We start from the raw sequence: 144,179 nt of genomic DNA on the forward strand, positions 1-144,179 counted from the left end.
GTTCATATATTTGTATGAAACTTGCCTAGTTAAATAAAAACATTAGAGGGAATATAACCCACTGAAACAAGAAGAGCTCATGCAACACTTCTGTCTGTCTGTCTGTGGCAGCTCACTATAAGTGTCTGATTCTCTCCCTGCCTCCCAGACACCGGTGTCTCACTGAGCTGCCAATGCTTCACATTGGAGCAGGGACTTCACAATGTGTTTGCGTAAGGATCTCACTAATTCTCTCTCCAAGAAAAAGTAGCCTGGCAAAGAAGTTAAAGTATGTCATCACTAATGCAGAACTGGGAATGACCCCCAATCTCAATGGTTAAGGGTCAGGAGTAAAACTATTAAATTATACAGGACAACATATAGGGACAGGGGGAATAATATTATACAGGACAACAGACAGGGGTGGCCAGTCCTCTTCTGGCTGTGCCGGGTGGAGATTATAACAGTACATGGCCAAGATGTTTAAATGTTCATAGATGACCAGCAGGGTCAGATAATAATAATCACGTCGGTTGTGGAGTAAATGTCAGCTGGCTTTTCATAGCCGATCATTCAGAGTTAGAGACAGCAGGTGCGGTAGAGAGAGAGAGAGAGAGAGAGAGAGAGAGAGAGAGAGAGAGAGAGAGAGAGAGAGAGAGAGAGAGAGAGAGAGAGAGAGAGAGAGAGAGAGAGAGAGAGAGAGAGAGAGAGAGAGAGAGAATACTTAAATTCACAGAAGACACCGGATAAGACAGGAGAAATACTCCAGATATGACTGACCCTAGCCCCCCGACACATAAACTATTGCAGCATAAATACTGGAGTCTGAGACAGGAGGGGTCGGGAGACACTGTGGCCCTGTCCGACTATACCCCCCGGACAGGGCCAACCAGGCATGATATAGCCCCACCCACTTTGCCAAAGCACAGCCCCCACACCACCAGAGGGAAAGCCTCAACCACCAACTTACCATCCTGAGACAAGGCCGAGTATAGCCCACAAAGATCTCCGCCACGGCACAACCCAAGGGGGGCGCCAACCCAGACAGGAGGATCACGTCAGAGACTCAACCCACTCAAGTGACGCACCCCTCCTACGGAGGGCATAGAAGAGCACCAGTAGGTATGTATGTGTAGGTATGTACGGCAGGACCAAAGTCAAGGTTCTAGTCAAGATCCTAGCAGCCGTGTTCAGCACTAACTGAATTGTATTTAGTGCTTTATCTGGGTAGCCAGAGAGTAGAGCATTGCAGTAGTCTAACCTAGAAGTAACAAAAGCATGGATACATTTTTCTGCATCATTTTTGGACAGAAAGTTTCAGATTTATGCAATGTTCCGCAGATGGAAAAAAGCTGTCCTTGAAACAGTCTTGATATGTTCGTCAAAAGAGAGATCAGGGTCCAGAGTAACGCCGAGGTCCTTTACAGTTTTATCTGAGACGACTGTACAACCATCAAGACTAATTGTCAGATTAGGTGTGACTGATGGTAGGGCCAAGGTGGGTGTAATGATGGTTGCCTGGTAGGTGTAATGATGGTTGCCAGGTGTAGATAATGATGGTTGCCAGGTGTGTGTAATGATGGTTGCCAGGTGTGGGTAATGATGGTTGCCAGGTGTGGGTAATGATAGTTGCCAGGTGTGGGTAATGATGGTTGCCAGGTGTGGGTAATGATGGTTGCCAGGTGTGGGTAATGATGGTTGCCAGGTGTGGGTAATGATGGTTGCCAGGTGTAGGTAATGATGGTTGCCAGGTGTAGGTAATGATGGTTGCCAGGTGTAGGTAATGATGGTTGCCAGGTGTAGGTAATGATGGTTGCCAGATGTAGGTAATGATGGTTGCCAGGTGTAGGTAATGATGGTTGCCAGGTGTAGGTAATGATGGTTGCCAGGTGTGGGTAATGATGGTTGCCAGGTGTGGGTAATGATGGTTGCCAGGTGTGGGTAATGATGGTTGCCAGGTGTGAGTAATGATGGTTGCCAGGTGTGAGTAATGATGGTTGCCAGGTGTGAGTAATTGTCTCAGTTCAGTTCAGACAGAAGGGGTCTGTCTGTCAGTAACTTCAGTTGAAGTCTGAAGTTTACATACACCTCAGCAAATTACATTTAAACTCAGTTTTTCACAATTCCTGACATTTCATCCTAGTAAAACTTCCCTGTCTTAGGTCAGTTAGGATCAACACTTTATTTTAAGAATGTGAAATTCAGCTTTTATTTCTTTCATCGCATTCCCAGTGGATCAGAACGTTTACATACACTCAATTAGTATTTGTTAGCATTGCCTTTACATTGTTTAACTTGGGTCAAACATTTCAGGTAACCTTCCGCAAGCTTCCCACAATAAGTTTGGTGAATTTTGGCCCATTCCTCCTGACAGAGCTGGTGTAACTGAGTTAGGTTTGTAGGCCTCCTTGCTCGCACTCGCTTTTTCAGTTTTGCCCACAAATTTTCTATAGGATTGAGGTCAGGGCTTTTTGATGGCCACTCCAATACCTTGACTTTGTTGTCCTTAAGCCATTTTGCCACAACTTTGAAAGTATGCTAGGTGTCATTGTCCATTTGGAAGACCCATTTGCGACCAAGCTTGAACTTCCTGACTGATGTCTTGAGATGTTGCTTCAATATATCCACATAATTTTCCAACCTCATGATGCCATCTAGTTTGTCAAGTGAACCAGCCCCTCCTGCAGCAAAGCACCCCCACAACATGATGCTGCCACCCCCGTGCTTCACGGTTGGGATGGTGTTCTTCAGCTTGCAAGCCTCCCCCTTTTTCCTCCAAACATAACGATGGTCATTATTGCAAAACAGTTCTATTTTTGTTTCATCAGACCAGAGGACATTTCTCCAGAAAGTACGATCTTTGTCCCCATGTGCAGTTGCAAACCGTAGTCTGGCTGTTTTATGGCGGTTTTGGAGCAGTGGCTTCTGCCTTGCTGAGCGGCCTTTCAGGTTATGTCGATATAGGACTCGTTTTACTGTGGATATAGATGCTTTTGTACCGGTTTCCTCCAGCATCTTCACAAGGTCCTTTGTGCCCAATAACGCGTCTCCTTCCTGAGTGGTATGACGGCTGCGTGGTCACATGGTGTTTATACTTGTGTACTATTGTTTGTACAGATGAATGTGGTACCTTCAGGCGTTTGGAAATTGCTCCCAAGGTTGAATCAGACTTTCTGGAATTTTCCAAGCTGTTTAAAGGCACAGTCAACTTAGTGTATGTAAACTTCTGACCCACTGGAATTGTGATACAGTGAATTATAAGTGAAATAATCTGTCTGTAAACAATTGTTGGAAAAATGACTTGCGTCATGCACAAAGTAGATGTCCTAACTGACTTGCCAAAACTATAGTTTGTTAACAAATTTGTGGAGTGGTTGAAAAACGAGTTTTAATGACTCCAACCTAAGTGTATGTAAACTTCCGACTTCAACTGTAGATATAGGTCAGGTAGAACATTAACCATTTTGATGAGCGTTGCTAGATATAGATATAGGTCAGGTAGAACATTAACCATTTCGATGAGAGTTGCTAGATATATAGTTCAGATAGAACATTAACCATAAGGGTACAGTGCTCTAAAGCCATGGCAGTACTTCAGCCAGACGGTGAGGATGATGATAATGCACACAGCAGCCAGTCATGAAAACCCTGGCCTCACCTCACCTCTCCAGGGTTTCCCTGCTCTGTCTGAGCGTTAGAGACAGACACAGACAGCAGAGAGGTAAAAATATTAAAACCATCATCTGGTCATGCTAAGATCATTTAGCTCCACCCTTGGCAGAGCTCAGTCCGAACTAAAACAGCACTAGAACAGAGCTTAGAGTCCCGGTGTCCAAAACAGGCTGGATATGTCAGCAGGGTGGAGTCCAGCAGAGTGGACTGGCTGAAGAACATACTGAGGGAAAGTCCTTGTTGTTAAAACAATCTACCCTCTGTGCCCAATAAGATGCTTAACTTAGAGCCTCTCGCTGTGGAATACATAGATATTCCTGGGCCTGTACAGTCACTACACAGTCACTCTGACAGACCTGCTACAGTAATTATATTCCTGGGTCTCTACAATCACTACACAGTCACTCTGACAGACCTGCTACAGTTATTATATTCCTGGGTCTCTACAGTCACTCTGACAGATCTGCTACAGTCATTATATTCCTGGGTCTCTACAGTCACTCTGACAGACCTGCTACAGTCATTATATTCCTGGGTCTCTACAGTCACTCTGACAGACCTGCTACAGTCATTATATTCCTGGGTCTCTACAGTCACTCTGACAGACCTGCTACAGTCATTATATTCCTGGGTCTCTACAGTCACTCTGACAGACCTGCTACAGTCATTATATTCCTGGGTCTCTACAGTCACTCTGACAGACCTGCTACAGTCATTATATTCCTGGGTCTCTACAGTCACTCTGACCGTTATTACAATAGATCATCACTAGGGCCAGTGAGGACTACTGGGCACAGACAGACAGACAGACAGACAGACAGACAGACAGACAGACAGGTCATGAATATGAGGACTACTGGGCTCCTATAAACACAGTCTGTTGTGTGTCTGTTGTGTGTCTGTTGTGTTTTTGATGTCCAGGGTAACGGTGCCTGTTGTCCAGGGTAACGGTGCCTGTTGTCCAGGGTAACGGTGCCTGTTGTCCAGGGTAACGGTGCCTGTTGTCCGGGGTAACTGTGCCTGTTGTCCAGGCTGATGGTGCCTGTTGTCCAGGATAACTGTTTATTTTCTATTTTGAGAAACTGTGTTCTATTCTAACAAACATGTATATTATTCTTGTCACGTTCACTATCTTCGAGCTCCCGATCATAAATAAACCAAGGCGCAGCGTGCATGGAATTACACATCTTTAAATGAAACTGAAACTCACCAAAACAACAAACAGGAGGAAACCGTGACGTTCTGGGCCTGCGCAAAGGCAGCTACACAAAAACAAGATCCCACAACTAAAGGTGGGGGAAAAAAAGGCTGCCAAAGTATGATTCGTAATCAGAGACAACGATAGCCAGCTGCCTCTGATTAGGAACCATACTCGGCTCAACACAAAGAAATAGAAAACATAGATTGCCCACCCCACATCACACCCTGACCTAACCAAACTAGAGGAAAATAAACATCTCTCTAAAGGTCAGGGCGTGACAGTTCTATACTTAACTCTTCATTAAATTAAAAGATTGAAAAATAATTATAGCCTTAATTTGTTTAGTCCTGCTCATTCACCTCACCGTATCAGAAGCACTGTTCTCACAACAACAATCATATCAGAATGTTACGGGACAATAACAACACATTGGTTGAAATAAAAAGTGATACCAAACCGAACACCATTTTCACTTTCCTAACAAATGCATTGTTTTAATGAGACAAACATATGACATCATTTCCATCTCACATTTCAAATAAGCAAATGTTGAGCAAGTGTGGAGAGAGTTGAGATTTTATTTTTTATATACATACATATTTGTATTATCTATAACGATTATAAAAAAGCAATTTATGTAGCTAGTTTGAAACTGCTGGGGAAGAGCTAGATATAACCTTTTTTACTAAGAGTATCGCTTTTTGGAACCAATAAGGGTTCTTCGGCTGTCCCCATAGGAGAACTCTTTGTAGAACCCTTTTGGGTTCCATGTAGAACCCTGTCCACAAAAAAGGGTTCTAATTGGAACCAAGAAAGGTTCTCCTATGGGTACAGCCGAAGAACCCTTTCTTCTAAGAGTGTAGCAACATATACAGTACCAGTCAAAAGTTTTAGAACACCTACTAATTCAAGGGTTTTTCTTTATTTTTACTATTTTCTACATTTTAGAACAATAGTGAAGACATCAAAACTATGAAATAACACATATGGATTCATGTAGTAACCAAATAAAGTGTTAAACAAATCAAAATACATTTTATATTTGAGATTCAAATAGCCACCCTTCGCCTTGATGACAGCTTTGCACACTCTTGGCATTCTCTCAACCAGCTTCACCTGGAATGCTTTTCCAACTGTCTTGAAGGAGTCCCCACATATGCTGAGCAACAGATCCACAGATGACCCAATCTCAATCACACTCCACACTGCCCTTTCCCACCTGGACAAAAGGAACACCTATGTGAATATGCTGTTCATTGACTACAGCTCAGCGTTCAAAACCATAGTGCCCTCAAAGCTCATCAATAAGCTAAGGACCCTGGGACTAAACACCTCCCTCTGCAACTGGATCCTGGACTTCATGACGGGCCGCCCCCAGGTGGTAAGGGTAGGCAACAACACATCTGCCACGCTGATCCTCAACACTGGGGCCCCTCAGGGGTGTGTGCTCAGTCCCCTCCTGTACTCCCTGTTCACCCACGACTGCATGGCCAGGCACGACTCCAACACCATCATTAAGTTTGCTGACGACACAACAGGCCTGATTACCGATAAATATGAGACTATTACGGCTCAGGATGCAGACAGTTCGAAGTAACAAAAGTTTATTACAAAAAACGGGGTCCAAAAGGTACAGAACGGCAGGCAGGCTCATGGTCAGGGTCAGGGTCAGGGCAGGCAGGGTCAGGGTCAGGGTCAGGGCAGGCTCAGGGTTAGGGTCAGGGTCAGGGTCAGGGCAGGCAGGGTCAGGGTCAGGGCAGGCTCAGGGTCAGGGTCAGGGCAGGCTCAGGGTCAGGGCAGGCTCAGGGTCAGGGTAGGCTCAGGGTCAGGGTCAGGGCAGGCTCAGGGTCAGGGCAGGCTCAGGGTCAGGGTCAGGGCAGGCTCAGGGTCAGGGCAGGCTCAGGGTCAGGGTCAGGGTCAGGGCAGGTTCAGGGTCAGGGTCAGGGCAGGCTCAGGCTCAGGGTCAGGGTCAGGGTCAGGGCAGGCTCAGGGTCAGGCTCAGGGTCAGGCTCAGGGTCAGGCTCAGGGTCAGGGTCAGGCAGAGGTCAGGGTCAGGGTCAGGGCAGGCAGGGTCAGGGTCAGGGTCAGGGTCAGGCTCAGGGTCAGGGCAGGCAGGGTCAGGGTCAGGGCAGGGTCAGGGTCAGGGTCAGGGTCAGGCTCAGGGTCAGGGTCAGGGCAGGCAGGGTCAGGGCAGGCAGGGTCAGGCAGGGGTCAGGGTCAGGGGCAGGCAGAGGTCAGTAATCCAGGTAGTGTCTCAAGGTAGAGAACGGCAGGAGACAAAAGGCTGTGAGACATAATCCTAGACACATGAAAGGCGGGGATATAAACGGAGGACACGGGGCAACAGAAGGCAAACAAGCAGAGGGGCTAAGAATCAGAAATGGCCGATAAAACGGCCTGAACGTGGGGGAGGATGGGGGAGATCTTGACCCTCTGTCCAACATGCTAGCGGGGAGCCGAGGTCCTATATACCTCGCTGTGAGTCGTGTTACCTTTACCTCGCTGTGAGACGTGTTACCTTTACCTCGCTGTGAGACGTGTTACCTCACTGTGAGACGTGTTACCTCACTGTGAGACGTGTTACCTTTACCTCACTGTGAGACGTGTTACCTTTACCTCACTGTGAGACGTGTTACCTTTACCTCACTGTGAGACGTGTTACCTTTACCTCACTGTGAGACGTGTTACCTTTACCTCACTGTGAGACGTGTTACCTTTACCTCACTGTGAGACGTGTTACCTTTACCTCGCTGTGAGACGTGTTACCTCACTGTGAGACGTGTTACCTCACTGTGAGACGTGTTACCTTTACCTCACTGTGAGACGTGTTACCTTTACCTCACTGTGAGACGTGTTACCTTTACCTCACTGTGAGACGTGTTACCTTTATCTCACTGTGAGACGTGTTACCTTTACCTCACTGTGAGACGTGTTACCTTTACCTCACTGAGAGACGTGTTACCTTTACCTCGCTGTGAGACGTGTTACCTCACTGTGAGACGTGTTACCTTTACCTCGCTGTGAGACGTGTTACCTTTACCTCACTGTGAGACGTGTTACCTCACTGTGAGACGTGTTACCTTTACCTCACTGAGAGACGTGTTACCTTTACCTCACTGTGAGACGTGTTACCTTTACCTCACTGTGAGACGTGTTACCTTTACCTCACTGAGAGACGTGTTACCTTTACCTCGCTGTGAGACGTGTTACCTCACTGTGAGACGTGTTACCTTTACCTCACTGTGAGACGTGTTACCTTTACCTCGCTGTGAGACGTGTTACCTTTACCTGCTTTACTGCGTTGTATGTGTTAGGTACATACTTTACTGTGTTGTGTGTTAGGTACATACTTTACTGTGTTGTGTGTTAGGTACATACTTTACTGCGTTGTATGTGTTAGGTACATACTTTACTGCGTTGTATGTGTTAGGTACATACTTTACTGTGTTGTATGTGTTAGGTACATACTTTACTGTGTTGTATGTGTTAGGTACATACTTTACTGTGTTGTATGTGTTAGGTACATACTTTACTGTGTTGTATGTGTTAGGTACATACTTTACTGTGTTGTATGTGTTAGGTACATACTTTACTGTGTTGTGTGTTAGGTACATACTTTACTGTGTTGTATGTGTTAGGTACATACTTTACTGTGTTGTATGTGTTAGGTACATACTTTACTGCGTTGTATGTGTTAGGTACATACTTTACTGTGTTGTATGTGTTAGGTACATACTTTACTGCGTTGTATGTGTTAGGTACATACTAATCAAACTTGTTTACACGGCCTCATGTGAATCCTACTAATTTAACTCTGTGGACATGGCAATGTTAGCAACTGGTACTATGCCAGGGGGGAGGGTAAACGGGTTGGTTCTTCCCCAGCCAAGGTAGGGCTGAGCTGGGCAAACACACAGGGCTGCGCCCCCCTCTGGGCCTCCGGACCGTCAACAGCGAAGCTGTTCAGTCCCTTTCCTCCCATCCATATTAACTTAGTTCCACTTCAAATAACAAGGAACGTCAGGGGAATACCCAGACCTCTCCAACACACACACACACACACACACACACACACACACACACACTCACACACACACACACACACACACACACTCACACTCACACTCACACACACACACACACACACACACACACACACACACACACACACATACACACACACACACACACACACACACACACAACCAGATATACACAGGGTCATAGTGAGGTTGTTGTAAAATGAGGCCTGGTAAAGGAAGGCAGAACAGAAACACAACCCTAAGGAGGAAATACCTCATTTTCCAGTCAGGATAGATTCAGAGTAGACCATCTAAACTTCTCCAGTTGAACCGTAAAACTTCCTAGAGAGTGTAACTCTACCAGCAGGACTTTGTAGTGACACCTTCCCAGAGAGCACAAATACATAAGCAGAGAAGACAATGTAATGGAGGGAACAAACCCAGATGGATGGACCACTACAATGAACCAGAACAATTACCCTGATGGACAGAGGAAAGACCAGAACAAAGAAACATTCTAACACACACCCTGATCCTCTATGTTCCTGTCACCTTCATCTGATCCTCTATGTTCCTGTCACCTTCATCTGATCCTCTATGTTCCTGTCACCTTCATCTGATCCTCTATGTTCCTGTCACCTTCATCTGATCCTCTATGTTCCTGTCACCTTCATCTGATCCTCTATGTTCCTGTCACCTTCATCTGATCCTCTATGTTCCTGTTAATTTCTATCTCTCCATCTAGAACTAGTGACAAAGCAGGACATTCCTTGCAGAGCTCAGATATTTGTATTTGTATTTATTAGGGATCCCCATTAGTTCCTGCCAAGGCAGCAGCTACTCTTCCTGGGGTTTATTATGGATCCCCATTAGTTCCTGTTGCCAAGGCAGCAGCTACTCTTCCTGGGGTTTATTATGGATCCCCATTAGTTCCTGCCAAGGCAGCAGCTACTCTTCCTGGGGTTTATTATGGATCCCCATTAGTTCCTGCCAAGGCAGCAGCTACTCTTCCTGGGGTTTATTATGGATCACCATTAGTTCCTGCCAAGGCAGCAGCTACTCTTCATGGGGTTTATTATGGATCCCCATTAGTTCCTGCCAAGGCAGCAGCTACTCTTCCTGGGGTTTATTATGGATCCCCATTAGTTCCTGTTGCCAAGGCAGCAGCTACTCTTCCTGGGGTTTATTATGGATCCCCATTAGTTCCTGCCAAGGCAGCAGCTACTCTTCATGGGGTTTATTATGGATCCCCATTAGTTCCTGCCAAGGCAGCAGCTACTCTTCCTGGGGTTTATTATGGATCCACGTTAGTTCCTGCCAAGGCAGCAGCTACTCTTCCTGGGGTTTATTATGGATCCCCGTTAGTTCCTGCCAAGGCAGCAGCAACTCTTCCTGGGGTTTATTATGGATCCCCGTTAGTTCCTGCCAAGGCAGCAGCTACTCTTCTTGGGGTTTATTATGGATCCCCGTTAGTTCCTGCCAAGGCAGCAGCTACTCTTCCTGGGGTTTATTATGGATCCACGTTAGTTCCTGCCAAGGCAGCAGCTACTCTTCCTGGGGTTTATTATGCATCCCCGTTAGTTCCTGCCAAGGCAGCAGCTACTCTTCCTGGGGTTTATTATGGATCCCCGTTAGTTCGTGCCAAGGCAGCAGCTGCTCTTCCTGGGGTTTATTATGTATCCCCGTTAGTTCCTGTTGCCAAGACAGCAGCTACTCTTCCTGGGGTTTATTATGGATCCCCTTTAGTTCCAGCCAAGGCAGCAGCTACTCTTCCTGGGGTTTATTATGGATCCCCATTAGTTCCTGCCAAGGCAGCAGCTACTCTTCCTGGGGTTTATTATGGATCCCCATTAGTTCCTGCCAAGGCAGCAGCTACTCTTCCTGGGGTTTATTATGGATCCCCATTAGTTCCTGTCAAGGCTGCAGCCAAAATGTGACAAAGAAATTAACTTTTTGTCCTGAATACAAAGCATTATGTTTGGGGAAAATCCAACACAGAGTACCACTCTTAATATTTTCAAGGATGGTGGTGGCTGCATCATGTTATGGATATGCTCGTCATCAGCAATGACTATGGAGTTTTCTTTAGGGCAATATCCTAGCTAACATTTGTCTCCTATACTCAAGGCGAAATATATACTGGAGCTGATTACCAAGACAACATTGAATGTTCCTGGGTGGCACAGTTACAATTTTGACATAAATCGGTTTGAAAATGTAGGGCAAGACTAGAAAATGGCTGACTAGCAATGATCAACAACCAACTTGACAGAGCTTGAAGAATTTTGAAGATAATAATATGCAAATGTTGTACAATCCACTCTTACAGACTTACCCAGAAAGACTCACAGCTGTAATCGCTCTTAGAGACTTACCCAGAAAGACTCCCAGCTGTAATCACTCTTAGAGACTTACCCAGAAAGACTCACAGCTGTAATCACTCTTAGAGACTTACCCAGAAAGACTCACAGCTGTAATCACTCTTAGAGACTTACCCAGAAAGACTCACAGCTGTAATCACTCTTAGAGACTTACCCAGAAAGACTCACAGCTGTAATCACTCTTAGAGACTTACCCAGAAAGACTCACAGCTGTAATCACTCTCAGAGACTTACCCAGAAAGACTCACAGCTGTAATCACTGCCAAAGGTGATTGTAACAGGTATTGACTCAGGGTTGAATACTGATCTAATCAACATGTATTGACTCAGGGTTGAATACTGATCTAATCAAGGTATTAGTGTTACATTTGTCATTCATCTTTTAAAAATGTTAGAATTTTTTGACACACCTTGATTTTTCCACATTTTGTTGTGTTACAAATTGGGATTAAAATGGATTGAATTGTGCATGCTTTCTGAAGGCACTGTATGTTCCATGAAATAAACCACAAAGCGCTTGGTGAAACAATAGTCCAGACAGAATGATATACTGCTGCTCCCTTCTCCTGGAAACCTCTCCTCCTCTCATCCCTCCTTTACCCTCCACCACCTCCTCCTGTCGAGGAAACTGAGGACAGCATCTACAATCTTCCATACTGAACATATTCACAACTATTTTAAATGGCTGACATTAGCAACTAAATTGTCCTTATATCCAAATCCTTCTGTGTTTTTAAATAATCCGTTCAAGGACATCCGGTGTATTAAAAGCAATTATTGGTAACGTTTCTTTTTTTTTTTACACAAAGATTGACGGCAAAGATTTTCATTTTTCCATTCAATATAACGGGGGATCCTGTTCTGATAACAATGCCTGCAGTAACGTGGTCGGCCTTGAATTTCCGTGGCTTCAAAGAGAGGGGGCAGTCGTTCTACCCTAGCCTGATGGACGGATGGGCAGGACGAACAGGAAGTTAGGACCGAGGCCTGATGGATGGATGGGCAGGACGAACAGGAAGTTAGGACCGAGGCCTGAAGGACGGATGGGCAGGACGAACAGGAAGTTAAGACCGAGGCCTGATGGATGGGCAGGACGAACAGGAAGTTAGGACCGAGGCCTGATGGACGGATGGGCAGGATGAACAGGAAGTTAGGACCGAGGCCTGATGGATGGATGGGCAGGACGAACAGGAAGTTAGGACCGAGGCCTGATGGATGGGCAGGACGAACAGGAAGTTAGGACCGAGGCCTGATGGATGGGCACTTAGCTGTGGAAACTACCATGGTCAGAACAGCAGAAAATGTCTAGACAACCCCATGTTTTATCCAAAGTAGAATAATGAACGTCTCAGTAAAAAGTGATCAATAGACTAATCATTGATTATGCAGTCTGTGTTCAGTACTCAGAATGTACCTTAAAGGTGATGACCTCCATGCCCAGGACAGACGAGTAGAAGGTGCAGGAACACTCTTCACGGTCAACACCAGGTGGTCCAGGTGACTCACCTGTACAGGTACAGGTGAGTACAGCTCTTACATCTCACCCCCACCGACACAACAGGTAGCCCGCAGGACCTGGGACGACATGGCCAGAGACCATGAAGGTGTGCAAAAAAAATCATGCATGTAAAATAAACTACTCACATGAACGTGTAGACAGCGTCCCGACGTGGACAAATGAAGTAGTACTATGATAAAATCAACCAACCACGGTACCCTGTATTCAGGTAATTACGGTATATCGGTAAACAGAAACCAATGTAGCTGATGTCATTTTCTCCATTTATATAAAATACGATATTCATTCAAGTCTAGATACAGGTTAATAGCTTACAATTTAATACAGAAGTTGTACTGTAGACGACTACACATGCCCCTCGTTAATAAAAAGTGTTTTCTGAAGACGGTGAACTGAGAACCGGTGACATACGTTTTATTCTCCAGGTGTTTCACGGCGGTAACAACGCACCGAGTGACAACCTAAAGTCCGGAGAAACATCGTTCCTTTGTAGTTGAAAAACAAACGGAGGAAATGTCAGCCTTCATTTCCTTAATTCCCACATACTTAACTTGACCATAATACCGTAATTGCTGGAGTATTTTGCCTATAACACATTATGGGTAGCGTGATGTATCAACACAATATTCGTGTAAAAACATGGGGTGAAATCATATCGGCTTCATCTGAACATAATGCTTACCTTGATATAGATTTTATTGTCCATGTTTGCCACTCTAAATTGAAGTGATCCCATGAAGGTGTCGATGCACATATCTTTATTGTAATATATACTGAAGAGAAATATAAACACAACATGCAACAATTTCAAAGATTTTACAGTTCATTAAAGGAAATCAGTCCATTAAAAATAAATGAGGCCCTAATCTATGGATTTCAGATGATGGCAGGTGTGGGAGGGCGTAGGCAGTCAGGCCCAGTCAATTAGAATACGTTTTTCCCCACAAAATTGATTTATTACAGAAATAAATACTCCTCAGCACCCCCTAGCAGTGGCCATTTGCCCATGGCACAAGGTGCACCTATGTAATGATCTTGCTGTTTAGCTTCTTGATATGCCACACCTGTCAGGTGGATGGATTATCTTGTCAAAGGAAAAATGTTCACTAACAGGGATGTAAACAAATATTTGTACAAAATGAGAGAAATCAGCTTTTTGATCATATGGAACATTTCTGGGATCTTTTTAATTCAGCTCATCAAACATGGGACCAACACTTTACATGTTGCGTTTATATTTTTCTTCAGTGTGTTTATATAAAACATTCAGGCTCTATGAGGCCAGGTGGTCAGACACACAGTTCCACATTGGAACCGAGACTGATGTACAAATCACCTTCTATCATAAATACCTACTCAATATTATTTACAGATTTGTCAGTCAGTCAGAATTTACCCTGGATGATGCAGGGTTGGGTTTCCCTGGATGAGTCAGAATTTCCCTGGATGAGTCAGCAGGGTTTCCCTGGATGAGTCAGCAGGGTTTCCCTGGATGAGTCAGCAGGGTTTCCCTGGATGAGGCAGGGTTTCCCTGGATGAGGCAGCTTGCTGGCCATTAGCCAATCGGCGTTTCTCAACGAGATCATATCCCGCGACCCCGATCCACCTGGTAATTACCACCTTCCCACTTGGTTATTAACTCTGATCAACCCTATTGATCATGTCTGCAGAGGTGCTCCAGCTGGGAGTTGAAACAGCTCACTGATTTGCTTTACCTCCGAAATCAAGTGGTCACACCTCCCTTGGAGAAGCCAGGTTCACGACGAGGCTAGTTGTAACAACCTGGCCCTCTCAACATCGCCACCCTGTGACCTGAAATACCCACATCTTCTGCATGGATCATCAGTAATAAAACATATCCTCTAAGGTCAAACAACAAGTAGAGATGGCAGAATATATTTAATGATAAAGAGGGGTGCCCTTGATGAACATGATAAACTACAGGACTGGTCTGGCTCCCTATTCCCTTTATAGTGCATATAGGGAGCCATTGGGGACCCATGCAACATAGTGCAGTAGGAAGCCATGATGAAGACAGCCAGGTTAGTAAGGAAGCACTGTCAGAAAGACACAATACATTTACAACTAGTCATTATCAACAATAACAGAGCTTCAACCACCCAAAACTTTATTTATACAGGGAGGAGGTAATGACGGCAAACCGTGAGAACACGTGGAACCTAGAGAATAATGTGGCGTCATCATGGCATGGAACAGTCCCTCCCTCCGTCTCTGTGATCAGCCAATGAACAGCATCCTACAGTCCCACCAATAAACAGCGCTGTCAGAATGGACAGAAAGAACCAAGCTCTAGAAAATAAAAAGCTTAACACATTTAAAAAAAAGTTTTAAAAAAAAGGGAACAAGTCTTCATTTTTAACTGTGAATATTCAGTCTACAATATTTTAGAAATAATATACAAGTTTAGAATATTATGCTTTGTTTTTCCTATTTTTTTTAATTTTCTCAGTTTTCCCACTTTGTAGTTATTGCACTGGTGTTCCAGATACGAAGACATCTCTCAGACCAAAACACAGGACAGAGGCAGCAACCTGGCCCGGCTCTAACCCGGCCTGGCCCGGCCCTAACCCGGCCTGGCCCTAACCCGGCCTGGCCCGGCCCTAACCCGGCCCGGCTCTAACCCGGCCCGGCTCTAACCCGGCCCGGCTCTAACCCGGCCCGGCTCTAACCCGGCCCGGCTCTAACCCGGCCCGGCTCTAACCCGGCCCGGCTCTAACCCGGCCCGGCTCTAACCCGGCCCGGCTCTAACCCGGCCTGGCTCTAACCTGGCTCGGCTCTAACCTGGCTCTAACCTGGCCTGGCTCTAACCCGGCCTGGCTCTAACCCGGCCTGGCTCTAACCTGGCCTGGCTCTAACCTGGCTCTAACCTGGCCTGGCTCTAACCTGGCTCTAACCTGGCCTGGCTCTAACCTGGCTCTAAACTGGCCTGGCTATCACCAACACATGGAACTCATAATAAATGTGATTCCCAAATGTCACTATTCCCTATATAGAGCAGTACTTCTGACCAGAGTCCTATGGGTAGTGCACTATATAGAGATAGGGTGGAGTTTGAGACGGAGCCATAATGCAGCCCTCTGTTTACTTCTTGGTCATATTGTAGCAGAATCAACAGGTTGTCATGGTGACATCACAAGGCTAGGATCACTAGGTTGTCGTTATCATTCAGGGCCCGTATCCAGTGTCCCAGAGTAGGAGTGAGGATCTAGGATCAGTTGGGCTTCTTAGGTTTAATGAAAAATATTATATGGACTGATCCTAGATCCCCACTGATGGACTGATCCTAGACCCCCACTGATCCTAGACCCCCACTGATGGACTGATCCTAGACCCCCACTGATCCTAGACCCCCACTGATCCTAGACCCCCTGATGACTGATCCTAGGTCACCACTGATCCTAGGTCACCACTGATCCTAGGTCACCCCCGATCCTAGGTCACCCCCGATCCTAGGTCACCCCCGATCCTAGGTCACCCCCGATGACTGATCCTAGGTCACCACTGATGACTGATCCTAGGTCACCACTGATGGACTGATCCTAGGTCACCACTGATGACTGATCCTAGGTCACCACTGATGACTGATCCTAGGTCACCACTGATCCTAGGTCACCACTGATGACTGATCCTAGGTCACCACTGATGGACTGATCCTAGGTTACCACTGATCCTAGGTCACCACTGATGACTGATCCTAGGTCACCACTGATCCTAGGTCACCACTGATCCTAGGTCACCACTGATCCTAGGTCACCACTGATGACTGATCCTAGGTCACCACTGATGGACTGATCCTAGGTCACCACTGATCCTAGGTCACCACTGATCCTAGGTCACCACTGATGACTGATCCTAGGTCACCACTGATGGACTGATCCTAGGTCACCACTGATGGACTGATCCTAGGTCACCACTGATGGACTGATCCTAGGTCACCACTGATGGACTGATCCTAGGTCACCACTGATGGACTGATCCTAGGTCACCACTGATGGACTGATCCTAGGTCACCACTGATGGACTGATCCTAGGTCACCACTGATGGACTGATCCTAGGTCACCACTGATGGACTGATCCTAGGTCACCACTGATGGACTGATCCTAGGTCACCACTGATGACTGATCCTAGGTCACCACTGATGACTGATCCTAGGTCACCACTGATGACTGATCCTAGGTCACCACTGATGACTGATCCTAGGTCACCACTGATGACTGATCCTAGGTCACCACTGATGACTGATCCTAGGTCACCACTGATGACTGATCCTAGGTCACCACTGATGACTGATCCTAGGTCACCACTGATGACTGATCCTAGGTCACCACTCCTACTCTGAGATGTCATGATGAAACACTGTCAGAGGGCAGAAATAGAAAACGCTTCATGTGATGGGCTAGAGTTAGACTACATACTAGCATCAGTTAACAAAATACCTACATCCCATCTCAACGACGGTTCAACACAATTCATAATCAATAATCAGTACCATTGATTCCGATGTCCTGAATATGATGCAATACGATTCCAAATAAACTGATAGCTAAGAATTCCCAACGGAATCCGAGCCCGTCACATCTTGTTCTCCCCATTAAAGCCTGTACAACATTCTACAGTTTTAACTTAAAAACTAATTCAGCAAGCTTTGACACACTGACAGACTGTGAGCCGTTCCAGAGTATTGATAAATGCAGTTAAGTCTTTCAGGTGGAGAGCAGGGTCAGGTGGGGACAGTGGAGTCCCATTTGGTGTAAGACAAGTAAGGGAGAGCGGGGTCTGTCTGTCAGTCTCTCAGGGTAGGTAAGGGAGAGTGGGGTCTGTTGGTCCTCTCAGGGTAGGTAAGGGAGAGTGGGGTCTGTTGGTCTCTCAGGGTAGGTAAGGGAGAGTGGGGTCTGTTGGTCTCTCAGGGTAGGTGAGGGAGAGTGGGGTCTGTCGGTCCTCTCAGGGTAGGTAAGGGAGAGTGGGGTCTGTTGGTCCTCTCAGGGTAGGTAAGGGAGAGTGGGGTCTGTTGGTCCTCTCAGGGTAGGTAAGGGAGAGTGGGGTCTGTTGGTTCTCTCAGGGTAGGTAAGGGAGAGTGGGGTCTGTTGGTCTCTCAGGGTAGGTAAGGGAGAGTGGGGTCTGTCTGTTGGTCTCTCAGGGTAGGTAAGGGAGAGTGGGGTCTGTCTGTTGGTTCTCTCAGGGTAGGTAAGGGAGAGTGGGGTCTGTCTGTTGGTTCTCTCAGGGTAGGTAAGGGAGAGTGGGGTCTGTTGGTTCTCTCAGGGTAGGTAAGGGAGAGTGGGGTCTGTTGGTCCTCTCAGGGTAGGTAAGGGAGAGTGGGGTCTGTTGGTCGCTCAGGGTAGGTGAGGGAGAGTGGGGTCTGTTGGTCCTCTCAGGGTAGGTAAGGGAGAGTGGGGTCTGTTGGTCTCTCAGGGTAGGTAAGGGAGAGTGGGGTCTGTCTGTCGGTCCTCTCAGGGTAGGTAAGGGAGAGTGGGGTCTGTTGGTCCTCTCAGGGTAGGTAAGGGAGAGTGGGGTCTGTCTGTTGGTCTCTCAGGGTAGGTAAGGGAGAGTGGGGTCTGTTGGTCTCTCAGGGTAGGTAAGGGAGAGTGGGGTCTGTTGGTCCTCTCAGGGTAGGTAAGGGAGAGTGGGGTCTGTTGGTTCCCTCAGGGTAGGTATGGGAGAGTGGGGTCTGTTGGTTCTCTCAGGGTAGGTAAGGGAGAGTGGGGTCTGTCTGTCGGTCCTCTCAGGGTAGGTAAGGGAGAGTGGGGTCTGTTGGTCCTCTCAGGGTAGGTAAGGGAGAGTGGGGTCTGTTGGTCTCTCAGGGTAGGTAAGGGAGAGTGGGGTCTGTTGGTCGTCTCAGGGTAGGTAAGGGAGAGTGGGGTCTGTTGGTCCTCTCAGGGTAGGTAAGGGAGAGTGGGGTCTGTTGGTCTCTCAGGGTAGGTAAGGGAGAGTGGGGTCTGTCTGTCGGTCCTCTCAGGGTAGGTAAGGGAGAGTGGGGTCTGTTGGTTCTCTCAGGGTAGGTAAGGGAGAGTGGGGTCTGTTGGTCTCTCAGGGTAGGTAAGGGAGAGTGGGGTCTGTCTGTCCCCACAGGGTAGGTAAGGGAGAGTGGGGTCTGTTGGTCTCTCAGGGTAGGTAAGGGAGAGTGGGGTCTGTTGGTCCTCTCAGGGTAGGTAAGGGAGAGTGGGGTCTGTCTGTCCCCTCAGGGTAGGTAAGGGAGAGTGGGGTCTGTCTGTTGGTCTTCTCAGGGTAGGTAAGGGAGAGTGGGGTCTGTCTGTTGGTCTCTCAGGGTAGGTAAGGGAGAGTGGGGTCTGTCTGTTGGTCTCTCAGGGTAGGTAAGGGAGAGTGGGGTCTGTCTGTCCCCTCAGGGTAGGTAAGGGAGAGTGGGGTCTGTTGGTCTCTCAGGGTAGGTAAGGGAGAGTGGGGTCTGTTGGTCTCTCAGGGTAGGTAAGGGAGAGTGGGGTCTGTCTGTTGGTCCTCTCAGGGTAGGTAAGGGAGAGTGGGGTCTGTTGGTCTCTCAGGGTAGGTAAGGGAGAGTGGGGTCTGTCTGTTGGTCCTCTCAGGGTAGGTAAGGGAGAGTGGGGTCTGTCTGTTGGTCCTCTCAGGGTAGGTAAGGGAGAGTGGGGTCTGTTGGTCGCTCAGGGTAGGTAAGGGAGAGTGGGGTCTGTTGGCCAATGGGACAGTGGCATCTCTAATGTCTCTTACTACACTATGAGGACACCACCTTCTCGTCTGTCCCGTCTGTCTCCGTCCCGTCTGTTTCCGTCCCGTCTGTGTCGTCTGTGTCGTCTGTCTCCATCTCTCCAAACACCGGAATGTCAGTTAGATAAAAGGTCAGTGACGTCTTAAGAATGAAAACATGAACGATGTAAATGGTCTGACCAGGAGAAAGGCCTGCAGAACTGACACCGTGTTATATACTGGAGCTGCCAGGAGCAGCGTTGACCCCTGTCCTCCATCTCTCCGGGTCAGACCACACTCTCCCGGTTAGCAGACACCAACACGGCCCTGCGGCAGATAGGACAGGTAGAGTTCTCAGACAGCCAGCGGTCGATACAGTGAACATGGTACTCGTGAGAACAGGGCAACTTCCTCAACTTGTTCCCCTCTGCGTACTCTGTGATGCACACACTGCAGGTCTTCAGAGCATCACTCTCCCCAAAGTTCCTGGTGGAGAGGTTGTCGATCTGCTCCTTGGTGAGTCCTCTGGGCTGTTCCTCATCCTCATCATTCAGGAGGAAGAAGTGAGCAAGGCGGAGGAAGGGTAGTGACCCTGGTTCCTCCAGGCTGATGGGGGCACGTGGCCGACCTCGCCCCTCCCTGGGGGTGACCCCCACCCCTAAACCTATCCCTGGGGCCAGACCAACACCAACCCCCTCTTCCCCCTCCTCTGTCCTTGCCTCACCGGCTTCTCCCACACTAGGCCCACCCACTGAGACAGGAGGCTCCGCCCCCTCCGCCATACCGGCTACTCCCCCGTCGGAAGTGTTGAGCGCCTCGGCCAGGTCGGCAGCGCCGGAAGGGTTACCGGCTCCACGGTTTGAATCCGAGGAATCAGAGTCTGAGTCCATGAAGTAGCTGAGCTCTCCGAATCCGGTCATGATCTGTCGTATCATGGTCTGCAGAGCCATAGAGGTGGCCTCTCCCAACCCTGCGTCGCTGATCCTCCTGATGGGGATCCTGATGGTGCTGACGTACGTTCTCACGCCCGCACGCTCGGACCGGGAGAAGGTCCTGCGGAATCCACCCCTCTCACTCTCGTACAGGAAGGTGTTGTTGGAGTTCTGGGAGCGTGAGCGGGTTCTGTTAGCGATGCTGTCCCTCTGGCGGTACTCACCTGGACGAACGCGACGCACCTGCAGGTCCAGCATGATGGTGGGGGGACGGCGTCCTGCCGCTCCCTCCCCGCCGGCGGCCTCTCCCTCCTGGGGTGGGGTGGTAACGGGCTCTGGGGCGGTCCCAGACCCTGTTTCGGCTGACTGGACCTCGTACTCTGCAGTGCTTTGCCGGGACAGAACATGCTGTCGAGTCCGTGAGCTTCCCTCTACGGGGGCCTGGGGGGGCAGAGTGGGGGGGCTGTGTGAAGGGGCAGCGTTGGGCACTTGGCGGGGGAGGCCGTCCAGTCGGTCCAAGGTGAGGGGTGAACGGCTCCGTGTGGTGCGAGCCCTGGTCCGGCGCTGCTCGGGGCTACGGCTGCGGGCTCGTCTCTGGCCACGTCGTGGAGGCTCCTCAGGGGGAGGGCTGGGAGGGGCGGGGGCCAGGGTGGACTGCACCAGGGGACTGGCTGGTCTGGAGACTGGAGGGGTTGTGGGGACAGGGCTGGGCGGCTGTGGGACTACCTCTACTACTAACTCTGGGACCATCTCTGCTTCTAGTTCTGGCTCAGCTTCTACTTCAGCCTCTGGCTCTGGCTCAGCTTCTACTTCAGCCTCTGGCTCTGGCTCTGGCTCAGCTTCTACTTCAGCCTCTGGCTCCATCTCTGCTTCTGGTTCCACTATGACAGCCAGCTCCTCCACAACTGGTTCTTCCAGCACCTCTCCTGTCTCCATGGGCGCCTCCGCCCCAGTCCCCGCCTCAGTCCCCGCCTCAGTCCCCGCCTCAGTCCCCGCCTCAGTCTGGACCTCCACTCCGACCACTGCCTCCACCCCATCGCCAGGTGCTCCTGCTGGGGCTTCCTCCTGAGCCTCCCCAGTCTCCACATCGGCGCGGGCCTGCTGCTCGGCCAGGTTACGGTTAACGTTGATCTCAAGACTGAACCGGAAGTCTCCGCTGTTTGGGTTGGTCCGGCTCACTGCACGCCACGACTGGTTGCCTCGGTGACCACTGCGGGTGGTGTTGCCTGTCCGCCTGACGGTGTTCAGCCAATCCAAGAGGGTGTCGCCATTAGACGGGTCCTCTGGACCTTCCGCCGGTTCTGTCGGTTCTAAATGGAACAGAGAGAACGCGTCAACATTCTAAATGGAACAGAGAGAACGCGTCAACATTCTAAATAGAACAGAGAGAACGCGTCAACATTCTAAATAGAACAGAGAGAACGCGTCAACATTCTAAATGGAACAGAGAGAACGCGTCAACATTCTAAATAGAACAGAGAGAACGCGTCAACATTCTAAATAGAACAGAGAGAACGCGTCAACATTCTAAATGGAACAGAGAGAACGCGTCAACATTCTAATGGCGAAAAAAAAAACAGTTTGTTGTTTGCAGTGACTATTGTTCTGGCAATTTCACCATTAAAGACTACATTTATAGAAAGTAGCCAACTTTGAATTTCTGCTTGAATGACATAATGAAAAGTACAGAGGAGCCTTACCTCCTGTAGCTTCTCCAGTCTCACTGGTGTTGATGCTAGGCTGCTGCTGCTGCTGCTCTGGTCCATCCTTAATCTGCTGCAGCCGACTCAATAACTCCTCTGCTGTGATCTCACCTAGGAGGGATGAAACTACAACTCAGTACACTGACTCCAACTGCCTTCATTTACTACTGGAAATGCACTAGTATTTACCCATAAAGCTGTAGTTTGTCTCCTGGTTACACAGCAACAGGACAGTACTAAGAACCACCAGACTTACCAGGACAGGCCCTGTCCTCTCACTGCTCTTCCATGGGAAAGATGCTCCACCAAACATACTGCCCACTCCACTGGCCTGATGTGGTATCTTCAGTTGTCCGTAGGCTTTGGTTTTCCAGCACATCATGATAAGAAAAACTCAAACCTGAGACAACGAACCTTAGATAGCCAATCTAAAAACCTGACTGAGAAAAGCCATTCAACCCACAATTTCTGCAATAGAAAAATAAGGACTACATGAAACAGGAAGTGAAGACATCTATCTTTTCTATGAGATTGAAAATCCATCTCTACACTGCTCTGTTAACCCTCTGAGATATGTATTACAGGTGTGAGAGTCAGTTACCTGGGGTACCCAGCAGGTTGTTGTCTAATGAGGTGTGTTATAGGTTTATAACAGGTGATTATAACAGGTGTATTAAAGGAGAGTCAGTTACCTGGGGTACCCAGCAGGTTGTTGTCTAATGAGGTGTGTTATAGGTTTATAACAGGTGCTTATAACAGGTGCTTATAACAGGTGTATTAAAGGAGAGTCAGTTACCTGGGGTACCCAGCAGGTTGTTGTCTCTCATCAGCCGGTAGTCTGCCTCACTCAGGTTGTTGACAAACTGGTAGAAGGCCTCCTCCCGGTCTAGCCGGTCCCGCTGCCGCCTGCGCTGGGCTTCTGGTTGGTCACTGGCGCCCGGCTCGGAACTGTCGGAGCCCTCCATCAGGTGTCGAAGGGAGAGAAGCTGGAGATAAAAACGCTGTCTGTCTTTGAGTCCCCACGATCCAGTTGCTAGGGATAATCAAATATAATTTTTACATTAGCAATTGTCAAAAAGTGCTTTTACAGTAGCCCGGCCTAAGCACAATTAAGGCAGAAGCAAAAGCACAAGAGCCAGGAAAACGTCCCTAGAAGGAAGAAACCTCGAGAGGAAGCAGGCTAAGAGAAGTGGGCCATCGCCATCCTTTTCTCGCAGTACCGGGTCGACAATAGAAATGCCCAGGTGCATCTTCAACACACTGACACAGCAAAGGGTCAGCAGGTCAAACACACCGGCTGGGTAGTGGTGGGGATGGCCACAGACAGGAGATACACTGGCTGGGTAGTGGTGGGGATGGCCACAGAGAGGAGACTGGCAGCAGATCAAACACACTGGCTGGGTGGTGGTGGGGATGACCACAGAGAGGGGACACACTGGCTGGGTAGTGGTGGGGATGGCCACAGAGAGGGGACACACTGGCTGGGTAGTGGTGGGGATGGCCACAGAGAGGAGACTGGCAGCAGATCAAACACACTGGCTGGGTGGTGGTGGGGATGGCCACAGAGAGGGGACACACTGGCTGGGTAGTGGTGGGGATGGCCACAGAGAGGAGACTGGCAGCAGATCAAACACACTGGCTGGGTGGTGGTGGGGATGGCCACAGAGAGGGGACACACTGGCTGGGTAGTGGTGGGGATGGCCACAGAGAGGAGACACTCGCTGGGTAGTGGTGGGGATGGCCACAGAGAGGAGACACAGTGGCTGGGTAGTGGTGGGGATGGCCACAGAGAGGAGACACAGTGGCTGGGTAGTGGTGGGGATGGCCACAGAGAGGAGACACAGTGGCTGGGTAGTGGTGGGGATGGCCACAGAGAGGAGACACACTGGCTGGGTAGTGGTGGGGATGGCCACAGAGAGGAGACTGGCAGCAGATCAAACACACTGGCTGGGTGGTGGTGGGGATGGCCACAGAGAGGGGACACACTGGCTGGGTAGTGGTGGGGATGGCCACAGAGAGGAGACACTCGCTGGGTAGTGGTGGGGATGGCCACAGAGAGGAGACACAGTGGCTGGGTAGTGGTGGGGATGGCCACAGAGAGGAGACTTGCAGCAGATTTTAATAACAGTGAATATTTTTGATGTTATTGTTATACAAGGTAAAATTAAACAGAGCAGGTCACCCCTAAATTACATTCATCAAGAAATAGAATTAGACCGATTACCTTATTAGCTACCAAGTTAGCTAGCGATCAGTAAACTGTTGTTAACGTAATGAGGACATTTCAGACATCAAGGAAAAAGATTGATGGCTCGGTGGTCATCCTTTACCCTGATGCAACATGTCACATCCTTTTAAAAAAGCCTCATCTAAAACGGAGTCCCTTGTTTTGATTACAAATCAGCAGCTAGCCAGTCGGACCAAAGTCGAGAAAAACAAAATGGAATCATCTGGCGAGCTAACAATTAGCATGCTAACTAGCTTAGCAGAAAATGGCATCTAAAACGATGGACAGACAACTCAGCTAGTTACATCTCAACATTTACCGTTTCAAAGCCAAAACTAGATAACAATATACTAACAATATTATTTTATTATTTCAAGTTGTGACCATAACAAACATTTCAAGTTGGCAAGACTAAATAGTTTGTTAACGCAAGATAAACATTTGGCTAGCTAGCGGACCTGCTAACGTTGGCTAGCAGGCTAACGACAAACTTTTACATTGCAGTCATTTGTGGAATTAGCAAGCTAACGTTAGTTAGCTCTTGTGATGTATTTTGTGTACACTAAATACGGACATCCACTTACACTAAAAATGTATTTATGCTATCCGCTAGAGAAAAACAAACATGACGTGTGTGTTGTTTGCAGCTGGCTAGTTAGTTAGTAAATAAATGAAGACCTCGAAACAATGCTAACTAACGTTAGCTACATGACATCAGGAACAAAACTGACATATTTTTTCACCAACACGAAACTAAGCAAGTAAGGTTAGAATAACGTTGGCTGTCTCGCTAGTTAACATGGTCCCTTTCAAAAAATATATATGTTTTTGACGTTGTTAGCTAACTAACGTTAAGTATAATCAACATGAATTACTTCGTCGGCTAGCTGATGAAGCAATCTAGTCAGTTAGCGAACACCTTCCCGAAACCGCTACGACAGTTACTGTTAAACAGCCAACTTTAGCGGTCAGCTAACAGCTAACTAACAGCTTAGCACAATTTAACGTCCCACTTTATATTTCAAAAGACGAGTTAACAAAATCTAAATGTGTCATCCTTTCACAGTACCTGTCTTGTATTTGTGTCGTTATTCCTTATTACGGACGTAGTTTTATTCTAACAAAATCGCTGAACTATTTGGGTACGGCCTCAGGATTCCATTTTCTCAGGGATTTTCCGGAAACAGGGGGAGCATGAGACGGAAGTAGGATGTTTGCTTTTAGTCTGTACTTTGACTGCAGCGCCACGCCGTGGTGAGAGGTGGAATTCACAGAAAAACAGATACATTATTACATGCAACATTATTTTTTTATTTCATTTTATTTAACCTTTATTTAACTAGGCAAGCCAGCTAAGAACAAATTCCTATTTACAATGACGGGCCTACCAAAAGGCAAAAGACCTCCTGCGCGGACAGGGGCCTGGGATTAAAAATAAAAAAATACAATATAAATATAGGACAAAACACACATCACAACAAGCGACAACACAACACTACATAAAGAGAGACCTAAGACAACAACATAGCATGGCAGCAACACATGACAACACAGCATGGTAGCAACACAACATAACAACAACATGGTAGCAACACAACATAACAACAACATGCTAGCAATATAACATGGCAGCAGCACAAAACATGGTACAAACATTATCGGGCACAGAGGGCAAGAAGGTAGAGACAACAATACAACATGCAAAGCAGCCACAACTGTCAGTAAAAGTGTCCATGATTGAGTCTTTGAATGAAGAGATTGAGATAAAACTGTCCAGTTTGAGTGTTTGTTGCAGCTCGTTCCAGTCGCTAGCTGCAGCGAACTGAAAAGACGAGCGACCCAGGGATGTGTGTGTTTTGGGGGTCTTTAACAGAATGTGACTGGCAGAACGGGTGTTGTATGTGGAGGATGAGGGCTGCAGTAGATATCTCAGATAGGGGGGAGTGAGGCCTAAGAGGGTTTTATAAATGAGCATCAACCAGTGGGTCTTGCAACGGGTATACAGAGATGACCAGTTTACAGAGGAGTATAGAGTGCAGTGACGTGTCCTTTAAGGAACATTGGTGGCAAATCTGATGGCCGAATGGTAAAGAGCATCTAGCCGCTTGAGAGCACCCTTACCTGCCGATCTATAAATTATGTCTCCGTAATCTAGCATGAGTAGGATGGTCATCTGAATCAGGGTTAGTTTGGCAGCTGGGGTGAAAGAGGAGCAATTACAATAGAGGAAACCAAGTCTAGATTTAACTTTAGCCTGCAGCTTTGATATGTGCTGAGAGAAGGACAGTGTACCGTCTAGCCATACTCCCAAGTACTTGTATGAGGTGACTACCTCAACCTCTAAACCCTCAGAGGTAGTAATCACACCGGTGGGAAGAGGGGCATTCTTCTTACCAAACCACATGACCTTTGTTTTGGAGCTGTTCAGAACAAGGTTAAGGGCAGAGAAAGCTTGTTGGACACTAAGAAAGCTTTGTTGTAGAACATTTAACACAAAATCTAGGGAGGGGCCAGCTGCGTATAAGACTGTATCATCTGCATATACATGGACGAGAGAGCTTCCTGCTGCCTGAGCTATGTTGTTGATGTAAATTGAGAAGAGCATGGGGCCTAGGATCAAGCTTTCGGGTACTCCCTTGGTGACAGCAGATTTTCTGACTTTATACACTGCACACTTTGAGAGAGGTAGTTAGCAAACCAGGCCAAAGACCCCTCAGAGACACCAATACTCCGTAGCCGGAATGGAATGGTCTACCGTATCAAAAGCTTTGGCCAAGTCAATAAAAATAGCAGCACAATATTGCTTAGAATCAAGGGCAATGGTGACATCATTGAGGACCTTTAAGGTCGCAGTGACACATCCATAACCTGAGCGGAAACCACATTTCCAGATATCATCAGCAGTAATACAATCAGGGCACGGCAGAGGACAGGGAGAGCTCTGCAGTGTTGATTTATGACATCTGAATGTGCATCAGATGGCAACAAGATCATATTGTACAGCAATTTCATCAGGTAACATGAATACAAAGCCAGCGAGAGGTGGTTAGGAGGCCAAAAGTCAGTTTAACCAATAGAGAGTCAGAGTCCCGAGTGTGGGAACAAATATAGTCTGTCCCACGGTTGGGACAGAAAGTTTGTAGTCAACAAAGCATGCAGGAGTCATGAGGCAAAATAGCAAAATGCACAAGAAAAAAAAGAAAGTTCAGAGTCACTCGCCCCAACAGTGCGTGAGTGCTGGAGGAGAGCGAAAGCTCGGGAGAGAAGGGTGAGTGTGGTGGGGGTACCTGTACTAGACAGGGGAGACAGGCCAGGGCAGACGGTGAACAGAGAGGGGGGAGTGTGGTGGGGGTACCTGTACCAGACAGGGGGAGACAGGCCAGGGCAGACGGTGAACAGAGAGGGGTAGACAGGCCAGGGCAGACGGTGAACAGAGAGGAGGAGACAGGCCAGGGCAGATGGTGAACAGAGAGGGGGAGACAGGCCAGGGCAGACAGTGAACAGAGAGGGGGGAGTGTGGAGGGGGTACCTGTACCAGACAGGGGGAGACAGGCCAGGGCAGATGGTGAACAGAGAGGGGTAGACAGGCCAGGGCAGACGGTGAACAGAGAGGGGGGAGACAGGCCAGGGCAGACGGTGAACAGAGTGGGGGGGAGTGTGGTGGGGGTACCTGTACCAGACAGGGGGAGACAGGCCAGGACAGACGGTGAACAGAGAGGGGGGAGACAGGCCAGGGCAGATGGTGAACAGAGAGGGGGGGGAGTGTGGTGGGGGTACCTGTACCAGACAGGGGGAGACAGGACAGACAGTGAACAGAGAGGGGGGAGTGTGGAGGGGGTACCTGTACCAGACAGGGGGAAACAGGCCAGGGCAGACGGTGAACAGAGAGGGGGAGACAGGCCAGGGGGGAGTGTGGTGGGGGTACCTGTACCAGACAGGGGGAGACAGGCCAGGGCAGACGGTGAACAGAGAGGGGGGAGTGTGGTGGGGGTACCTGTACCAGACAGGGGGAGACAGGCCAGGGCAGACAGTGAACAGAGAGGGGGAGACAGGCCAGGGCAGACGGTGAACAGATCGCCAGGTGGAATCCAAGCAGCAGTGTAGCAGGTAACTGGAGTAGGTGTCACACCCACTTGGGAGAAGCTTTTATTTCTGAAGGCAGATTTCTTGTAGAAAATGCCAGTGAATGGTCTTTGAACAGCAGGAGGGGGATTCAGAGGACGCTTCAAAGACTCCTGCCGCATGTTGGGCCCAAAGGCCTCGACACATATTCCTTCACACCTTAGTGCTGATTTAATTTGTATCTGGTCTGTCCAAGCCTGGGAGCCTTAACTCAGCATTTAGTCCCATTAAAATAAATCACTGTAATGTACCTTATTTTTATTTTTTATTACTTTATTTTTCTTCTTGGCTTTCAAAATAGCATCAGACCAAACACTACTCACTCAGTTCCAGGTTGGATGGTGTCCCCAGGTCTCTGCTGTTTGTTTGCTAGAGTTAGCTTAACTTGGAAAAAGGAAACCTTGGATGCAGTAATCTCTCCGGTTAATTTTGGTCAAAATTAGGTTGTAGGTTTGGAGTTTTGATCTGGAGTGAAGGCCATGCTGTGGAGCATCCTGAATACGTACCTGCCGAAAAATCTAAGTTTACCTAACTCCAAATCTATCCTTATGTAAAAAAACATGTTGAAAAAATGTGAGGGGGGTGTGATAATGTAAATGCAATATTACCAATCAAATCAAATCAAATCAAATCAAATGTATTTATATAGCCCTTCGTACATCAGCTGAAATCTCAAAGTGCTGTACAGAAACCCAGCCTAAAACCCCAAACAGCAAGCAATGCATGTGAAAGAAGCACGGTGGCTGGGAAAAACTCCCTAGGAAAAACTCCTGAGAAAGGCCAAAAACCTAGGAAGAAACCTAGAGAGGAACCAGGCTATGAGGGGTGGCCAGTCCTCTTCTGGCTGTGCCGGGTGGATATTATAACAGAACATGGTCAAGATGTTAAAATGTTCGTAAATGACCAGCATGGTCAAATAATAATAATCATAGTAGTTGTCGAGGGTGCAACAATCACATCCGGTGAACAGGTCAGGGTTCCGTAGCCGCAGGCAGAACAGTTGAAACTGGAGCAGCAGCATGGCCAGGTGGACTGGGGACAGCAAGGAGTCATCATGCCAGGTAGTCCTGAGGCATGGTCCTAGGGCTCAGGTCCTCCGAGAGAAAGAAAGAAAGAGAGAAAGAGAGAATTAGAGAGAGCATATTTACATTCACACAGGACACCGGATAAGACAAGAGAATACTCCAGATGTAACAGACTGACCCTAGCCCCCCGACACATAAACTACTGCAGCATAAATACTGGAGGCTGAGACAGGAGGGATCAGAAGACACTGTGGCCCCATCCGATGATACCCCCGGACAGGGCCAAACAGGCAGGATATAACCCCACCCACTTTGCCAAAGCACAGCCCCCACACCACTAGAGGGATATCTACAACCACCAACTTACCGTCCGAAGACAAGGCCGAGTATAGCCCACAAAGATCTCCGCCACGGCACAACCCAAGGGGGGGGCGCCAACCCAGACAGGAAGACCACGTCAGTGGCTCAACCTACTCAAGTGACGCACCCCTCCCATGGACGGCATGGAAGAACACCAGTAAGTCAGTGACTCAGCCCCTGCAAAAGGGTTAGAGGCAGAGAATCCCAGTGGGAAGAGGGGAACCGACAAGGCAGAGACAGCAAGGGCGGTTCGTTGCTCCAGCCTTTCCGTTCACCTTCACACTCCTGGGCCAGACTATACTTAATCATAGGACCTACTGAAGAGATAAGTCTTCAGTAAAGACTTAAAGGTTGAGACTGAGTCTGCGTCTCTCACATGGGTAGGCAGACCATTCCATAAAAATGGAGCTCTATAGGAGAAAGCCCTACCTCCAGCCGTTTGCTTAGAAATTCTAGGGACAATTAGGAGGCCTGCGTCTTGTGACCGTAGCGTACGTGTAGGTATGTACGGCAGGACCAAATCGGAAAGATAGGTAGGAGCAAGCCCATGTAATGCTTTGTAGGTTAGCAGTAAAACCTTGAAATCAGCCCTTGCCTTAACAGGAAGCCAGTGTAGGGAGGCTAGCACTGGAGTAATATGATCAAATTGTACCACCAGGTACAACCCTAAATCCGTATACATGGGCACCCTCATAGATGTCATCCTGACCAACCTGCCCTCCAAATACACCTCTGCTGTTTTCAACCAAGATCTCAGCGATCACTGCCTCATTGCCTGCATCCGTAATGGGTCCGCGGTGAAATGACCACCCCTGATCACTGTCAAACGCTCCCTAAAACACTTCAGCGAGCAGGCCTTTCTAATCGACCTGGCCCGGGTATCCTGGAAGGATATTGACCTCATCCCGTCAATCGAAGATGCCTGGTCGTTCTTTAAAAGTGCTTTCCTCACCATCTTAAATAATCATGCCCCGTTCAAAAAATGTAGAACTAAGAAGAGCACAGGGTAGGGCAGTGTGAGCAGGACCAGCGGTGTCGTTTGACTTAGCAAACGAGGATCGGATGTCATCAACCTTCTTTTCAAAATGGTTGACGAAGTCATCCGCAGAGAGAGAGGAGGGGGGAGGGGGAGGAGGATTCAGGAGGGAGGAGAAGGTAGCAAAGAGCTTCCTAGGGTTAGAGGCAGATGCTTGGAATTTAGAGTGGTAGAAAGTGGCTTTAGCAGCAGAGACAGAAGAGGAAAATGTAGAGAGGAGGGAGTGAAAGGATGCCAGGTCCGCAGGGAGGCGAGTTTTCCTCCATTTCCGCTCGGCTGCCCGGAGCCCTGTTCAACCTCTCTTTCGTATCGTCTGAGATCCCAAAGACTGAAAAGCTGCCACGGTCATCCCACTCTTCAAAGGGGGAGACACTCTAGACCCAAACTGCTACAGACATATATCTATCCTACCCTGCCTTTCTAAGGTCTTCGAAAGCCAAATTAATAAACAGATCACCGACCATTTCGAATCCCACCGTACCTTCTCCGCTATGCAATCTGGTTTCAGAGCTTGTCATGGGAGGCACCTCAGCCACGCTCAAGGTCCTAAATGATATCATATCTGCCATCGATAAAAGACAATACTGTGCAGCTGTATTCATCGACCTGGCCAGGGCTTTCAACTCTGTCAATCACCACATTCTTATCGGCAGACTCAACAGCCTTGGTTTCTCAAATGACTGCCTCGCCTGGTTCACCAACTACTTCTCAGACAGAGTTCAGTGTGTCAAATCGGAAGGCCTGTTGTCCGGACCTCTGGCAGTCTCTATGGGGGTGCCACAGGGTTCAATCCTCGGGCCGACTCTTTTCTCTGTATATATCAATGATGTCGCTCTTGCTGCTGGTGATTCTCTGATCCAACTCTACGCAGACGACACCATTCTGTATACATCTGGTGCTTCTTTGGACACTGTGTTAACAAACCTCCAAACGAGCTTCAATGCCATACAACTCTCCTTTCGTGGCCTCCAACTGCTCTTAAATGCTAGTGAAACTAAATGCATGCTCTTCAACCGATCGCTGCCCTCATCTGCCCGCCCGTCCAGCATCACTACTCTGGATGGTTCTGACTTAGAATATGTGGACAATTACAAATACTTAGGTGTCTGGTTAGACTGTAAACTCTCCTTCCAGACTCACATTAAGCATCTTAAATCTAGATTTGGATTCCTATTTCGCAGCAAAGCCTTCATTCATGCTGCCTAACATACCCTCGTAAAACTGACCATCCTACCGATCCTTGAATTCGGCGATGTCATTTACAAAATATCCTCCAACACTCTACTCAGCAAATTGGATGGCAGTCTATCACAGTGCCTTCCATTTTGTCACCAAAGCCCCATATACTACCCACCACTGAGACCTGTACGCTCTCGTTGGCTGGCCCTCGCTTTTTTATTTTTTGTTTTATTTTATTTCACCTGTATTTAACCAGGTAAGCTAGTTGAGAACAAGTTCTCATTTACAACTGATACCTGACCAAGATAAAGCAAAGCAGTGCAACAGAAACAACAACATCAGTGTTGTACAGTCAATAACACAATAAATAAAAGAAAGTCTATATACAGTGTGTGCAAATGGCATGAGGAGGTAAGGCAATAAATAGGCCATAGTAGCAAAGCAATTACAATTTAGCAGATTAACACTGGAGTGATAGATGAGCAGATGATGATGAGCAGATGATGGTGTGTAAGTAGTGATACTGGTATGAAAAGAGCAGCAAAGTAAATAAAAACAATATGGGGAGGAGGTAGGTAGATTGGGTGGGCTATTTACAGATGGACTATGTACAGCTGCGCGATCGGTTAGCTGCTCAGATAGCTGATGTTTAAAGTTAGTGAGGGAAATGTAAGTCTCCAACTTCAGCGATTTTTGCAATTCGTTACAGTCACTGGCAGCAGAGAAGTGGAAGGAAAGGCTGTCACAACTTCCGCCGAAGTCAGTTCCTCTCCTTGTTCAGGCAGCGCTCGGCGGTCGGCGTCGCCGGTCTTCTAGCCAACATCGATCCTCTATTCATTTTCCATTTGTTTTGTCTTGTCTTCTCGCACACCTGGTCTCAATTTCCCTCATTACATGTTGTGTATTTATCCTTCTGTTCCCCCCATGTCTTTGTGCGGAATTGTTTATTGTAAGTGCATGTGCACATTGTCTCTGGTTTTGTACCCATTTATTTGTTGTTCTGGTTATCTGTGTTTTTTTACGAATAAAACTGCTCCGTTGATTACCCAGTTTTGCTCTCCTGCGCCTGACTTGCCTGCCGCCAGTTACGCACTCCCTTACAAAGGCGGCCAAAGGAGGTGTTGGCTTTGGGGACGACCAGTGAGATATACCTGCTGGAGCGCATGCTATGGGTGGGTGTCTCCATGGACCTTACAGTGTCCCAAAACTTTTTGGAGTTAGAGCTACAGTATGCCTTTGCTTTCCTGACTGACTGACTGTGTGTATTGGTTCCTGACTTCCCTGAACAGTTGCATATCGCGGGGACTATTCGATGCTATTGCAGTCCGCCACAGGATGTTTTTGTGCTGGTCGAGGGCAGTCAGGTCTGGAGTGAACCAAGGGCTATATCTGTTCTTAGTTCTACATTTTTTGAACGGGGCATGATTATTTAAGATGGTGAGGAAAGCACTTTTAAAGAACGACCAGGCATCCTCGATTGACAGGATGAGGTCAATATCCTTCCAGGATACCCGGGCCAGGTCGATTAGAAATGCCTGCTCGCTGAAGTGTTTTAGGGAGCGTTTGACAGTGATGAGGGGTGGTCATTTGACCGCGGACCCATTACGGATGCAGGCAATGAGGCAGTGATCGCTGAGATCCTGGTTGAAGACAGCAGAGGTGTATTTAGAGGGCAGGTTGTTCGGGATGATATCTATGAGGGTGCCCGTGTTTACGGATTTGGGGTTGTACCTGGTAGGTTCCTTGATAATTTGTGTGAGATTGAGGGCATCTAGCTTAGATTGTAGGATGGCTGGGGTGTTAAGCATGTCCCAGTTTAGGTCACCTAACAGTACGAGCTCTGAAGATAGATGGGGTGGGGGGGCAATCAATTCACATATGGTGTCCAGGGCACATCTGGGGGCAGAGGCTGGTCTAAAGCAAGCGGCAATGGTGAGAGACTTGTTTCTGGAAAGGTGGATTTTATTTTTAAAAGTAGAAGCTCAAATTGTTTGGGCACAGACCTGGATAGTAAGACAGAATTCTTTAAGCTATCTCTGCAGTAGATTGCAACTCCGCCCCCTTTGGCAGTTCTATCTTGTCGGAAAATGTTATTGTTAGGGATGGACATTTCAGGATTTTTGGTGGCCTTCCTAAGCCAGGATTCAGACACGGCTAGGACATCCGGGTTGGCGGAGTGTGCTAAAGCAGTGAATAAAACAAACTTAGGGAGGAGGATTCTAATGTTAACATGTTAGAAACCAAGGCTTTTACAGATACAGAAGTCAACAAATGAGAGTGCCTGGGGAATGGGAGTGGAGCTAGGGGCTGCAGGGCCTGGGTTAACCTCTACATCACCAGAGGATCAGAGGAGGAGTAGGATAAGGGTACGGCTAAAGGCTATCAGAACCTGGGGAATGGGAGTGGTGCTGCAGGGCCTGGGTTAACCTCTACATCACCAGAGGAAGAGTGGGATAAGGGTACGGCTAAAGGCTATAAGAACCTGGGGAATGGCCTGGGTTAACCTCTACATCACCAGAGGAGGAGTAGGATAAGGGTACGGCTAAAGCCTATAAGAACCTGGGGAATGGGAGTGGTGCTGGTGGCTGCAGGGCCTGGGTTAACCTCTACATCACCAGAGGAGGAGTAGGATAAGGGTACGGCTAAAGCCTATAAGAACTGGTCGTCTAGTACGTTCGGAACACAGAGTTAAAGGAGCAGGTTTCTGGGCACGGAAGAATAGATTCAAGTCATAATGTGCAGACAAAGGTATGGTAGGATGTAAATACAGTGGAGGTAAACTTATGCATTGAGTGACGATGAGAGAGAGATTGTCTCTAGAAACATCATTTAAACCAGGTGAGGTCACTGCATCTGTGGGAGGTAGAACGAAAGGGTTAAGTAAGGCGTATTGAGCAGGTCTGGAGGCTCTACAGTGAAATAAGGCAATAATTACTAACCAAAACAGCAATGGACAAGGCATATTGACATTAGGGAGAGGCATGCATAGCCGAGTGATCATATGGGTCCAGTGAGTAGCTCGGCGTACCGGAGACACGGCGATTCAGAGAGCTAGCAGGCCGGGGCTAACAAGCTAGCAGAAGGGCCATAGTGGGACGTCGCGACAGAAGAAGTCTGTTGTAGCCCCTTCGTGCTGTTACGTCGGCAGACCAGTCGTCGTGGATCAGCTGGGCTCCGTGTGGTAAAAGGGTCCAGGCCAATTGGCAAAATAGATATAATGGACAAAGAATTTGTCCGATGGGCCTCTTAAGCTAACAGTCCGATATGCTCTAGACAGCTAGTGGGCCGCGGCTAGCAGATGGGCATTCGCTGATGACCGCTAGCAGTGGCTAGCTGACTACTAGCTAGTAGCTAGTTAGCGGGATAGCTTCTGTTGGGGGTTCCGGTTCAAAAGTAAAGGAAATAGCAGACCCATACCACATTGGGTGAGGTGGATTGCAGGAGAGAAGTTGAAGTTAAGAAAAATATTTTAAAAATATATGCGAAGAAAAAAGGTATAAAAAGACTGGGGAGACTATGGGGAGAATATGAACTATAAACTGGGGAGAATATGAACTATAAACTGGGGAGAATATGAACTATAAACTGGGGAGAATATGAACTATAAACTGGGGAGACGATGGGGAGAAAATAAACTACAAACTGGGGAGAAGATGGGGAGAATATGAACTATAAACTGGGGAGAATATGAACTATAAACTGGGGAGAATATGAACTATAAACTGGGGAGAATATGAACTATAAACTGGGGAGAATATGAACTATAAACTGGGGAGAATATGAACTATAAACTGGGGAGACTTTAAACTATAAACTGGGGAGAATATGAACTATAAACTGGGGAGAATATGAACTATAAACTGGGGAGAATATGAACTATAAACTGGGGAGACTATGAACTATAAACTGGGGAGACTATGAACTATAAACTGGGGAGACTATGAACTGTAAACTGGGGAGACTATGAACTATAAACTGGGGAGACTATGAACTATAAACTGGGGAGACTATGAACTATAAACTAGGGAGAATATGAACTATAAACTGGAGAGACTATGGGGAGAATATGAACTAGAAACTGGGGAGAATATGAACTATAAACTGGGGAGAACATGAACTATAAACTGGGGAGAATATGAGCTATAAACTGGGGAGACTATGGGGAGAAGATGAACTACAAACTGGGGAGAAGATGAACTACAAACTGGGGAGAAGATGAACTACAAACTGGGGAGAATATGAACTATAAACTGGGGAGAATATGAACTATAAACTGGGGAGACTATGAACTATAAACTGGGGAGAATATGAACTATAAACTGGGGAGACTATGAACTATAAACTGGGGAGAATATGAACTATAAACTGGGGAGAATATGGGGAGAATATGAACTAGAAACTGGGGAGAATATGAACTAGAAACTGGGGAGAATATGAACTATAAACTGGGTAGAATATGAGCTATAAACTGGGGAGAATATGAACTATAAACTGGGGAGACTATGGGGAGACTATGAACTATAAACCGGGGAGAATATGAACTGTAAACTGGGGAGTATATGGGGTGATGTCACATCCTGACCAGCAGAGGGAGCAATTGGATTAGTTTTGGTCAGGATGTGGCAGGGTTTTTGTGTGTGTGAATGGTTGTGTTGGTGATTAGGACGCCCAATTGAAGGCAGGTGTGTTGAGTTGCCTTTGATTGGGAGTCCTATTTAGGAGTGTGTGTTTTTCTTTGGGGTTGTGGGTAATTGTTTCTTGTTTAGTGTGGTTGCACCTGACAGGACTGTTGGCTGTCAGTTTCCTTGTTTTTGATTTCGTAGAGTGTTCTTTCTAATTAAATTGAAGGATGAATACTAACTCTGCTGCATTTTGGTCCATTTCTGAAGACAGCTGTGATAGGAGAATATGAACTATAAACTGGGGAGACTATGAGGAGACTATGAACTATAAACTGGGGAGAATATGAACTATAAACTGGGGAGAATATGAACTATAAACTGGGGAGAATATGAACTATAAACTGGGGAGACTATAGGAAGAATATGAACTATAAACTGGGGAGAATATGAACTATAAACTGGGGAGAATATGAACTGTAAACTGGGGAGACTATGGGGAGACTATGAACTATAAACTGGGGAGAATATGAACTATAAACTGGGGAGAATATGAGCTATAAACTGGGGAGAATATGAACTATAAACTGGGGAGAATATGAGCTATAAACTGGGGAGAATATGGGGAGAATATGAGCTATAAACTGGGGAGAATATGAACTATAAACTGGGGAGAATATGAGCTATAAACTGGGGAGAATATGAACTATAAACTGGGGAGACAATGGGGAGAATATGAACTATAAACTTGGGAGACAATGGGGAGACTATGAACTATAAACTGGGGACAATATGAACAATAAACTGGGGAGAATATGAACTATAAACTGGGGAGAATATGAACTATAAACTGGGGAGAAGATGAACTATAAACTGGGGAGAATATGAACTATAAACTGGGGAGAATATGAACTACAAACTGGGGAGAATATGAACTAGAAACTGGGGAGACTATGGGGAGAAGATGAACTACAAACTGGGGAGAATATGAACTACAAACTGGGGAGAATATGAACTATAAACTGGGGAGACTATGAACTATAAACTGGGGAGAATATGAACTATAAACTGGGGAGACTATGAACTATAAACTGGGGAGAATATGAGCTATAAACTGGGGAGAATATGAACTATAAACTGGGGAGACTATGAACTATAAACTGGGAAGAATATGAACTATAAACTGGGGAGAATATGAGCTATAAACTGGGGAGAATATGAACTATAAACTGGGGAGACTATGAACTATTAACTGGGGAGAATATGAACTATAAACTGGGGAGAATATGAACTATAAACTGGGGAGAATATGAACTATAAACTGGGGAGAATATGAACTATAAACTGGGGAGAATATGAACTATAAACTGGGGAGAATATGAACTATAAACTGGGGAGAATATGAACTATAAACTGGGGAGAATATGAACTATAAACTGGGGAGAATATGGACTATAAACTGGGGAGACTATGAACTATAAACTGGGGAGAATATGAACTATAAACTGGGGAGAATATGAGCTATAAACTGGGAAGAATATGAGCTATAAACTGGGGAGACTATGAACTATAAACTGGGGAGAATATGAACTATAAACTGGGGAGAATATGAACTATAAACTGGGGAGAATATGAACTATACACTGGGGAGAATATGAGCTATAAACTGGGGAGACTATGAACTATAAACTGGGGAGAATATGAACTATACACTGGGGAGAATATGAGCTATAAACTGGGGAGACAATGAGCTATACACTGGGGAGAATATATGGGGAGGATATGAACTATAAACTGGGGACAATATGAACTATAAACTGGGGACAATATGAACTATAAACTGGGGAGAATATAAACTATAAACTGGGGAGAATATGAACTATAAACTGGGGAGACAATGGGGAGAATATGAACTATAAACTTGGGAGAACATGAACTATAAACTGGGGAGAATATGAACTATAAACTGGGGAGAATATGAACTAGAAACTGGGGAGAATATGAACTAGAAACTGGGGAGACTATGAACTATAAACTGGGGAGAATATGAACTATAAACTGGGGAGAAGATGAACTACAAACTGGGGAGAATATGAACTACACACTGGGGAGAATATGAACTATAAACTGGGGAGAATATCAACTATAAACTGGGGAGAATATGAACTATAAACTGGGGAGACTATGAACTATAAACTGGGGAGAATATGAACTATAAACTGGGGAGACTATGAAGTATAAAATGGGGAGACTATGAACTATAAACTGGGGAGACTATGAACTATAAACTGGGGAGAATATGAACTATAAACTGGGGAGAATATGAACTATAAACTGGGGAGAATATGAGCTATGAACTGGGGAGACTATGGGGAGACTATGAACTATAAACTGGGGAGAATATGAACTATAAACTGGGGAGAATATGGGGAGAATATGAACTATAAACTGGGGAGAATATGAACTATAAACTGGGGAGAATATGAACTATAAACAGGGGAGACTATGGGGAAACTATGAACTATAAACTGGGGAGACTATGAACTATAAACTGGGGAGAATATGAACTATAAACTGGGGAGACTATGGGGAGAATATGAACTATAAACTGGGGAGAATATGAACTATAAACTGGGGAGACTATGGGGAGAATATGAACTACAAACTGGGGAGAATATGAACTATAAACTGGGGAGACTATGAACTATAAACTGGGGAGAATATGAACTATAAACTGGGGAGACTATGAACTATAAACTGGGGAGAATATGAGCTATAAACTGGGGAGAATATGAACTATAAACTGGGGAGACTATGAACTATAAACTGGGGAGAATATGAGCTATAAACTGGGGAGACTATGAACTATAAACTGGGGAGAATATGAACTAGAAACTGGGGAGACTATGAACTATAAACTGGGGAGAATATGAACTATAAACTGGGGAGAATATGAACTATAAACTGGGAAGAAAATGGGGAGAATATGACCTATAAACTGGGGAGAATATGAGCTATAAACTGGGGAGACAATGAGCTATACACTGGGAGGAATATATGGGGAGGATATGAACTATAAACTGGGGACAATATGAACTATAAACTGGGGACAATATGAACTATAAACTGGGGAGAATATGAACTATAAACTGGGGAGAATATGAACTATAAACTGGGGAGAATATGAACTATAAACTGGGGAGAATATGAACTATAAACTGGGGAGAATATGAACTATAAACTGGGGAGACAATGGGGAGAATATGAACTATAAACTTGGGAGAACATGAACTATAAACTGGGGAGAATATGAACTATAAACTGGGGAGAATATGAACTAGAAACTGGGGAGAATGTGAACTAGAAACTGGGGAGACTATGAACTATAAACTGGGGAGAATATGAACTATAAACTGGGGAGAAGATGAACTACAAACTGGGGAGAATATGAACTACACACTGGGGAGAATATGAACTATAAACTGGGGAGAATATCAACTATAAACTGGGGAGAATATGAACTATAAACTGGGGAGACTATGAACTATAAACTGGGGAGAATATGAACTATAAACTGGGGAGACTATGAAGTATAAAATGGGGAGACTATGAACTATAAACTGGGGAGACTATGAACTATAAACTGGGGAGAATATGAACTATAAACTGGGGAGAATATGAACTATAAACTGGGGAGAATATGAGCTATGAACTGGGGAGACTATGGGGAGACTATGAACTATAAACTGGGGAGAATATGAACTATAAACTGGGGAGAATATGGGGAGAATATGAACTATAAACTGGGGAGAATATGAACTATAAACTGGGGAGAATATGAACTATAAACTGGGGAGACTATGGGGAAACTATGAACTATAAACTGGGGAGAATATGAACTATAAACTGGGGAGAATATGAACTATAAACTGGGGAGACTATGGGGAGAATATGAACTATAAACTGGGGAGACTATGGGGAGAAAATGAACTATAAACTGGGGAGAATATGAACTATAAACTGGGGAGAATATGAACTATAAACTGGGGAGACTATGGGGAATCTATGAACTATAAACTGGGGAGAATATGAACTATAAACTGGGGAGAATATGAACTATAAACTGGGGAGAATATGAACTATACACTGGGGAGAATATGAACTACAAACTGGGGAGAATATGAACTATAAACTGGGGAGAATATGAGCTATAAACTGGGGAGAATATGGGGAGAATATGAAATATAAACTGGGGAGAATATGAGCTATAAACTGGGGAGAATATGAACTATAAACTGGGGAGAATATATGGGGAGGATATGAACTATAAACTGGGGACAATATGAACTATAAACTGGGGACAATATGAACTATAAACTGGGGACAATATGAACTATAAACTGGGGAGAATATGAACTATTAACTGGGGAGAATATGAACTATACACTGGGGAGAATATGAACTATAAACTGGAGAGACTATGGGGAGAATATGAACTATAAACTGGGGACAATATGAACTAGAAACTGGGGAGAATATGAACTATTAACTGGGGAGAATATGAACTATAAACTGGGGAGAATATGAACAATAAACTGGGGAGAATATGAGCTATAAACTGGGGAGAATATGAACTATAAACTGGGGAGAAAATGAACTATAAACTGGGGAGACTATAGGAAGAATATGAACTATAAACTGGGGAGACTATGAACTATAAACTGGGGAGAATATGAACTATTAACTGGGGAGACTATGAACTATAAACTGGGGAGAATATGAACTATAAACTGGGGAGAATATGAACTATAAACTGGGGAGAATATGAGCTATGAACTGGGGAGACTATGGGGAGACTATGAACTATAAACTGGGGAGAATATGAACTATAAACTGGGGAGAATATGAACTAAAAACTGGGGAGAATATGAGCTATGAACTGGGGAGACTATGGGAAGACTATAAACTATAAACTGGGGAGACTATGAACTATAAACTGGGGAGAATATGAACTATAAACTGGGGAGAATATGGGGAGAATATGAACTATAAACTGGGGAGACTATGGGGAGAAAATGAACTATAAACTGGGGAGAATATGAACTATAAACTGGGGAGAATATGAACTATAAACTGGGGAGACTATGGGGAATCTATGAACTATAAACTGGGGAGAATATGAACTATAAACTGGGGAGAATATGAACTATAAACTGGGGAGAATATGAACTATACACTGGGGAGAATATGAACTACAAACTGGGGAGAATATGAACTATAAACTGGGGAGAATATGAGCTATAAACTGGGGAGAATATGGGGAGAATATGAACTATAAACTGGGGAGAATATGAGCTATAAACTGGGGAGAATATGAACTATAAACTGGGGAGAATATATGGGGAGGATATGAACTATAAACTGGGGACAATATGAACTATAAACTGGGGACAATATGAACTATAAACTGGGGACAATATGAACTATAAACTGGGGAGAATATGAACTATTAACTGGGGAGAATATGAACTATACACTGGGGAGAATATGAACTATAAACTGGGGAGAATATGAACTATAAACTGGGGACAATATGAACTAGAAACTGGGGAGAATATGAACTATTAACTGGGGAGAATATGAACTATAAACTGGGGAGAATATGAACAATAAACTGGGGAGAATATGAGCTATAAACTGGGGAGAATATGAACTATAAACTGGGGAGAAAATGAACTATAAACTGGGGAGACTATAGGAAGAATATGAACTATAAACTGGGGAGACTATGAACTATAAACTGGGGAGAATATGAACTATTAACTGGGGAGACTATGAACTATAAACTGGGGAGAATATGAACTATAAACTGGGGAGAATATGAACTATAAACTGGGGAGAATATGAGCTATGAACTGGGGAGACTATGGGGAGACTATGAACTATAAACTGGGGAGAATATGAACTATAAACTGGGGAGAATATGAACTAAAAACTGGGGAGAATATGAGCTATGAACTGGGGAGACTATGGGAAGACTATAAACTATAAACTGGGGAGACTATGAACTATAAACTGGGGAGAATATGAACTATAAACTGGGGAGAATATGGGGAGAATATGAACTATAAACTGGGGAGAATATGAACTATAAACTGGGAAGAATATGAACTATAAACTGGGGAGAATATGAACTATAAACTGGGGAGAATATGAACTATAAACTGAGGAGACTATGAACTATAAACTGGGGAGAATATGAACTATAAACTGGGGAGAATACGAACTATAAACTGGGGAGAATATATGGGGAGGATATGAACTATAAACTGGGGACAATATGAACTATAAACTGGGGACAATATGAACTATAAACTGGGGACAATATGAACTATAAACTGGGGAGAATATGAACTATAAACTGGGGAGAATATCAACTATAAACTGGGGAGAATATGAACTATAAACTGGGGAGAATATGGGGAGAATATGAACTATAAACTGGGGAGAATATGAACTATAAACTGGGGAGAATATGAACTATAAACTGGGGAGAATATGAACTATAAACTGGGGAGAATATGAACTATAAACTGGGGAGAATATGGGGAGAATATGAACTATAAACTGGGGAGAATATGAACTATAAACTTGGGAGAACATGAACTATAAACTGGGGAGAATATGGGGAGAATATGAACTATAAACTGGGGAGAATATGAACTATAAACTGCGGAGACTATGAACTATAAACTAGGGAGAATATGAACTATAAACTGGAGAGACTATGGGGAGAATATAAACTAGAAACTGGGGAGAACATGAACTATAAACTGGGGAGAATATGAGCTATAAACTGGGGAGACTATGGGGAGAAGATGAACTACAAACTGGGGAGAAGATGAATTACAAACTGGGGAGAAAATGAACTATAAACTGGGGAGACTATAGGAAGAATATGAACTATAAACTGGGGAGACTATGAACTATAAACTGGGGAGAATATGAACTATTAACTGGGGAGACTATGAACTATAAACTGGGGAGAATATGAACTATAAACTGGGGAGAATATGAACTAGAAACTGGAGAGAATATGAACTATAAACTGGGGAGAATATGAACTATAAACCGGGGAGAATATGAACTATAAACTGGGGAGAATATGGGGTGATGTCACATCCTGACCAGCAGAGGGAGCAATTGGATTAGTTTTGGTCAGGATGTGGCAGGGTTTTTGTGTGTGTGAATGGTTGTGTTGGTGATTAGGACTCCCAATTGAAGGCAGGTGTGTTGAGTTGCCTTTGATTGGGGGTCCTATATAGGAGTGTGTGTTTTTCTTTGGGGTTGTGGGTAATTGTTTCTTGTTTAGTGTGGTTGCACCTGACAGGACTGTTGGCTGTCAGTTTCCTTGTTTTTGATTTCGTAGAGTGTTCTTTCTAATTAAATTGAAGGATGAATACTAACTCTGCTGCATTTTGTTCCATTTCTGAAGACAGCTGTGATAGGAGAATATGAACTAAAAACTGGGGAGAATATGAACTATAAACCGAGGAGAATATGAACTATAAACTGGGGAGAATATGAACAATAAACTGGGGAGAATATGATCTATAAACTGGGGAGAATATGAACTATAAACTGGGGAGACTATGAGGAGACTATGAACTATAAACTGGGGAGAATATGAACTATAAACTGGGGAGACTATAGGAAGAATATGAACTATAAACTGGGGAGAATATGAACTAAAAACTGGGGAGAATATGAACTGTAAACTGGGGAGAATATGAACTATGAACTGGGGAGAATATGAACTGTAAACTGGGGAGACTATGGGGAGACTATGAACTATAAACTGGGGAGAATATGAACTATAAACTGGGGAGAATATGAACTATAAACTGGGGAGAATATGAGCTATAAACTGGGGAGAATATGGGGAGAATATGAGCTATAAACTGGGGAGAATAAGAACTATAAACTGGGGAGAATATGAGCTATAAACTGGGGAGAATATGAACTATAAACTGGGGACAATATGAACTATAAACTGGGGAGAATATGAACTATAAACTGGGGAGAATATGAACTATAAACTGGGGAGAATATGAACTATAAACTGGGGAGAATATGAACTATAAACTGGGGAGAATATGAACTATAAACTGGGGAGACAATGGGGAGAATATGAACTATAAACTGGGGAGAATATGAACTATAAACTGGGGAGACTATGAACTATAAACTGGGGAGAATATGAGCTATAAACTGGGGAGAATATGAACTATAAACAGGGGAGAATATGAACTATAAACTGGGGAGAATATGGGGAGAATATGAGCTATAAACTGGTGAGAATATGAACTATAAACTGGGGAGAATATGAACTATAAACTGGGGAGAATATTGACTATAAACTGGGGAGAATATGAACTATAAAATGGGGAGAATATGAACTATAAACTGGGGAGAATATGAACTATAAACTGGGGAGACTATAAACTATAAACTGGGGAGAATATGGACTATAAACTGGGGAGAATATGAACTATAAAATGGGGAGAATATGAACTATAAACTGGGGAGAATATGAACTATAAACTGGGGAGAATATGAGCTATAAACTGGGGAGAATATGAACTAGAAACTGGAGAGAATATGAACTATAAACTGGGGAGAATATGAACTATAAACCGGGGAGAATATGAACTATAAACTGGGGAGAATATGAACTATAAACCGGGGAGAATATGAACTATAAACTGGGGAGAATATGGGGTGATGTCACATCCTGACCAGCAGAGGGAGCAATTGGATTAGTTTTGGTCAGGATGTGGCAGGGTTTTTGTGTGTGTGAATGGTTGTGTTGGTGATTAGGACTCCCAATTGAAGGCAGGTGTGTTGAGTTGCCTTTGATTGGGGGTCCTATATAGGAGTGTGTGTTTTTCTTTGGGGTTGTGGGTAATTGTTTCTTGTTTAGTGTGGTTGCACCTGACAGGACTGTTGGCTGTCAGTTTCCTTGTTTTTGATTTCGTAGAGTGTTCTTTCTAATTAAATTGAAGGATGAATACTAACTCTGCTGCATTTTGTTCCATTTCTGAAGACAGCTGTGATAGGAGAATATGAACTAAAAACTGGGGAGAATATGAACTATAAACCGAGGAGAATATGAACTATAAACTGGGGAGAATATGAACAATAAACTGGGGAGAATATGATCTATAAACTGGGGAGAATATGAACTATAAACTGGGGAGACTATAGGAAGAATATGAACTATAAACTGGGGAGAATATGAACTAAAAACTGGGGAGAATATGAACTGTAAACTGGGGAGAATATGAACTATGAACTGGGGAGAATATGAACTGTAAACTGGGGAGACTATGGGGAGACTATGAACTATAAACTGGGGAGAATATGAACTATAAACTGGGGAGAATATGAACTATAAACTGGGGAGAATATGAGCTATAAACTGGGGAGAATATGGGGAGAATATGAGCTATAAACTGGGGAGAATAAGAACTATAAACTGGGGAGAATATGAGCTATAAACTGGGGAGAATATGAACTATAAACTGGGGACAATATGAACTATAAACTGGGGAGAATATGAACTATAAACTGGGGAGAATATGAACTATAAACTGGGGAGAATATGAACTATAAACTGGGGAGAATATGAACTATAAACTGGGGAGAATATGAACTATAAACTGGGGAGACAATGGGGAGAATATGAACTATAAACTGGGGAGAATATGAACTATAAACTGGGGAGACTATGAACTATAAACTGGGGAGAATATGAGCTATAAACTGGGGAGAATATGAACTATAAAAGGGGAGAATATGAACTATAAACTGGGGAGAATATGAGCTATAAACTGGGGAGAATATGGGGAGAATATGAGCTATAAACTGGTGAGAATATGAACTATAAACTGGGGAGAATATGAGCTATAAACTGGGGAGACTATGGGGAGAAGATGAACAACAAACTGGGGAGAAGATGAATAACAAACTGGGGAGAATATGAACTATAAACTGGGGAGAAAATGAACTATAAACTGGGGAGACTGTGAACTATAAACTGGGAAGAATATGAACTATAAACTGGGGAGAATATGAACTATAAACTGGGGAGAATATGAACTATAAACTGGGGAGAATATGAACTATAAACTGGGGAGAATATGAGCTATAAACTGGGGAGAATATGAACTATAAACTGGGGAGAATATGAACTATAAACTGGGGAGAATATGAACTATAAACTGGGGAGAATATGAACTATAAACTGGGGAGAATATGAATTATAAACTGGGGAGAATGTGAGCTATAAACTGGGGAGAATATGAACTATAAACTGGGGAGAATATGAACTATAAACTGGGGAGAATATGGACTATAAACTGGGGAGACTATGAACTATAAACTGGGGAGAATATGGGGAGAATATGAACTATAAACTGGGGAGAATATGAACTATAAACTGGGTAGACTATGGGGAAACTATGAACTATAAACTGGGGAGAATATGAACTATAAACTGGGGAGAATATGAACTATAAACTGGGGAGAATATGAACTATAAACTGGGGAGAATATAAACTATAAACTGGGGAGAATATGGGGAGAATATGAACTATAAACTGGGGAGAATATGGGGAAACCATGAACTATAAACTGGGGAGAATATGAACTATAAACTGGGGAGAATATGAACTATAAACTGGGGAGACTATGAACTATAAACTGGGGAGACTATGGGGAAACTATGAACTATAAACTGGGGAGAATATGAACTATAAACTGGGGAGAATATAAACTATAAACTGAGGAGACTATGAACTATAAACTGGGGAGAATATGAACTATAAACTGGGGGGACAATGGGGAGAATATGAACTATAAACTGGGGAGAATATGAACTATAAACTGGGGAGACTATGAACTATAAACTGGGGAGAATATGAGCTATAAACTGGGGAGACTATGAACTATAAACTGGGGAGAATATGAACTATAAACAGGGGAGAATATGAACTATAAACTGGGGAGAATATGAGCTATAAACTGGGGAGAATATGGGGAGAATATGAGCTATAAACTGGTGAGAATATGAACTATAAACTGGGGAGAATATGAGCTATAAACTGGGGAGACTATGGGGAGAAGATGAACAACAAACTGGGGAGAAGATGAATTACAAACTGGGGAGAATATGAACTATAAACTGGGGAGAATATGAACTATAAACTGGGGAGAATATGAACTATAAACTGGGGAGAATATGAACTATAAACTGGGGAGAATATGAACTATAAACTGGGGAGAATATGAACTATTAACTGGGGAGAATATGAGCTATAAACTGGGAAGAATATGAACTATTAACTGGGGAGAATATGAACTATAAACTGGGGAGAATATGAACTATAAACTGGGGAGACTATGAACTATAAACTGGGGAGAATATGAACTATAAACTGGGGAGAATATGAACTATAAACTGGGGAGAAATAGAGCTATAAACTGGGGAGAATATGAACTATAAACTGGGGAGAATATGAACTATAAACTGGGGAGAATATGAACTATAAACTGGGGAGAATATGAACTATAAACTGGGGAGAATATGAATTATAAACTGGGGAGAATGTGAGCTATAAACTGGGGAGAATATGAACTATAAACTGGGGAGAATATGAACTATAAACTGGGGAGAATATGGACTATAAACTGGGGAGACTATGAACTATAAACTGGGGAGAATATGGGGAGAATATGAACTATAAACTGGGGAGAATATGAACTATAAACTGGGTAGACTATGGGGAAACTATGAACTATAAACTGGGGAGAATATGAACTATAAACTGGGGAGAATATGAACTATAAACTGGGGAGAATATGAACTATAAACTGGGGAGAATATAAACTATAAACTGGGGAGAATATGGGGAGAATATGAACTATAAACTGGGGAGAATATGGGGAAACCATGAACTATAAACTGGGGAGAATATGAACTATAAACTGGGGAGAATATGAACTATAAACTGGGGAGACTATGAACTATAAACTGGGGAGACTATGGGGAAACTATGAACTATAAACTGGGGAGAATATGAACTATAAACTGGGGAGAATATAAACTATAAACTGAGGAGACTATGAACTATAAACTGGGGAGAATATGAACTATAAACTGGGGAGACAATGGGGAGAATATGAACTATAAACTGGGGAGAATATGAACTATAAACTGGGGAGACTATGAACTATAAACTGGGGAGAATATGAGCTATAAACTGGGGAGAATATGAACTATAAACAGGGGAGAATATGAACTATAAACTGGGGAGAATATGAGCTATAAACTGGGGAGAATATGGGGAGAATATGAGCTATAAACTGGTGAGAATATGAACTATAAACTGGGGAGAATATGAGCTATAAACTGGGGAGACTATGGGGAGAAGATGAACAACAAACTGGGGAGAAGATGAATTACAAACTGGGGAGAATATGAACTATAAACTGGGGAGAATATGAGCTATAAACTGGGGAGAATATGAACTATAAACTGGGGAGAATATGAACTATAAACTGGGGAGACTATGAACTATAAACTGGGGAGAATATGAACTATTAACTGGGGAGAATATGAACTATTAACTGGGGAGAATATGAACTATAAACTGGGGAGAATATGAACTATAAACTGGGGAGACTATGAACTATAAACTGGGGAGAATATGAACTATAAACTGGGGAGAATATGAACTATTAACTGGGGAGAATATGAACTATAAACTGGGGAGAATATGAACTATAAACTGGGGAGACTATGAACTATAAACTGGGGAGAATATGAACTATAAACTGGGGAGAATATGAACTATAAACTGGGGAGAATATGAACTATACACTGGGGAGACTATGAACTATAAACTGGGAAGAATATGAACTATAAACTGGGGAGACTATGAACTATAAACTGGGGAGACTATGAACTATAAACTGGGGAGAAATAGAGCTAGAAACTGGGGAGAATATGAACTATAAACTGGGGAGAATATGAACTATAAACTGGGGAGAATATGAACTATAAACTGGGGAGAATATGAACTATAAACTGGGGAGACTATGGGGAGACTATGAACTATAAACTGGGGAGAATATGAATTATAAACTGGGGAGAATGTGAGCTATAAACTGGGGAGAATATGAACTATAAACTGGGGAGAATATGAACTATAAACTGGGGAGAATATGGACTATAAACTGGGGAGACTTGGAACTATAAACTGGGGAGAATATGGGGAGAATATGAACTATAAACTGGGGAGAATATGAACTATAAACTGGGGAGACTATGGGGAAACTATGAACTATAAACTGGGGAGAATATGAACTATAAACTGGGGAGAATATGAACTATAAACTGGGGAGAATATGAACTATAAACTGGGGAGAATATAAACTATAAACTGGGGAGAATATGGGGAGAATATGAACTATAAACTGGGGAGAATATGGGGAAACCATGAACTATAAACTGGGGAGAATATGAACTATAAACTGGGGAGAATATGAACTATAAACTGGGGAGACTATGAACTATAAACTGGGGAGACTATGGGGAAACTATGAACTATAAACTGGGGAGAATATGAACTATAAACTGGGGAGAATATGAACTATAAACTGGGGAGAATATAAACTATAAACTGAGGAGACTATGAACTATAAACTGGGGAGAATATGAACTATAAACTGGGGAGAATATAAACTATAAACTAAGGAGACTATGAACTATAAACTGGGGAGACTATGGGGAAACTATGAACTATAAACTGGGGAGAATATGGGGAGAATATGAGCTATAAACTGGGGAGAATATGAACTATAAACTGGGGAGAATATGAACTATAAACTGGGGAGAATATGGGGAGAATATGAGCTATAAACTGGGGAGAATATGAACTATAAACTGGGGAGAATATGAACTATAAACTGGGGAGAATATAAACTATAAACTGGGGAGAATATGAACTATAAACTGGGGAGAATATGAACTATAAACTGGGGAGAATATGAACTATAAACTGGGGAGAATATGAACTATAAACTGGGGAGAATATGAACTAGAAACTGGGGAGAATATGAACTAGAAACTGGGGAGACTATGGGGAGAAGATGAACTACAAACTGGGGAGAATATGAACTACACACTGGGGAGAATATGAACTATAAACTGGGGAGAATATCAACTATAAACTGGGGAGAATATGAACTATAAACTGGGGACACTATGAACTATAAACTGGGGAGAATATGAACTATAAACTGGGGAGAATATGAACTATAAACTGGGGAGAATATGAACTATTAACTGGGGAGACTATGGGGAGACTATGAACTATAAACTGGGGAGAATATGAACTATAAACTGGGGAGAATATGAACTATAAACTGGGGAGAATATGAGCTATGAACTGGGGAGACTATGGGGAGACTATGAACTATAAACTGGGGAGAATATGAACTATAAACTGGGGAGAATATGGGGAGAATATGAACTATAAACTGGGGAGAATATGAGCTATAAACTGGGGAGACTATGGGGAGAAGATAAAGTACAAACTGGGGAGAAGATGAACTATAAACTGGGGAGACTATGAACTATAAACTGGGGAGAATATGAACTATACACTGGGGAGACTATGAACTATAAACCGAGGAGAATATGAACTATAAACTGGGGAGAATATGAACAATAAACTGGGGAGAATATGATCTATAAACTGAGGAGAATATGAACTATAAACTGGGGAGACTATGAGGAGGCTATGAACTATAAACTGGGGAGAATATGAACTATAAACTGGGGAGAATATGAACTATAAACTGGGGAGACTATAGGAAGAATATGAACTATAAACTGGGGAGAATATGAACTAAAAACTGGGGAGAATATGAACTGTAAACTGGGGAGAATATGAACTATAAACTGGGGAGAATATGAACTGTAAACTGGGGAGACTATGGGGAGACTATGAACTATAAACTGGGGAGAATATGAACTATAAACTGGGGAGACAATGAACTATAAACTGGGGAGAATCTGAGCTATAAACTGGGGAGAATATGAACTATAAACTGGGGAGAATATGAACTATAAACTGGGGAGAATATGAACTATAAACTGGGGAGAATATGAACTATAAACTGGGGAGAATATGAGCTATAAACTGGGGAGAATATCAACTATAAACTGGGGAGAATATGAACTATAAACTGGGGAGAATATGAACTATAAACTGGGGAGAATATGAACTATAAACTGGGGAGAATATGAACTATAAACTGGGGAGAATATGAACTATAAACTGGGGAGACAATGGGGAGAATATGAACTATAAACTGGGGAGAATATGAACTATAAACTGGGGAGACTATGAACTATAAACTGGGGAGAATATGAGCTATAAACTGGGGAGAATATGAACTATAAACTGGGGAGAATATGAACTATTAACTGGGGAGAATATGAACTGTAAACTGGGGAGAATATGGGGAGAATATGAGCTATAAACTGGGGAGAATATAAACTATAAACTGGGGAGAATATGAGCTATAAACTGGGGAGACTATGGGGAGAAGATGAACTACAAACTGGGGAGAAGATGAATTACAAACTGGGGAGAATATGAACTATAAACTGGGGAGAAAATGAACTATAAACTGGGGAGACTATAGGAAGAATATGAACTATAAACTGGGGAGACTATGAACTATAAACTGGGAAGAATATGAACTATTAACTGGGGAGACTATGAACTATAAACTGGGGAGACTATGAACTATAAACTGGGGAGAATATGAACTATAAACTGGGGAGAATATGAACTATAAACTGGGGAGACTATGAACTATAAACTGGGGAGACTATGAACTATAAACTGGGGAGACTATGAACTATAAACTGGGGAGACTATGAACTATAAACTGGGGAGAATATGAACTATAAACTGGGGAGACTATGGGGAGAATATGAACTATAAACTGGGGAGACTATGGGGAGAATATGAACTATAAACTGGGGAGACTATGAACTATAAACTGGGGAGACTATGAACTATAAACTGGGGAGACTATGAGCTATAATCTGGGGAGATTATGAATTATAAACTGGAGAGAATATGAACTATAAACTGGGGAGAATATGAACTATAAACTGGGGAGAATATGAATTATAAACTGGGGAGAATATGGGGAGAATATGAACTACAAACTGGGGAGAATATGAACTATAAACTGGGGAGAATATGAACTATAAACTGGGGAGAATATGAACTATAAACTGGGGAGAATATATAAACTATAAACTGGGGAGACTATGGGGAAACTATGAACTACAAACTGGGGAGACTATGGGGAAACTATGAACTATAAACTGGGGAGACTATGGGGAAACTATGAACTATAAACTGGGGAGACTATGGGGAAACTATGAACTATAAACTGGGGAGAAAATGAACTACAAACTGGGGAGAATATGAACTATAAACTGGGGAGACTATGGGGAAACTATGAACTATAAACTGGGGAGAATATGGGGAGAATATGAACTATAAACTGGGGAGAATATGAACTACAAACTGGGGAGAATATGAACTATAAACTGGGGAGACTATGAACTATAAAATGGGGAGAATATGAACTATAAAATGGGGAGAATATGAACTATAAACTGGGGAGAATATGAACTATAAACTGGGGAGAATATGAACTATAAAATGGGGAGAATATGAACTATAAAATGGGGAGAATATGAACTATAAACTGGGGAGACTATGAACTATAAACTGGGGAGACTATAAACTATAAACTGGGGAGAATATGAACTATAAACTGGGGAGAATATTAACTATAAACTGGGGAGACTATGAGCTATAAACTGGGGAGACTATGAACTATAAACTGGGGAGAATATGAACTATAACTGGGGAGACTATGAACTATAAACTGGGGAGACTATGAACTATAAACTGGGGAGAATATGAACTATAAACTGGGGAGAATATGAACTATAAACTGGGGAGACAATGGGTAGAATATGAACTATAAACTGGGGAGAATATGAACTATAAACAGGGGAGAATATGAACTATAAACTGGGGAGAATATGAACTATAAACTGGGGAGACTATGGGGAAACTATGAACTACAAACTGGGGAGACTATGGGGAAACTATGAACTATAAACTGGGGAGACTATGGGGAAACTATGAACTATAAACTGGGGAGACTATGGGGAAACTATGAACTATAAACTGGGGAGAATATGAACTACAAACTGGGGAGAATATGAACTATAAACTGGGGAGACTATGGGGAAACTATGAACTATAAACTGGGGAGAATATGGGGAGAATATGAACTATAAACTGGGGAGAATATGAACTACAAACTGGGGAGAATATGAACTATAAACTGGGGAGACTATGAACTATAAAATGGGGAGAATACGAACTATAAAATGGGGAGAATATGAACTATAAACTGGGGAGAATATGAACTATAAACTGGGGAGAATATGAACTATAAACTGGGGAGAATATGAACTATAAAATGGGGAGAATATGAACTATAAACTGGGGAGACTATGAACTATAAACTGGGGAGACTATGAACTATAAACTGGGGAGACTATAAACTATAAACTGGAGAGAATATGAACTATAAACTGGGGAGAATATTAACTATAAACTGGGGAGACTATGAGCTATATACTGGGGAGACTATGAACTATAAACTGGGGAGAATATGAACTATAAACTGGGGAGACTATGAACTATAAACTGGGGAGACTATGAACTATAAACTGGGGAGAATATGAACTATAAACTGGGGAGAATATGAACTATAAACTGGGGAGACAATGGGGAGAATATGAACTATAAACTGGGGAGAATATGAACTATAAACTGGGGAGACTATGAACTATAAACTGGGGAGAATATGAGCTATAAACTGGGGAGAATATGAACTATAAACTGGGGAAAATATGAACTATAAACTGGGGAGAATATGAACTATAAACTGGGGAGAATATGGGGAGAATATGAGCTATAAACTGGGGAGAATATAAACTATAAACTGGGGAGAATATGAGCTATAAACTGGGGAGAATATGAACTATTAACTGGGGAGAAGATGAACTACAAACTGGGGAGAAGATGAATTACAAACTGGGGAGAATATGAACTATAAACTGGGGAGGAAATGAACTATAAACTTGGGAGACTATAGGAAGAATATGAACTATAAACTGGGGAGACTATGAACTATAAACTGGGAAGAATATGAACTATTAACTGGGGAGACTATGAACTATAAACTGGGGAGACTATGAACTATAAACTGGGGAGAATATGAACTATAAACTGGGGAGAATATGAACTATAAACTGGGGAGACTATGAACTATAAACTGGGGAGACTATGAACTATAAACTGGGGAGAACATGAACTATAAACTGGGGAGAATATGAACTATAAACTGGGGAGAATATGAACTATAAACTGGGGAGACTATGAACTATAAACTGGGGAGACTATGAACTATAAACTGGGGAGACTATGACCTATAAACTGGGGAGAATATGAACTATAAACTGGGGAGACTATGAACTATAAACTGGGGAGAATATGAACTATAAACTGGGGAGACTATGGGGAGAATATGAACTATAAACTGGGGAGAATATGAACTATAAACTGGGGAGAATATGGACTATTAACTGGGGAGAATATGAACTATAAACTGGGGAGAATATGAACTACAAACTGGGGAGAATATGAACTATAAACTGGGGAGACTATGGGGAGAAGATGAACTACAAACTGGGGAGAAGATGAATTACAAACTGGGGAGAATATAAACTATAAACTGGGGAGAATATGAGCTATAAACTGGGGAGACTATGGGGAGAAGATGAACTACAAACTGGGGAGAAGATGAATTACAAACTGGGGAGAATATGAACTATAAACTGGGGAGAAAATGAAATATAAACTGGGGAGACTATAGGAAGAATATGAACTATAAACTGGGGAGACTGTGAACTATAAACTGGGAAGAATATGAACTATTAACTGGGGAGACTATGAACTATAAACTGGGGAGACTATGAACTATAAACTGGGGAGAATATGAACTATAAACTGGGGAGAATATGAACTATAAACTGGGGAGACTATGAACTATAAACTGGGGAGACTATGAACTATAAACTGGGGAGACTATGAACTATAAACTGGGGAGACTATGAACTATAAACTGGGGAGAATATGAACTATAAACTGGGGAGACTATGGGGAGAATATGAACTATAAACTGGGGAGACTATGGGGAGAATATGAACTATAAACTGGGGAGACTATGAACTATAAACTGGGGAGACTATGAACTATAAACTGGGGAGACTATGAGCTATAAACTGGGGAGATTATGAATTATAAACTGGAGAGAATATGAACTATAAACTGGGGAGAATATGAACTATAAACTGGGGAGAATATGAATTATAAACTGGGGAGAATATGGGGAGAATATGAACTACAAACTGGGGGAGAATATGAACTATAAACTGGGGAGAATATGAACTATAAACTGGGGAGAATATGAACTATAAACTGGGGAGAATATATAAACTATAAACTGGGGAGACTATGGGGAAACTATGAACTACAAACTGGGGAGACTATGGGGAAACTATGAACTATAAACTGGGGAGACTATGGGGAAACTATGAACTATAAACTGGGGAGACTATGGGGAAACTATGAACTATAAACTGGGGAGAAAATGAACTACAAACTGGGGAGAATATGAACTATAAACTGGGGAGACTATGGGGAAACTATGAACTATAAACTGGGGAGAATATGGGGAGAATATGAACTATAAACTGGGGAGAATATGAACTACAAACTGGGGAGAATATGAACTATAAACTGGGGAGACTATGAACTATAAAATGGGGAGAATATGAACTATAAAATGGGGAGAATATGAACTATAAACTGGGGAGAATATGAACTATAAACTGGGGAGAATATGAACTATAAAATGGGGAGAATATGAACTATAAAATGGGGAGAATATGAACTATAAACTGGGGAGACTATGAACTATAAACTGGGGAGACTATGAACTATAAACTGGGGAGACTATAAACTATAAACTGGGGAGAATATGAACTATAAACTGGGGAGAATATTAACTATAAACTGGGGAGACTATGAGCTATAAACTGGGGAGACTATGAACTATAAACTGGGGAGAATATGAACTATAAACTGGGGAGACTATGAACTATAAACTGGGGAGACTATGAACTATAAACTGGGGAGAATATGAACTATAAACTGGGGAGAATATGAACTATAAACTGGGGAGACAATGGGTAGAATATGAACTATAAACTGGGGAGAATATGAACTATAAACAGGGGAGAATATGAACTATAAACTTGGGAGAATATGAACTATAAACTGGGGAGACTATGGGGAAACTATGAACTACAAACTGGGGAGACTATGGGGAAACTATGAACTATAAACTGGGGAGACTATGGGGAAACTATGAACTATAAACTGGGGAGACTATGGGGAAACTATGAACTATAAACTGGGGAGAATATGAACTACAAACTGGGGAGAATATGAACTATAAACTGGGGAGACTATGGGGAAACTATGAACTATAAACTGGGGAGAATATGGGGAGAATATGAACTATAAACTGGGGAGAATATGAACTACAAACTGGGGAGAATATGAACTATAAACTGGGGAGACTATGAACTATAAAATGGGGAGAATACGAACTATAAAATGGGGAGAATATGAACTATAAACTGGGGAGAATATGAACTATAAACTGGGGAGAATATGAACTATAAACTGGGGAGAATATGAACTATAAACTGGGGAGACTATGAACTATAAACTGGGGAGACTATGAACTATAAACTGGGGAGACTATAAACTATAAACTGGAGAGAATATGAACTATAAACTGGGGAGAATATTAACTATAAACTGGGGAGACTATGAGCTATATACTGGGGAGACTATGAACTATAAACTGGGGAGAATATGAACTATAAACTGGGGAGACTATGAACTATAAACTGGGGAGACTATGAACTATAAACTGGGGAGAATATGAACTATAAACTGGGGAGAATATGAACTATAAACTGGGGAGACAATGGGGAGAATATGAACTATAAACTGGGGAGAATATGAACTATAAACTGGGGAGACTATGAACTATAAACTGGGGAGAATATGAGCTATAAACTGGGGAGAATATGAACTATAAACTGGGGAGAATATGAACTATAAACTGGGGAGAATATGAACTATAAACTGGGGAGAATATGGGGAGAATATGAGCTATAAACTGGGGAGAATATAAACTATAAACTGGGGAGAATATGAGCTATAAACTGGGGAGAATATGAACTATTAACTGGGGAGAAGATGAACTACAAACTGGGGAGAAGATGAATTACAAACTGGGGAGAATATGAACTATAAACTGGGGAGGAAATGAACTATAAACTTGGGAGACTATAGGAAGAATATGAACTATAAACTGGGGAGACTATGAACTATAAACTGGGAAGAATATGAACTATTAACTGGGGAGACTATGAACTATAAACTGGGGAGACTATGAACTATAAACTGGGGAGAATATGAACTATAAACTGGGGAGAATATGAACTATAAACTGGGGAGACTATGAACTATAAACTGGGGAGACTATGAACTATAAACTGGGGAGAACATGAACTATAAACTGGGGAGAATATGAACTATAAACTGGGGAGAATATGAACTATAAACTGGGGAGACTATGAACTATAAACTGGGGAGACTATGAACTATAAACTGGGGAGACTATGAACTATAAACTGGGGAGAATATGAACTATAAACTGGGGAGACTATGAACTATAAACTGGGGAGAATATGAACTATAAACTGGGGAGACTATGGGGAGAATATGAACTATAAACTGGGGAGAATATGAACTATAAACTGGGGAGAATATGGACTATTAACTGGGGAGAATATGAACTATAAACTGGGGAGAATATGAACTACAAACTGGGGAGAATATGAACTATAAACTGGGGAGACTATGAACTATAAACTGGGGAGAATATGAACTATAAACTGGGGAGAATATGGACTATAAACTGGGGAGAATATGAACTATAAAATGGGGAGAATATGAACTATAAACTGGGGAGAATATGAACTATAAACTGGGGAGACTATAAACTATAAACTGGGGAGAATATGGACTATAAACTGGGGAGAATATGAGCTATAAACTGGGGAGAATATGAACTATTAACTGGGGAGAAGATGAACTACAAACTGGGGAGAAGATGAATTACAAACTGGGGAGAATATGGACTATAAACTGGGGAGAATATGAACTATAAACTGGGGAGACTATGAACTATAAACTGGGAAGAATATGAACTATTAACTGGGGAGACTATGAACTATAAACTGGGGAGACTATGAACTATAAACTGGGGAGAATATGAACTATAAACTGGGGAGAATATGAACTATAAACTGGGGAGACTATGAACTATAAACTGGGGAGAATATGAACTATAAACTGGGGAGACTATGAACTATAAACTGGGGAGAATATGAACTATAAACTGGGGAGAATATGAACTATAAACTGGGGAGAATATGAACTATAAACTGGGGAGACTATGAACTATAAACTGGGGAGAATATGAATTATAAACCGGGGAGAATGTGAACTATAAATTGGGGAGAATATGAACTATAAACTGGGGAGAATATGGGGAGAATATGAACTATAAACTGGGGAGAATATGAACTATAAACTGGGGAGAATATGAACTATAAACTGGGGAGACTATGAACTATAAACTGGGGAGAATATGAACTATAAACTGGGGAGACTATGGGGAGAATATGAACTATAAACTGGGGAGAATATGGGGAGAATATGAACTATAAACTGGGGAGAATATGAACTACAAACTGGGGAGAATATGAACTATAAACTGGGGAGACTATGAACTATAAACTGGGGAGAATATGGACTATAAACTGGGGAGAATATGAACTACAAACTGGGGAGACTATGAACTATAAACTGGGGAGAATATGGACTACAAACTGGGGAGAATATGAACTATAAACTGGGGAGAATATGGGGAGAATATGAACTATAAACTGGGGAGACTATGAACTATAAACTGGGGAGAATATGGACTATAAACTGGGGAGAATATGAACTACAAACTGGGGAGAATATGAACTATAAACTGGGGAGAATATGGGGAGAATATGAACTATAAACTGGGGAGAATATGGACTATAAACTGGGGAGACTATGGGGAGAATATGAACTATAAACTGGGGAGAATACGAACTATAAACTGGGGAGACTATGAACTATAAACTGGGGAGACTATGAACTATAAACTGGGGAGAATATGAATTATAAACTGGGGAGAATATGAACTATAAACTGGGGAGAATATTAACTATAAACTGGGGAGAATATGAACTATAAACTGGGGAGACTATGAGCTATAAACTGGGGAGACTATGAACTATAAACTGGGGAGAATATGAACTATAAACTGGGGATAATATGAGCTATGAACTGGGGAGAATATGGACTATAAACTGGAGAGAATATGAACTATAAACTGGGGAGAATATGAACTATAAACTGGGGATAATATGGACTATAAACTGGGGATAATATGGACTATAAACTGGAGAGAATATGAACTATAAACTGGGGAGAATATGAACTATAAACTGGGGATAATATGGACTATAAACTGTGGAGAATATGAACTATAAACTGGGGAGAATATGAATTATAAACTGGGGAGAATATGAACTATAAACTGGGGAGAATATGAACTATAAACTGGGGAGAATATGAACTATAAACTGGGGAGAATATGAATTATAAACTGGGGAGAATATGAACTATAAACTTGGGAGAATATGAACTATAAACTGGGGAGAATATGAACTATAAACTGGGGAGAATATGAACTATAAACTGGGGAGAATATGAACTATAAACTGGGGAGAATATGAACTATAAACTGGGGAGAATATGAACTATAAACTGGGGAGAATATGAACTATAAACTGGGGAGAATATGAACTATTAACTGGGGAGACTATGGGGATGAACATATAACATAGACTGAGGGCTCGGACGATCAAATCAGGAACATTGGGAGGAAGGATCTAGCCGCCCCGTGGCATCACCAAGGAAACTAGACTGGTGGAGAGGAGGAATCATACATAATGGCTGGTGTGTTATCCATAGAATACCCAATGAAAAATGAACTAGATCCCTCAAACTAATCTCTGGACTTTGAAGCCAGTTCCACTGCGTTTTTTCATTGTTCCCCTCTGGTCAGGGACTGATTTAGACCTGGGACACCAGGTGTGTGCAGTTAATTATCAGGTAGAACAGAAAACCAGCAGTACTCTGGACTTCGTAGGGTCAGAGTTGAAAATCCCTGCTCTATATGGTGGTTAGCTAGATCCCCCAGCAGTACTCTGGACCTCGTAGGGTCAGAGTTGAATATCCCTGCTCTATATGGTGGTTAGCTAGATCCCCCAATTATCCCCCAGCAGGGGACAGGGAGGGTTAGGGTTTGTGGGGGTTACAAACCTCAGCCTGACCTTTCACCTCACAGTTAAGACTTCATTCAGGGACAGAACGTTGGGGGCGTGATGTCACCTGATCAAACAGATTAAAATAACAGCCGTTTCATTCAAGGGAAATCCTACATTGACCCAAATCGTCTTGAATGATCGGTCACACACACACACACACACACAATTAAGGAAGACATCCCCTTTATTGACTGACAGATCAAAGGAACAATATACTTATAGGCAATAGAATGTCACTGATCTTTATTCAGGTTATCACACAAAAAGCCCAATGTCTTATATAGAATTATACATATTACTGTTCTAACAAACTGTACATGACCACAACATGGGAAATGATCCTCAAACAACAAGGCAACACAATACCAAACCCATGTGAATATCAGAACATTGTCAGACGATCTTTAAATCTAGAACATAGGTTGTTAGACAATCCAAAATATACCATAATAAGTGTGCATTTAAGTAAAAGGTAGAAATTTAATTGTGAATAGTATGTCCTCAGCTTTTTCAGATTAGCTTTATTCAAAACTCAAAAGGCTGTGATCAACGTAGTATTATACAACGGGTGGGTCTACGCCTAAATTAAAACCAGATTCAAGCAGGTGTCTATTCCACAAGTTACCACTGGCTAAATCTATGACGTTGAAATGCCTATTTACTCTGTTCCATCGGACTGTGCAATCCACTGTCTCATCAGCCCAGCCAGGCAATTTATAAACTTGATCTCCACTATAAAAATCATCTAGATATTATCTCATATTTCTTTAAGACTAACATTTAGTTTTCAACAGTGGACATTTGTTAAAAACTTTGTCTCGCTGGCATTTGCAACATTTCAATATTCAGATTCGATCTCTATCTGTCCCATAGTAACGAACGTGTCGGGACAAGACAGACAGTCAGCGTTTTTCAGCCAGTCGAAATCATGAAATCAGCATAATGTTTATGGATATATACGAAGAAACGTCAATTGAAAAAAGGTCAAGTGAAATGAAGTGCAGCTGGTTTGCAGTCTTTCCATCTTCAGTTTGTAGTGATTGTGGTTGGCTGTGTGGTTGGCTGTGTGGGTGGCTGTGTGGTTGGTGGCTGTGTGGGTGGCTGTGTGGGTGGCTGTGTGGTTGGCTAGCTCCTCTGAACAACAGTGTTCTGATGAGAGAGCATATTTTCTATCCCAGGTGAAATCACACCTCAGTAGCTCATTGATATGGATGAACCCAAATAAATGTCTCTGGAAAACAGCTTAAACAAATGTAGCTACATTTGTTATTCTGTCTGCACGGTTTGACGTGACAGTAAGTTAGCTGTAGTTGGCTAGCTAGCAAGCAAGCAAGGGATAAGAACCAATCGAACATCCGGTTTGGGTAGCAACCCTAGATTTGTGTCGGGGCTATATCTCATGGAAGGATGAAATAGTATGAATGAATTCATGGAAATAATGATTTATATATTTTCATTAAAAACGTTATTTCAGTAGGTTGGTAACTCGTTGTATAAAAGTGATAATGCCCTGGAAGCCGGTGTTAAAAGGATGTATTTGGTTATTGGCCTAACAACACGCGTACCAATACACCTTCCATTAAAACAGATAGGACTCTTCAGTCAAGAACTACAACTACAGCCAGCCAGTCAACCAGTCTTCAACAGCCAGCCAGCCAGCCTTCAACAGCCAGCCAGCCAGTCTTCAACAGCCAGCCAGCCAGCCAGCCAGCCAGGTCTTCAACAGCCAGCCAGCCAGCCAGGTCTTCAACAGCCAGCCAGCCAGGTCTTCAACAGCCAGCCAGCCAGCCAGCCAGCCAGTCTTCAACAGCCAGCCAGCCAGTCTTCAACAGCCAGCCATCTCTCTGACATGGAGGCCCACGGGGCTGAAGACTGTTAGTGACCTGGTCTACCAGCCGTCTCTCTCACATGGAGGCCCATGGGGCTGCAGACTGTTAGTGACCTGGTCTACTAGCAGTCTCTCTCACATGGAAGCCCATGGGGCTGCAGACTGTTAGTGACCTGGTCTACCAGCCGTCTCTCTGACATGGAGGCCCATGGGGCTGAAGATGCTCTTATCCAGAGACTTCCAGGAGGAGCCAGGGCCTTGCTCAGGGCACAGACAGATTTTTCACCTTAGTCGAACCAGCGACCTTCCCCTGACATTAAGGAAGTATGGTGACTATGGATCTGAATGTAGGGCTAGGCTAGCGACCTTCCCCTGTCATTCAGGAAGTAGGGTGACTATGGATCAGAATGTAGGGCTAGGCTAGCGACCTTCCCCTGACATTCAGGAAGTAGGGTGACTATGGATCAGAATGTTGGGCTAGGCTAACGACCTTCCCCTGACATTCAGGAAGTAGGGTGACTATGGATCTGAATGTAGGGCTAGGCTATCAGTGGACACAGGTTGGCGTAGCATATTTAGTCACAACAACCTCTGAAATGTGGGCATTAGTTGAATATATTGATGTAATAACATGGAGTAAGCCTGACCGTAAGTCTGATAGTAAGTCTAATAGTAAGCCTGACCGTCAGCCTGACAGTTAGTCTAATAGCTGCAGGTAGCCTCCAACAACGAAACAGCTAATGACCCACACCTTGGTTTTACATGCACAGTCATTACACAATGAATGACCCTGTGTTGCAACAAACCTTCTTCACAAATACAACTAATGTCATCGATACTGTCGACACAAACTAAATGATTATTATTTGCCCAAGGTCCAGTGTTAGTATCTTTGGGCTAAGTTGTAATGAACAGTGCAGTGAATGGTTACGCAGAAGGCCAGCCAACAGCGTACTGTTGACGCTGAGACACACAGCATGGTGAAGGTCCCGGAATCATCACTTTTTCTTTGTTTAGGGCTTTGAGACATTTTTGGTGTCACAGCAGATATAGAGACAAACGTTCAAACCAACGATTAATTCATAAACGTTAGACCGTAGATATCTCACGTCCAAATTCTGCCAAAAAGAGAACAGCTGATGATTCTCAGGAGGACGTCTACGTTGTTTTTTTTTTGTTGATATGTTGAGTCGTCTCAATGCTGCTTTCAGACGATGCAGAGGATGTTTACCTTTATTCAAAACATCCTCTGCCTTGTCTGAAAGCATTGAGACAACTCAACATGTCGTGTTATTACCAATGATATTCAAAGATTAGAAGGGTTGCAGAGTAGTCTCCAGAGTATGGTCCCGTGTGGCTCAGTTGGTAGAGCATGGTGTTTGCAACGCCAGGGTTGTGGGTTCGATTCCCACGGGGGACCAGTACGGGGGGAAAAAAATGTATGAAATGTATGCATTCACTACTGTAAGTTGCTCTGGATAAGAGCGTCTGCTAAATGACTAAAATGTAAAGGAACACCATTTTGGTATTTGCGTGTCAAAAAAAAAGAAACAGGTCAAATAACAGTTTATTGTAGAATGTTGTGTTGGACTGCAACTTCTGCTGTAGCTAGCTAGCTTTAGCTTGGTACCTAGCTAGCACCAATACAACCAGCTTGAAAAACAATGACCAGAAGTAGAAACTGCTGTCATTTTTCATTATTCTTAGGAATCCTTGTGAATATGTATTAGCTAGGTAGCCACTTGTTGTTCACCTATTGACATTGAACTTCAGTTCATGAAAATAAAAAGCTATCCAGCTACATAACCCTGTTGCACCAAAGCTAACGCTATAAGCAGCCAGCTAGCTTCATGAGGCTCGACCGGACCGGGTTGGGTTGTGAAGCTAGCCACAACAGTGGAATTTGCATTTTGCCTTTAAAATAAAAGTACCTCTTTGAAAGTGACGCAGAAGGTTACAATTGGTGGAGTCATGTCATATTTAGACTAGATAATTTTCAACAAGGTTGGAATGTGAAGCAGTGAAATGGGGTATCAGTCTACTGAGACACCCACAGAACACAACTGGGGAGAGTTTACGCAAATATTAGCGTTGTAGCTCTTATCGCGGGACTGTGACTGTGTGAAATCACCTCTCCAGTCAGCCTATTGTGTGTATTGACATTCATATTGCACTGCACAGCTTTACCTAAGGATTGGGGATCAATGAAACGGGGTATCAGTCTACTCAATACCCAAGATATTTTTCCCCCCCCAACGTCCTTAGAGTTATCAGGCTCCATAAAATCCATACAGTATTGTTTTTCCTCTGGAATAGTGTTCAATAAACATAGGCTGACAATAAATGTGGCTCAATTCACAGTTGTTTCAGAGTCCCACAATAAGAGCTACGATGCTAATGTTCTCTGGGTGTCACTGAGTAGACTGATGCCCCATGGCATTGATCCACAATCCATAGGTAAGGCTGTACAGTGAAATAAGGATGGCCCACAATGCAATTCTAAAGTCTAATACATCCAGTGTGATTTCAACACATTTTTATCAAATTAACAAATTATTGTGTTTTGTTGATTTTATATAAACATTCCAACCTCGTTTAGCATGATCTATTCCATTACGGCATAATTCTACTATTTGTATTCATTTGCATCGTTGTCAATGACAAACCTTTACGGTCAGCCTTCAAAATAAAGGCCACCCGTTGTGGCTAATCCTTATTGTGGCTAGCTTCACATAGATGGGTCCTCCATTAATCACATAAGAACTGTGTTATAAATTAGGGTTATTTTACATTATGACACCTAGCTATATAGTTAGCTAACTATAGCTACTGAAACATATTATCGTTTATCTATGTTTTTTGGGGAAGAACATTGTTTGCATCCATGAGCTAGCTTGCTTTTTTTATGTCCAGCGCCGCAGGGACGAGAAACAACTTTACCAGCATCATAGCAGACGTATCGATGAATCGTTGTGACACATGAAATACTAGTGAGTGTAATCAATGTGTAATAACTACTTAAAAAAAAAAAAAAAAACTTATGAACGCGTTAAATTATTATGTGACTTGCAGTGGATATGCAGGTCCCGATTGGTCAACAAGCTTATTTAACGCATATCTCAGTTGACACGCAAAGACTTCCATACTAGAGCGCAGCGATCCAAGATTTGATCGACTGTACATTACTGGCCAGGTTGAAAGAAACAACACGGGTTATGATGGACTGTTTTTATCCCGTTGTCTTGGAGATCTAGACTCTCAAGAGCCTTGATGTTTCAGGAGGAAACACAGGAGGACATATTATTAGGACTATTCTCTCTCTCATATTATTAGAAGGAAAGGGTCCATGAGGCAGACAGCCTGTACAGCCTGTTGAGAGGGTTCCATTAGGCAGACAGCCTGTACAGCCAGTTGAGAGGGTTCCATTAGGCAGACAGCCTGTACAGCCTGTTGAGAGGGAAAGGGTTCCATTAGGCAGACAGCCTGTACAGCCTGTTGAGAGGGTTCCATTAGGCAGACAGCCTGTACAGCCTGTTGAGAGGGTTCCATTAGGCAGACAGCCTGTACAGCCTGTTGAGAGGGTTCCATTAGGCAGACAGCCTGTACAGCCTGTTGAGAGGGTTCCATTAGGCAGACAGCCTGTACAGCCTGTTGAGAGGGAGAGGGTTCCATTAGGCAGACAGCCTGTACAGCCTGTTGAAAGGAAGTTAAGATAGCAGACTGTTGACATTCAGCACAGGACACATCTGAATACAGAGATTTCCTTCAAAACAACATTTGTTCTTGTCAGAGTTTCTGCCAACGGAGCGGCATATAAAATCAGTTTCTAACCGTTATCAAGTCAATACCACAGACGGGGAGAATTCAGACAAAATACCAATGTTTTAATGTCGTCCATTACTTTCTTTTACAGAAGTATATCCCACGGTATATATATACACATACTTGTATGTACAGAGACATATAAATATATGAACTGAATTACTTGTACCCATAGATACGGTAACTAGGACCTGCATCAGCATTATAACAGAACGATGGGACGCTGTATATCTGCTGCATGTGTGACAGGGGGAAGCTGTGTTCGAACGCAGTGTGTATAACTACATTGTTAATACACACAGTATGTATAACTACATTGTTAATATACACAGTGTGTATAAATACATTGTTAATACACACAGTATGTATAACTACATTGTTAATATACACAGTATGTATAACTACATTGTTAATATACACAGTGTGTATAAAAACATTGTTAATACACACAGTAAGTATAACTACATTGTTAATACACACAGTGTGTATAAATACATTGTTAATACACACAGTATGTATAAATACATTGTTAATACACACAGTGTGTATAACTACATTGTTAATACACACAGTATGTATAAAAACATTGTTAATACACACAGTGTGTATAAATACATTGTTAATACACACAGTATGCGTCAGCGCAGTATCCTTCCGGTTTATAAATACGTGTTTATCTTTCAGATTAGAGAACCAAGGCAACACTGAATAAAACCATTTGACTGGCTAGAACAAGAACTGGCCAATGGGTCCATCTGGGCTTGAAGTGAGACACATTGCAACAGTCTAAAATGGCCTCCTGTCTTTATCAGCGGGCTCAGGAGCGTGGACAACGATCTGCTGTAGTACTGTAGTAGTACGATCTGCCGTAGTACTGTAGTAGTACGATCTGCCGTAGTACTGTAGTAGTACGATCTGCCGTAGTACTGTAGTAGTACGATCTGCCGTAGTACTGTAGTAGTACGATCTGCTGTAGTACTGTAGTAGTACGATCTGCCGTAGTACGATCTGCCGTAGTACGATCTGCCGTAGTACTGTAGTAGTACGATCTGCCGTAGTACTGTAGTAGTACGATCTGCTGTAGTACTGTAGTAGTACGATCTGCCGTAGTACGATCTGCTGTAGTACTGTAGTAGTACGATCTGCCGTAGTACTGTAGTAGTACGATCTGCCGTAGTACTGTAGTAGTACGATCTGCTGTAGTACTACGATCTGCCGTAGTAGTGTAGTAGTACGATCTGCTGTAGTACTGTAGTAGTACGATCTGCCGTAGTACGATCTGCCGTAGTACTGCCGTAGTACGATCTGCCGTAGTACTGTCCTTAGTACGATATGCCGTAGTACTGAAGTAGTACGATCTGCCGTAGTACTGTTGTAGTACGATCTGCCGTAGTACTGTTGTAGTACGATCTGCCGTAGTAGTGTAGTAGTACGATCTGCCGTAGTACTGTAGTAGTACGATCTGCCGTAGTACTGTAGTAGTACGATCTGCCGTAGTACTGTAGTAGTACGATCTGCCGTAGTACTGTAGTAGTACGATCTGCCGTAGTAGTGTAGTAGTACGATCTGCCGTAGTACTGTAGTAGTACGATCTGCCGTAGTACTGTAGTAGTACGATCTGCCGTAGTACTGTAGTAGTACGATCTGCCGTAGTACTGTAGTAGTACGATCTGCCGTAGTACTGTAGTAGTACGATCTGCCGTAGTACTGTAGTAGTACGATCTGCCGTAGTACTGTAGTAGTACGATCTGCCATAGTACTGTAGTAGTACGATCTGCCGTAGAACTGTAGTAGTACGATCTGCCGTAGTAGTGTAGTAGTACGATCTGCCGTAGTACTGTAGTAGTACGATCTGCCGTAGTAGTGTAGTAGTACGATCTGCCGTAGTAGTGTAGTAGTACGATCTGCTGTAGTACTGCCGTAGTACGATCTGCCGTAGTACTGAAGTAGTACGATCTGCTTTAGTAGTGTGTAGAGCTTTGTCAGACACAGTTCAAGGCCCTGATTCCAACCTGAGTTGAACACTTAAATGGAACATAATTCCCTTTTTCTACACTTTTCTCTCCATGTATTCTGATCTTGACCGTAAGCAAGAGAATAACATACTATTCCCCCGCTGTAGAGGGGTGTCGCCTGATACACTGGATTAATGGAGGGGTGTCGCCTGATACACTGGATTCTGACCTTGACTTAATTCCCCTCATAATTCTACCACCTTTACGTGCTCCTGTAATTCTACGTGCTCCTGTAATTCTACGTGCTCCTGTAATTCTACGTGCTCCTGTAATTCTACGTGCTCCTGTAATTCTACGTGCTCCTGTAATTCTACGTGCTCCTGGAGCACACGCCAGGAAACCAGGATAAAGGTTGAGTGAACCTGCCGTTTCCAAGTGGAAAAAGCATCTGCTTTCTTTATTCCTGATAGAAATAACAACATTCTCTAAACGCTGTCATTTAAACATGGTTAAGATCTATGGACAAGACGTATGGATAAGACGTATGGATAAGACCTGTGGATAAGATCTGTTGATAAGACCTATTATGGATAAGACCTGTTGATAAGACCTATGGATCTAGGTATATCAGTAACCCGTTTGGAGCAGTGAATTGTAAACACACATAGCAATTGATTTTTCCTTATGATCTCTGGAGACAAATATGAAACCAGTCATGTGGAAGCCAAGTTTAAAATCATATCAACATCACACGTAGATTATTCCCCTTTTCCACAGTGAAGTAGGATATAAATAAATTGTGCCGTTACTCTGAATTTTAAATTGTGTGCCCTTATAATTTGCGTGGATGAAACGTGGAGACCCAAAGCTACCTGCCCAGTTAATGTTTGCTCTTTAGAATGTTTCAATTATACGCCCGGGAATTTCTCTTGTTTTATTTGTATACATTTTAAATATTAGCCACTAAATCGGGAGACACCGTCAGTTATACCCACATACATTTATAACTGTCACTTTAGTGTTTAATTTTCTTCAATTTGTACCTTACGTTTAGCAATCATTTTAACCCCTATTACAGATCCATGATTAGTGAGGATCAGGGTACATTTACAGGACTACTGTTTAACCCCTATTACAGATCCATGATTAGATTTACAGGACTACTGTTTAACCCCTATTACAGATCCATGATTAGATTTACAGGACTACTGTTTAACCCCTATTACAGATCCATGACTAGTGAGGATCAGGGTAGATTTACAGGACTACTGTTTAACCCCTATTACAGATCCATGACTAGTGAGGATCAGGGTAGATTTACAGGACTACTGTTTAACCCCTATTACAGATCCATGATTAGATTTACAGGACTACTGTTTAACCCCATTACAGATCCATGATTAGATTTACAGGACTACTGTTTAACCCCTATTACAGATCCATGATTAGTGAGGATCAGGGTAGATTTACAGGACTACTGTTTAACCCCTATTACAGATCCATGATTAGATTTACAGGACTACTGTTTAACCCCTATTACAGATCCATGATTAGTGAGGATCAGGGTAGATTTACAGGACTACTGTTTAACCCCTATTACAGATCCATGATTAGTGAGGACCAGGGTAGATTAACAGGACTACTGTTCATTTTTGTTTAGATTGACCTTGAACATGACAACTTTAAGGATGAATCAAACCTGTTACGATCGTTGTTGGAAGGATTGGACCAAGGTGCAGTGTGGTAGGCGTACATCTTACTTAATTAGATGAACACCGAAAACAAAACAAATACAAACGAAACGTAACGTTCACTAGGGCTACACAGCACAGTACCAAAAACAAGATCCCACAAACTAAGGTGGGAAAAAGGCTGCCTAAGTATGATCCCCAATCAGAGACAATGATAGACAGCTGCCTCTGATTGGGAACCATACCCGGCAAACAAAGAGATAGAAAAACTATAATGCCCACCCAAATCACACCCTGACCTAACCAAATAGAGAATTAAAAAGGCTCTAAGGTCAGGGCTTGACAGTACCCCCCCCCCCAAAGCTGCGGACTCCGGCCGCAAAACCTGACTCTATAGGGGAGGGTCCGGGTGGGCATCTAGCCTCGGTGGCGGCTCCGGTGCGGGACGTAGACCCCACTCCCCTCGCGAATCCGCCATCTACGGTGGCGACTCTGGTGAGGGGACCGTCGCCGGAGGCTCCGGACTGGGAACCCTCACAGGAGGCTCTGGACTGCGGAGGCACACTGGAGGCCTGGTGCGTGGAGCTGGCACAGGATATACTGGGCCGTGGAGGCGCACTGGAGGTCTGGAGCGTAGAGCTGGCACAACCAGTCCTGGCTGGATGCTCACTTTAGCCCAGCACGTGCGGGGCGCAGGCACAGGACGCATTGGGCTGTAAAGGCGCACTGGCGACACAGTGCGTAGGGCCAGCGCAGGATATCCTGGACCGAGGAGGCGTACTGGAGTCCAGGAGCGCTGAGCCGGCACTACCTTTCCTGGCTGGATGCTCACTTTCGCACAGCAAGTGCGAGGAGCTGGCACAGAACGCACCGGGCTGTGGATGCGCACTGGAGACACATTACGTATCTCCGCAAAACATGGTGCCTGACTGGTCCCACGCTCCTCACGGCGACTGTCTTGCTCCAGACACAAAACCATCCACTCTACCTCGTCACTCCCGTCAACTATCCAACAATACTCCTCGCTCAGTCTCTCCCAATATTCCTCTTCGCTCTCAAACTCGCCCATCGGCTTCGCCGACCAACCCGTGTGCCCCCCCCCCCCGTCGTGGTCGTGAACTTCGGAGTCGCCGTTGATCCTCCTTTGCTGCCTCCGCCTGCTTCCATGGCAGGGTCTTGTCCCCTGCCTTAATCTCCTCCCGCGTCCAGGAAGTCCTCCAATCCCTTCTCTCTCCCGTGCCCAGGATCCCTGCTCCTCCTGGCCACGCTGCTTGGTCCGTTTGTGGTGGGATCTTCTGTTACGTTCGTTGATAGAAGGATTGGACCAAGGTGCAGCGTGGTAGGCGTACATCTTACTTTATTAGATGAACACCGAAAACAAAACAAATACAAACGAAACGTAACATTCAGTAGGGCTACACAGCACAGTACCAAAAACAAGACCCCACAAACTAAGGTGGGAAAAAGGCTGCTTAAGTATGATCCCCAATCAGAGACAACGATAGACAGCTGCCTCTGATTGGGAACCACACCCGGCAAACAAAGAGATAGAAAAACTAGAATGCCCACCCCACATCACACCCTGACCTAACCAAATGGAGAAATAAAAAGGCTCTCTAAGGTCAGGGTGTGACACAAACCACTGTATTTTTTTATTAAACAACAATATTTTGTGCGTAAATCCTCTCCAAACTAAACCTACCAGTTGGTGCCGAAACAGAGACGAAGATTCATAGTTAAGAGATAATGCCAGGAAGCCAGTGTTTGAAGGATATATTGACACGGTGTTGTTAGGTAACGAGAAGCCGGTGTTTGAAACGTGCCAATACATCCTTCTAACACCGGCTTCCAGGGCATTATCACTTTTATACAACGAGTTACCAACATATTCAAATAATGATTTATATATTTTCATTAAAAACGTTATTTTGATGAATTTATTCATACTATTTCATCCTTCCATAAGATATAGTCCCGACACAAATCTAGGGTTGCTACCGAAGCCGGCTGGTCGTTCAGTCTATCGGTTCGGTTGCCAGAGACGCCACCCAGTCGTTCAGTCTATTTGTTCTGTATCTATGGACGCGACCCAGTCGTTCAGTCTTTTTGTTCTGTATCTATGGACGCGACCCAGTCGTTCAGTCTTTTTGTTCTGTATCTATGGACGCGACCCAGTCGTTCAGTCTTTTTGTTCTGTATCTATGGACGCGACCCAGTCGTTCAGTCTTTTTGTTCTGTATCTATGGACGCGACCCAGTCGTTCAGTCTTTTTGTTCTGTATCTTTAGACGTGACCCAGTCGTTCAGTCTTTTTGTTCTGTATCTATGGACGCAACCCAGTCGTTTGTTCTAAATGTTCTATTGTCATACTGGCTGGCAACGTTCTTGTCCCTTGCTTGCTAGCTAGCCAACTACGGCTAACTTACAGTCACGTCAAACAGTGCAGACAGAATATCAGCAAAGTAGCTGCATTTGCATTTGTTTAAGCTGTTTTCTAGTGACATTTAATTGGATACATCCATAACAATGAGCTAATGAGGTGTGATTTCACCTGGGATAGAAAATATGCTCTCTCACTGTTGTTCAGAGGAGCTAGCCAACCACACAGCTAACCACACAGCCAACCACACAGCCAGCCACACAGCCAGCCACACAGCCAGCCACACAGCCAGCCACACAGCTAGCCACACAGCTAGCCACACAGCCAACACAATCACTTCAAACTGAAGATGGAAAGACTGCAAACCAGCTGCACTTCATTTAACTTGACCTTTTTTCAATTGACATTTCTTTGTATACATTCATAAAAGTGATGCTGATTTCATGATTTCAACTGGCTGAGAAACGCTGCCCGTCTCTGTCTCGTCCCGACTCCCGACACGTTCATTACTACGGGACAGCAGGAGATCCAAACAATGTTGCAAATGTCAAAGAGAAAGTTTTATATCAAATGTCCGCTGTCGAAAACTAAATTTGAGTCTAAAAGAAACGTTGAGATAATGTCTGGATGCTTTCTATAGTGGACATCAAGATTGATTGTACTACTTAGTGATGTCCTGATGTCAGGGGGAATCCCCCAGCCGGACACTCCAAAAGGAGTGTGATTGGTCAGGGGGCCCCAGGAAGTGGTGCCGTATTGGTCATGGTCAGGGGGAATCCCCCAGCCGCTCCAAAAGGAACCTAGTGTGATTGGTCATGGAGCGCCAGGAAGGAGGTGTGATTGGTCAGGGAGAAGTTGTGCCGTATTGGTCATGGTCAGGGGGAATCCCCCAGTCTGACACTCCCCAGGAAGGTAGTATGATTGGACAGGAAGTCCCAGGAAGGAGGTGTGATTGGTCAGGGGGAATCCCCCAGTCTGACACTCCCCAGGAAGGTAGTATGATTGGACATGCTGATCAGCGTGTCGTCATAGACCATCCTGATGGAGATCCTTTGTCCCGCCCTCAGCAGGCTGACCCCCGCCGTGTAGCACGTGTTGAACTTCCTCTGACCTGTCTCGATGCTACAGGTACAACGCAGGAAGGGGGTGGAGTCTACCATCACCTCGTAGCTGGCGATGTCCGTGAAGTTGAGATAGTACACCTGGGGAACAGAGGGAGGAAAAGGAGAGAGAGAGAAGATGAATACATCTGGTAGAGGTAGAGGGTCAGGTAGAGGAGAGGGGGTCAGGTAGAGGAGAGGGGGTCAGGTAGAGGAGAGGAGGTCAGGTAGAGGGGGTCAGGTAGAGGAGAGGGGGTCAGGTAGAGGGGGTCAGGTAGAGGAGAGGGGGTCAGGTAGAGGGGGTCAGGTAGAGGAGAGAGGGTCAGGTAGAGGAGAGAGGGTCAGGTAGAGGAGAGGGGGTCAGGTAGAGGAGAGGGGGTCAGGTAGAGGAGAGGGGGTCAGGTAGAGGGGGTCAGGTAGAGGGGGTCAGGTAGAGGAGGAAGAGGAGGGTCAGGGTAAGTGGCGATAGTACACCTGGGGGGCAGGTATCATCATCATCACACACAACATACACAAAACATTAAGAACACCGTCCTAATATTGAGTTGCACCCCCTTTGCTCTCAGAACAGCCTCAATTCATTGGGGTATGGACTCTACAAGGTGTCCAGCGTTCCACAGGGATGCTGGCCCATGTTGACTCCAATACTCCCCACAGTTGTGTCAAGTTGGCTGGATGCCCTTTGGGTGGTGGATCATTCTTGAAACACAAGGGAAACTGTTGAGAGTGAAAAACCCAGCAGCGTTGCAGTTCTTGACACTCAAACCGGCGCGCCTGGCACCTACTACCATACCCTGTTCAAAAGGCACGTAAATCTTTGGTCTTGCCAATTCACTCTCTGAATGACACACATATACAATCCGTGTCTCAAGGTTTAAAAATCCTTCTTTAACCTGTCTCCTCCCCTTCATCTACACTGATTGAAGTGGATTTAACACACACACACACACACGCTGCTGTTACAGCTCAGTCTATTCTCTTGTACCACTGCACATTGAATCGGTACTGGTACTCCCTTTGTACAGTGCACTAGGAAAGTATTCAGACCCCTTGACTTTTTCCAACTTTTTGTTACGTTAAATCCTTATTCTAAAATGGATTAAAAAAATTAAATAATCCTCAATCTGCACACAATACCACATAATGACAAAGTGAATTTTTTTTTTAAACATTTATTACAAATAAAAAACAGAAAAACCTTATTTACAAAAGTATTCAGACCCTTTGCTATGAGACTCGAAATTGAGCTCAGGTAAATCCTGCTTCCATTGACTATCCTTGAGATGTTTCTACAACTTGATTGGAGTCCACCTGTGGTAAATTCAATTGATTGGACATGATTAGGAAAGGCACACACCTGTCTATATAAGGTCCCACAGTTGACAGTGCATGTCAGAGCAAAAACCAAGCCATGAGGTTGAAGGAATTGTCCGTAGAGCTACGAGACAGGATTGTGTCGAGGCACAGATCTGGGGAAGGGTACCAACACATTTCTGCAGCATTGAAGGTCCCCAAGAACACAGTGACCTCCATCTTTCTTAAATGGAAGAAGTTTGGAACCAACAAGACTCTTCCTAGAGCTGGCTGCCCGGCCAAACTGAGCAATCGGGGGAGAAGGGCCTTGGTCAGGGAGGTGACCAAAAACCAAATGGTCACTCTGACAGAGCTCTAGAGTTTGTCTGTGGAGATGGGAGAATCTTCCAGAAGGACAACCATCTCTGCAGCACTCCACCAATCAGGCCTTTATGGTAGAGTGGCCATATGGAAGCCACTCCTCAGTAAAAGGCACATGACAGCCTGCTTGGAGTTTGCCAAAAGGCACCTGAAGACTCTCAGACCAAGAGAAACATGACTCTCTGGTCTGAAGAAACCAAGATTGAACTCTTTGACCTGAATGCCAATCGTCACCTCTGGAGGAAACCTGGCACCATCCCTACTGTGGAGCATGGTGGTGGCAGCATCATGCTGTGGGGATGTTTTTCAGCGGCAGGGACTGGGAGACTAGTCAGCATCGAGGGAAAGATGAACGGAGCAATGTACAGAGATCCTTGATGAAAACCTGCTCCAGAGTGCTCAGGACCTCCGAGTGGGGGGAAGGTTCACCTTCCAACTGGACAATAACCCTAAGCACACAGCCAAGACAACACAGGAGTGGCTTTGGGACAAGTCTCTGAATGTCCTTGAGTGACCCAGCGAGAGCCCGGACTTAAACCCAATCGAACATCTCTGGAGAGACCTGAAAATAGCTGTGCAGCGATGCTCCCCATCCAACCTGACAGAGATTGAGAGGATCTGCAGAGAACTATGGGAGAAACTCCCCAAATACAGGTGTGCCAAGCTTGTAGCGTCATACCTGTAATGCGATGCTACTGGCAGCAGAGAAGTCAGGCGCAGGAGAGCGGAAACGGTTGTTGTAAAGGTCGGTGACTTCGACCGCTGTATTTCGCCCGAACAAGTAGAGGGACCAACTTCGGCGGAAGTCGTGACAGTACCCCCCCTTGACGCTCCAGCAGCGCATCGACACCGGCCTCGGGGACGACCCGGAAGGCGAGGCGCAGGGCGATGCGGACGAAGACGGTGGAACTCCTGCAGCATTGAAGGGTCCAACACGTCCTTGACCGGAACCCAGCACCTCTCCTCCAGACCGTACCCCTCCCACTCCACGAGATACTGAAGGCCCCTCGCCTCGAATCCAGTGTGGAGCGAACGGAGTACGCCGGGGCCCCCCCGATGTCCAGAGGGGCCGGAGGCACCTCCCGCACCTCAGACTCCTGGAGCGGGCCAGCCACCACCGGCCTGAGGAGAGACACATGGAACATGGGGTTAATGCGGTAATCGGGTGGAAGCTGTAACCTGTAACAAACCTCGTTCACTCTCCTCAGGACTTTAAATGGCCCCACAAAGGCGGAGGGGCAGGTTTCGGGTCGAGAGCCAGACCCGGTTCCCCGGTGCAAACACCGGGGTCTCACTGCGGTGGCGATCTGCTTTCTTCTTTTGGCACGTCATGGCCTGCTGAAGGTGGACACGTACGGTTTCCCATGTCTCCTCCGCGCGCCTGAACCAGTCGTCCACCGCAGGAACCTTGGTCTGACCCTGATGCCAAGGGGCCAGAACCGGCTGATACCCGTACGCACTGGAAGGGGGAGAGGTTAGTGGAGGAGTGGCGGAGCGAGCTGTGTGCCATCTCGGCCCAGGGCACGAACGCCACCCACTCCCCCGGCCGGTCCTGGCAATAGGACCACAGAAACCTACCGACATCCTGGTTCACTCTCTCCACCTGCCATTTACTCTCGGGGTGAAACCTTGAAGTAAGGCTGATCGAGACCCCAGACGTTCCATGAAAGCCTTCCAGACCCTAGAAGTGAACTGGGGACACCGATCAGACACTATATCCTCAGGCACCCCATAGTTTTATTTTATTTGTATTTATTTATTTATTTCACCTTTATTTAACCAGGTCGGCTAGTTGAGAACAAGTTCTCATTTACAACTGCGACCTGGCCAAGATAAAGCATAGCAATTCGACACATACAACAACAAGAGTTACATATGGAATAAACAAAACATACAGTCAATAATACAGTAGAACAAAAGAAAACAAAAAGTCTATATACAGTGTGTGCAAATGAGGTAAGATAAGGGAGTTAAGGCAATAAATAGGCCATGGTGGTGAATTAGTTACAATATACCAATTAAACACCGGAATGGTAGATGTGCAGAAGATGAATGTGCAAGTTGAGATACTGGGGTGCAAAGGAGCAAGATAAATAAAATAAATACAGTATGGGGATGAGGTAGGTAGATAGATGGGCTGATTACAAATGGGCTATGTACAGGTGCAGTGATCTGTGAGCTGCTCTGACAGCTGGTGCTTAAAGCTAGTGAGGGAGATATGAGTCTCCAGCTTCAGAGATTTTTGCAGTTCGTTCCAGTCATTGGCAGCAGAGAACTGGAAGGAAAGGCGGCCAAAGGAGGAATTGGCTTTGGGGGTGACCAGTGAAATATACCTGCTGGAGCTCGTGCTACGAGTGGGTGCTGCTATGGTGACCAGTGAGCTGAGATAAGGCGGGGCTTTACCTAGCAAAGACTTGTAGATAACCTGTAGCCAGTGGGTTTGGCGACGAGTATGAAGCGAGGGTCAACCAATGAGAGCGTACAGGTCGCAATGGTGGGTAGTGTATGGGGCTTTGGTGACAAAACGGATGGCACTGTGATAGACTGCATCCAGTTTGTTGAGTAGAGTGTTGGAGGCTATTTTATAGAGGACATCACCGAAGTCGAGGATCGGTAGGATGGTCAGTTTTACAATGGTGTGTTTGGCAGCATGAGTGAAGGATGCTTTGTTGCGATATAGGAAGCCGATTCTAGATTTAATTTTGGATTGGAGATGCTTAATATGAGTCTGGAAGGAGACTTTACAGTCTAACCAGACACCCAGGTATTGTAGTTGTCCACGTATTCTAAGTCAGAGCCATCCAGAGTAGTGATGCTGGACGGGCGGGCAGGTGCGGGCAGTGATCGATTGAATAGCATGCATTTAGTTTTACTTGCGTTGAAGAGCAGTTAGAGGCCATGGAAGGAGAGTTGTATGGCATTGAAGCTCGTCTGGAGGTTAGTTAACACAGTGTCCAAAGAGGGGCCAGAAGTATACAGAATGGTGTCGCCTGCGTCGAGGTGGAACAGAGAATCACCAGCAGCAAGAGCAACATCATTGATGTATACAGAGAAGAGAGTCGGCCCGAGAATTGAACCCTGTGGCACACCCATAGACTGCCAGAGGTCCAGACAACAGGCCCTCCAATTTGACACACTGAACTCTATCAGAAAAGTAGTTGGTGAACCAGGCGAGGCAATCATTTGAGAAACCAAGGCTGTCGAGTCTGCCAATAAGAATGTGGTGATTGACAGAGTCGAAAGCCTTGGCCAGGTCGATGAATACGGCTGCACAGTAATGTCTCTTGTCGATGGCGGTTATGATGTCGTTTAGGACCTTAAGCATGGCTAAGGCGCACCCATGACCAGCTCTGAAACCAGATTGCATAGCAGAGACGGTATGGTGGGATTCGAAATGGTCGGTAATCTGTTTGTTAACTTGGCTTTCGAAGACCTTAGAAAGACAGGGTAGGATAGATATAGGTCTGTAGCAGTTTGGGTCTAGAGTGTCTCCCCTTTGAAGAGGGGGATGACCGCGGCAGCTTTCCAATCTTTGGGAATCTCAGACGACACGAAAGAGAGGTTGAACAGGCTAGTAATAGGGGTTGCAACAATTTCGGCATATCATTTTAGAAAGAGAGGGTCCAGATTGTCTAGCCCGGCTGATTTGTATGGGTCCAGATTTTGCAGCTATCTGGATTTGGGTGAAGGAGAAATGGTAGGGGGTTGCTGTGGAGGGTGCCGGGCAGTTGACCGGGGTAGGGGTAGCCAGGTGGAAAGCATGGCCAGCCGTTGAGATGCTTATTGAAATTCTCAATTATAGTGGATTTATCGGTGGTAACAGTGTTTCCTAGCCTCAGAGCAGTGGGCAGCTGGGAGAAGGTGCTCTTATTCTCCATGGACTTTACAGTGTCCCAGAACTTTTTTTAGTTAGTACTACAGGATGCAAATTTCTGTTTGAAAAAGCTAGCCTTTGCTTTTCTAACTGCCTGTGTATATTTGTTCCTAACTTCCCTGAAAAGTTGCATATCACGGGGGCTATTCGATGCTAATGCAGAACGCCACAGGATGTTTTTGTGCTGGTCAAGGGCAAACAGGTCTGGAGTGAACCAAGGGCTATATCTGTTCTTAGTTCTACATTTTTTTAGTGGGGCATGCTTATTTAAGATGCTGAGGAAGGCACTTTTAAAGAATAGCCAGGCATCATCTACTGACGGGATGAGGTCAATGTCATTCCAGGATACCCCGGTCAGGTCGATTACAAGGCCTGCTCGCAGAAGTGTTTTAGGGAGCGTTTGACAGTCATGAGGGGTGGTCGTTTGGTCGCAGACCCATTACGGATGCAGGCAATGATCGCTGAGATCTTGGTTGAAGACAGCAGAGGTGTATTTGGAGGGCGAGTTAGTTAGGATGACATATATGAGGGTGCCCGTGTTTACGGATTTGGGGTGGTACCTGGTGGGTTTATTGATAATTTGTGTGAGATTGAGGGCATCAAGCTTAGATTGTAGGATGGCTGGGGTGTTAAGCATGTCCCAGTTTAGGTCACCTAGTAGCACGAGCTCAGAAGATAGATGGGGCAATCAATTCACATATGGTATTGAGGGCACAGTCGGGGGCAGAGGGAGGTCTATAGCAAGCGGCAACGGTGAGAGACTTGTTTCTGGAAAAGGTGAATTTTTAGAAGTAGAAGCTCGAATTGTTTGGGTACAGACTTGGATAGTAATACAGAACTCTGCAGGCTATCTTTGCAGTAGACTGCAACACCGCCCCCTTTGGCAGTTCTATCTTGGCAGAAAATGTTATAGTTAGCGATGGAGATTTCAGGGGTTTTGGTGGTTTTCCTAAGCCAGGATTCAGACACGGCTAAGACATCCGGGTTGGCAGAGTGTGCTAAAGCAGTGAGTAAAACAAACTTAGGGAGTAGGCTTCTAATGTCAACATGCATGAAACCAAGGCTTTTACGGCTACAGAAGTCAACAATTGGGAGCACCTAGGGAGTGGGAGTGGAGCTAGGCACTGCAGGACCTGGATTAACCTCCACATCACCAGAGGAACAGAGGAGAAGTAGGATAAGGGTACGGCTAAAGGCTATACGAACTGGCCGTCTAGCACGTTTGGAACAGAGAGTAAAAGGAGCAGGTTTCTGGGCACGATAGCATAGATTCAAGGCACAGTGTACAGACAAAGGTAAGGTAGGATATGAGTACATTGGAGGTAAACCTAGGTATTGAGTAATGATGAGAGAGATATAGTCTCTAGAGACGTTTAAACCAGGTGATGTCATCGCATATCTAGGAGGTGGAACAACATGGTTGGTTAAGGCATATTGAGCAGGGCTAGAGGCTCTACAGTGAAATAAGACAGTAATCACTAACCAGGACAGTAATGGACGAGGCATATTGATATTAGAGAGAGGCATGCGTAGCCAAGTGAACATATGGGTCCAGTGATTGGTTGGGCTGACTGGGGACACGGCGATTCAGACAGTTAGCAGGTCGATGCTAACAAGTTAACAGTTAGTAGGCTGGCACTAAACAAGCTAGCAGTTAGCAGACCGGGGTTAAACAAGCTAGCAGTTAGCAGACTGGGTTAGCAAGCAAGCAGTTAGCAGACCGGGGCTAGCAGTTAGCAGACCGGGGCAGGCAAGCTGGCAGTTAGCAGACCGGGGCAGGCAAGCTGGCAGTTAACAGACCGGGGCTAGCATGTTAGCCTTTGCGGGACGTCACGATGGGGGTAAGTCTGTTTTTGCCTCTTCGTGCGGTGACGTCGATAGACCAGTCATGGAATTAGTAGGGTTCCAATTAGCTCTAGATAGCTAGCAGGCCGGTTAGCAGAATGGGCCTTCAGCGGAATTCGTGCCTGAGAGGCCTGTTGGAATCCTCGGGCAGATTATGTCTGTATTCCAGTCGTAGAGTATCGGCAGGGTTCCGTGCCCCGTACCGGCAGTAGAAGGGGTCCAGATATCGTAGCCCAGGAGTGGGCTTCGGTGGTAGCACAGGAGCCCTGGCCGGGCTAGCTTCAGGCTAATTGGCGCTTGCTCCGGGATGGAAACGCTAGCCAGGAGTAGTCACCCGGGATTGCGGTTAGCTAGTTGCGAAGATCCAGATGAAAATGTTCAGAGTTTGCGGTAGGAATATGGGGAAAAAAAAGGTTCATTATGCTCTGGTTTGAGTGACGTTGTTCACATTGGCGAGAGCTTTCCGAGCTAAAGGTTAGCTGATGACCGCTAGCAGTGGTTTGCTAACTGATAGCTGGTAGGTAGTTAGCTGGCTAGCTTCAGTTAAGGGATTCCAGATCCGAAGTAAATAGAAAAAAAACAGATCCACACCACATTGGGTGAGGCGGGTTGCAGGAGAGTATTTAGAAGTTGAGGTTTAGGAAAATATTTTTAAAAGATATGCGAAGAAAAAGATGTAAAAAGATATATGCAAGGGACACGACAGGACAGACGTCTGACTGCTACGCCATCTTGGATTCAATGTGATTCAATGTGTAGTGCCGGAAGACGTGTGTAAACAAGGCCTCCGCAGTCTGTAGGGCCGTAGGGAGACCAGGCAGAGGGAGGAGACGACAGGATTTAGAGAAATGATCCACAATGACCAGGATCGCGGTGTTACCCTGTGAGAGTGGAAGATCAGTCAGAAAATCCACCGACAGGTGCGACCAAGGCCATTGTGGAACGAGTAAGGGGTGTAGCTTACCTCTGGGCAGGTGCCTAGGAGCCTTACACTGGGTGCACACCGAGCAGGAGGAAACATACACCCTCACGTCCTCACGCCAAGGTAGGCCACCAGTACCTCCCGCTCAAACAGCGCACTGTCTGACCGATCCCAGGATGACCAGAGGAGGGTGACGTGTGGGCCCAATAGATCAACCGGTCACGAACAGCAGACGGGACGTACAGACGCCCAGCGGGACACTGGACGGGAGCGGGCTCTGCACGTAACGCCTGCTCTATGTCTGTGTCCAGCTCCCACACTACCGGCGCCACCAGGCAGGAGGCGGAGAGTATGGGAGTGGGATCCATGGGCCGCTCCTCTGTGTCATACAGCCGGGACAATGCGTCTGCCTTTACGTTCTGGGAGCCTGGTCTGTAGGACAGGGTAAACACAAAACGGGTGAAAAACATGGCCCCCCTTGCCTGGTGAGGGTTCAGTCTCCTCGCTGCCCGGATGTACTCCAGATTGTGGTGGTCAGTCCAGATGAGAAAAGGGTGTCTAGCCCCCTCAAGCCAATGTCTCCACGCCTTCAAGGCCTTGATGACAGCCAACAGCTCCCGGTCCCCCACGTCATAGCCCGGCGGAGCGAAACTGAGCTTCTTCGAGAAGAAGGCACAGGGGTGGAGCTTCGGTGGCGTACCTGAGCGCTGAGAGAGCACCACTCCTGTCCCAGCTTCGGACGCGTCCACCTCCACTATGAACGCCAAAGAGGGACCCGGATGGGCCAGCATGGGAGCTGAGGTAAACAGAGCCCTCAGGTGACTAAAAGCCCTGTCCGCCTCAGCCGACCACTGCAAACGCACCGGGCCCCCCTTCAGCAGTGAGGTAATGGGAGCTGCTACCTGACCAAAACCCCGGATAAACCTCCGGTAGTAGTTGGCAAACCCTAAGAACCGCTGCACCTCCTTTACCATGGTGGGAGTCGGCCAATTACGCACAGCTGAAATGCGGTCACTCTCCATCTCCACCCCGGAGGTGGTAATGCGATACCCTAGGAAGGAGACGGATTGCTGGAAAAACAAGCATTTCTCAGCCTTGACGTATTAGGTCATGCTCCAACAGGTGACCAAGCACCCTGCGCACCAAGGACACATGCTCGGCGCGTGTAGCAGAGTATATCAGAATGTCATCAATATACACCACTACACCCTGCCCGTGCAGGTCCCTGAAAATCTTGTCTACAAAGGCTTGGCAGACTGATGGCGCATTCATCAACCTGTACGGCCTGACGAGGTACTCATAGTGCCCTGAGGTGGTACTGAACGCAGTCTTCCACTAGTCTCCCTCTCGGATACGCCCTGTGCATTGACTCAATCGCTGTGGCTATGAGTGGTACCCCGATAGTCAATACACTGGCGCAGACCTACCTCCTTCACAAAAAAGAAACTCGAGGAGACGGGTGAAGTGGAGGACAGAATGTACCCGACGCAGGGATTCGGAGACATGTTTCCATAGCCGTCGTCTCCACCTGTGAGAGGGGATACACGTGACTCCTGGGAAGTGCAGCGTCTACCAGGAGATTTCTCACACAATCACCCCGTCGATGGGGTGGTAATTGAGTCGCCTTCTTTTTAGAGAAGGCGAGAGCCAAATCGGCATATTCAGGGGGAATGCGCACGGTGGAGACCTGGTCTGGACATTCCACCGTAGTCGCACCAACGGAAACCACTACACACCTACCTGAGCACTCCCGCGACCACCCTGTGAGAGCCCTCTGTGGCCAAGAAACAGTGGGGTCATGACAAACTAACCAGGGTAGGCCCAGCACCACGGGAAACGCAGGAGAGTCAATAAGGAAGAGACTAATTCTCTCCTTGTGCCCCACTTGCGTCACCATGCCCAGAGGAGCGGTGGCCTCCCTGATCAAACCTGACCCTAATGGTCGACTATCTAAGGCGTGAACGGGGAAGGGCACAGCCACGGGAACAATGGGGATCCCTAATCTATGGGCGAACAATCTATCTATAAAGTTCCCAGCCGCGCCTGAATCGACGAGCGAAAAAGTGACTCAGAAAAAGTGACAGACAAACATATGAGCAACAGAGGGCTCTGGGTGAGAATGGTGCTGGCTCACCTGGGGTGACGCCAGAACGCCCTGCCTGCTGCCTCGACCCCCAGAGGAACCAACCCGGCACCGACCGGCAGTGTGACCTCTGCGGCCACAGATGGTGCTGGGGGATGGAACTCCCTCTGGTCTCCCTGCGCACCGCCCCTCCCAGCTCCATGGGTATCGGAGAGGGGGTGCGAGGGGATGGAACCAACAGACCCCGATCTGAACGTCCGCGGGTAGCCAGCAGGTTACCCAGCCGGATGGACAGGTCCACCAGCTGGTCAAACGTGAGGGTGGTGTCTCTGCAGGCCAACTCCCGACGGACGTCCTCGCGCAGACTGCAGCGGTAATGGTTGATCAGGGCCCTGTCGTTCCATCCCGCACTGGCAGCCAGGGTCCTAAACTCCAGGGCAAACTCCTGGGCGCTCCTCGTCTCCTGCCTCAGATGGAAGAGGCGCTCACCCGCTGCTCTACCCCCGGGCTGGTGGTCGAAGTCTGCCCGGAAACGGCGGGTGAACTCCTCAAACTGGTCCAACGCAGCATCTCCCTCTCTCCACACGGCGTTGGCCCCCTCCAGGGCTTTCCCGGTGAGGGGGCCAGGGAGAGACAAATCCCACTGGGACCAGGAGAAGGAGGGGTGCTCAGGGGAGACCCCGGTTGTGCTGGTGGAGGCGCTGGAAGAACTCCCTGTCTCTCCCAGCGTTGTCCATGACAACGCGGTTCATGGCGGTGCCAAGATGTTGGAGCATTGCTGCATGCTCCCGGACGCGCTTCTCCACCCTTATACCCGGGGTACCTGCTCCTGCTGACTCCGTAGTATTGGTCTGTAATGCGATGCTACTGGCGGTAGAGAAGTCAGACGCAGGAGAGCGGAAACTGATTTACAACGGTTGTGTTTAATAACCATAAACCACCGTCAACAAAATAATACAATCAATGAGTCAAACAAAGCCCAGTAACTACCAGCATAGTGTGCACAAGCACTACAACAAACAATTAAGGACAAAGACATGGGGGGGAACAGAGGGTTAAATACACAACATGTAATTGATGGAATTGGAATCAGGTGTGATGGAAGACAAGACAAAACCAATGGATCGGCGATGGCTAGAAGGTCGGTGACTTCGACCGCTGAACGCCGCCCGAACAAGGAGAGGGACCAACTTCGGTGGAAGTCGTGACAATACCCAAGAAGACTCGAGGCTTTGATCGCTGCCAAAGGTGCTGAGTAAAAGGTCCTGAATGCCAAATCGGCCTTTTTTTTAAGTAAACATTTCTAAAAACTAGTTTTTGCTTTGTCATATGGGGTATTGTGATGTTATATGGGGTATTGTGTGTAAATTGATGAAGGAAAAAAACAATTTAATCAATTTTAGAATAAGACAGTAACGTAACAAAATGTATATGGCCATGTTATTTTCTACTCCCTGTATATGGCCGTGTTATTTTCTACTCCCTGTATATAGCCGTGTTATTTTCTACTCCCTGTATATAGCCGTGTTATTTTCTACTCCCTGTATATGGCCGTGTTATTTTCTACTCCCTGTATATAGCCGTGTTATTTTCTACTCCCTGTATATAGCCGTGTTATTTTCTACTCCCTGTATATAGCCGTGTTATTTTCTACTCCCTGTATATAGCCGTGTTATTTTCTACTTCCTGTATATAGCCGTGTTATTTTCTACTTCCTGTATATAGCCGTGTTATTTTCTACTCCCTGTATATGGCCGTGTTATTTTCTACTCCCTGTATATAGCCATGTTATTTTCTACTTCCTGTATATAGCCATGTTATTTACTACTTCCTGTATATAGCCATGTTATTTACTACTTCCTGTATATAGCCATGTTATTTACTAATTCCTGTATATAGCCGTGTTATTTTCTACTCCCTGTATATAGCCATGTTATTTTCTACTTCCTGTATATAGCCGTGTTATTTTCTACTTCCTGTATATAGCCGTGTTATTTTCTACTTCCTGTATATAGCCATGTTATTTTCTACTTCCTGTATATAGCCATGTTATTTACTACTTCCTGTATATAGCCATGTTATTTACTACTTCCTGTATATAGCCATGTTATTTACTACTTCCTGTATATAGCCATGTTATTTACTACTTCCTGTATATAGCCGTGTTATTTTCTACTCCCTGCATATAGCCGTGTTATTTTCTACTTCCTGTATATAGCCGTGTTATTTTCTACTTCCTGTATATAGCCGTGTTATTTTCTACTTCCTGTATATAGCCGTGTTATTTACTACTTCCTGTATATAGCCGTGTTATTTTCTACTCCCTGTATATAGCCGTGTTATTTTTACTCGTTATTAGTTATTCCTTGTGTCACTATTTATCTTTAACTCTGCATTGTTGGAAAAGGACCCATGAATAAGCATTTCCCCATTAGTCTACACCTGTTGTTTACCAATCATGTGACAAATGAAATTGTAGTATTAGTACAGTTGTGGTATTACCGTAGTACAGTTGTGGTATTACCGTAGTACAGCTGTGGTATTACCGTAGTACAGCTGTGGTATTACCGTAGTACAGCTGTGGTATTACCGTAGCACAGCTGTGGTATTACCGTAGCACAGCTGTGGTATTACTATAGTACAGTTGTGGTATTACTATATATAAAGTAGGTGGAGACTGTAGTAGTAATAGCAATGTAGTAAAGTTGTAGTATTATTGTAGTAGAGCTGTACTATTACTGTAGGATAGTTGTAAGATTGTAGAATTGTATTAGTCACTACTCACTTCTACCTGACTATATATATGAAGTAGGTAGAGACTGTAGTAGTATATAGTATTAGTAATGTAGTAAAGTTGTAGTATTATTGTAGTAGTCACTACTCACTTCTACCTGACTATATATGAAGTAGGTAGAGACTGTAGTAGTATATAGTATTAGTAATGTAAAGTTGTAGTATTATTGTAGTAGTCACTACTCACTTCTACCTGACTATATATGAAGTAGATGCCGTCTAGTAGGACCTCCAGTTGTCCGGAGCGAGAGTGCATCTTGAAGACACGGTGGTGGATCGACACCATCTTCCAGTTCCTCAAAACACCTTCAGACAGGTCTAGACAAAGACATCAATCAATCAATCAATCAATCAATCTATCAATCAATCAATCTATCAATCAGTCAATATATCAATCAATCAATATATCAATCAATCAATATATCAATCAATATATCAATCAATCAATCAATATATCAATCAATATATCAATCAATATATCAATCAATCATGGGGGAAAGGCAGTCAAAACAACCAGAGTAAACACCCAGAGCACCTCTGAACAGGAGTAAATTCACAGCTACAGTATTTGAATGTAGATAACACCAAGCAAAAGGTTTATCTATAATGGACACTTACCCTCCTTGACCTGTATGGTGGTTTCCTGTCCTTGTAGATGCACCACGGCAGGCTGCAACACACATCACATACATCTAGTCAGGCGACTGGAGCTCGACCCTCAACCTTCAATACGGTTTAGTAGAACAAGAAGAACTTGTAGATGCACCATTTTACATTTTAGTCATTTAGCAGACGCTCTTATCCAGACTTATCCGTACTGGTCCCCCGTGGGAATCGAACCCACAACCCTGGCGTTGCAAACACCATGCTCTACCAACTGAGCCACACGGGACACTGCTGTACCACACAGCAGGCGGTACCACACAGCAGATCACTTCTAATCAGTCTTTAGGAGCACAGCATTACTCAAACCTTCATCGTTTTTCAGTATAATAATAAGTTGTGTAATAAATGTGTTGTAAAACATTTGTTTAAAGATGAAATACTCTACCTGGAATTCTCTTGTTCTGGTTTTATCGACGACTCCTGTAACAGATAGATATCAGATCAGTTCCTAACTCTTTAACTTTGTCCCAAATGGTACCCTATTCCCTTTACAGTTCACTACATTTGACCAGGGCCACAACAAAAGTAATGCACTATACAGGGTTCCATTTGGGACGCCACCCCCTCCTAACCCCAACTTCAGGCAGGAGAACAAAAGGAGAAAGTGATCTAAACTAGGGCTGTGGCGGCCATGTTGTCAGCAAGGGGACCGTTAATTAACATGTACACATTCAGCATCTCCTGGCTTCCAAACACAGCCTACAAACCACTGATACAGACCTTTGGAACATCCACATTTTAAAAAGTCTAATAAATCCATGTAATATAGTCTACACCTTCACAATAAATCCATTATTTATTTTAGACAGGTCTAAAGAAACATGATATGAAGAAAATGTTGTCTATTTCAGAAGAACAGAATAGCATACTCGTGAGTTGTCCTTATGTTAGGTCCTGATCTGGCTGTGCCATATCACTGTGGGGCTACACTAGTTCATTTAGCAGGTCCTGATGTGGCTGTGCCATGTGGCTGTGGGCTACACTTGTTCATTTAGCAGGTCCTGATGTGGCTGTGGGCTACACTTGTTCATTTAGCAGGTCCTGATGTGGCTGTGGGCTACACTAGTTCATTTAGCAGGTCCTGATGTGGCTGTGCCATGTGGCTGTGGGCTACACTAGTTCATTTAGCAGGTCCTGATGTGGCTGTACCATATGGCTGTGGGCTACACTAATTCATTTAGCAGGTCCTGATGTGGCTGTGGGCTACACTAGTTCATTTAGCAGGTCCTGATGTGGCTGTGGGCTACACTAGTTCATTTAGCAGGTCCTGATGTGGCTGTGGGCTACACTAGTTCATTTAGCAGGTCCTGATGTGGCTGTACCATATGGCTGTGGGCTACACTAAGTCATTTAGCAGACAAGATTTGCTTATAATTCCGTGGCATTATTTTCTAGTATGAAGAATACAATTGAACAAAGCTGAATAAAATAAGAAAGGCTATCTTCTCCAAACGATTTGAGGGAGTGAGCACATGCGGCTATTCTGTGTTGGGCGGTTAACAAAGAAACAGGTCCTCCTAGATGCTTAATGTAGAGTTATTAATGTAACTTTAGTTGTTCTACAGACGTTGGGCTGTATGTTTTGATGTTTAATACATTATAAGGCTTCATGATGTGACTAATGACGATTTGAAAAAAGTTGCATGAAAGGCATGAGCTCTGCTTTGTTTTGTTTTTTTCTCAGGTTGCACACACTTCATCAGTCTCTCATTCACAATTTGACAAGCACTTGATAATGCCTCGAATTTCCCGGCTGCATCCCGTTTGTGTGACCTTAATGCCCCCTAAAAAAATCCATGCCACTGGCCGTTGTGCCCTTGGGCTGAATATAATAATCATAATTCCCTTCTCCCGGCTGCGTGCCGAAGCACCGCTCACTCACAAGGCTTTCCGTCTCGTGATCGTCTTCACTTGTAGCCTGTGAGAAAGACCCAGACACATGGGGGAGGCAATTCCGAGGAGCATATTGAAGATATTGGAAGAATTGTTCACATTTCCTTTTCGTCAGCCAATAAGATGAGTAGGCTTAACGAACAGCAAAAGCACTAGCCTATGTCAATCTACTATCCCCCATAGTACAAAAGTAGACCTATTATATTCTGTGTGAGAAATAAATATTCCAAACAAAGTCTGGGACAGTTGTAGGATGCGATACACCTCAAATTAATACAACCACTAGCATCAAAAAACCTTTTATAAGCAATGACCTGACGTAACAGACCAGAAGGTTTAGCTTAAAATGTTTATAAACTATTAGGCTATTTCTTCACAGCAATGCACACATGACAGTAGGCTATACGCGCAAAGGTTCCATTAGCAGGAAACAGCATTATCAACAGCGACCACAAATGCAATTATGTATGTAATGCTTTTATAATAAAGGAGCATTTTTATGGTGAAAATGACCTTCCCCAAAGTTGAAACTCACGTGCCCGTTTATGTATGCCAGTTAGGCTCTACACCCGTTGTAAAACAAATGAATGTGCTTCATTTAAAAAAGTTATTTGGACACTTTAGTTGTGATACTAACCTTATTAAACATATAGGCCTATGGGCTACTAACCTTATTAAACATATAGGACTATGGGCTACTAACCTTATTAAACATATAGGACTATGGGCTACTAACCTTATTAAAACATATAGGACTATGGGCTACTAACCTTATTAAAACATATAGGACTATGGGCTACTAACCTTATTAAAACATATAGGACTATGGGCTAGACTACATGAGGGGTGATACTAACCTTATTAAAACATAAAGGCCTATGGGCTACTAACCTTATTAAAACATATAGGACTATGGGCTACTAACCTTATTAAAACATATAGGACTATGGGCTACTAACCTTATTAAACATATAGGACTATGGGTTACTAACCTTATTAAAACATATAGGACTATGGGCTACTAACCTTATTAAAACATATAGGACTATGGGCTACTAACCTTATTAAAACATATAGGACTATGGGCTAGACTACATGAGGGGTGATACTAACCTTATTAAACATATAGGACTATGGGCTACTAACCTTATTAAACATATAGGCCTATGGGCTACTAACCTTATTAAACATATAGGACTATGGGCTACTAACCTTATTAAACATATAGGACTATGGGCTAGGCTACATGAGGTGTGATACTAACCTTATTAAAACATATAGGACTATGGGCTAGGCTACATGAGGGGTGATACTAACCTTATTAAAACATATAGGACTATGGGCTAGGCTACATGAGGGGTGATACTAACCTTATTAAAACATATAGGACTATGGGCTAGGCTACATGAGGTGTGATACTAACCTTATTAAACATATAGGACTATGGGCTACTAACCTTATTAAACATATAGGCCTATGGGCTACTAACCTTATTAAACATATAGGACTATGGGTTACTAACCTTATTAAAACATATAGGACTATGGGCTACTAACCTTATTAAACATATAGGCCTATGGGCTACTAACCTTATTAAAACATATAGGACTATGGGCTACTAACCGTATTAAACATATAGGACTATGGGCTACTAACCTTATTAAAACATATAGGACTATGGTCTACTAACCTTATTAAACATATAGGACTATGGACTACTAACCTTATTAAACATATAGGACTATGGGCTACTAACCTTATTAAACATATAGGACTATGGGCTAGGCTACATGAGGTGTGATACTAACCTTATTAAAACATATCGGACTATGGGCTAGGCTACATGAGGGGTGATACTAACCTTATTAAAACGTATAGGACTATGGGCTACTAACCTTATTAAACATATAGGACTATGGGCTACTAACCGTATTAAAACATATAGGACTATGGGCTACTAACCTTATTAAAACATATAGGACTATGGGCTACTAACCTTATTAAACATATAGGACTATGGGCTACTAACCTTATTAAAACATATAGGACTATGGGCTACTAACCTTATTAAACATATAGGACTATGGGCTACTAACCTTATAGGACTATGGGCTACTAACCTTATTAAACATATAGGACTATGGGCTACTAACCTTATTAAACATATAGGACTATGGGCTACTAACCTTATAGGACTATGGGCTACTAACCGTATTAAACATATAGGACTATGGGCTACTAACCTTATTAAACATATAGGACTATGGGCTACTAACCTTATTAAAACATATAGGACTATGGGCTACTAACCTTATTAAAACATATAGGACTATGGGCTAGACTACATGAGGGGTGATACTAACCTTATTAAACATATAGGCCTATGGGCTACTAACCTTATTAAAACATATAGGACTATGGGCTACTAACCTTATTAAAACATATAGGACTATGGGCTACTAACCTTATTAAAACATATAGGACTATGGGCTACTAACCTTATTAAAACATATAGGACTATGGGCTACTAACCTTATTAAACATATAGGACTATGGGCTACTAACCTTATTAAACATAGGACTATGGGCTACTAACCTTATAGGACTATGGGCTACTAACCGTATTAAACATATAGGACTATGGGCTACTAACCTTATTAAACATATAGGACTATGGGCTACTAACCTTATAGGACTATGGGCTACTAACCTTATAGGACTATGGGCTACTAACCGTATTAAACATATAGGACTATGGGCTACTAACCTTATAGGACTATGGGCTACTAACCGTATTAAACATATAGGACTATGGGCTACTAACCTTATTAAACATATAGGACTATGGGCTACTAACCTTATTAAACATATAGGACTATGGGCTACTAACCTTATAGGACTATGGGCTACTAACCGTATTAAACATATAGGACTATGGGCTACTAACCTTATTAAACATATAGGACTATGGGCTACTAACCTTATTAAAACATATAGGACTATGGGCTACTAACCTTATTAAAACATATAGGACTATGGGCTAGACTACATGAGGGGTGATACTAACCTTATTAAACATATAGGCCTATGGGCTACTAACCTTATTAAACATATAGGACTATGGGCTTCTAACCTTATTAAAACATATAGGACTATGGGCTACTAACCTTATTAAAACATATAGGACTATGGGCAAGACTACATGAGGGGTGATACTAACCTTATTAAAACATATAGGACTATGGGCTAGGCTACATGAGGTGTGATACTAACCTTATTAAAACATATAGGACTATGGGCTACTAACCTTATTAAAACATATAGGACTATGGGCTACTAACCTTATTAAACATATAGGACTATGGGCTACTAACCTTATTAAAACATATAGGACTATGGGCTACTAACCTTATTAAACATATAGGACTATGGGCTACTAACCTTATTAAACATATAGGACTATGGGCTACTAACCTTATTAAAACATATAGGACTATGGGCTGGGCTACATGAGGTGTGAGACTAAAAAAGCATGCGCAACAGCTGGGCATCACTCACAAGAGATAATATATAATAATAATATATCATTCACAAGAGATAATATATAATTCACAAGAGATAATATATCATAATCATATATCATTAACAAGAGATAATATATAATATATATAATTCACAAGAGAAAATATATATAATTCACAAGAGATAATATATCATAATAATATATAAATTCACAAGAGATAATATATAATTCCCAAGAGATAATATATCATAATAATATATCATTAGCCTATCAAGTGGCTAATATTGTCACCCATCAGACTATTCTTGATGTAATATTGTCCATATACTAAATAATATATGTGTGACATTTGTTTTGATTTAGAATGGACCATTATCATGCACCTGTATCAGAACAGGGGGGGAAAATACATGTCATCTATGCTCTTAACCCTGCTGTTGTGTTCATTTACATTACATTTACGTCATTTAGCAGACGCTCTTATCCAGAGCGACTTACAAATTGGTGCATTCACCTTATGATATCGTTTCATGTTAATTAATTGTGTGTTCCCGGTCCGAAATGACCCCCCCATTATAGCTGATTATAAATCCATAATAATACATATATTATCACCTAATGTTGTGTTAAATCTTTTTATCAACTTAAGATCTTGTGAACATTACAAGTTTTGAACTTCTATTTGCAATTTATGGCCTGTAGGCCTCATTGACCTGAGCTCGTACAACTCGTTTTTGAGTAAATAAAAGCATAATGTTTGGATTATTCTGACAATAACAAATATTCAGATGAAACATATTGTGTTATTTATCACAGACTACTTTGTGTCAAAGTTTAACAAGGACTCTCTCCTCCTCACCAGTGTCATGATCAAAGATATGATCAAGAGCCTCATATACAGTATATCGTTCGGTCATTGTGCTGCCACAGAATGAATTGTGATCCAGGCTTCAGAAAAGCTATATATACCAGAGCTGCGAGGAAAGTTCTATATATTATTGAAACAATGTTGTGACTGTTTGTGAGAATGTCAACAGGTGTGGTTCCCGTGAGGGTTGCCATGGAAGCCAAGAAGGGGAGTGAGGTGTGTGTGTGTGTGTGTGTGTGTGTGTGTGTGTGTGTGTGTGTGTGTGTGTGCTCAAACACACATGGGGGTCTGGGAGAGGAAGTGTGTCCATCTGATGAATGTGCATGTGCCTGAACTCAATTTTATACACTAATTGTAGTCTCACCCACTCATTTCTAATGACCAGTCATTTTTGACCGGGAACACCACAGGTGTACAAAAGTTAAATAAAATTTCATGAAAATCATCAAAATGTATTTTGTGTGTTCAGATGCCCTGTGTGGACAAAGTCATGGAACCTTATGACAATCAGATTAAATGAACAACATTTTTCAGAGAGAAAACGTCGCTAAATGGGTCCAATTCGACCGGAACACAGCAGGAGGGTTAAATAACGAATGGAGGACGCTTTTCCCCCGTGGTTTATTTTCATGCCAGCCAGGTAGGCTATACTCCTGTTGTAAAGATAAACAATGTGCTTAATATTAGAAAAGTTGAGAAATAAATATAGTAGGTTTAGTCTATAGAAAGCTGATGGGATCCTCCTCTTTTTAATAGAGGCCATCACTCTGTTTTCTCTCAATTGCATAGCCTATAGAAATGATAAAAACGGTTGGCTGTGAATGCTCTCACCCGCTATTAAAATTATGATGACTGTGATTTAGGTTCTGACCCTCCACAGGAAGTCCAGTCAGAACAACGCTGATGCTTTTCTGGGTTCTGACCCGCCACAGGAAGTCCAGTCAGAACAACGCTGATGCTTTTCTGGGTTCTGACCCGCCACAGGAAGTCCAGTCAGAACAACGCTGATGCTTTTCTGGGTTCTGACCCGCCACAGGAAGTCCAGTCAGAACAACGCTGATGCTTCTCTGGGTTCTGACCCGCCACAGGAAGTCCGGTCAGAACAACGCTGATGCTTCTCTGGGTTCTGACCCGCCACAGGAAGTCCGGTCAGAACAACGCTGATGCTTCTCTGGGTTCTGACCCGCCACAGGAAGTCCGGGTTAGGGTTCCATTTCCTTTTCACTAACACACGTTTGTATTGTAGCCCTGGATAAACTCACCTGATTCAACTCATCGAAGGCCTAAAATGATTAGTTAACAAGTTTAATCAGGTGTGTTTGTCGAGGGCTACAATAAACTGTACTGCTGGTAGTACTGGAGGACTGGAGCTGGGAACCACTGCTATAGAGAACAGGGTGCCCCCTGGGAACCACTGCTATAGGGAACAGGGTGCCCCCTGGGAACCACTGCTATAGGGAACAGGGTGCCCCCTGGGAACCACTGCTATAGGGAACAGGGTGCCCCCTGGGAACCACTGCTATAGGGAACAGGGTGCCCCCTGGGAACCACTGCTATAGGGAACAGGGTGCCCCCTGGGAACCACTGCTATATGGAACAGGGTGCCCCCTGGGAACCACTGCTATAGGGAACAGGGTGCCCCCTGGGAACCACTGCTATAGGGAACAGGGTGCCCCCTGGGAACCACTGCTATAGGGAACAGGGTGCCCCTTGGGAACCACTGCTATAGGGAACAGGGTGCCCCCTGGGAACCACTGCTATAGGGAACAGGGTGCCCCCTGGGAACCACTGCTATAGGGAACAGGGTGCCCCCTGGGAACCACTGCTATAGGGAACAGGGTGCCCCCTGGGAACCACTGCTATAGGGAACAGGGTGCCCCCTGGGAACCACTGCTATAGGGAACAGGGTGCCCCCTGGGAACCACTGCTATAGGGAACAGGGTGCCCCCTGGGAACCACTGCTATAGGGAACAGGGTGCCCCCTGGGAACCACTGCTATAGGGAACAGGGTGCCCCCTGGGAACCACTGCTATAGGGAACAGGGTGCCCCCTGGGAACCACTGCTATAGGGAACAGGGTGCCCCCTGGGAACCACTGCTATAGGGAACAGGGTGCCATTTGGGACACAACCATAATATTACTGAACAATATGCTCGTCTAGATCGATTATCTCATCCTTACCTGCCGGTCCCGTCAGCCCGGGGGGCCCCTGTGCTCCGGGACGACCAGGAGGTCCAGCGGGGCCCACAGCGTTACTACCAGGAATACCAGGGATACCAGGAATACCTGGAGGCCCCTGGGGGCCTGGGGAACCAGGTGGACCGGGGGAGCCCTGAGCTCCTGGAGGAGACCTCTTCCTGCCTGGGGCACACGGACACACAGAAATACATCATGAGTATTATTCCTATCGTTAATACGAAAGAATATCTGGTGCCTAAAGTCAACTGACTAATGTCTGTAGATGAATTAAGGCAGAGTTTCAACATAACAGGTAGTCTGAGTCTCATTAAGTCCATGAACGTTATCTGTGCACCATGAACTCAGTGCATTACAGGAGGTTAAGAGGAGGAAACATTACAGGAGGCTCAGAAGAGGACACATTACAGGAGGCTCAGAGGAGGACACATTACAGGAGGCTCAGAGGAAGACACATTACAGGAGGCTCAGAGGAGGACACATTACAGGAGGCTCAGAGGAAGACACATTACAGGAGGCTCAGAGGAAGACACATTACAGGAGGCTCAGAGGAAGACACATTACAGGAGGTTCCGAGGAAGACACATTACAGGAGGTTCAGAGGAGGACATATTACAGGAGGCTCAGAGGAGGACATATTACAGGAGGCTCAGAGGAGGAAACATTACAGGAGGCTCAGAGGAGGACATATTACAGGAGGCTCAGAGGAGGAAACATTACAGGAGGCTCAGAGGAGGAAACATTACAGGAGGCTCAGAGGAGGAAACATTACAGGAGGCTCAGAGGAGGAAACATTACAGGAGGCTCAGAGGAGGACACATTACAGGAGGCTCAGAGGAGGACATATTACAGGAGGCTCAGAGGAGGAAACATTACAGGAGGCTCAGAGGAGGACATATTACAGGAGGCTCAGAGGAAGACACATTACAGGAGGCTCAGAGGAAGACACATTACAGGAGGCTCAGAGGAGGACACATTACAGGAGGCTCAGAGGAGGAAACATTACAGGAGGCTCAGAGGAGGACATATTACAGGAGGCTCAGAGGAAGACACATTACAGGAGGCTCAGAGGAAGACATATTACAGGAGGTTCAGAGGAGGACATATTACAGGAGGCTCAGAGGAGGAAACATTACAGGAGGCTCAGAGGAGGAAACATTACATGAAATCACCTTTCTTTCTTCTTTCCGTTTCTTTCCGTTTCCCAGTTGATTCTGAAAGACAAACAAGTGTTTCATCTAGTCTTGATGGTGGACTGAACACCAGGTATTTCCCTGAATACAGTAACACTACAACCTCTGCCTCCCTGAATACAGTAACACTACAACCTCTGCCTCCCTGAATACAGTAACACTACAACCTCTGCCTCCCTGAACACAGTAACACTACAACCTCTGCCTCCCTGAACACAGTAACACTACAACCTCTGCCTCCCTGAATACAGTAACACTACAACCTCTGCCTCCCTGAATAAAGTAACACTACAACCTCTGCCTCCCTGAATACAGTAACACTACAACCTCTGCCTCCCTGAATACAGTAACACTACATCCTCTGCCTCCCTGAATACAGTAACACTACAACCTCTGCCTCCCTGAATACAGTAACACTACATCCTCTACCTTCCTGAACACAGTAACACTACAACCTCAACAAGCATGTGTGTATTGCGCTCTGCGGTGTGTGTGTGTGTGTCCATCAGGCTGGGTGTGTGTGTGTGCGCGCGCGCGTGTGTGTGTGCAGTGTGTGTGTGTGTCCATCTGCGGTGTGTGTGTGTGTGTCTGCGGTGTGTGTGTCCATCTGCGGTGTGTGTGTGTCTGCGGTGTGTGTGTGTCCATCTGCGGTGTGTGTGTGTGTCTGCGGTGTGTGTGTGTGTGTGTGTGTCCATCTGCGGTGTGTGTATTCCAGTAATTTCTAAGTGTGGTTTCACCTCCAGCCTGAAGCGTTCTTAGACCACATCAGGCTGTGTGTGTGCGCGGTGTGTCTGCGGTGTGTGTATGTGTGTGCGGTGTGTGTGTGTGTGTGTGTCTGCGGTATGTGGTGGTGTGTGTGTGAGTGTGTGCGTGCAGTGTGTGTGCGGTATGTGGTGGTGTGTGTGTGTGTGTGTGTGGATGATTAGACATCTTCCTGTCCTATGAATTAGCCTCAGATGGGGAATGTAGCCAGATGAAAGTGTGAATTAGTTCCCATATGCAATCTGGCTGTCCCCCTGTTCACCACGTCACTACCGAGGCCATCTGGCTGTCCCCCCGTTCACCACGTCACTACCGAGGCCATCTGGCTGTCCCCCCGTTCACCACGTCACTACCGAGGCCATCTGGCTGTCCCCCAGTTCACCACGTCACTACCGAGGCCATCTGGCTGTTCCCCCGTTCACCACGTCACTACCGAGGCCATCTGGCTGTCCCCCCGTTCACCACGTCACTACCGAGGCCATCTGGCTGTCCCCCCGTTCACCACGTCACTACCGAGGCCATCTGGCTGTCCCCCCGTTCACCACGTCACTACCGAGGCCATCTGGCTGTCCCCCCGTCACTACCGAGGCCATCTGGCTGTCCCCCCGTCACTACCGAGGCCATCTGGCTGTCCCCCCGTTCACCACGTCACCACCGAGGCCATCTGGCTGTCCCCCTGTTCACCACGTCACCACCGAGGCCATCTGGCTGTCCCCCCGTTCACCACGTCACTACCGAGGCCATCTGGCTGTCCCCCTGTTCACCACGTCACCACCGAGGCCATCTGGCTGTCCCCCCGTTCACCACGTCACTACCGAGGCCATCTGGCTGTTCCCCCGTTCACCACGTCACTACCGAGGCCAGGCCTTACCATGAGTACATCACAGCCATGTGGCCAGCGTCTCCCCCCCCCATCTCCCCCCTGTTCCTCCCCCCTGTTCCTCCCTCCTATCCATCTCCCTCCTCTTCCTTCCTCCGAGGACGCGCCGGGGGGGGCCGTCTCAGAGGACGCCCCGGGTGGGCCGTCTCAGAGGACGCGCCGGGGGGGGCCGTCTCAGAGGCCGTCTCAGAGGACGCGCCGGGGGGGGGGCCGTCTCAGAGGACGCGCCGGAGGGGGGGCCGTCTCAGAGGACGCGCCGGGGGGGGGCCGTCTCAGAGGACGCGCCGGGGGGGGGCCGTCTCAGAGGACGCGCCGGGGGGGCCGTCTCAGAGGACGCGCCGGGGGGGCCGTCTCAGAGGAAGCGCCGGGGGGGCCGTCTCAGAGGACGTCTCAGGTTTTGACGTATTGATGTGTTTCATTCATTTGACTGATTTGATTTAGTACCTCCATCTCCAGTAATCAGTAAGTATTCAGTATCTCAATATGCAGAGCATTGCTTTAGTACTCCATGTTTAGAATGTGAGCTATGCTAATAAAAAAAACCTTGGGTCTTTGAAGATGTCGGTCTCCGGGAGTAACACGTGCGCGCACACACACACACACACACACACACACACACAGCTCAGAGGCTGCGATTACAAAAGGATTTGTGTGTGTGTTGAGAGCAGGGGTCTGGTAGTGGTTAGTCTCTCAGTTTTACAGACGGATGGTGAATGTCCCAAAGGTGAGTTCTTTCTACTAATTTAAACCTAATAACTGAGATTCACCTGAGTAATCAGTCAGCTCCCTGTAATCCCACGTCTAGAGGAACGTCCTGCAATCCCACGTCTAGAGGAACGTCCTGCAATCCCACGTCTAGAGGAACGTCCTGCAATCCCACGTCTAGAGGAACGTCCTGCAATCCCACGTCTAGAGGAACGTCCTGCAATCCCACGTCTAGAGGAACGTCCTGCAATCCCACGTCTAGAGGAACGTCCTGCAATCGCCCGTCTAGAGGAACGTCCTGCAATCGCCCGTCTAGAGGAACGTCCTGCAATCGCCCGTCTAGAGGAACGTCCTGCAATCGCCCGTCTAGAGGAACGTCCTGCAATCGCCCGTCTAGAGGAACGTCCTGCAATCGCACGTCTAGAGGAACGTCCTGCAATCGCACGTCTAGAGGAACGTCCTGCAATCGCACGTCTAGAGGAACGTCCTGCAATCGCCAGTCTAGAGGAACGTCCTGTAATCGCAAGTCTAGAGGAACGTCCTGCAATCGCCAGTCTAGAGGAACGTCCTGCAATCGCCAGTCTAGAGGAACGTCCAACACTCTAACCACCTGCTTTACATTGCACTCCACGAGGAGCCTGCCTGTTATGCAAATGCAGTAAGAAGCCAAGTTAAGTTGCTAGCTAGCATTAAACTTATCTTGTAAAAAACAATCAATCATAATCACTAGTTAACTACACATGGTTGATGATATTACTAGTTTATCTAGCCTGTCCTGCGTTGCATATAATCGATGCGGTGCGCATTCGCGAAAAAGGACTGTCGTTGCTCCAACTTGTACCGAACCATAAACATCAACGCCTTTCTTAAAATCAATACACAAGTATATATTTTTAAACCTGCATATTTAGTTAATACTGCCTGCTAACATGAATTTCTTTTAACTAGGGAAAATGTGTCACTTCTGCAACAGAGTCAGGGTATATGCAGCAGTTTGGGCCACCTGGCTCGTTGCGAACTGTGAAGACTTTTTCTTCCTAACAAAGACAGCCGACTTCGCCAAACGGGGGATGATTTAACAAAAGTGCATTTGCGAAAAAAAGCACAATTGCACGAATGTACCTAACCATAAACATCAATGCCTTTCTTAAAATCAATACACAAGTATATATTTTTAAACCTGCATATTTAGCTAAAAGAAATTCAGGTTAGCAGGCAATATTAACCAGGTGAAATTGTGTCACTTCTCTTGCGTTCATTGCACGCAGAGTCAGGGTATATGCAACAGTTTGGGCCGCCTGGCTCGTTGCGAACTAATTTGCCAAAATTTTACGTAATTATGACATAACATTGAAGGTTGTGTAATGTAACAGGAATATTTAGACTTATGGATGCCACCCGTTAGATAAAATACGGAACGGTTCCGTATTTCACTGAAATAATAAACGTGATAGTTCACGGATTCGACCATATTAATGACCTAAGGCTCGTATTTGTTTGTGTTTTTACGTTATAATTAAGTCTATGATTTGATAGAGCAGTCTGACTGAGCGGTGGTAGGCAGCAGCAGGCTCGTAAGCATTCATTCAAACAGCACTTTCGTGCGTTTTGCATTGCGCTGTTTATGACTTCAAGCCTATCAACTCCCAAGATGAGGCTGGTGTAACTGTGAAGGACCTCGGCGTTACTCTGGACCCTGATCTCTCTTTTGAATAACATATCAAGACTGTTTCAAGGACAGCTTTTTTCCATCTACGTAACATTGCAAAAATCAGACACTTTCTGTCCAAAAATGATGCAGAAAAATTTATCCATGCTTTTGTTAGTTCTAGGCTGGACTACTGCAATGCTCTACTTTCCGGCTACCCGGATAAAGCACTAAACAAACTTCAGTTAGTGCTAAATACGGCTGCTAGAATCCTGACTAGAACCAAAAAATGTGATCATATTACTCCAGTGCTAGCCTCTCTACACTGGCTTCCTGTTAAGGCAAGGGCTGATTTCAAGGTTTTACTGCTAACCTACAAAGCATTACATGAGCTTGCTCCTACCTATCTTTCCGATTTGGTCCTGCCGTACATACCTACACGTACGCTACGGTCACAAGACGCAGGCCTCCTAATTGTCCCTAGAATTTCTAAGCAAACGGCTGGAGGTAGGGCTTTCTCCTATAGAGCTCCATTTTTATGGAATGGTCTGCCTACCAATGTGAGAGACGCAGACTCAGTCTCAACCTTTAAGTCTTTACTGAAGACTTATCTCTTCAGTAGGTCCTATGATTAAGTATTGTCTGGCCCAGGAGTGTGAAGGTGAACGGAAAGGCTGGAGCAACGAACCGCCCTTGCTGTCTCTGCCTTGCCGGTTCCCCTCTCTCCACTGGGATTCTCTGCCTCTAACCCTATTACAGGGGCTGAGTCACTGGCTTACTGGTGCTCTTCCATGCCGTCCATGGGAGGGGTGCGTCACTTGAGTGGGTTGAGTCACTGACGTGGTCTTCCTGTCTGGGTTGGCGCCCCCCTCTTGGGTTGTGCCTTGGCGGTGATCTTTGTGGGCTATACTCGGCCTTGTCTTCGGACGGTAAGTTGGTGGTTGTAGACATCCCTCTAGTGGTGTGGGGGCTGTGCTTTGGCAAAGTGGGTGGGGTTATATCCTGCCTGTTTGGCCCTGTCCGGGGGCATCATCGGATGGGGCCACAGTGTCTTCTGACCCCTCCTGTCTCAGCCTCCAGTATTTATGCTGCAGTAGTTTATGTGTTGGGGGGCTAGGGTCAGTCTGTTACATCTGGAGTATTTATCTTGTCTTATGCGGTGTCCTGTGTGAATTTAAATATGCTCTCTCTCTCCCTCTTTCTTTCTCTCTCTCGGAGGACCTGAGCCCTAGGACCATGCCTCAGGACTACCTGGCATGATGACTCCTTGCTGTCCCCAGTCCACCTGGCCGTGCTGCTGCTCCAGTTTCAACTCTTCTGCCTGCGGCTATGGAACCCTGACCTGTTCACCGGACGTGCTTGTTGCACCCTTGACAACTACTATGATTATTATTATTTGACCATGCTGGTCATTTGAACATCTTGGCCATGTTCTGTTATAATCTCCACCCGGCACAGCCAGAAGAGGACTGGCCACTCTTCATAGCCTGGTTCCTCTCTAGGTTTCTTCCTAGGTTTTTGGCCTTTCTAGGGAGTTTTTCCTAGGGAGTTTTTCCTAGCCACCGTGCTTCTTTCACATGCATTGCTTGCTGTTTGGGGTTTTAGGCTGGGTTTCTGTACAGCACTTTGAGATATCAGCTGATGTACGAAGGGCTATATAAATACATTTGATTTGATTTGTAACCAATGTGAAATGGCTAGCTAGTTAGCGGGGTGCGCGCTAATAGCGTTTCAAACGTCCCTCGCTCTGAGACTTGGAGTAGTTGTTTCCCTTGCTCTGCATGGGTAACGCTGCTTCGAGGGTGGCTGTTGTCGATGTGTTCCTGGTTGGAGCCCAGGTAGGAGCGAGGAGAGGGATGGAAGCTATACTGTTACATTGGCAATACTAAAGTGCCTATAAGAACATCCAATAGTCAAAGGTATATGAAATACAAATCGTATAGAGATAAATAGTCCTATAATAACTACAACCTAAAACTTCTTACCTGGGAATATTGTTCCCATGTTCCCAGTTCATATGTTCCCATGTTCTGAGCAAGGAACTTAAACGTTAGCTTTTTACATGGCAAATATTACACTTTTACTTTCTTTTCCAACACTTTGTTTTTGCATTATTTAAACCAAATTGAACATGTTTCATTATTTATTTGAGGCAAATTGATTTTATTGATGTATTATATTAAGTTAAAATAAGTGTTCATTCAGTATTGTTGTAATTGTCATTATTACAAATATTATTATTTTTGTAAATGTATTTATTTATTATTTGTTTGTAAATTTTTTAATTATTAAAATCGGCCGATTAAATCGGCACCGTTTTTTTTTGGGGTCCTCCAATAAATCGGTATCGGCGTTGAAAAATCATAATCGGTCGACCTCTAGCTAAAACAGACAGCACTCTGGGTTAGGACGCCTCAGTACACACATCTACTAGCTAGTAGATCTATTATACACAGAGTGTAAATCCCAAATGGCACCCTATTCTCTATATAGTGCACTACTTTAGACCAGAGCCCTATTCCCTATATAGTGTACTACTATAGACCAGAGCCCTATTCCCTATATAGTGTACTACTATAGACCAGAGCCCTATTCCCTATATAGAGCACTACTATAGACCAGAGCCCTATTTCCTATATAGAGCACTACTATAGACCAGAGCCCTATTCCCTATATAGTGCACTACTATAGACCAGAGCCCTATTCCCTATATAGTGGTACTACTATAGACCAGAGCCCTATTCCCTATATAGTGCACTACTATAGACCAGAGCCCTATTCCCTATATAGTGCACTACTATAGACCAGAGCCCTATTCCCTATATAGTGCACTACTATAGACCAGAGCCCTATTCCCTATATAGTGGTACTACTATAGACCAGAGCCCTATTCCCTACATAGTGCACTACTATAGACCAGAGCCCTATTCCCTATATAGTGCACTACTATAGACCAGAGCCCTATTCCCTATATAGTGCACTACTATAGACCAGAGCCCTATTCCCTATATAGTGCACTACTTTAGACCAGAGCCCTATTCCCTATATAGTGCACTACTTTAGACCAGAGCCCTATTCCCTATATAGTACACTACTTTAGACCAGAGCCCTATTCCCTATATAGTGCACTACTTTTAACCAGAGCCCTATTCCCTATATAGTGCACTACTATAGACCAGAGCCCTATTCCCTATATAGTACACTACTATAGACCAGAGCCCTATTCCCTATATAGTGCACTACTATAGACCAGAACCCTGTTTCCTATATAGTGCACTACTTTAGACCAGGGGCCATATGGAAAAGGGTGTCATTTGGGCCACACAGATAAATAACCAACAAGACAACTAACTAAAGGCAGGTGCTGTAGCTGAGAGTAATGATTGTCCCCTTGCTGACTACTGTGAGGTCCATGTCCATCTTGAACCGATCGCAAAAACGGGGCCAGCCCCTAATTTCCTAATTCAACAATCAGAAAATTGACGAGGAGGGAAGGGCCTGCAACACAATGATCAGGCTGGCAGGCGGATTATCTCCAGCCACAGAACAGAGAGACACGGCCGAGCGTCCAAACCGAGAGAGACACGGCCGAGCGTCCAAACCGAGAGAGACACGGCCGAGCGTCCAAACCGAGAGAGACACGGCCGAGCGTCCAAACCGAGAGAGACACGGCCGAGCGTCCAAACCGAGAGAGACACGGCCGAGCGTCCAAACCGAGAGAGACACGGCCGAGCGTCCAAACCGAGAGAGACACGGCCGAGCTTCCAAACCGAGAGAGACACGGCCGAGCGTCCAAACCGAGAGAGACACGGCCGAACTTCCAAACCGAGAGAGACACGGCCGAACTTCCAAACCGAGAGAGACACGGCCGAACTTCCAAACCGAGAGAGACACGGCCGAACTTCCAAACCGAGAGAGACACGGCCGAGCTTCCAAACCGAGAGAGACACGGCCGAGCTTCCAAACCGAGAGAGACACGGCCGAGCTTCCAAACCGAGAGAGACACGGCCGAGCTTCCAAACCGAGAGAGACACGGCCGAGCTTCCAAACCGAGAGAGACACGGCCGAGCTTCCAAACCGAGAGAGACACGGCCGAACTTCCAAACCGAGAGAGACACGGCCGAACTTCCAAACCGAGAGAGACACGGCCGAACTTCCAAACCGAGAGAGACACGGCCGAACTTCCAAACCGAGAGAGACACGGCCGAACTTCCAAACCGAGAGAGACACGGCCGAACTTCCAAACCGAGAGAGACACGGCCGAGCTTCCAAACCGAGAGAGACACGGCCGAGCTTCCAAACCGAGAGAGACACGGCCGAACTTCCAAACCGAGAGAGACACGGCCGAGCTTCCAAACCGAGAGAGACACGGCCGAGCGTCCAAACCGAGAGAGACACGGCCGAGCGTCCAAACCGAGAGAGACACGGCCGAGCGTCCAAACCGAGAGAGACACGGCCGAGCGTCCAAACCGAGAGAGACACGGCCGAGCGTCCAAACCGAGAGAGACACGGCCGAGCGTCCAAACCGAGAGAGACACGGCCGAACTTCCAAACCGAGAGAGACACGGCCGAACTTCCAAACCGAGAGAGACACGGCCGAACTTCCAAACCGAGAGAGACACGGCCGAACTTCCAAACCGAGAGAGACACGGCCGAACTTCCAAACCGCGAGAGACACGGCCGAACTTCCAAACCGAGAGAGACACGGCCGAGCTTCCAAACCGAGAGAGACACGGCCGAGCTTCCAAACCGAGAGAGACACGGCCGAACTTCCAAACCGAGAGAGACACGGCCGAACTTCCAAACCGAGAGAGACACGGCCGAACTTCCAAACCGAGAGAGACACGGCCGAGCTTCCAAACCGAGAGAGACACGGCCGAACTTCCAAACCGAGAGAGACACGGCCGAACTTCCAAACCGAGAGAGACACGGCCGAACTTCCAAACCGAGAGAGACACGGCCGAACTTCCAAACCGAGAGAGTCACGGCCGAACTTCCAAACCGAGAGAGACACGGCCGAACTTCCAAACCGAGAGAGACACGGCCGAGCTTCCAAACCGAGAGAGACACGGCCGAGCTTCCAAACCGAGAGAGACACGGCCGAGCTTCCAAACCGAGAGAGACACGGCCGAGCTTCCAAACCGAGAGAGACACGGCCGAACTTCCAAACCGAGAGAGACACGGCCGAACTTCCAAACCGAGAGAGACACGGCCGAACTTCCAAACCGAGAGAGACACGGCCGAACTTCCAAACCGAGAGAGACACGGCCGAACTTCCAAACCGAGAGAGACACGGCCGAACTTCCAAACCGAGAGAGACACGGCGAACTTCCAAACCGAGAGAGACACGGCCGAGCTTCCAACCGAGAGAGACACGGCCGAACTTCCAAACCGAGAGAGACACGGCCGAACTTCCAAACCGAGAGAGACACGGCCGAACTTCCAAACCGAGAGAGACACGGCCGAACTTCCAAACCGAGAGAGACACGGCCGAACTTCCAAACCGAGAGAGACACGGCCGAACTTCCAAACCGAGAGAGACACGGCCGAACTTCCAAACCGAGAGAGACACGGCCGAGCTTCCAAACCGAGAGAGACACGGCCGAGCGTCCAAACCGAGAGACGATGAGTTGACCATATAGCCAGCTTCAGGGGACAGGCTCTGCAGCTGACCCTGCCTGTCCTGCCTGTGTGTGTGTGTGTGTGTGTGTGTGTGTGTGTGTGTGTGTGTGTGTGTGTGTGTGTGTGTGTGTGTGTGTGTGTGTGTGTGTGATGGAATAAACAGTTCAAACATGAACACTGTGTAGTTGGTTGAGCTAAAGCCCATACCTGAGTCAGATTGTTGCCTTGGGCTCCGTTTGGCTCTGTGAATACTGCTGCTGTCCCCTGGGGCTGTGGGGGGTCTGGTAGGGTGGCCATCCGGCTGTCTGTGAATACTGCTGCTGTCCCCTGGGGTTGTGGGGGGTCTGGTAGGGTGGCCATCTGGCTGTCTGTGAATACTGCTGCTGTCCCCTGGGGCTGTGGGAGGTCTGGTAAGGTGGCCATCTGGCTGTCTGTGAATACTGCTGCTGTCCCCTGGGGCTGTGGGGGGTCTGGTAGGGTGGCCATCTGGCTGTCTGTGAATACTGCTGCTGTCCCCTGGGGTTGTGGGGGGTCTGGTAGGGTGGCCATCTGGCTGTCTGTGAATACTGCTGCTGTCCCCTGGGGCTGTGGGGGGTCTGGTAGGGTGGCCATCTGGCTGTCTGTGAATACTGCTGCTGTCCCCTGGGGCTGTGGGGGGTCTGGTAGGGTGGCCATCTGGCTGTCTGTGGAGCAACCTCTCCTGTTGAAACAGAAACATAACACTACTCAGGATAGTAATATTTAAGCCTACCCCTGTTCAAAGTAGACTGTCAAATAACACGGCCATATACAGGGAGTAGAAAATAACACGGCCATATACAGGAAGTAGAAAATAACACGGCCATATACAGGAAGTAGAAAATAACACAGCCATATACAGGAAGTAGAAAATAACACAGCCATATACAGGAAGTAGAAAATAACACGGCAATATACAGGGAGTAGAAAATAACATGGCTATATACAGGAAGTAGAAAATAACACGGCCATATACAGGGAGCTCTATCAGTATTGTACTACCCTGTACAGTACTGTATTGTATTAACTAAGACATGCTACCTGGCTGGCCCTACATTAACTAAGACATGCTACCTGGCTGGCCCTACATTAACTAAGACATGCTACCTGGCTGGCCCTACATTAACTAAGACATGCTACCTGGCTGGCCCTACATTAACTAAGACATGCTACCTGGCTGGCCCTACATTAACTAAGACATGCTACCTGGCTGGCCCTACATTAACTAAGACATGCTACCTGACTGCTCTACATTAACTAAGACATGCTACCTGACTGGCCCTACATTAACTAAGACATGCTACCTGACTGGCCCTACATTAACTAAGACATGCTACCTGGCTTCCCCTACATTAACTAAGACATGCTACCTGGCTGGCCCTACATTAACTAAGACATGCTACCTGGCTGGCCCTACATTAACTAAGACATGCTACCTGGCTGGCCCTACATTAACTAAGACATGCTACCTGGCTGGCCCTACATTAACTAAGACATGCTACCTGGCTGGCCCTACATTAACTAAGACATGCTACCTGGCTGGCCTACATTAACTAAGACATGCTACCTGGCTGGCCCTACATTAACTAAGACATGCTACCTGGCTGGCCCTACATTAACTAAGACATGCTACCTGGCTGGCCCTACATTAACTAAGACATGCTACCTGGCTGGCCCTACATTAACTAAGACATGCTACCTGGCTGGCCCTACATTAACTAAGACATGTTACAGTAAATCACCTAACTACTAAGGCATGTAGCATTACATGACTGGATAGCAACGTGGTGGAATGTGTGTCAGGTGCGAACCAGAGGGACAAACTTTTAATCTGAGCAGGAGCGGAAAAAAACACATCTTCAAAGCTGGAGCAAGTGTCTGAAAGCTAACAAGTACTGCGGTATGGCTTTGGTGGTGTGGTGTGGTGTGGTGTGGCACACACACACACACACACACACACACACACACACACACACACACACACACACACACACACACACGCTCACACACACGCTCACACACACGCTCACACACTCCATCCCTCCACCACATGCTCCCGTTTCTACCACTATGTAAACTGTGGCCTCAGTAATCAGCCGTGTTTAATGCATACAGTACAGCTGTAGTGCTGGGTCTCATCATGGCCTGCACCTCACTGTCCTCACAGAGAGACCATCACCAGCTGGGTGACATAAAAGGCCTGTTCCACTCAGGGGGGGGAAAAGCCCCACAGCCTGTTCCGCTCAGGGGGGGGAAAAGCCCCACAGCCTGTTCCGGTCAGGGGGGGAAAGCCCCACAGCCTGTTCCGCTCAGGGGGGGAAAAGCCCCACAGCCTGTTCCGCTCAGGGGGGGAAAAGCCCCACAGCCTGTTCCGCTCAGGGGGGGAAAAGCCCCACAGCCTGTTCCGCTCAGGGGGGGGAAAAGCCCCACAGCCTGTTCCGCTCAGGGGGGGGAAAAGCCCCACAGCCTGTTCCGCTCAGGGGGGGGGAAAGCCCCACAGCCTGTTCCGCTCAGGGGGGGGGAAAGCCCCACAGCCTGTTCCGCTCAGGGGGGGGAAAGCCCCACAGCCTGTTCCGCTCAGGGGGGGGGAAAAGCCCCACAGCCTGTTCCGCTCAGGGGGGGGGAAAAGCCCCACAGCCTGTTCCGCTCAGGGGGGGGAAAAGCCCCACAGCCTGTTCCGCTCAGGGGGGGGAAAAGCCCCACAGCCTGTTCCGCTCAGGGGGGGGAAAAGCCCCACAGCCTGTTCCGCTCAGGGGGGGAAAAGCCCCACAGCCTGTTCCGCTCAGGGGGGGGAAAAGCCCCACAGCCTGTTCCGCTCAGGGGGGGGAAAAGCCCCACAGCCTGTTCCGCTCAGGGGGGGGAAAAGCCCCACAGCCTGTTCCGCTCAGGGGGGGGAAAAGCCCCACAGCCTGTTCCGCTCAGGGGGGGGGAAAAGCCCCACAGCCTGTTCCGCTCAGGGGGGGGAAAAGCCCCACAGCCTGTTCCGCTCAGGGGGGGAAAAGCCCCACAGCCTGTTCCGCTCAGGGGGGGAAAAGCCCCACAGCCTGTTCCGCTCAGGGGGGGGAAAAGCCCCACAGCCTGTTCCGCTCAGGGGGGGAAAAGCCCCACAGCCTGTTCCGCTCAGGGGGGGAAAAGCCCCACAGCCTGTTCCGCTCAGGGGGGGAAAAGCCCCACAGCCTATTCCACTCAGGGGGGAAAGCCCCATAGCCACAGTCTCTGACTGATCACAGCATTCCATCCCCCTCTGTAGGAACAGAATGAACAGCCAATCACATCAAGGGCCTCAACGTGTGTTAGAGCTGGAGTGCTGATGGGGGTTTAGAGCTGTGCTGATGGGGGTTTAGAGCAGTGTGTTAGAGCTGGAGTGCTGATGGGGGTTTAGAGCAGTGTGTTAGAGCTGGAGTGCTGATGGGGGTTTAGAGCAGTGCTGATGGGGGTTTAGAGCAGTGTGTTAGAGCTGGAGTGCTGATGGGGGTTTAGAGCAGTGCTGATGGGGGTTTAGAGCAGTGTGTTAGAGCTGGAGTGCTGATGGGGGTTTAGAGCAGTGTGTTAGAGCTGGAGTGCTGATGGGGGTTTACTGTGGAATGGTGAGCATCATCAGAACAAATTTAACACCAATCAGATGTGACAATGAATGCAACCCTCCACATTCAGCCGGAGGCTCTGCACCTGCTGGCTACGTAACGACCACATCATCTTCCCATCCAACTGCTGCCTCACGGTCCCCCTCTCCTCTCCTCCCCTCCCCTCCCCCTCCCCTCTCCTCTCCTCTCCTCCCCTCTTCCCTCCGTTCTACCTCCCCTCTCTGTGAGTCAAGGTGCTGTTCAGCAAAGAAGCCATGAACACCTGTTTCTCTTAAGATCCACTGTTTCTGTTAGAGTAGGGTTAGCCACTGTTAGAGTAGGGTTAGCCACTGTTAGAGTAGGGTTAGTCACTGTTAGAGTAGGGTTAGCCACTGTTAGAGTAGGGTTAGCCACTGTTAGAGTAGGGTTAGCCCCTGTTAGAGTAGGGTTAGCCACTGTTAGAGTAGGGTTAGCCACTGTTAGAGTAGGGTTAGCCACTGTTAGAGTAGGGTTAGTCACTGTTAGAGTAGGGTTAGTCACTGTTAGAGTAGGGTTAGTCACTGTTAGAGTAGGGTTAGCCACTGTTAGAGTAGGGTTAGTCACTGTTAGAGTAGGGTTAGCCACTGTTAGAGTAGGGTTAGCCACTGTTAGAGTAGGGTTAGTCACTGTTAGAGTAGGGTTAGTCACTGTTAGAGTAGGGTTAGCCACTGTTAGAGTAGGGTTAGCCACTGTTAGAGTAGGGTTAGCCACTGTTAGAGTAGGGTTAGCCACTGTTAGAGTAGGGTTAGCCACTGTTAGAGTAGGGTTAGCCACTGTTAGAGTAGGGTTAGCCACTGTTAGAGTAGGGTTAGCCACTGTTAGAGTAGGGTTAGCCACTGTTAGAGTAGGGTTAGCCACTGTTAGAGTAGGGTTAGCCACTGTTAGAGTAGGGTTAGCCACTGTTAGAGTAGGGTTAGCCACTGTTAGAGTAGGGTTAGCCACTGTTAGAGTAGGGTTAGTCACTGTTAGAGTAGGGTTAGCCACTGTTAGAGTAGGGTTAGTCACTGTTAGAGTAGGGTTAGTCACTGTTAGAGTAGGGTTAGTCACTGTTAGAGTAGGGTTAGTCACTGTTAGAGTAGGGTTAGCCACTGTTAGAGTAGGGTTAGCCACTGTTAGAGTAGGGTTAGCCACTGTTAGAGTAGGGTTAGTCACTGTTAGAGTAGGGTTAGTCACTGTTAGAGTAGGGTTAGTCACTGTTAGAGTAGGTTAGCCACTGTTAGAGTAGGGTTAGCCACTGTTAGAGTAGGGTTAGCCACTGTTAGAGTAGGGTTAGCCACTGTTAGAGTAGGGTTAGTCACTGTTAGAGTAGGGTTAGTCCACTGTTAGAGTAGGGTTAGCCACTGTTAGAGTAGGGTTAGCCACTGTTAGAGTAGGGTTAGCCACTGTTAGAGTAGGGTTAGCCACTGTTAGAGTAGGGTTAGCCACTGTTAGAGTAGGGTTAGCCACTGTTAGAGTAGGGTTAGCCACTGTTAGAGTAGGGTTAGCCACTGTTAGAGTAGGGTTAGCCACTGTTAGAGTAGGGTTAGCCACTGTTAGAGTAGGGTTAGCCACTGTTAGAGTAGGGTTAGCCACTGTTAGAGTAGGGTTAGCCACTGTTAGAGTAGGGTTAGTCACTGTTAGAGTAGGGTTAGCCACTGTTAGAGTAGGGTTAGTCACTGTTAGAGTAGGGTTAGTCACTGTTAGAGTAGGGTTAGTCACTGTTAGAGTAGGGTTAGTCACTGTTAGAGTAGGGTTAGCCACTGTTAGAGTAGGGTTAGTCACTGTTAGAGTAGGGTTAGCCACTGTTAGAGTAGGGTTAGTCACTGTTAGAGTAGGGTTAGCCACTGTTAGAGTAGGGTTAGTCACTGTTAGAGTAGGGTTAGTCACTGTTAGAGTAGGGTTAGTCACTGTTAGAGTAGGGTTAGGGTTAGCCACTGTTAGAGTAGGGTTAGCCACTGTTAGAGTAGGGTTAGCCACTGTTAGAGTAGGGTTAGCCACTGTTAGAGTAGGGTTAGTCACTGTTAGAGTAGGGTTAGCCACTGTTAGAGTAGGGTTAGGGTTAACTACTCAGAGCTCCAGAGTTGTGATCAATGTGAATCAGTCAGTGACTTCCAGTTCATTCACACACCTCAGTGACCTGGGAACAGGTTATTACACAACACAGTGACCTGCTGTATAATTAACCAAACTAGGTTTCAGCGCTAAATAACTTTACAACTGGCTAAGATCTGTAGACTACAGATGACTTGGTCTGATCAACAGCAAGGCCAAAAATGATTCAAATGCTAAAATGGAAACGAAATCGGTTCATGACTAAGTATTGTAAATAGAAGCAGTTGTGATGTATTGGGGAGAGAAACCCTCCGTGTGTGGTTTCTATGGATCCCGTACCACTCTTACGTTTCGGTTTACCTCGTGACCCTGTGCCCGGGCGCCGGTGTCCATCCCTCGGTGACCGAAGGGGATCAACGGGTCAGTCACATCAGTTCCACCGAGGGTCAACTTCGCGTCTCTTCTCCGCTGAGAAATCTCCCGCTTCACTTCGAACCGGAGATCCAGGTAACACAGCAGCGTGATAACGTGCAGAGACAGAGACAAAATAAACAAACCGAGAAAAACCATACTGCTTTTGCTCACGCTGCTGCAGTTACTTCTTCCGTTGTGTGTTTTGCACGTATTAATGCACGTGCATGAAGACGGTAATCGGGTCAACAACACTTTGTCCGGTAAATCGTTAATTGAACCATCGCATGCCATTATCACACAACGCGTCAGAGAGTTGCGTCGGTGTATTTATCTAGACATAATCAGCACGTCGGTGGATCCACCGCTACACACTAGACTTGATCCTCATGCCAACACGGTAACAAACGACCGGATCTCCGGTCAGTGCGACCTGCACGCACCTCGTAGTGACACAAAAAGGTCTGAGGACCACGCCTTCGGAGTATCTGATTGGTTCCCGTTGTGACTCCGCCCACACGTGTTTTTATTAACGGAAGCCGCCACCGGACCGAGAACCGACGCTGATCTGGTATTTTTCCTACCAAAAGGGTTAATGTTTGGCGTTTTGTGGACAGTGAACTTGATCCTATAAAACAAACTGTAAAGTTAAAGAAACAGCTCTGGTATCTACAGGCCTTTATTGACATCTGCTGGACAATGGTCTCTCCTGCAACTAATGTGATGTGCATTGATTATGCACTATTTTCATGCAGGAATTACTTTTATTTATTTTACCTTTATTTAACTAGGCAAGTCAGTTAAGAACAAATTCTTATTTTCAATGACAGCCTAGGAACAGTGGGTTAACTGCCTTGTTCAGGGGCAGAACGACAGATTTTTACCTTGTCAACTCGGGGATTCAAACTTGCAACCTTTCAGTCCAATACTCTGACCACAAGGCTACCTGCTGGTTACTAGTCCAACGCTCTAACCACTAGGCTACCTGCTGGTTACTAGTCCACCGCTCTAACCACTAGGCTACCTGCTGGTTACTAGTCCAACGCTCTAACCACTAGGCTACCTGCTGGTTACTAGTCCACCGCTCTAACCACTAGGCTACCTGCTGGTTACTAGTCCAACGCTCTAACCACTAGGCTACCTGCTGGTTACTAGTCCACCGCTCTAACCACTAGGCTACCTGCTGGTTACTAGTCCAACGCTCTAACCACTAGGCTACCTGCTGGTTACTAGTCCAACGCTCTAACCACTAGGCTACCTGCTGGTTACTAGTCCAACGCTCTAACCACTAGTCTACCTGCTGGTTACTAGTCCAACGCTCTAACCACTAGGCTACCTGCTGGTTACTAGTCCACCGCTCAAACCACTAGGCTACCTGCTGGTTACTAGTCCAACGCTCTAACCACTAGGCTACCTGCTGGTTACTAGTCCAACGCTCTGACCACTAGGCTACCTTCTGGTTACTAGTCCAACGCTCTAACCACTAGGCTACCTGCCCCCCCTCTAACCACTAGGTTACCCTGCCGACCCCCCCTCTAACCACTAGGCTACCTGCTGGTTACTAGTCCAACGCTCTAACCACTAGGCTACCTGCTGGTTACTAGTCCACCGCTCTAACCACTAGGCTACCTGCTGGTTACTAGTCCACCGCTCAAACCACTAGGCTACCTGCTGGTGACTAGTCCAACCCTCTAACCACTAGGCTACCTGCGGTTACTAGTCCAACGCTCTAACCACTAGTCTACCTGCTGGTTACTAGTCCAACGCTCTAACCACTAGGCTACCTGCTGGTTACTAGTCCAACGCTCTGACCACTAGGCTACCTGCTGGTTACTAGTCCAACGCTCTGACCACTAGGCTACCTGCTGGTTACTAGTCCAACGCTCTAACCACTAGGCTACCTGCCCCCCCTCTAACCACTAGGCTACCCTGCCGACCCCCCCTCTAACCACTAGGCTACCTGCTGGTTACTAGTCCAACGCTCTAACCACTAGGCTACCTGCTGGTTACTAGTCCACCGCTCTAACCACTAGGCTACCTGCTGGTTACTAGTCCACCACTCTAACCACTAGGCTACCTGCTGGTTACTAGTCCACCGCTCTAACCACTAGGCTACCTGCTGGTTACTAGTCCAATGCTCTAACCACTAGGCTACCTGCTGGTTACTAGTCCACCGCTCTAACCACTAGGCTACCTGCTGGTTACTAGTCCAACGCCCTGACTACTAGGCTACGCTGCTGGTTACTAGTCCAATGCTCTAATCACTAGGCTACCTGCTGGTTACTAGTCCAACACTCTAACCTCTAGGCTACCTGCTGGTTACTAGTCCAACGCTCTAACCACTAGGCTACCTGCTGGTTACTAGTCCAACGCTCTAACCACTAGGCTACCTGCTGGTTACTAGTCCACCGCTCTAACCACTAGGCTATCTGCTGGTTACTAGTTCACCGCTCTAACCACTAGGCTACCTGCTGGTTACTAGTCCAACGCTCTAACCACTAGGCTACCTGCTGGTTACTAGTCCACCGCTCTAACCACTAGGCTACCTGCTGGTTACTAGTCCACCGCTCTAACCACTAGGCTACCTGCTGGTTACTAGTCCAATGCTCTAACCACTAGGCTACCTGCTGGTTACTAGTCCACCGCTCTAACCACTAGGCTACCTGCTGGTTACTAGTCCACCGCTCTGACCACTAGGCTGCGCTGTTGGTTACTTGTCCAACGCTCTAACCACTAGGCTACCTGCTGGTTACTAGTCCAACCCTCTAACCACTAGGCTACCTGCTGGTTACTAGTCCGACGCTCTAACCACTAGTCTACCTGCTGGTTACTAGTCCAACGCTCTAACCACTAGGCTACCTGCTGGTTACTAGTCCAACGCTCTGACCACTAGGCTACCTGCTGGTTACTAGTCCAACGCTCTGACCACTACGCTACCTGCTGGTTACTAGTCCAACGCTCTGACCACTACGCTACCTGCTGGTTACTAGTCCAACGCTCTAACCACTAGGCTACCTGCTGGTTACTAGTCCAACGCTCTAACCACTAGGCTGCGCTGCCGCCCCCAGGAAGCATCTGATCACCCCAGAATACTTCACATTGATGACCAACTATTCATGTGTAGTAGGCCAGGTAGGATCAACCTGAACCAAGCCATAAAGCCTAGCGGTTAGAGTGTTGGGCCAGTAATAGAAAGGTCATTAGTTTGAATCCCCGAGCTGACAAGGTGAATAAAATCATCCGACATGCCCGTGAGTAAGGCACTTCAACCTAATTACTCACAGGATCGTCGTTGATAATGTCGGAGCCCGGCTGTGACCTCACAGGATCGTTGTTGATAATGTCAGAGCCCGGCTGTGATCTCACTTTCAAAATCACATCAAAGTGTATTCGTCACCTACACAGAGATCCAAGATGTTATTGCATGTGCAGTGAAATGCTTGTGTTTCTAGCTCCAATAGTGCAGTAATAATATCTAGCAATACAAAACAACATGCAATAATCCAAAAGGTGAAAAGAAAGAAAATTGTCAGAGTCCGGAATATATATATATATATATATATATATATATATATATATATATATATATACTCAGTTTATTAGGTACGTAAATGATTTGCTCCTACAGACAGTGAGCCAGGTGGCTGTGGCTCTCTCTATAAAGCAGGCAGACAGGCATTCAGGCATTCAGTTACTGTTTGATTGAACGTCAGAACGTGTAAAACGAGACCTACGATCATCAGTGTCAGTATCTCAGAAACGGCCGGCCTCTTGGGCTTTTCACGCACGACAGTGTCTACGGTTTTACAGAGAATGGTGCGACAAACAAAACACAGAGTCAGCGGACTTTCATGCTGATGTCAGAGTCAGGATTTGGCGTAAGCAGCATGAGTCCGTGGCTACATCCTGCCTGGTGTCAACGGTACAGGCTGATGGTGTAATGGTGTACGGAATGTTTTCTTGGCACACGTAAGGTCCCTTGGTGCCAATTGAGCAATGTTTCGATGCCCCAAAGAATTTTGGCAGTTCTGGAGGCAGAGGGGGGTCTGACCCGGTACTAGATTGCTGTACCTAATTAACTGAAGGTATAATGGTGTGTATAAACACTATAGGCTTTATATGAATAGAAAAGGTGTGTACAGCAGTAGTTATATAGGATGAGCCTTGACTATAATACAGTTGAAGTTTACATACCCCTTTGCCAAATACATTTAAACTCAGTTTTTCACAATTCCTGACATTTAATCCAAGTAAAAAATCCCTGTCTTAGGTCAGTTATGATCACCACTTTATTTTAAGAATGTGAAATGTCAGAATAATAGTAGCTTTTATTTCAGCTTTTATTTCTTTCATCACATTCCCAGTGGGTCAAAAGTTTGCATACACTCAATTAGTATTTGGTAGCATTGCCTTTAAATTGTTTAACTTGGGTCAAACGTTTCGGGTAGCCTTCCACAAGCTTCCCACAATAAGTTGGGTGAATTTTGGCCCATTCCTCCTGACAGAGCTGGGGTAACTGAGTCAGGTTTGTAGGCCTCCTTGCTCGCAAACGCTTTTTCAGTTCTGCCCACAAATTTTCTATAGGATTGAGGTCAGGGCTTTGTGATGGCCACTCCAATACCTTGACTTTGTCCTTAAGCCATTTTGCCACAGCTTTGGAAGTATGCTTGGGGTCATTGTCCATTTGGAAGACCCATTTGCGACCAAGCTTTAACTTCCTGACTGATGTCTTCAGATGTTGTTTCAATATATCCACATAATTTTCCTGCCTCATGATGCCATCTATTTTGTGAAGTGCACCAGTCCCTCCTGCAGCAAAGCACCCCCACGACATGATGCTGCCACCCCCATGCTTCACGGTTGGGATGGTATTCTTCGGCTTGCAAGCCTCCCCCTTTTTCCTCCAAACATAACGATGGCCATTATGGCCAAACAGTTCTATTTTTGTTTCATCAGACCAGAGGACATTTCTCCAAAAAGTACGATCTTTGTACCCATGAGCAGTTGCAAACCGTAGTCTGGCTTTTTTATGGCGGTTTTGCAGCAGTGGCTTCTTCCTTGCTGAGCAGCCTTTCAGGTTATGTCGATATAGGACTCAATTTACTGTGGATATAGATACTTTTTTACCTGTTTCATCCAGCATCTTCACAAGGTCCTTTGCTATTGTTCTGGGATTGATTTGCACTTTTCGCACCAAAGTACGTTCATCTCTAGGAGACAGAACGCATCTCCTTCCTGAGCGGTATGACGGCTGTGTGGTCCCATGGTGTTTATACTTGTGTACTATTGTTTGTACAGATGAACGTGGTACCTTCAGGCGTTTGGAAATTGCTCCCAAGGATGAACCACACTTGTGGAGGTATACAATTTATTTTTCTGAGGTCTTGGCTGATTTCTTTAGATTTTCCCATGATGTCAAGCAAAGAGGCAATGAGTTTGAAGGTAGACCTTGAAATACATCCACAGGTACGTCTCCAATTGACTCAAATTATGTCAATTAGCCTATCAGAAGCTTCTAGAGCCATGACATAATTTTGGGGAATTTTCCAAGCTGTTTAAAAGGCACAGTCAACTTAGTGTATGTAAACTTCTGACCCACCGGAATTGTGATACAGTGAATTATAAGTGAAATAATCTATCTGTAAACAATTATTGGAAAAATGACTTGTGTCATGCACAAAGTAGACGTCCTAACCTACTTGCCAAAACTATAGTTTGTTAACAAGAAATGTGTGGAGTGGTTGAAAAACGAGTTTTAATGACTCCAATATACGTGTATGTAAGCTTCCGACTTCAACTGTACATACAATATGAAGTGTGTAAAACAGTATATGAACATTATTAAAGTGACCAGTGTTCAATGAATTCATACTGGTGCCGGAGAAGAAGACAGACATTTTACGTGTCCCCAACCAATTGTGTTTTGTGTTTGTTTATTTGCAACTTGTTTTTTTTTACTTAGTTTGTACATAATGTTGCCGCTACCATCTCTTATGACCGAAATAACTTCTGGACATCAGAACTGTGATTACTCACCACGGACTGGCAGAATCCTTTTTTTCCTTTAACGAGTCTGACGTGAAGGATATACTGCTTTCTCAGGAACAGGCCCAGGTCTTCGTGATTTGCGTGAAGAGGAAACGGATAAAATGGGTCCAGGCTGCCTTCTAAGAATTCGTAGGCGATCGAATAAACCCCCACTTCCTTCCATTCTGCTAGCAAACGTGCAATCTTTGGACAATAAAATAAATGACCTACACGGAAGATTAAACTACCAACGGGACATTCAAAAGTGTAATATATTATGCTTCACGGAGACGTGGCTGAACAATAAATAAATACTCAGCCTCCAGTATTTATGCTGCAGTAGTTTATGTGTCGGGGGGCTAGGGTCAGTCTGTTATATCTGGAGTATTTCTCCTGTCTTATCCGGTATCCTGTGTGAATTTAAGTATTCTCTCTCTCTCCCTCTTTCTTTCTCTCTGTCTTTCTCTCTCTCGGAGGACCTGAGCCCTAGGACCATGCCTCAGGACTACCTGACATGATGACTCCTTCCTGTTCCCAGTCCACCTGGCCGTGCTGCTGCTCCAGTTTCAACTGTTCTGCCTGCGGCTATGGAACCCTGACCTGTTCACCGGACGTGCTACCTGTCCCAGACCTGCTGTTTTCAATTCTCTAGAGACAGCAGGAGCGGTAGAGATACTCTGAATGATCGGCTATGAAAAAGCCAACTGACATTTACTCCTGAGGTGCTGACCTGTTGCACCCTCGACAACTGTGATTATTATTATTTAACCCTGCTGGTCATTTATGAACATTTGAACATCTTGGCCATATTCTGTTATAATCTCCACCCGGCACAGCCAGAAGAGGACTGGCCACCCCTCATAGCCTGGTTCCTCTCTAGGTTTCTTCCTAGGTTTTGGCCTTTCTAGGGAGTTTTTCCTAGCCATCGTGCTTCTACACCTGCATTGCTTGCTGTTTGGGGGTTTTAGGCTGGTTTCTGTACAGCACTTTGAGATATCAGCTGATGTAAGAAGGGCTATATAAATACATTTGATTTGATTTGACACTATCAGCATACAGCTGGCTGGTTATACGCTGCACCGGCAGGATAGAACAGCGGCGTCTGGTAAGACAAGGGGCGGCGGACCATAATTCTATCCTCCTGACTCCTGCTTACAATCAAAAATTAAATCAGGAAGCACCAGTGACTAGATCAATAAAAAAGTGGTCAGATGAAGCAGATGCTAAGCTACAGGACTGTTTTGCACAGACTGGAATATGTTCCGGGATTCCTCTGATGGCATTGAGGAGTTCACCACATCAGTCATTGGCTTCATCAATAAGTGCATTGATGACGTCGTCCCCACAGTGACTGTACGTACATACCCCAACCAGAAGCCATGGATTACAGGCAACATCCGCACTGAGCTAAAGGCTAGAGCTGCCGCTTTCAAGGAGCGGGACTCTAATCCGGAAGCTTATAAGAAATCCCGCTATGCCCTCCGACGAACCATCAAACAGGCAAAGCATCAATACAGACTAAGATCGAATCGTACTACACCGACTCCGACGCTCGTCGGATGTGGCAGGGCTTGCAAACTATTACAGACTACAAAGGGAAGCACAGCCGAGAGTTGCCCAGTGACATGAGCCTACCAGACGAGCTAAACTATTTCAATGCTTGCTTTGAGGCAAATAACACTGAAGCATGCATGAGAGCATCAGCTGTTCTGGACGACTGTGTGATAACGCTCTCCATAGCCGATGTGAGTAAGACCTTTAAACAGGTCAACATTCACAAGGCCGCAAGGCCAGACGGATTACCAGGACGTGGACTCAAAACATACACGGGCAAACTGGCAAGTGTCTTCACTGACATTTTCAACCTCTCCCTGTCCGAGTCTGTAATACCAACATGTTTAAAGCAGACCAGCATAGTGCCTGTGCCCAAGAACACCAAGGCTAGAGCTGCCACTTTCAAGGAGCAGGACACTAATCCGGACGCTTATAAGAAATCCCGCTATGCCCTCAGACGAACCATCAAAAAAGCAAAGCATCAATACAGGACTAAGATTGAATCGTACTACACCGGCTCTGACACTCGTTGGATGTGACAGGGCTTGAAAACTTTTACGGACTACAAAGGGAAACCCAGACGCGAGCTGCTCAGTGACGCAAGCCTACCAGACGAGCTAAATGCCTTTTATGCTCGCTTTGAGGCAAGCAACACTGAAGCATGCATGAGATCATCAGCTGTTCTGGACGACTGTGTGATAACGCTCTCAGTAGCCGATGTGAGCAAGACCTTTAAACAGGTCAACATTCACAAAGCCTCGGGGCCAGACGAATTACCAGGACGTGGACTCAAAACATACACGGGCAAACTGGCAAGTGTCTTCACTGACATTTTCAACCTCTCCCTGTCCGAGTCTGTAATACCAACATGTTTAAAGCAGACCAGCATAGTGCCTGTGCCCAAGAACACCAAGGCTAGAGCTGCCACTTTCAAGGAGCAGGACACTAATCCGGACGCTTATAAGAAATCCCGCTATGCCCTCAGACGAACCATCAAAAAAGCAAAGCATCAATACAGGACTAAGATTGAATCGTACTACACCGGCTCTGACACTCGTTGGATGTGACAGGGCTTGAAAACTTTTACGGACTACAAAGGGAAACCCAGACGCGAGCTGCTCAGTGACGCAAGCCTACCAGACGAGCTAAATGCCTTTTATGCTCGCTTTGAGGCAAGCAACACTGAAGCATGCATGAGATCATCAGCTGTTCTGGACGACTGTGTGATAACGCTCTCAGTAGCCGATGTGAGCAAGACCTTTAAACAGGTCAACATTCACAAAGCCTCGGGGCCAGACGAATTACCAGGACGTGGACTCAAAACATACACGGGCAAACTGGCAAGTGTCTTCACTGACATTTTCAAGCTCTCCCTGACCGAGTCTGTAATACCTACATGTTTCAAGCAGACCACCATAGTCCCTGTGCCCAAGGAAGCGAAGGTAACCTGCCTAAATGACTACCGACCCGTAGCACTCACGTCCGTAGCCATGAAGTGCTTTGAAAGGTTGGTAATGGCTCACATCAACACCATCATCCCAGAAACCCTAGACCCACTCCAATTTGTATACCGCCCCAACAGATCCACAGATGATGCAATCTCAATCACACTCCACACTGCCCTTTCCCACCTGGACAAAAGGAACACCTATGTGAGAATGTTATTCATTGACTACAGCTCAGTGTTCAGCACCATAGTGTCCTCCAAGCTCATCACTAAGCTAAGGACCCTGGGACTAAACACCTCCCTCTGCAACTGGGTCCTGGACTTCCTGACGGGCCGCCCCCAGGTGGTGAGGGTAGGTAACAACACATCAGCCACACTGATCCTCAACACAGGTGCCCCTCAGGGGTGCGTGCTCAGTCCCCTCCTGTACTCCCTGTTTACTCATGACTGCACGGCCAGGCACGACTCCAACACCATCATTAAGTTTGCCAATGACACGTGTGGTAGGCCTGATCACCAGGAAAAAGATGACCGAGCACGCCCCCATTCTCATTGACAGGGCTGTATTGGAGCGGGTTGAGATCTTCAAGTTCCTTAGTGTCCACATCACCAACAAACTAACATGGTCCAAGCACCACAAGACAGTTGTGAAGAGGGCACGACAAAACCTATTCCCCCTCAGGAGACTGAAAAGATTTCACATGGGTCCTCAGATCCTCAAAAGTTTCTACAGCTGCACCATTGAGAGCACCCTGACCGGTTGCATCACTGCCTGGTATGGCAACTGCTTGGACTCCAACTGCAAGGCACTACAGAGGGTAGTGTGCACGGCCCAGTACATCACTGGGGCCAAGCTTCCTGCCATCCAGGACCTCTATACCAGGCGGTGTCAGAGGAAGGCCCTAAAAATTGTCAAAGACTCCAGCCACCCTAGTCATAGACTGTTCTCTCTGCTACCACACGGCAAGCGGTACCAGAGCGTCTAGGTCCAAGAGGCTTCTAAACAGCTTCTTCCCCCAAGCCATAAGACCCCTGAACACCTAATCAAATGGTTACCCAAAACTATTTGCGTTGCACCCCCCTCTCGCCCTCTTTTACGCTGCTGCTACTCTCTGTTGTTATCATCTATGCATAGTCACTTTAATAACTCTACCTACATGTACATATTACCTCAACTAACCGGTGCCCCCGCACATTGACTCTGTACCGGTACCCCCCTGTATATATTCTCGCTATTGTTATTTTACTGCTGCTCTTTAATTACTTGTTACTTTTATTTCTGATTCTTATGCATATTTTTTAAAACTGCATTGTTGGTTAGGGGCTTGTAAGTAAGCATTTCACTGTAAGGTCTACACCTGTTGTATTCAGCGCATGTGACTAATACAATTTGATTTGATTTGACTATGTACATATGTACATCCTGAGTCTCTGAGGTGCAGGGTAGAGTGGTAGCTGGTAGCTGGCTGGTAACAGTGACTAATGTTCAGGGCAGGGTCCTGGGCTGTGGCAGGCTAGTGGTGACTGTTATACAATCCAATGGTCTGGGGATAGAAGCTGTTTATCGGTCTCTTGGTCTCAGCTTTGATGCACCTGTACTGTCTCTTCCTTCTAGATGGCAGCGGGGTGAACAGGCTGTGGCCCAAGTGGCTGAGGTCCTTGATGATCTCCTTGCCTCCGATGATGCATTGGGTTGATCGCACCACCCTCTGGAAAGCCCTGCCGTTGTGGATGGTGCATTTACCGTACCAGGCGTGATACAGCCCGACAGGATGCTCTCAATGGTGCATCTGTCGAAGTTTGTGAGGGTTTTAGGAGCCTCCAAATGTGTCTCGGGGGAGTTGGTGTAACAGTGTAGGTTCCGTCCCTCTCTTCGCCCCAACCTGGGCTCGAACCAGGGACCCTCTGCACACATCAACAACTGACACCCACCGAAGCATCGTTACCCATCGCGCCACAAAAGCCGCGGCCCTTGCAATGCAAGGGGAACAACCACTTCAGGTCTCAGAGCGAGTGACCTCAACGATTGGAAACGCTATTAGCGCGCACCACCGCTAACTAACTAGCCATTTCACATCGGTTACATTGGGATATGCAAAAATACATTTCCAATTCACACATGTATTAATACAGACTTGTGCATGTGTGAAATAGGACAAATATAAGCACACACCTAATTATTATTAAAAACTAAAGGCCGCTCTGGGAGGACCATGTAGAATATAGGTCCCAGTGGATATGGTTCTGCCACCACAGGATATGGTTCTGCCACCACAGGATATGGTTCTGCCACCACAGGATATGGTTCTGCCACCACAGGATATGGTTCTGCCACCACAGGATATGGTTCTGCCACCACAGGTCTGTCCGGCAAGAACAAGTCCAAGATATCTTCAGACTGAGATAAAGGTTCACCACAGCACACTCCTCTGTAATGATTGCTTACAGTGAGAGAGTGAGAGAGAGAACAAAATAATAATCATTACATATGGGAGAGAACCAGGCACTCAAACGATTCATTATGACAGGTGTTAATGCAACAGAGGTGTAATCGCCGAGGACAACAGGACGGCTCTTCTTGGGCACTGGGAATACAATGGATGATTTCCACAGAGCTGGTACTGTGTGCTCCCTCAGTGAGCGATTGAAAAGCTCACAGAACACACCGGCAGGATTTTTCAGAACATTTTTCAGAACATGGTTGCTGATGTTATCTGGGCCAGTGACTTTGTTGACGGATATTCGTTTTACTACCCTGTCAACATCTGCTTCCTCTTTAACCAAATCAGCTCCCCCTTGTGCTAAAGATAAAAGTTCACAGCTCATCTTTCTCATTACAAAAGATCCGACTATCAAATCTCCAATAAAAATTGTTCAGACTCCCTGCAAACTCAATGCAATCTAGTTTTGAATGGACATTGGGCTCAGTCAGTGTGGTTGGTTGGTAGTCCAGGGAGGGTTTTTAGGCTCTTCCAAGCATCCCTCAGGCTCTTCCAAGCATCCCTCAGGCTCCCCAAGCATCCCTCAGGCTCTTCCAAGCATCCCTCAGGCTCTTCCAATCATCCCTCAGAATAGTGTGTCCTGGTTTTATAACATACTTTTTGTAGGCCTACCTGAGGGGACAGGCCAGACTCTGAGTGGGGAATACATAGGCCCACCCGAGGGGACAGGCTAGACTCTGAGTGGGGAATACATAGGCCCACCCGAGGGGACAGGCCAGGCTCTGAGTGGGGAATACATAGGCCCACCCGAGGGGACAGGCCAGACTCTGAGTGGGGAATACATAGGCCCACCCGAGGGGACAGGCCAGGCTCTGAGTGGGGAATACATAGGCCCACCCGAGGGGACAGGCCAGGCTCTGAGTGGGGAATACATAGGCCCACCCGAGGGGACAGGCCAGGCTCTGAGTGGGGAATAAGTTTGGCAGCACAATAGACCAGAGTCAACTTTAGAAAGCAATAGAGTTTAGAATCTAATACAATATAGTTTAGAAAGCAATATAGTTTAGAATCTAATACAATATAGTTTAGAAAGCAATATAGTTTAGAATCTAGCACAATATAGTTTAGAATCCAGTACAATATAGTTTAGAAAGCAATATAGTTTAGAATCTAGTACAATATAGTTTGAATTCAGTACAATGGAGTTTAGAATCTAGTACAATAGAGTTTAGAAAGCAATATAGTTTAGAATCTAGTACAATATAGTTTAGAAAACAATATAGTTTAGAAAGCAATATAGTTTAGAATCTAGCACAATATAGTTTAGAATCCAGTACAATATAGTTTAGAATCTAGTACAATATAGTTTGAATTCAGTACAATGGAGTTTAGAATCTAGTACAATAGAGTTTAGAAAGCAATAGAGTTTAGAATCTAGTACAATATAGTTTAGAATCCAGTACAATATAGTTTAGAATCTAGTACAATATAGTTTAGAAAGCAATATAGTTTAGAATCTAGTACAATAGAGTTTGAATTCAAGACTGAGACCAGAATGCAGCCTGCGTCTATGGGAGGCTCAGAATATCAGAGTAAATAGTGTGTACCGGTATGCATGTGGCATTTCCATTGTAGAATGTGTACAGTGTGGTGGTACCTGCCTCTGTGTGTATTATTCATGAATGAATAACAAATAAAAACCAGAGCAAAGAGGTGGGACACACACACACACACACACACACACACACACACACACAAAAATCACCAGTAGATATTAAGAGATTATGGTACGCACTAAATTCTAAACCTATGGGAACGCTCAAAACGTTTTGTCCAATCGGAAAGCCAGAATGTCCTGAGTCAACAACCAATAGGATGGTCGATATGATGTGTGCTAAATGCGCCATTTTAGCGCGTCTCCAGCCATCCGGTATGATGGCGACTTTGCTTTGTCTCCGGTGAACAGGGTTGCTTCAATACTTTCTCTATATATATGTTTTTTTTCTTTCCTAAAATACAAACTACTGGGAATTAACATTGTTTTTTATTTTTATCTCCGGGACGACGTGCCAAGAACTACACGTGTCTTCAGTCGTTGAAGAAATGCCGACAGAGTACAGAAGGTATGTGTAATATTCGGCTTTTTCCTCCTAACGTTGGTAACTTTGCATTGAAACGCTGTGCTAGGCTAGTTAGCTGGTTAGCTATGTAACGGTGTTACGCAGCGGAAACCGGCACAACGGAGCAACGTAGTTAGCTACAGTATGGAAAAATAATACTGGGAGGGATTTTAGTATCTATCTATATCTATATCTATCTATCTTATCTATCCTATCTATCTATCTATCTATTAGTGAGTCTTTCCGAAATGGTAAATGTTGTATCACAAAACTATTGTGCGCGAAACAATTCCACCTGTGTTGTGTCTTTGAAATGCATCAACTAGTTGCAGTTTACTTGCTAACTAGCATGCTAACTAATGTGATATTTTAATTTTTTTACATTTCATTCTGGGGGAGGGGATGAACGGATGCATCATGCCTCTCGGTGCAGCATTTCGGTGCATGGCTCTCGGTGCAGCATTTCGGTGCATGGCTCTCGGTGCAGCATTTCGGTGCATGCCTTTCAGTGCATGGCTCTGAATGCAGTGGGACTGCAGTGTTACCCGGGGAACGAATGTCTGAAAGCCATGCTGCAGTGATGTCTGTTTTGTTGATCTCATATAACTTTGTCTGGTTGACTTACCTGCACATGCTAAATAGCTCAATAGCTAACCCGTTTATCTAGTTCGTTAGCATTTGATGGGATGAGGCCCGGTTTCTGTACACCGTTTCTCTCCCATTTGGCCTGGTTTTTTAATGTACTCTGTGCATGCCAGATAGCCTCCCTGGAAGCAGACACGATCCATGCTAGTTAAGGTACTCAAACCACACAGGAAAGCGATCCTTTCGAGAGATAAGCAACAGAATCGCTTCACGCCGAAAATAACACAAAATGTCAATGGATTAGCTTAGTTAGCTAATGGCTAACGGGGCCGTTGAGGTAAACCGTTAGCTAGCTAGCGCTCTGGGTCGTTTTTTTTCTTTACAACGAGCTGTTGTAAATGAATTTTACGAAGTTAGCTTGCTAGATATCTACCTAACATTTTGTTAGGTTATTTATAATATGAATAGCTAAACAAAACGGACCGTAATGTTTGGTAGCTAGCTATCCATGTAACTAGCCTCTTCCCCCGCAGGAGGCTGAACATATTCGGCATGGGCCCTCACATCCTCAAAGTTATTCAGCTGCACCATTGAGAGCATCTTGACGGGATGGAAACTGTTTGGGGGGTGGAAACTGTTTGGGGGGTGGAAACTGTTTGGGAAGACGCTACAGAGGGTAGTGCTTAAAGCCCAGTACATCACTGGGACTGTGCTCCCTGCCATCCAAGACCTGTGTATACCAGGCGGTGTCAGAGGAAGGCCTTAAAAATGGTCAGACTTCTGCCACCCCAAGTCATACTGTTCTTTCTCCTACCGCACAGCAAGCGGTTACCGATACACCAAGTCTGGAACCAACAGGACCCTGAACAGCTTCTACACCCCCAAGCCATAAGACTGTTCAGTAGTTATCCAACTAGCTACCCAGACTATCTGCATTGACCCTTTTTTGCACTAACTTTTTTCACGTGTCATGTACACTGCTTTTACTGTTTATCTGCCACTTTATTCCTAGTTATATGTACTGTACAGGTCATTCAGAAAGTATTCAGACCCCTTTACTTTTTCCCACATTGTTACATTACAGCCTTAATGTTTTTCATAATGACAAAGAAAAACAGGTTTTTAGAAATGTTAGCAAATGTATTAAAATAAACTTACGTCATGTTTACATAATTATTCAGACCCTTTACTCAGTACTTTGGTGAAGCACTTTTGGCAGTGATTTAAAGCCTTGAATCTTCTTGGGTATGACGCTACAAGCTTGGCACACCTGTATTTGTGGACTTTCTCCCATTCTTCTCTGCAGATCCTCTCAAGCTCTGTCAGGTTGGATGGGGAGCGTTGCTGCACAGCTATTTTCAGGTCTCTCCAAAGATGTTTGATTGGGTTCAAGTCCGGGCTCTGACTGGGCCTCTCGGACATTTGGACACTTGTCCCAAAGCCACTCCTACGTTGTCTTGGCTGTGTGCTTAGGGTCGTTGTCCTGTTGGAAGGTGAACCTTCACCCCAGTCTGAGGTCCTGAGCGCTCTGGAGCAGGTTTTCATCAAGGATCTCTCTTTGTTCTGTTCATCTTTCCCTCGACCCTGACTAGTCTCCCAGTCCCTGCCGCTGAAAAACATCCCCACAGCATGATGATGCTGCCACCACCATGCTTCACCGTAGGGATGGTGCCAGGTTTCCTTCAGACGTGAAGCTTGGCATTCAGGTCAAAGAGTTCAATCTTGGTTTCATCAGACCAGAGAGTCTTGTTGTCCACCACAGGTAGACTCCAATCAAGTTGTAGAAACATCTCAAGGATGATCAATGGAAACAGGATGCACCTGAGCTCAATTGAGAGTCTCATAGCAAAGGGTCTGAATACTTATGTAAAGGTATTTCTGTTTTTTTTTTAAATGTCTGAACCTGTTTTTGCTTTGTCATTATGGGGTGTTCTGTGTAGATGAGGGGAGGAAATTATTTAATCAATTTTAGAATAAGCACTGTATCTACTTCAGGTACCTCATACCCCTGCACTTTAGAAACTCAGTAGTGGTACTTCCTGTATATAGCCATGTTATAACCTGGTACCCCTGCACTTCGACTCAGTACTGGTGCCCTGTGTATATAGCCTGGTGCCCTGTGTATATAGCCTAGTTATCGTTACTCATTACTCAGAACTGGTACCCTGTGTATATCAAATCAAATTTATTTATATAGCCCTTCGTACATCAGCTGAAATCTCAAAGTGCTGTACAGAAACCCAGCCTAAAACCCCAAACAGCAAGCAATGCATGTGAAAGAAGCACGGTGGCTGGGAAAAACTCCCTAGGAAAAACTCCTGAGAAAGGCCAAAAACCTAGGAAGAAACCTAGAGAGGAACCAGGCTATGAGGGGTGGCCAGTCCTCTTCTGGCTGTGCCGGGTGGATATTATAACAGAACATGGTCAAGATGTTAAAATGTTCGTAAATGACCAGCATGGTCAAATAATCATAGTAATTGTCGAGGGTGCAACAAGCACGTCCGGTGAACAGGTCAGGGTTCCGTAGCCGCAGGCAGAACAGTTGAAACTGGAGCAGCAGCATGGCCAGGTGGACTGGGGACAGCAAGGAGTCATCATGCCAGGTAGTCCTAGGGCTCAGGTCCTCCGAGAGAAAGAAAGAAAGAGAGAATTAGAGAGAGCATATTTACATTCACACAGGACACCGGATAAGACAAGAGAATACTCCAGATGTAACAGACTGACCCTAGCCCCCCGACACATAAACTACTGCAGCATAAATACTGGAGGCTGAGACAGGAGGGATCAGAAGACACTGTGGCCCCATCCGATGATACCCCCGGACAGGGCCAAACAGGCAGGATATAACCCCACCCACTTTGCCAAAGCACAGCCCCCACACCATATCCTGGTGCCCTGTGTATATAGCCTGGTGCCCTGTGTATATAGCCTGGTGCCCTGTGTATATAGCCTGGTGCCCTGTGTATATAGCCTGGTGCCCTGTGTATATAGCCTGGTGCCCTGTGTATATAGCCTGGTGCCCTGTGTATATAGCCTGGTGCCCTGTGTATATAGCCTGGTGCCCTGTGTATATAGCCTGGTGCCCTGTGTATATAGCCTGGTGCCCTGTGTATATAGCCTGTTACCCTGTGTATATAGCCTGGTACCCTGTGTATATAGCCTGGTACCGTGTGTATATAACCTAGTTATCATTACTCATTACTCAGTACTGGTACCCTGTGTATATAGCCTGGTACCCTGTGTATATAGCCTGGTACCCTGTGTATATAGCCTGGTACCCTGTGTATATAGCCTAGTTATCGTTACTCATTGTATTTATTGTTTTACCTTTTTATAATTTTCTTTCTCTCTGCATTGTTGGGAAGGGCCCATAAGTAAGAATTTCATTTTTAGTTTCCACCTGTTTATGGCGCATGTGACGAATACAATTTTATTTATATTTTCTAGCTAGTGCCCAGGGTTGCTAATTTCCCAAGTTTACATAATAAAAAAACAATGGTGGAAGCCCTGTTTTTGTTAACCCGTTGGCCAACCTAATCCGGCTAATTTAGGTCCCTTGTCCAAAATGTAATTTTATAGAGCCCAAGTTCAACTCAAACTGATGGGCTGTGCCATTACTGAGTAACGTTACCAGTCTCCTTATTGAGGAGAACACTACTGAATACAGCAGTTATAATCTATATATATAGTACTCTACTGAATACAGCAGTTATAATCTATATATATAGTACTCTACTGAATACAGCAGTTATAATCTATATATAGTACTCTACTGAATACAGTAGTTATAATCTATATACAGTACTCTACTGAATACAGCAGTTATAATCTATATATAGTACTCTACTGAATACAGTAGTTATAATCTATATATAGTACTCTACTGAATACAGTAGTTATAATCTATATATAGTACTCCACTGAATACAGTAGTTATAATCTATATATAGTACTCTACTGAATACAGCAGTTATAATCTATATATATAGTACTCTACTGAATACAGTAGTTATAATCTATATACAGTACTCTACTGAATACAGTAGTTATAATCTATATACAGTACTCTACTGAATACAGGGGGGGCAGGTAGCCTAGTGGTTAGAGCTATATTGTCCCCTACGCCGCGAGGCCGTCCCCTACGGTCCCCGACGCCGCGAGGCCGTCCCCTACGCCCCGACCCCGCGAGGCCGTCCCCGACGCCGCGAGGCCGTCCCCGACCCCGTCCCCTACGCCGCAGGGTGGGGGCTGGACTGTGACGCTGGCAGGGTGGGTAGACTGAAACAGACTCATGTTTATCAGTAATGTTTTAGATCCTGATCAGGCTGTTGAGCTTCAGGCTATTTTGCTTCTGAGTGTTCTTGGAAGTTGACTTTAGGAAAAGAAAAAGCCTTTAACCTGATAGTAATTTAATCCGCTGACCACCTCTTCGGGGACCCCCCCCTGCTGGGCGGTCTATCAGGAAGGTCACAATATTGGAGCCCACTCAGACGCTCTTGACACCCATTCCAAATGGGAACTACAAATGTGGCTCAAGAGCAATAGCACTATTAAAAACAGCCTTCAGATGCCCACATACAGGTTGAAAAATCCCTGTTGGATTACTACCTTGGTCTTGCATGATAACTCTATCTCATCACCTGTTCATGTGGAAAAGCCAACGTAGGACAGACGAAAAGACAATTAAAACAACGCAGCTCAATCAGGCGTGAGGACATTGACTATCCAAGAGCAGCTCACTTCGTTGAAGCTAAGCATCCAATCACCTCCCTCCAATACACAGGCAGTGAGCATGTTGCTCCTCCAAGGAGAGGAGGTAAACACGGAGATCCTACTACTACAAAGGGAGGCTTACTGGAGATCCTGTCTAAAAACATTGACCCCTAGTGGTCTGAATATTGACTTTAATCTCAGGCCCTTCTTATGAACAAAGCTCTCTTTTATGAATAAGTTTTGTAAATGGATATATTCTTTCAACAGCTAATTAGCGTACACCTAATATATTCCCCCTGTTGATGATGCTTATTATGGGTGAACCAAAAGATTACATGTAAAGAAGTAGGAAACAGTTAAATACATGCGAAATTCAATGAAACAACCATGTATGTTGATGCTAATATTATGTACAATATTAAATTGTTTCTATATGATAACAAAAGCCTAATATATTTAATAAGCCATAAACTATTGTTTGAACAGTTTCATTAATTTATTGTAATTAACTTAATCATTAGGACACACCCCTCTCTATTGTCATTGGTTGCACTAATTGCACTGTTTGTCTACATAACCTGGTTCAAGTATTCATGACATCACCCTGAGGAAGGCCCAGTGATGCCGAAGCGTTGGTGATTTACCCAATAAATTACTGGGAGCTAATATGTCTAATTTCAGACCTTAATAGTGGGATTTCTTGTTGTTGGCAGGTAAAATGAGTAAGGCCTCAGCTGAATCTACAGACCAGGTGATGGAGGAGGAAGTAGGTCAACTTCCAATTACAGACCAGATGGAGGAGGAGGTAGGTCAACTTCAGATTCTTTCTATGTCCCCTGCTTACTTTTTAAAATGTATCCACTTCGGCACAAACATTGTTTTACCAAAACAGTAGTGCACTAGATAGGGAATAGGGGGCCATTTGGGATACTGCCGGAATGTAGCTTCTGTGGCAGATAACAGGACAATACGATCACTCAGGGGCTATTCTAAGGCTTTTTCCTCTTGGATGTTTTTTAATAGACTCTCATGATAACTGTTTGCTCCTCAGGCTGGGAGCTCAACAGAGACTGAGACACCCTCTTCTTCTCACACCAAGAGGAAGCCTGCTGTCGCAGCCAAGCAAGTTGGAGGTAATGAGTCGGACACCTCGGACGAGAGTGGACAGGAAGATGGCGCCTCAGATGGTAAGGTCTGGGGCCACTAGACCTGGGGCCAGCATGCGTTTTAGTGCTTCTTAATATCATTGTGGAGCCAAAAGGTGCATTTCCACACTTTGTGGATAATGTTTTTGTTGGTCTGTTCTGAGTTGATTTTCAGGGTTTATGTGGTGGTGATGAAGCAGTTGTTGGGGGTTATGGGATCTGGTCTAAAGTAGTGCACTATATAGGGTTCCATAGTGCTCTGGTCTAAAGTAGGGCACTATGTAGGGAATAGGGTTCCATAGGGCTTTGGTCTGAAGTAGTGCACTACACAGGGAATATTGTTCCATAGTGATCTGGTTGAAAGTAGTGCACTATATAGGGAATAGGTTGTCATTTGGGACACTATAAAAGCTAACATGCTTCCAAGCCGAAACAGTTCGGTAGAGTTGGTGCATAAAGAACATAATGTCAAATAAAGGTTAAATATTTTAAGTCAACCTGCTCTACTCCTAAACATTTATCTAATCTGACCCTGTCATTACCTGCTTTTACCACTAGGGGGTAACCCTGCACTGTACTGTTGCAGTATCTGCTTTTACCACTAGGGGGTAACCCCACACTGTACTGTTGCAGTAACTGCGTTTACCACTAGGGGGTAACCCTGCACCGTACTGTTGCAGTAACTGCTTTTACCACTAGGGGGTAACCCCACACCATACTGTATAAGGTCCCACAGTTGACAATGCATGTCAGAGCAAAAACCAAGCCGTGAGGTCGAAGGAATTGTCCATAGAGCTCCGAGACAAGATTGTTTCAAGACACAGATCTGGGGAAGGGTACCAAAACATTTCTGCAGCATTGAAGGTCCCCAAGAACACAGTGGCCTCCATCTTTCTTAAATGGAAGAAGTTTGGAACCACCAAGACTCTTCCTAGAGCTGGCCGCCCGTCCAAACTGAGCAATCAGGGTAGAAAGGCCTTGGTCAGGGAGGTGACCAAGAACCCTGTCAGAGCTCATCTGTGGAGATGGGAGAACCTTCCAGAAGGACAACCATCTCTGCAGCACTTCACCAATCAGGCCTTTATGGTGGAGTGGACAGATTGATGCCACTCCTCAGTAGAAGGCACATGACAGCCCGCTTGGAGTTTGCCAAAAGGCACCTAAAGGACCAGAGAAACAAGATTCTCTGGTCTGATGAAACCAAGATTGAACTCTTTGGTCTGAATGCCAAGCGTCATGTCTGGAGTAAACCTGACACCATCTCTACGGTGAAGCATGGTGGTGGCAGCATCATGTTGTGGTGATGTTTTTCAACGGCAGGGACTGGGAGACTAGTCAGCATCGAGGGAAAGATGAACGGAGCAATGTACAGAGATCCTTGATGAAAACCTGCTCCAGAGTGCTCAGGACCTCCGAGTGGGGGGAAGGTTCACCTTCCAACTGGACAACAACGTTAAGCACACAGCCAAGACAACACAGGAGTGGCTTTGGGACAGGTTTCTGAATGTCCTTGAGTGGCCCAGCCAGAACCCGGACTTGAACCCGATCAAACAGCTCTGGAGAGACCTGAAAATATCTGTGCAGCAACGCTCCCCATCCAACCTGACAGAGCTTGAGAGGATCTGCAGAGAAGAATGGGAGAAACTCCACAAATACACGTGTGCCAAGCTTGTTGCGTCATACCCAAGAAGACTCGAGGCTGTAATCACTGCCAAAGGTGCTTCAACAAAGTACTGTGTGTAGGGTCTGAATAATTATGTAAATGTGATGTTTCAGATTTTTTTATTTTAATACCTTTGCAAAATTGTCGAATCTGCTTCGTAATTATGGGGTATTATGTGTAGATTGAGGGGGGGAAAACAATGTAATCCATTTTAGAATAAGGCTGTAACGTAACAAAATGTGGAAAAAGTCAAGGGGTCTGAATACTTTCTGAAATGCACTGTATATTTTGAGGACATTTAGTAAGGTTTTTTCTGGAGTCTAAGTCTATGCCCATTGATCTGTCAACAGTAGGAATTCTTCAGGAAAGTCTTTGTTGTCATTCAACAAGAGATGACTCGTTTTCATGCACATTTTCTCTTCTGTGAATACTGCACCCTACATCTTAGATGGGAAAGTGTTAAGATCTCTTTGGCAAAAACGTCAGTTACAGATTTCTTATTGTCTTAGTCAGAATGAATCTATTTTGAGGAAGTGTAGACTGGCTACGGCATCTCAAAATGGACAAACAGTACTTTTGCAGCTTTTTATTTTTATTTTTTCTGGGAGTATGGAGCTCCCTCGTCAGGTTCCCCTAGACCAGATTACTATGTGCCAGCCGAACTAAAGCATGCTGACACCCTAATCATGCTGACATCCCTGTCCTCTCCTTCAGGGATGTTGGTTGTGCAGCCTCCTGCTGGGACTGACAACAAGGAGGACAAGAGCAGAGGAGCCATGAAGCTCCGAGTGGACCTCTCACGGAGAAAGACAGGTTCGTCTCCTCACTATATACCACACTGCTACCAACCAGGGGATAGTCAGAGAAGCCCCCAAGGTTTTGACCAGATGGGGTGTGCCAGTTTAATGAAATCAATCCGTTTGGGATTGATATTTGTGTTTATTAGGGATCCCCATTTGCTCCTCTTCCTGGGGTCCAAACACATTAAAGCAGGTACGTGGCCTAAAACGGCAGGTACGTGGCCTAAAACGGCAGGTACGTGGCCTAAAACGGCAGAAACAACAGTACATGGTTGCATCACTACCTGGTACGGCAACTGCTCGGCTTCCACCCGCAGGGCACTACAGACGGGAGTACGAACGGCCCAGTACATCACTGGGGCCAAGCTTCCTGCCATCCAGGACCTCTATACCAGGCGGTGTCAGAGGAAGGCCCTACAAATTGTCAAAGACTCCAGCCACCCTAGTCATAGACTTTTCTCTCTGCTACCGCACGGCAAGCGGTACCGGAGCGCCAAGTCTAGGTCCAAGAGGCTTCTAAACAGCTTCTACCCCCAGGCCATAAGACCCCTGAACACCTAATCAAAAGGCTACTCAGACTATTTACGTTGCCTTGTTGGGAAGGGCCCATAAGTAAGAATTTCATTTTTAGTTTCCACCTGTTTATGGCGCATGTGACGAATACAATTTTATTTATATTTTCTAGCTAGTGCCCAGGGTTGCTAATTTCCCAAGTTTACTTTAGAAAAACAATGGTGGAAGCCCCATTTATGTGAAACTGTTGGCCAACCTAATCCGGCTAATTTAGGTCCCTTGTCCAAAATGTAATTTTATAGAGCCCAAGTTCCACTCAAACTGATGGGCTGTGCCATTACTGAGTAACGTTACCAGTCTCCTTATTGAGGAGAACACTACTGAATACAGCAGTTATAATCTATATATATAGTACTCTACTGAATACAGCAGTTATAATCTATATATATAGTACTCTACTGAATACAGCAGTTATAATCTATATATAGTACTCTACTGAATACAGTAGTTATAATCTATATACAGTACTCTACTGAATACAGCAGTTATAATCTATATATAGTACTCTACTGAATACAGCAGTTATAATCTATATATAGTACTCTACTGAATACAGTAGTTATAATCTATATATAGTACTCTACTGAATACAGTAGTTATAATCTATATATAGTACTCTACTGAATACAGTAGTTATAATCTATATATAGTACTCTACTGAATACAGCAGTTATAATCTATATATAGTACTCTACTGAATACAGTCGTTATAATCTATATATAGTACTCTACTGAATACAGCAGTTATAATCTATATATAGTACTCTACTGAATACAGTAGTTATAATCTATATATAGTACTCTACTGAATACAGCAGTTATAATCTATATATAGTACTCTACTGAATACAGCAGTTATAATCTATATATAGTACTCTACTGAATACAGCAGTTATAATCTATATATAGTACTCTACTGAATACAGTAGTTATAATCTATATACAGTACTCTACTGAATACAGTAGTTATAATCTATATACAGTACTCTACTGAATACAGCAGTTATAATCTATATATAGTACTCTACTGAATACAGTAGTTATAATCTATATATAGTACTCTACTGAATACTGTAGTTATAATCTATATATAGTACTCTACTGAATACAGTAGTTATAATCTATATATAGTACTCTACTGAATACTCTAGTTATAATCTATATTCTAGCCTTGCTGTTAGTGAGTTTAGTGTCTAACAGCCAGCGTTATCTTGATTTACATCTGAAATGGCACCCTTTTCTCTTTATAGTGCACTACATTTGACTAGTTAAAAAAAGTAATACAAAATTTGACTTGGGTGCATGCAGAATAGGGTGGGATTTGGTACAGATCTTCAGAATGAAACAGACTCCTCAGATTGATCAGTAATGTTCTTACATGACGTCATCCTATAGAAGAAAAACAAAAATAACTTATTCAAGAACGATGTCATGTAATCTATTACAAAAATAAAGCAAACTGGATGGAAAATTTAGAAAAATGCACAGAATTCTTCCTGAATCTCCAATACAGGAACGCTAACAAAAATAATTTGCAGAAACTCGTTACTGAAGACTGAGTCATCTATGATTCTCCGAATTATATTTTAAAAGAGGAAGCTAATTATTTTAGGCACATGTTCTCTTTTTTCTGTCTCATCCTCTCCCACTGAATGAAGATTACGGTAAGGAATTCTTTCCAAAAAATGTAGAATTAACAAATGTACAGAAAGATCATGGCGAAGGCCAAATTACAGAGGAATAACTTTTTGAGGCTATTAACAAACCTCCAAACGAGCTTCAATGCCATACAACACTCCTTCCGTGTCCTCCAACTGCTCTTAAACGCTAGTAAAACTAAATGCATGCTCTTCAACCATTTGCTTCCCACCCGCCCGACAAGCATCACTACTCGGGATGGTTCTGACTTAGAATATGTAGACAACAACATACCTAGGTGTCTGGTTAGATATAGATGTACTATTGTAAAGTGGTTGTTCCACTGGATATCATAAGGTGAACGCACCAATTTGTAAGTCGCTCTGGATAAGAGCGTCTGCTAAATGACGTAAATGTAAAATGTACTGTAAACTCTCCTTCCAAACTCACATTAAGCATCTCCAATCCAAAATTAAATCTGCAATCGGCTTTCTATTTTGCAACAAAGCATCCTTCACTCATGCTGCCAAACATACCCTCGTGAAACTGACTAGCCTACCAATCCTCGACTTCGGCGAGGTCATTTACAAAATAGCCTCCAACACTCTACTCAACAAATTGGATGCAGTCTATCACAGTGCCATCCGTTTTGTCACCAAAGCCCCATACACTACCCACCACTGCGACCTGTATGCTCTCGTTGGCTGGCCCTCGCTTTATATTCGTCGACAAACCCACTGGCTCCAGGTCATCTATAAGTCTTTGCTAGGTAAAGCACCACCTTATCTCAGCTCACTGGTCATGATAGCAGCATCCACCCGTAGCACGCGCTCCAGCAGGTATATTTCACTGGTCACCCCCAAAGCCAATTCCTGCTTTGGCCGCCTTTCCTTCCAGTTCTCTGCTGCAAATGACTGGAACGAACTACAAAAATCTCTGAAACTGGAAACTCATATCTCCCTCACTAGCTTTAAGCACCAGCTGTCAGAGCAGCTCACAGATCACTGCACCTGTACATAGCCCATCTGTAAACAGCCCACCCATCTACCTACCTCATCCCCCTACTGTTATTTATTTTATTTATTTTGCTCATTTGAACCCCAGTATCTCTACTTGCACACTCATCTTCTGCACATCTATCACTCCGGTGTTTAATTGCTAAATTGTAATTATTTCGCCACTATGGCCTATTTATTGCCTTACCTCCCTTACCCTACCTCATTTGCACACACTCTATATAGACTTTTTCTATTGTATTATTGACTATGTTTGTTTATTCCATGTGTAACTCTGGTGTTTGTGTCGCACTGCTTTGCTTTATCTTGGCCAGGTCGAAGTTGCAAATGAGAACTTGTTCTCAACTGGCCTGGTTAACCTCTTTGGGTAGGCGTGGCACTAGCACCCGGCCTCGACAACATCCGGTGAAATCGCAGAGCGCGATATTCAAATTACAGAAATCGTAATATTGAACATTCATGAAAATACAGGTGTCATACATCATTTAAAAGCTTAACTTCTTGCTAATCCAGCCGCTTTGTCAGATTTCAACAAGGCTTTCTGGCGAAAGCATACCATGGGATTATCTGAGGACAGCGCCCAGCACACAAAAGCATTACATACATTTTCCAACCAAGTAGACTCAGTAATCCACCGGTTTCCCTCGTTCAAAATGCATACAAATGAATCCCGTACATTACCAATAAACTTCTTCCAAACATATCAAACAACGTTCCTAATCAATCCTCGGGTACCCTAATATGTAAATAAACTATACAATTTTAGACGGGTAATACCGGAGACCATTACCGGAGATGAATAACGAAGTACGCGCACTCACCGGAACGTGCAACAAACACTACATCCAAAATGGGAGACACTTACTAAAACTACAAATTTCAGCTTATTTTTCAAAAAACAAGCCTGAAACTCTTTCTAAAGACTGTTGACATCTAGTGGAAGCCCTAGGAACTGCAATCTGGGAGGTCTTCCTTTTATATTCCCATTGACAGCCATTAGTAATCAAGGGTGAGCTGAAAACAACTATTTCTGGATGGATTGTCCTCCGGTTGGTGATTTACCCAATAAATTACTGGGAGCTAATATGTCTAATTTCAAACCTTATAGTGGGATTTCTTGTTGTTGGCAGGTAAAATGAGTAAGGCCTCAGCTGAATCTACAGACCAGGTGATGGAGGAGGAAGTAGGTCAACTTCCAATTACAGACCAGAAGGAGGAGGAGGAAGTAGATCAACTTCCGATTACAGACCAGATGGAGGAGGATGTAGGTCAACTTCAGATTCTTTCTATGTCCCCTGCTTACTTTTTAAAATGTATCCACTTCGGCACAAACATTGTTTTACCAAAAACAGTAGTGCACTAGATAGGGAATAGGGTGCCATTTGGGATATTACCGGAATGTAGCTTCTGTGGCAGATAACAGGACAATACGATCACTCAGGGGCTATTCTAAGGCTTTTTCCTCTTGGATGTTTTTTAATAGACTCTCATGATAACTGTTTGCTCCTCAGGCTGGGAGCTCAACAGAGACTGAGACACCCTCTTCTTCTCACACCAAGAGGAAGCCTGCTGTCGCAGCCAAGCAAGTTGGAGGTAATGAGTCGGACACCTCGGACGAGAGTGGACAGGAAGATGGCGCCTCAGATGGTAAGGTCTGGGGCCACTAGACCTGGGGCCAGCATGCGTTTTAGTGCTTCTTAATATCATTGTGGAGCCAAAAGGTGCATTTCCACACTTTGTGGATAATGTTTTTGTTGGTCTGTTCTGAGTTGATTTTCAGGGTTTATGTGGTGGTGATGAAGCAGTTGTTGGGGGTTATGGGATCTGGTCTAAAGTAGTGCACTATATAGGGTTCCATAGTGCTCTTGTCTAAAGTAGGGCACTATGTAGGGAATAGGGTTCCATAGGGCTTTGGTCTGAAGTAGTGCACTATATAGGGCTTTGGTCTGAAGTAGTGCACTATACAGGGAATATTGTTCCATAGTGATCTGGTTTAAAGTAGTGCACTATATAGGGAATAGGTTGTCATTTGGGACACTAAAACACATGCTTCCAAGCCGAAACAGTTCGGTAGAGTTGGTGCATAAACAACAATGTCAAATGAAGGTTAAATATTTTAAGTCTACCTGCTCTACTCCTAACCATTTATCTAATCTGATCCTGTCATTACCTACTTTTACCACTAGGGGGTAACCCTGCACTGTACTGTTGCAGTACCTACTTTTACCACTAGGGGGTAACCCTGCACTGTACTGTTGCAGTACCTGCTTTACCACTAGGGGGTAACCCTGCACCGTACTGTTGCAGTACCTACTTTTACCACTAGGGGGTAACCCCGTACTGTTGCAGTACCTGCTTTTACCACTAGGGGGTAACCCTGCACTGTACTGTTGCAGTACCTGCTTTTACCACTAGGGGGTAACCCCGCACCGTACTGTTGCAGTTCCTGCTTTTACCACTAGGGGGTAACCCTGCACCTTACTGTTGCAGTTCCTGCTTTTACCACTAGGGGGTAACCCCACACTGTACTGTTGCAGTTCCTGCTTTTACCACTAGGGGGTAACCCTGCACCGTACTGTTGCAGTACCTACTTTTACCACTAGGGGGTAACCCCGTACTGTTGCAGTACCTACTTTTACCACTAGGGGGTAACCCTGCACCGTACTGTTGCAGTACCTGCTTTTACCACTAGGGGGTAACCCTGCACCGTACTGTTGCAGTACCTGCTTTTACCACTAGGGGGTAACCCTGCACTGTACTGTTGCAGTACCTGCTTTTACCACTAGGGGGTAACCCTGCACCGTACTGTTGCAGTACCTGCTTTCACCACTAGGGGGTAACCCCGCACTTTTGCAGTTCCTGCTTTTACCACTAGGGGGTAACCCTGCACCGTACTGTTGCAGTACCTGCTTTCACCACTAGGGGGTAACCCTGCACCGTACTGTTGCAGTACCTGATTATACCACTAGGGGGTAACCCTGCACCATACTGTTGCAGTACCTGCTTTACCACTAGGGGGTAACCCTGCACCGTACTGTTGCAGTACCTGCTTTCACCACTAGGGGGTAACCCTGCACCATACTGTTGCAGTACCTGCTTTTACCACTAGGGGGTAACCCTGCACCATACTGTTGCAGTACCTGCTTTTACCACTAGGGGGTAACCCTGCACCATACTGTTGCAGTACCTGCTTTTACCACTAGGGGGTAACCCCGTACTGTTGCAGTACCTGCTTTTACCACTAGGGGGTAACCCCGTACTGTTGCAGTACCTGCTTTTACCACTAGGGGGTAACCCTGCACTGTACTGTTGCAGTACCTGCTTTTACCACTAGGGGGTAACCCCGTACTGTTGCAGTACCTGCTTTTACCACTAGGGGGTAACCCCGTACTGTTGCAGTACCTGCTTTTACCACTAGGGGGTAACACCGTACTGTTGCAGTACCTGCTTTTACCACTAGGGGGTAACCCTGCACCGTACTGTTGCAGTACCTGCTTTTACCACTAGGGGGTAACCCTGCACCGTACTGTTGCAGTACCTGCTTTTACCACTAGGGGGTAACCCTGCACCGTACTGTTGCAGTACCTGCTTTTACCACTAGGGGGTAACCCTGCACTGTACTGTTGCAGTACCTGCTTTACCACTAGGGGGTAACCCTGCACCGTACTGTTGCAGTACCTGCTTTTACCACTAGGGGGTAACCCTGCACCGTACTGTTGCAGTACCTGCTTTTACCACTAGGGGGTAACCCCGTACTGTTGCAGTACCTGCTTTTACCACTAGGGGGTAACCCCGTACTGTTGCAGTACCTGCTTTTACCACTAGGGGGTAACCCTGCACCATACTGTTGCAGTACCTGCTTTTACCACTAGGGGGTAACCCTGCACTGTACTGTTGCAGTACCTGCTTTTACCACTAGGGGGTAACCCCGTACTGTTGCAGTACCTGCTTTTACCACTAGGGGGTAACCCCGCACTGTACTGTTGCAGTACCTGCTTTTACCACTAGGGGGTAACCCCGCACCGTACTGTTGCAGTACCTGCTTTTACCACTAGGGGGTAACCCTGCACCGTACTGTTGCAGTACCTGCTTTTACCACTAGGGGGTAACCCTGCACCGTACTGTTGCAGTACCTGCTTTTACCACTAGGGGGTAACCCTGCACCGTACTGTTGCAGTACCTGCTTTTACCACTAGGGGGTAACCCTGCACTGTACTGTTGCAGTACCTGCTTTTACCACTAGGGGGTAACCCTGCACCGTACTGTTGCAGTACCTGCTTTTACCACTAGGGGGTAACCCTGCACCGTACTGTTGCAGTACCTGCTTTTACCACTAGGGGGTAACCCTGCACCGTACTGTTGCAGTACCTGATTATACCACTAGGGGGTAACCCTGCTCCGTACTGTTGCAGTACCTGATTATACCACTAGGGGGTAACCCTGCTCCGTACTCTGGTGATGTAGAAACTGTCTCTGTTCACATTTGGAAAGTATTCAGAGCCCTTTCCACTTTTTTTTTTATTTATTTTTTTACGTTACAGCCTTATGGGTTAAATAATTTTTCCCCTCATGAATCTACACCCAATACCCCATAATGCAAAGCAAAAATAGGTTTAGATCTGTTTCCAAATGTATTAACAATAAAAAGCAGATGCCGTAAGTAAATAAGTATTCAGACCCTTTGCTATGAGACTTGAAATTGAGCTCAGGTGCATCCTGTTTCCATTGATCATCCTTGATATTTCTACAACTTGATTGGAGTCCACCTGTGGTAAATTCAATTGATTGGACATGATTTGGAAAGGCATCTCAAAATGACTATTTTCTGACTATTTTGAGGAAGTGTATACAGGCATCTCAAAACAAACAGTATTTTATTTTTTTTTATTTTTTTTTCAAGCAAAGGTTTTTTCTGGAGAGTATTGAGTTCCTTCGTCAGGTTCCCCTAGACCAGATTACTATGTGCCAGCCGAACTAAAGCATGCTGACACCCTAATTTCCTGTC

General features: G+C 45.1%; 3 protein-coding genes across 7 annotated transcripts in view; 1 reads left to right on the forward strand and 2 right to left on the reverse strand.

The window, feature by feature from the left end:
• Positions 1 to 14,863: 14,863 nt before the first annotated feature.
• LOC115166184 (E3 ubiquitin-protein ligase RLIM) lies at positions 14,864 to 25,486 on the reverse strand. 2 transcript variants are annotated; one of them, XM_029719960.1, is made up of 5 exons: positions 25,383 to 25,486; positions 22,883 to 23,119; positions 22,084 to 22,197; positions 21,236 to 21,693; positions 14,864 to 21,199 (listed from the first exon to the last, which is right to left on the reverse strand). In XM_029719960.1, the coding sequence occupies exons 2-5, from the start codon at positions 23,049 to 23,051 to the stop codon at positions 19,739 to 19,741; spliced, it is 2,202 nt and encodes a 733-aa protein (XP_029575820.1). In that variant the 5' UTR covers positions 23,052 to 23,119; positions 25,383 to 25,486; the 3' UTR covers positions 14,864 to 19,738. The 2 variants fall into 2 exon arrangements, with proteins under 2 accessions (XP_029575820.1, XP_029575810.1); XM_029719950.1 differs by having other exon boundaries at positions 14,864 to 21,693.
• A 48,032-nt stretch (positions 25,487 to 73,518) lies between these two features.
• Positions 73,519 to 113,898, reverse strand: LOC115166236 (ectodysplasin-A). 4 transcript variants are annotated; one of them, XM_029720079.1, is made up of 9 exons: positions 113,390 to 113,898; positions 108,066 to 108,090; positions 107,598 to 108,002; positions 97,753 to 97,794; positions 96,566 to 96,745; positions 88,486 to 88,520; positions 88,053 to 88,104; positions 87,622 to 87,752; positions 73,519 to 74,345 (listed from the first exon to the last, which is right to left on the reverse strand). In XM_029720079.1, the coding sequence occupies exons 1-9, from the start codon at positions 113,744 to 113,746 to the stop codon at positions 74,100 to 74,102; spliced, it is 1,473 nt and encodes a 490-aa protein (XP_029575939.1). In that variant the 5' UTR covers positions 113,747 to 113,898; the 3' UTR covers positions 73,519 to 74,099. The 4 variants fall into 4 exon arrangements, with proteins under 4 accessions (XP_029575939.1, XP_029575931.1, XP_029575924.1 ...); XM_029720071.1 differs by having other exon boundaries at positions 107,598 to 108,090; positions 113,402 to 113,898; XM_029720064.1 differs by having other exon boundaries at positions 87,628 to 87,752; positions 107,598 to 108,090.
• Positions 113,899 to 126,827: 12,929 nt separating this feature from the next.
• Positions 126,828 to 144,179, forward strand: part of LOC115163822 (transcriptional regulator ATRX-like) — a 53,156-nt gene continuing 35,804 nt past the window's right edge. The window contains 6 exon segments of the mRNA XM_029716024.1: positions 126,828 to 127,044; positions 133,053 to 133,144; positions 133,391 to 133,526; positions 135,862 to 135,960; positions 140,305 to 140,438; positions 140,686 to 140,821. Of these exon segments, the coding sequence (XP_029571884.1) occupies positions 133,058 to 133,144; positions 133,391 to 133,526; positions 135,862 to 135,960; positions 140,305 to 140,438; positions 140,686 to 140,821 (592 nt within the window). The 5' untranslated portion in view covers positions 126,828 to 127,044; positions 133,053 to 133,057.

The sequence above is a fragment of the Salmo trutta genome, chromosome 3 (assembly GCF_901001165.1).
Source record: "Salmo trutta chromosome 3, fSalTru1.1, whole genome shotgun sequence".
NCBI lineage: Eukaryota > Metazoa > Chordata > Actinopteri > Salmoniformes > Salmonidae > Salmo > Salmo trutta.

What these genes read in the sequence shown, in the direction of transcription:
- LOC115166236 (XM_029720059.1), bottom strand. Translation starts at nt 113,746, where the DNA reads ATGGCATGCGATGGTTCAATTAACGATTTACCGGACAAAGTGTTGTTG. An exon ending in GTCACGAGGTAAACCGAAAC is followed by an intron (nt 108,091 to 113,389) that starts GTAAGAGTGGTA and finishes CTGTTTCAACAG; the next exon opens with GAGAGGTTGCTCCACAGACA. An exon ending in CACCATACAGGTCAAGGAGG is followed by an intron (nt 87,753 to 88,052) that starts GTAAGTGTCCAT and finishes GTCTTTGTCTAG; the next exon opens with ACCTGTCTGAAGGTGTTTTG.
- LOC115166184 (XM_029719950.1), bottom strand. Translation starts at nt 23,051, where the DNA reads ATGGAGGGCTCCGACAGTTCCGAGCCGGGCGCCAGTGACCAACCAGAA. An exon ending in CAACCTGCTGGGTACCCCAG is followed by an intron (nt 22,198 to 22,882) that starts GTAACTGACTCT and finishes CATCCCTCCTAG; the next exon opens with GTGAGATCACAGCAGAGGAG. An exon ending in GACTGGAGAAGCTACAGGAG is followed by an intron (nt 21,694 to 22,083) that starts GTAAGGCTCCTC and finishes TGTTCCATTTAG; the next exon opens with AACCGACAGAACCGGCGGAA.